A 124,961-nucleotide genomic window follows, 5' to 3' on the forward strand; every position below is an offset into this window, starting at 1 on the left:
ACTTTCTGGGTCCAGAAATATGTATCCAAAACCCAACTGTTCAGATGAGGCGTAAAGCCTGGGGGAGAGGTTACACACATGGCCCCGTCCTCGCAAGATTCAGATGGTATATTGGTTTGTGTATATTTAGATTACTCCCTCTATAGGTCAAATGCATGCATAATCTCCTATTGTCTGATAGGGTTACCACTTACACCTGGAATGTGGCTATTTAAAAGAGCTATTTAAATAGCCACATTCTAGGTGTAACCGGTTACCCGGTTATCAGACAATAGGAGATTATGCATGCATTTTGACCTACCTCTTTCTTTTCAAATGGATTTTTAAGCATGCAGACTTTAAGAAGCTGAAAAGGAAGCTAGCATCAAGTCCTCAAGGGCCCCTGCCAGGACCCTTAGAGCATTTCCTGAGGACTGGCTGACCAATTAAATTATGAACGTGAGGGTTAGGGTTAGGTGTTTCCCCTCTATGACCTTTTGACTCCCCTCCTGTTTGGTGGAGCCAGGAGAAGGTTGACAGTATCATTTGTCATTATCTTGCTAACCCAGTGCTTAGGGAGTCTGTGGGGAAAAGCATGTTATACCTGCCTTAAAATGTTGCTCTCTGACAGGCATGAGGGCATCTGGGTTGGCTGTGAGCTTTTTGATTCTCCCTGGAAAGGCAGCAGGCGGTCTCTGTGCAAATCCCTCTGTAACACCTCTCTAACACTGAGACCAAAGGTCTCGGGGGCTTTTCCCCACTATTCATTTCGCCTTCGGCGAATAATTGTTAAATTCTATCAAAATATCTGTCAATCAATCTATCTCTCTCTCCCTGTAGAATTATAGACATATAGTCGACAGACCGACTTATAGTCGGTCTGTCTCTCTCTTTTTTGTTATGGGGAAGTAGAGCAAGTGGACCGAAATGCTCGACACAGAGTGAGACTGACACAGTGAATTATAGGGTCTTTACTGAGGATCAACAGATAAGTAAAGACAGGGTTTGGGGCTTGATGGCAGGCAGGTAGTCGGAGAGGCAAGTTTTCGGTGACAGGAGGGTAGTCAAACAGGCGAGGGTTCGGCGACAGGAGGGTAGTCAGATGGGCGAGGGTTCGGCAACATTGTACACAGGGTGGAGATTGTTAGGGTGAACGACGAAACACGAGGACTAAGCAATCTAGACACTAGGAAGAGCCAGAGACTAAATACTAACTGTTGAGTGTGAAACAACCAGAAGGTCAGCCATCCCCCTAGCAGAGGGGAGTTCGGGTAGAGCAAGAAAGTCAGTGCGTTTACATGACACTCAAGAAAGTCGAATTATTGGCTTAGTCCAACTATGATTGGATTATTAAGATGCATGTATACACCTTAGTCAAGCTAAAATTGAATCGGGTTACTTATAGTCGAATTAAGACCCCTCAATAATGCGATTCATAGTCGAGTTAAGCGTGCATGTACGGAGTCAAATTTAATTATGCGTTGAATTGCGTTATGTGCATGCTCGAGATCTTTTCCCGGGGCCGTGAGCCGTAAGTAGAAGGAGACGATAGTCGTGTTGTTGTTGTCGCCGTCGGAAAACGAGAAACAGTGATTTATTTAAAAAGGGGGTGCTGTTAGGGGGAGCGATAGCTGCTGGACCCAAGAGCAGGTTTATTTGTTGTAATGAGGCAGGGTGGCAGGTTGGACCGGGTGCACATCAGGCTGGAGCAAGTGCAGCAGGCAGGCGGAATTGTTGGTCAAAAAAACTATAAGTAAAAGAGAACAAAGGTGAGGCATGAGATTTCATCAGGAGAAATATAGGCTAGGAAGTGTAGCGACTAGAGCCAGGTACAAATATCTACCACGGTGTATCGATGTATGATCTGGCGATGACTGCAGGGAAACCAGGTGTATATGAAGGGGAGTTGATTAGTTGATGCAGGCCAGGTGTGAGCAGTTGAGTGGCAGACAAAGCCCAGAGACAGACAGGGGGTGTGGTTGACACTGAAGGAGAACACAGCATAACAGCTGTGGCTATGACAGGCGCAGAAGATGGAGGAAGCCAGTGAATGTAGTTACCCCCTATAAGAATTGTGTCCCGGCCGCAGGAGCGTGCATGGCATGCATTCATTAAAGGTGGACGCACACAGACAATGCTTCGATTTCACCCAAGGCTGAATTAAAAGTACATGTTTTTCTAAATGTGGGTCATCAACAAGGTTGTAAAGTAGTAACTTCAGGCACATCTGTCAAAATAAATGTTTTTTTCTCCTGACGTGTTTACGATCTTTATTCATTCATTGCGCCGCGGCGGGGAATGTCGTATACGGACGGGCGGCGGAGGGGCTGCTCCGGCGGGAGAAAGATGTTTTCAGTTAAAGTGAACATGGGAGTCGGCTCCCGGCTGCGAGCCATTATTTTTTTTTTATATAAAGTTTGCCGTGGCAGAATGATATGAAGATCTCTCCGCTACGGGTGCTCTGTGCATGCTATGCGTGTGTGCAGTGACTGACTGTCACGTGCATGCATGCAATCAATCAAGTGTGGATAGACAAGGATCATTTAAGCAAGGAGCGGGGAATGCGCGTTGTGCTCATATGCAATGAAAGCAATCGGCTACAGCAATTGATATTAGAAAATGAACATTTTTACTTTGGATACTAATGTACTAAGATGTATTGAATATTTTAAGTGTTATATAGTAAGTAAAAATGGGCTACATTTGGCTGAATTATAAAAGGTATAAGTAATAAAGGTAATATGAAGCTCCATTTGGGAGCCGAAAGAGCCGGCTCTTGTTGGTGAGCTGATTGTAATGATCCGGCTCCCTAAAAATAACCGAAATACCCATGTCTTGGGCCAAAGATCCACAGCGAATGAGGGTCAGCGACTGTCCCTAATGATGAATGTCAGTGTAAGGACACTACAGAGCATGCAACTAAGAAATAATCATATTAATTAATTAAAGTACAAGGATAATAGTAATGAAATTTATATTAATGACCTCATGTCGGAATGGCGGGATGTTTGAAAAAAAGTGCCGCCACTCCGACAATTAGAAGTCAATGTCGGAGTGGGGGTATGTCGGAATGGAAGGCAGTCCCCGCCTGGGTGACAGGTGAGTTTGGTCGAGTTAGCCCACAGAAGTACTCTTGACCTCACCGAGTCAGGGACGAATAGTCTATTGGGAGGCCCGGTACCTGGGTTAGGCTGTAGTACATGCATCTGGAGGACTGCAGACTCAATTTTCCACGTGAGTGGCGACCAGACAAGAGACCTCTACCACGAACTGTAGAGAAGGTTCTGGTTGCGAGAGGATGGGTTCAGACACAAATATGAGTTTAAGAAGTCAAAAGTCCTGGCTGTAGAGGTAAGGGTTGTGAGAGGTGCCCCGATACGACTGTATCCTCGGATAAAACGCTGGCAAAAATTGGCAACACCGAAGAACCGCTGTAACTGTTTGCGGGTTGAGGGGGTAGCCCATTCCGCCACTGCGGAAACCTTGGAAGGGTCCATCCTTACCTCCCCCTGACCTATAATGTACCCTAAAAAGGAGACGGATTGAAAAGGCGTTGGAGAACCTGCTGTACATGAAGCCTGTGCTCAGCCAAGGACTTCTAAAAAAATCAAAATGTTGTCATAATAAACAAAGACTGAACGGTTACACAGGTCGCGGAGGACATCATTGAAGAGGGCTTGGAACACTGCAGGGGCATTGGTGAGACAGAAAGGCATAACAAGATACTTAAAATGAGCCAGGGGAGTGTTGAAGCCCGTCTTCCATTCATCCCCCTCACAGATGTGGACTAGATGATAGGCGTTGCGTAAATCCAAGTTGGAGAACACAGTGGCCCCATGGTGAGGAACAAAGGCTACCCCTCAACTAATGAGGGGTAAGGGATACTTATTCTTCACAGTGATGTTATTCATCCCCGGAAGTCAATACATGGCCGAAGAGTTCGGTCCTTCTTACTCACAAAAGAGAACCCTGCAACCACAGGGGAAGAAGACGGACAAATTATTCCAGCAGTGAGGGATTCCCGGATGTACTCCTCCATGGCCTCCAGCTCAGGTCGGGAGAGATTGAAGAGGCGACTTGGCAGGGGGTACCCGAGAAAGGGGTCTATGGCACAGTCATAGGGGTGGTGAGGAGGCAGGGACAGGGTGTGAAATTGACTAAATACTAAACCCAAATCATGGTAAACCTCTGGCATGGAGGACAAGTCAGAGGGGTCCGGCATGGACCTAGACTCTGACACGGTGGGAATTTGGGCAGACAGCAGACAATGGGAATGACAGTATGTGCTGCATGCAGTTATACCCCGACTCTCCAGTCACTCTGAGGTTTATGCAACTGGAACCACGGGTAACCCAGTACCACAGGGGTAAAGGGACAATAACATGGAGAGACAGGGTCTCATGGTGATTCCCAAATAAAAAGATTTTTACCGCAACAGTTCTGCACTCAACACGAGCGGGCTGCTTACCATTAAGGGCTTTAGCCTCGTTCGGGCAGTCAAGCAGCTCAGTCCCTTTTCCAAGTTCTAGCACCACCTCCTGGTTGATAAAACTCTTGTCCGTTCCGGACAAGGGTTGAGGGTTGAGGGTTAGTGTTAAGGGTTAATTGTGTCTGGTCTTGCCACAGGAGGGCAGCATTGAGCAACAGACGTGAAACCGAGAGATTGGTCAGGACCCACGGGCTTGTCAGGACCCACGGGCTACTGGCGAGGCCACTCGTTTCGCAGGCAGGTAGGACAGACGGACACAATGTGTCCAAATTGAGCACAATACAGGCAAGCCTGTGTCAGCATTCAATGTTCTCTCCCCTCCGCGTACAGGCACCCTAATTGCATGGGCTCAGGCTCGGAAGGACTTAAGGGTCCGCGACGGGAATAAGAGGACCTCGGAGGTGGGGACCAGGACTGGGGGAAAGGGGATGGACGACGGTGGTGGTCGGAGGGTTCACTCCCTGCAACACTCGCAGAGCCGTGATCAGCTGATCAAGGTTTGTAGGATCCTCCCGGGAAACAAACTCCTAAAAAAAAAATCCTTGACGACTTCACAGAACGTACTCAGAAGCGCCTCCCTGCAACTCTTCGTCGTTTCAGCCGCTCACAGCCGCAAAGGTGTGAAACTCAATGGCAAAGATGGCAACGCTTAAGGGTAGGGACAGTTACCGTCTCAAGGCATCCTTCCCACATACCAGATGGTTGAAAATCTTGTACATCTCCTCGATGAATTGGGGGTAAGAAGAGCAGATATCGGACCTGTGCACCCGTACAGCTGCAGCCAAGCAAGAGCCTCACCTCGTAAAGCGCCTATCAGGTAAGCAATCCGGGATTTGTTAGGTCTGGGGCTGTTGTTCGAAGACCAACAAACAATGTAGGAGAAACACTCGACAGGACCCAAGGTCGCCCTCATAGTGTTCAGGAGCAGGAATGATAGGTTGACGAGTGTGGGAAGACGGCCCAGCGACTGGAATGGGGAGTTCAGGAACAACCTAGAGAGGCTGTTGAGCTTGGAGCTCTCTTAGTATTTGAGAAAGTTCCCGAAAACTGGACGCGATCTCTTGAAGGGCCTGTTAATGCTGCCCCAAGAGAGCTCCTTGTTGTAATAATACCTGACGTAAATTCTCTGTGTTGGCTGGGTCCATATTTTGGCTAGACCGTACTGTTATGGGGTAGTGCTATGCTCGACACAGATTGAGACTGACAGACAAATTAAAGGGTCTTAACTGAGGATCAACAAATAAGTAAAGACGGAGTTTGGGGCTTGATGGCAGGTGGGTAGTCAGACAGGCGAGGGTTCGGCAACAGGAGGGTAGTCAGACAGGTGAGGGCTCGGGGACAGGAGGGTAGTCAGACAGGTGAGGGCTCGGGGACAGGAGGGTAGTCAGACAGGTGAGGGTTCGGCGACAGGAGGGTAGTCAGACAGGTGAGGGCTCGGGGACAGGAGGGTAGTCAGACAGGTGAGGGCTCGGGGACAGGAGGGTAGTCAGACAGGTGAGGGCTCGGGGACAGGAGGGTTGTCAGACAGGTGAGGGCTCGGGGACAGGAGGGTGGTCAGACAGGTGAGGGCTCGGGGACAGGAGGGTTGTCAGACAGGTGAGGGTTCGGCGACACTGTACACAGGGAGGAGATTGTTAGGGAGAGCTACGGAACACAAGGACTAAGCAATCCAGACACTCGGAAGAGCCAGGGATGAGGCATCAACTGTTAAGTGTGAAACAACAATCTAGCGATGAATGTCTGGAGAGCCGGGGTTGATATACTTGGTGCTGATGGAGGATTGCCAGCAGGTGTGTAGAGCATGAGAGATGAATGGATGAGGAGACTGGCCCCCACTAGGTGGCAGAAGTGGACGGCGTGACATTGTCTTTCGGTCAACCATGTATCTGTCTGTGTGTGTGTGTATGTGTCTGTCTGTCTGTCTGTGTTTGTGTGTGTCTGTCTTTTGTGGTAAGCTGTCAGCCTGTGCATACATTAAGTCTGCATTTGTGTGCGTGTGTGTGTGTGTGTGTGTGTCTGTGTGTGTGTGTGTGTGTGTGAGAGTATGTGCAGAGTGGACTATGTTGCTTTGGATGGGCAAAGCCGAGAGGAGACTGGCGGGATGAGGAGAAAAGCCTCTGATGGCTCCAGTCACTCTCCCCTGAGCCCCTCGGATTAACTGGGACACACACACGCACACATGCACCCATTCACATGCAAACAAACACACATTCACATGCACACAAAAACACACGCCTACATAAACACGCACACACACACACACACACACTGAGCATGCAAACTTACACACAGATTTGCTTACAGGCAGACACTTTTATATTCATACCCATATGATCTTGCTCTGTATGAAAATACACACACACACACACACACACACACATACATACATACACACACAAAACACACACATTTACAAACACACTCAAGCATACATACCTACCCACATACAGACAGACAGACAGACAAACATACATGGTGATCATGATTTATTGGGATTTTATTCGGGAAGTGTTGCCCTGCCTGGCATGTCCCTCTGTTTCCTGCTCGAGACATTAAATATTTAAGGAGGAGAATCAAGTGGTTTAATTGAATTTGTGGGCCCTCCCATCGGGCTTATGGGCTACGATCCCAGCCAATTAGGAGCAGACAAGGCTGACAGTAATGGCTGCTATCTCTTACTCCCTAGAGAGAGGGGAAAGGTAGAGAGTGTGTGTGTGTGTGTGTGTGTGTGTGAGAGAGAAAGATTTGTCTTTGTGTGTGGTTGTTTGTCTTCGTGTGTGTGTCTTTCTGTGTGTGTATGTCTGTCTTTGCGTGTGTGTGTGTCATGACATGACACAGGATTGTCTATTGTGGCTGACTACATCACACTAACACACACCCATACACATACACATAATACACTGAGATATAGACAAAGTGAATATGATTTAAAAAGGAAGCAGCATGTGTGTATGTGTTTGAGTCTGCGTGTGTATATCTATGTATGCGTTCAAGCGTGCGTGTGTGTGAAGAGGACATGCAAATCTTCCTTAACCTAATTACTCTTTTGGTCCCCTGTGTTCTTTCATTAAAGCTCTGCCAGAAGATCACCGTCATCCAGGGAGGGGGACAGAGAGAGAGAAAGGCTGACAGAGAGAGGAAGTGGGACAGAGAGAGACAAATTGTGAATCAAACTCAAAGTGAGGGATTGTTGACTTTAGATAAAATCACACAAATTGCTCAAAAGGCCTGACTGCGCTAAAATAAATGTGTGTAGAAAGAAGGCATCTGCCCAGGGAAACAGCTTGACGGAGAGATAAACAGAGAGAGACAGAGCGAGAGAGACAGAGAGAGGAAGAGAGAGATTATTGAAAACAACTACAAGCCAAAAACTCCCTGACTGAATCACATGTGGGGTTTCTTACATAAACACAGTCACATGCACAGATATGCACACTCACACACACAGACATGCATACAGACACACACACGTACGCGATGTGCAAACACACACACACACACACACACAACACACATTAACACAATTCTTCATGACTATATTATATTAATTTCAAAGGGATACCTTAAGTGCTTTTGAATAATGTCAAGACAATTATTCTTGTGAAAGTGAATGTAAGAATGTTAAATGTTAAAAGTTCCCTGTTTGAAAGCTTGGTTCAACTATAGATTGAACAGCTTGCACCACATGATCTTTGCAGTCTGTGTTAGTGTGTGTGTGTTTGTGTGTGTGTGTGTGCTGGTGCATGTATCAGTTTTTGTTTGTGTGACTGTCTGTATAAGTGTGGTTCACGCCTTGCCGCCCTAAAGTGTTACCTCTCTCTCCCTGATACTAACCACTTTGTGTCTCCACCTCTGTCATCCTAACACATCAGACAGCTTTCAATCTCATGGCAGCAAACATATTATCCCATTGTTACCAATTTGAGTCTCCCGCCAAGAGGCAACAGTAAAAAAGTATTTTGAAGGAACGGAGAGCTTTAAGCTGGCAGCTAGCTAAGAGCACTTTGAGACGAAGAGCCGTGAAAGGGATACGGTGCTTCTGACAACAGCCTGCTGTTCGCTGCCACTGTGAGAGACGATGAAAGACCCAGCACAGCTACCTGCCACTGGGCATCCTCCCGTTCTGATCATGGACGAATGAGGACATGTTCCATCAGAAGGTTTTAGATGTATGGAGAGCGGTGTATGGACATTTATACTACAGTATTGTTAAATGCTTGATTCTTATTGGTCAATAACATTTCAAGGGTGTGCATTCTTGGGGTCGCCTTAGCTCAGGAGGTAGAGCAGGTTGACTTTTTACCGGAAGGTTTCTAGTTTGATCCCTAAAAGTGTCTTGTCCCTGAGCAAGACACTAACCTAACTGCTCCTGACGAGATGGCAGTCACCATACATGGTTGACTCCGCCATCAGTGTGTCAATGTGTGCATTAACCCTTGTAAGTCGCTTTGGATATAAGCCTCTGCTAAATGTAAATGTGAATGCATTATTTTTCAATATCAGGACACCTCAGACTTTGACCGTTCTGAATGTGCCCAGAATCCATCGTTAAAAACAACGGCCAAGAAATAATCTGTCATTATTTTCCAATAAGGGGACACCCTGTCGTGGTTTATCTTTACATACTATAATTATCTTATACATTGATGCAGAGTGCTGATTGGACGATGTGTGCCGAGCTCTGTGTGTTTCTCAATGAAGACTTTTTCAACAAGGTTTTCTTATATATTCAAAGAGTTCATGCTGTCATATTACAGAAAGAAGTGTTATGTTAAATATGCCCCCCACACACATACACACACACACATGCCACCACACATAGATAGAAAAAATGTGCAAAGAGAAAAATGCAAAAATAAGTATGACATGCAGAGTCCCATATCTATATCCAGCACAATGTGTACACGTGCTGAGAAGTGCAATAGAACCACCTGTTACTATTTTTACCTGTTAACATATTTTCTTTTGTAAGAGCAGAGGTTATTGTATTTGCAAATGTAGGAATCAGGTTTTAACAGTGATTATTTGATAATTTTCATCCTTTTACTTTTCCTATTGCCACTCACATCTTAAATATGGTTGTTAAAGTTATGGTGTACATACAGTATATCTGATGTAAGCTAACGGGGCCATGGCTAGAATCTGTAGAATCAGACTGGAATTCGGTGCTAAAAAAAAAGCAAAAAGAGAAGAATTTAACAAATAACCGTTTTTAAATACAATTGCACATTGCGAATGATTGTAGTGCTAAAGGTGCAGTGTGTTGTATTTAGTGATATCTAGTGGTGAGGTTGCAGGTTTGACTATTGGTATTGTCTCGGGTATTTGGCTCATTTAGAATCACCCTGCCTGCTTCAAAATGGCTGGCTATGGGCATTCACAAACCTGTCCTTAAAACAACCCTAAACGTTCGTTTTCAGAAATGTGCAACTCAGCGAGTGGTTAGTGGTGTTCGTTGATGTTCCAAATCAAGTATCGTAGCAAAATACAGTTTCTGTTGTGTTTTATTTGGCATTTTGTAAATCCATTGATTTCTGTTGGAAGACTCATTGCTCGGTGACCGGAAACGGAAAGGTTGTAGTCTTTTTGCTCAGTCTAGCCCTACTGTTGATACAGAGAACTGAGTGAAAAGACTTCTACTTCCGGCCCAGTTTCCGTTTCAATGGGATTTACAAAAGGCCAAATAAAACACAACAGAAACTGTATTTCGCTACAATACTTGATTTGGAACATCAACGAACGCCACTAACCACTTGTGAGTTGCACATCTCTATTTCATCCGAGACAAACCAGAAAGGGGGCTCAATCTTCAAAATACCGGAATTGTCCTTAAAGGTGCCAGTAGCTGCTTCTAAAATATCATTGTCTATGACGGAATCTAGTAGCCAAGGGTCAAGTGATAAGGTTTCTCGATATAGCTATACATTTAATTAAGTTATTTAACATGTTAAACAGGTCATGGCTTACAAGTTAGATAGTGATTATGACAATTGAGTAACTATCTGAAACTAGCATAAGGGATTACTGTGCATAGAAATGCCTGTGATCTTTATGATCTTTGTGTATGTCGCTTTGGATAAAGGCATCTGCTAAGAGCCATAACCATATTTCAGTTAAATTCAGCTGAGGGTTGTATAGCCAATGCAAAGATTGATAGTTGAGTGTGGATGAGTTGAGTTATGGTTGGACAGAAATCAGACACTAAACATAGAAACCATCAACTTCAGTCTCTTGTCTTCTCTTAATTGCACAACCTTTGAACAATTATCTGTTTTATGTGGGTAAGATGAGGGAGGTAGTTAGTTTTGCTTCTTAAAATGTAAATCACAATCAATACTAGAAAATGCATTTCCTTCAAAAAATGTGGTGAGTGCTGTAGTACAAAGTGAGGTTGAAAATATGTTTTAATAAAGCCACATAGATTAAGACATAAAGAAACGTTAAATTTCTTAAATCAAGTCATCACAGAACAGAGTTCAAAAGTCTAAATGGAGTAAACATGCACACCATTTAAAAAAAATAAAATGGTTGGAAACAAATAAAGTGACAGCTGAATGAAAAGCGCAAAGCATTGCTAAAAATGCAGAAATGTAAAATGAATTGAACTGAAGAATCTGAAAGGTCAAATGTATTGTAATGCACTGCTGAAAAACCTGGAAGCTGAAATCGAAAACTGACTGATGCTGAATTGCATTACCTGAAGAAGCAAAGTGCTGAAATACATTGTTACAAAAGCTGGAAGCTAAACTGTAAAACTGACTAGAGTTTCCGTGCGCTCGTTGCGCATGCTCAACTATTAGTTGTAATTAAACCCATAGCTATTATGTGGAAACCCTGGTCGATAATGTAACACATTTCTGAGTGCATAATATAATTAATAACATTTTGCCTATAATGTTGCAACGTATAACATTTTGGTTCAACTATTACGTAATGAAGCAAGCATAATAATTTTCTCCTTATAAGCCTTAATATCGCTGCATTTATATATATGCACTTATATATATCAGAAGATTCGATCCCAAGGGTGATTCACACATGATGGTGATTCATGCTTGATAGGCTGACATGGATGTCGTTCAGACATCAGTATAATCAACTGGGGGTTTAGGGAGGTGGGCTTGCAAGGGGCGGTATATGACGTAGGGTCTAAGTTCGCAAGAGGCGGGATAAGTGCGGCACTGTCACACTAGTGTGTTTTGGTTTGAAAATATCAAAACTCAGGCTTCGTTGTATGATGTGTACTTTTAGGGTTATGATAAGACCTATCTTTTAGCCTTCACCACGAATGACTCTTAAATGACTCTTAAATGACATTTAAATATTTTTTATCCATTCAGCGAACAAAAGGCTGATTATCATTTAGGGTGCAAATTCAGACCGCAGTGTCATCAACACGCCCACTCAAGTGGTGTGAGAAATACAGACTTTCTACTCCTCATTCACATATAAGGTAATTTACATTTCCTACGGAAATAGAAACAGAAAATACTACCTAAAACATGGGCTTGTGTGGGGGAGGGGGAGATGGAGAAGTGTGAGGGCAAGATTGTGGATTGTACATTAGCTACCTGACGTGAGAGTTTAAGAGTTTAAGAATACTTAATTGAGATTAAACATCTCCTTTTCAAGTGACCTGGCCAAGACAGGCAGCAGTAGCCTACAGGCACACATAGCCGTCACAGAAAAAAATTAACAAAATAATAAAACTAAAACAGTCGGCAGGGGGGAGGGGGTTATCAATATCGCAAGACATTTCATGAGGCTCAAGGAGGAGAGTAATATTAAGTTTGAGCAACAAAGTGTAATGACATTTCGGGAGGCTCAAGGAGGAGAGTGATATTATTTAGGTACTTGTAATAAGCCTTAGTTAATAGGTAATAATACCCTTATTATGTGCTTATTAACATTTATTGGTGTTAATACGATTATCTATACGTTTTAATAATAACGTAATAAACATGTTTGTGAGATTATAAGACTTTTAGAAGCACTTATAAGAAGAAAGAAATGTGTTAACTATTTATTGATTGCTTAATAACATTAATCATAGTCTTATGAGTTTCTTATAGTTGTTAATAAAAGCATTAGAAACCCATTTATTGAGTCTTAATAAAGCACATGTTGAGTAAGTGTGGTCCGTTTTGTGCCTCATATCATCATTGTGCCAAACAAACAAGTGACAAAAGACAGGAACACACATGGATACGAGGAAGAGGTCTGAACTGGAGGATGGCTTGCCGTTGTCTTCCACCGTCTGCGTCCGCGCACGTGTGTGTGTGCTGTGTGTGTGTGCACACGTGCGTGTGTGCAGTGTGTGTGCGTGCGTGCGTGCGTGTGTGTGTGTGTGTGTGTGAGCTGCGGGCTATGAGGGGCCGTATGGGACATTATTCAGAACTAGCATGCGCATACACGCACTTATATGTGTGTGAGGATATCAGTGAAAATGGAAGGCATTTGAAGAGGAAGGCGTTTCAGTTGAACAGGAAGGCATTCCTATTCAACTGAAACGCCTTCCTATTCAACTGAAACGTTTTCCTGTTCAATTGAAACGCCTTCCTCTTCAAATAGTAGTTGTTACGAGAGCTTTTCAGTTGTTTGAGTGAAGGTGTTTCAGTTGTGTATGTAAAAGCTTTCACTTGTGTATGTGTGAAGTATTCAGTATAGTATGTGAATGGTTTCATATGTGTGTGTAAGAGGACATTTTTCAGCTGTGTATATGAGAACATTTTACTAGTGTGTGTAAAAGCATTTCAGTAGTCCATGCAAAATCTTTCATTTTTCAGTTGTTTGTGAGAGAGTGTTTCAGTTGTGTATGTAAAAGCTTTTCACTTGTATGTGTGCAAGGTTTTCGGGATAGTATGTGAATGAGTTTGGTTTCATATGTGTATGCGCATGCTAGTTCTGAATAATGTCCCATACGGCCCCTTACTAAGTGTGGAGGAGCAACTTGTCCATCAGGCCTGCTATTATATAATAAGATAATTCCTTCCTGTGAAACCGAAAGCAAAAGAAATAGGTTTGTGGTTGAAAATAACAAACCAGACTTGCGTGTTTGTGTGTGAGTGTGTGCGTGTATATGTGTGTGCAGTATATGTGTGTGTGTGTGCACGCACTGGATAGTATGATTAATCGTTTTTTTAAGTGTTATAAAGCACATTTAATAATTCTCTCATATCAAGACCCCTGTGGCTATGATAACGTATGTGTGTGTGTGTGTGTGTGTGTGTGTGTGCGTGCGTTTGTGTGTGTCTGTGTGTGTGAGAGGGGAGTGAGAGAGAGAGAGAGAGAGAGGACTGAAGGAGGAGGTATGGCTATGGCCTATGCCCTGCGACTATCATTCACACATATATTCTATCCCCCTCTCTTCCTCACAAAAACACCCACACACACACACACACACACACATCAGGGGTGGGTTATGGCGGTAGTGATGTGTCACTGGGTAGATAATGGCCAGCTAATAGGTCAGAGGGCATGGGGGCGGTCCAGGGCATTAGGGGCCTGGTGGAAGTAGGAGAGGCAGCACTTTGGCTGATTGGTTAATGCCCTGTGGGATCTAAAGAGGGGAGGGGTCACTCAGACATGACATCATATCGTCCCAAGAGGGACAAAAGAGGAATGGGGGAAGAAATGAGAGACACGCACTGAAAAGAGAAAGCGAGAGAGGCACCAGCAGCTATTGGCTACCTTAAAGTCCTCCCACGTAGTTGTCTTCCCAAGAACACCTCTTTCCCCCGGGGGTTTAAAGCGTTTCCATTGGTTGTTGGGGGCCCATTAGAAGAGAGCCTGTGAAGCCCTGGTGTTACATTCACTTGGATGAATATGAGTCTTATAAGCAGAATGAGACCCCTCGAAAAAGCACAAGTGTTACCTTAGATATTATTCAGGCCCTAGGTTCACTAGTGGTTCTATGACACAATCATTGTCAAATTTTTAATGTATGATCTACAATTGTTTTTCAAGTAAAAACAGCATTATAAAATTTGTAGTGGGTTTTGCCAAAAAAAAATCTGGCAAGCATGAACATTCACCATTCACTCACCATTGTGCATCTTCAACATATTTTCAATGGAAGGAGTCAGAAAGACCTGTTAATGTGTACCATAGGGCTTTAAAGTACTAATATATGGAGCAGCTAATGCCCTAAATGACTTTGCCTTTGAATTCCTAATGGCATAATGTATTGTGGTTGATGTCAATTATCCTGCTAGATTAGAGGAACACACTCCCTCAAAACGGTGATTACTTTGTAACAGAGGTGCGCTCTAGCCTGCGTTACCAATCCCATGAGATTAATTTTGAGTGGGTATATGCATCGTAATGATTGTATTCACAACATACTAGTATTATTATTTCACAATAAGGACACCATATAATATAATTCAATACACACATGTTTATCGGTTTGTTGTGTGTTGCAGAGTCACAAAGTCTGCCAACGCATTCCCTGGAATGGTAATATTAATTGGCGCACACACAAAATGCAATGACAAATTGCATTGGCTTCATAATATGTATTGTTAATTTATTTTCTAAGGTTGGTCTACCTTGTTGGGTAGCAGGGCAAGATGCTGTTATTTTGGATTGATTGAGTGAAGGACATGTGACCAAGAATAAATCTGCTGGATTATTTTCTACCCAAAGACTAATCCTCATTAAACCCTCTAACCACATAATTCAGGAAACTCACAACTGTATAGATGCACAACCTCTGCTACTCTTTTGCAAAGGAAGCTTGGTTACTTTTGTGGAAAATATTGTTCTGAAAGAAAGTTTATGCCATCTGGAATCAATACAACACATTTGTGGTATATGTAAAATGTGTTACCTGTCAGAAATGTATTTCCACGTCTGTTAAGAACAAGACCCGAATACACTAGTATCCACTCATGCACACACACATATACACACATAAACACACACACACACACACACACACACACACACACACACACACACACACACACACACGCATACATACTCACACAAACACACACACTGAGACCAAAGATATTGTATATCTGTTGCACTAAACAGGAAGCCATCTGGAGAATATATAGTTTAGTAGTATATATTAGTGTATAGTATAGTAGTATATAAATATATAAATAGTATATAGTAGTGTATAATATAGTATATATAGTATAGTAGTATATCTAGTATAGTAGTATATAGTATTAGAATATCTAGTATAGTAGTATATAGTATAGTAGTATATAATGTATAATAGTATAGTATATATAGTATAGTAGTATATATAGAATACTAGTGTATATAGTATAGTAGTATACAGTATTTCATTAATACACAGGATCAGATGTTATAATCCCTTGTGCCAAAATCCAAGGAAAACACATATTCAGAGGCCCCTGTCCAAACCAACCTTACAAGCACGCTGGCTACCAAACTACCAACCAAAGGTGAAAAGAAAAGAAAAATAAATAAATAAATACAATACAATATACCTATCCTATCCTATGGCTATCATAGCCTAAAAACAGCAATGCCACCTTCAACAGACCCATATATAGTTGTACCGTCAAAGGGCACTCGGAAGCTTAGTTTCCCGGGCTGCATGGTTGAAGGTACATGAATGAAAGGACTGGAGGTTGTAGGCTGTAGATGATCGCATACACCTGGTGAAAAGGAGGTTGCTGAAAAACAAGGGAAGTCATTCCTTTCTTCGCCCTAACCCTGTCTGTCAATTTGATTATTTTTCAGAAACGTGTAATGTACACAGTTGGCAAAATGATCCCTCAACAAATCTTAGGATTTTTACCAGCAAGAAATATATGTCTGTATGTGTGTGTGTGTGTGTGTGTGTGTGTGTGTGTGTGTGTGTGTGTGTGTGTGTGTGTGTGTGTGTGTGTGTGTGTGTGTGTTTGGATGACCTCCAGCAACCTCTAGGTGAAAAAATGCTGTCTTTGCGTCCCAGCTGCAGCTCAGCAGCCTCTCTGCTCCCGGAGGACGTTGGCCAGCAGAGACAGTTTAAATCCCAAGAGCCATCCCTCTCCCCCACTCTCTCCCTCTCTCCCTTCCTCACTCTCTCCTCTCTGCTCTCTCTCCCCCTATATCTCCCTCCACTCACTCTCTCTTGGTCAAGTCAAATGTTTGTCAAGATGATATTAAATATATCTATCTACATGAAAAAGATGTATAGATAGTATATATATATATATATATATATATATATAGAGAGAGAGAGAGAGAGAGAGAGAAATTTATATATCGAAATTTGTATATAAAATATGTATCAAAGGAAAATACAACAATAAAATATATATTAATGTATATTATTGTTGCGTGTTCTTTTGTAAATATAGAATCTTTCATAATAGTAAAGTGGTCAGACTAGTACAAGGTTTGTCTGCCACCTTGTGGCCGTTAGACGCAATAGCGGCAACATTGTTTTGTTCTATTGGAACACCCTGGAACAAGATAATGTTATGTTGTAATACAATTCCTCCTGGAGTGTCATGTAAATTATTTGAGTCTATGCTATTTCTGATGACATGTTTCAAGCTAACAACAGTTATGAATGGTTTCTTCTCCACATAATGTACAACACCATATAAGGTTTTATGAGTTTATAGATAGGCTAAAGAAATACAAACATGGCCACTCTGCCATTTCCGTCAAAGCCAAGAGAGACCAAAGGTTTACCTGGGTAAATTAGCACCTGTAGGCGTGGCTTATTTACCATTCCGCCCACTTCCAATATAAACTGTTGTGTTACCGGTGTTCGGGGGATGCCCCATGGACCCCATGGAGAATAAACAACGTGTTGAACATTTGCCACTCTCCCAGTCATACCTAGCCAAAGACAACTATACCACAAAGGATCAAAATAGTTTTTCATCAAGTGTGTGTGGTTGATGGTTACACACACACTCTAACTTAGAGCAGCCTCAACTGGCCAGAGTCAGCCTAAAAAGACTGGTGCTGGGTGAGGCTGCTTTAACCATCAGCACACACAGACACTGGAACATCTGCTCTGTGAAGCATTTTAAACCAAACTACGCAATAAACCATTCAAAAAAATTCATACAGGATGCCCAGTAAAAGCTACCAGGGTGGAGTGTGACAGCCACACTCCTATTGTCCAAACATGTCGCCCAATAAAGTACATGTTGCTTTCACTGTCGGTTCTACTGTGAATTCTGTTTGTCAAATGTAGATTAATTAAGCTTAAATAGGGTTATTTAGGCCATAGAGCACCATTTGGAAGTGAAGAGCATTGGTTTTGAGCACAATTCACATGTTAGGGTCAAAAACACATTGTTGGTCAAAAAGCGCTTCTCTCGCTCTGAAAAGCATTTTGCACACATAAAAACTGGAAAAGTTGATAACTCAGTCCCTTTCAATGCAAACGTGTAACTAAGCTTAAATAGGGTTATTTAGGCCATACAGCACCATTTGGAAGTGAAGCGCATTGGTTTTGAGCAGAATATAATAATATAATATATTTCTCCGGCAGGGGTGAACCTTGTTATCCGCCATGGACCGTTCAGAGAGGACAGCCCTGAGGCCCACGTCTGAGGCATCAACCTCCACGATGAACCCCTCATGGAAATTTTCAATACCTAATTGAAAATGTGTGGATGACAACTTGTTTAGAATTTTTATCCTGAACAACTTTTGTATTGGACTCCAGATCATAGGCGTCAATCTTGATGTCGATATAAGCTGTCTAAATGTTTTAAAGCACTTTTTCTTCGTTTTTGGCTCCTGGGGGCTTTATTCTTTTGGGTACAAACAGCCTTTCTCGTTGGATGAAAGATATTGGTCCATAGATGGTACCTGCTAAAGGATTTTGATCAAAGTAAAAAAAAAACTAGGATCCTTATGGTATTTAGTGTTTTTCACAAAATTCCAAATGGTGAAACAACTATCTAGGCTCAGTCATAGGTTCTCGAGGAAGATTTGTTTGCCCTGAAGAGACACATACATAGACAGAATTTCTTGAACATAGATGAAAGGGGTCAGAAAATATCACTGTCCAATTTTGGCATTTTCAGTTTATTTATTTTGTTTAATATTGCCTAATCTGGATGAACTTTGGAGCAATTCATCTAAATCCATGTGCCTTTAACTACACCAAGTTGTATGATGATTGGGTTAAATAAACCCCGCCTTTTGGCTCCTTAAATTTGATTGGACCACTTTGGGCTCTGGCGGCCATGTTTGGTCATTTGATCTTACTTGAGCAGTTAAAACTTTTGACCACAACAGTCCCAAAGTTGGTCTCAATCAAATTCAACATTTAAGTCCATTCATGCTCAGACCACACCATTTTTCTTCGTTTTTGGCTCCTGGGGGCTTAAATGTTTTGTGTACAAACGCCCCTTTTCATCAGATGCAAGATATTGGTCCATAGATGGAATCTGTTAGAGGATTTTGATTTCAATCCAAAAACCTCCTTAGGAAATGTGTTTTTTTCCAAAATTCAAAATGGCGGGAAATCCTTCCAGACAGAAATTATAGGTTTTTAATTTGTGATGAGGAGATACATACTTGGGCATGACTAAGTCAAAACGGCCAGGAGATATGCTTGTTCAAAGTTTGCATTTTCAAACGATTGCTATAGCACCACCTTTGGCCCAATCAGTGTAACATTATTATTACACTGTTCATCTTTAGTCACCCTCTACAGATTTCGGCAGTGTCTGTGTTTCTGGCAGATTAATAATAAAAACACTAACAAATACAATAGGTTTCCTCGCTAGCACTTTGTGCTTGGCCCCTTAATAAAGCCTAAGAAGAACAATAGTTAAGCTTTGCATTCAGCCTTCACTTAATGAAAGATCTGATTTGAAACTCAGAGTATAAAACTGTATACTACTACGTGATTGCATGACCCATTTATATGGACAACATTAAGACCACCAGTGGTTTGTGTTCTTCAGCTACAGGATGCTGCTGTGGTTTCCTGTTTACTGTGTACAGTTTATTTTAGCATGTTCATTCCTACGGATAAGTGCTCCTTGCAGCTTATATTACTGACTGTTCACAGGTTAAATGCTGACTCGTTTAAATACAACTCAATTATGTTTTCATCTTTAGCTTTTGTTTGATTTGATTTTGTAATGTAGTCATTAACTACAACTAATGTAGTGTTAATATGTTTATAATATGAAATATGTAGGGTTTCTTTGGGACAAGTTGGTTAAAAGAATGGTCCTTAATCAAATACAGGTCTGATTTTCTTCTGGTCTTATTGAATCTTATTGATTCATGCAAGTTTGACTTTCACTCTAGATCGATATTGTCTGTGGAAATAGTAGTTAAATGGAGTCATGTGGGATGGCGATTAATAATGATCTTTTGAGGCTTTGAATGTGACACCTATGTTTTTGCCACTAAAACATAATGTGAACAGCCAAACAAAAAAATCTCCACAGCCTCAGTGACATTACAAGTGAGAGTATCTACCTTGATATTTGATGGACAGATAAGACTCAGTTGCTACAGTCCACTGGGTAGGCTGGTAGACTGATCTATCCAAAATACATCTCAGTGGACACTCACACTTGTTATGTCACAGGGCAGGTCCGATTTTGAAACGACTTGTAATGACTAAAAACACTCACACCGGTGGTTAATAAGCAGAAAACCAGAAGCTTGGTCTGGACTATCAGGCTGTTTTTTGTTGCCTGCTTCTACAGGCGTTTACCAAGAAACCCAAAAATAAAACTACCACCAATGCGTCAAGACGATACTGATGCCTCTGAAAACAGTATTGGTTACTGTGGTTAGTCGAACCTGCAATGCCTATAGACACAGGCTGAGAAAGTAACACCATGAAAACATTCACACACACACACACACACACACACACACACAACCACACAAAACCACACACATTCATACACACAATGGTATGTAGATGCACATAACCTCATGAACAACAACAGACAAAATGTGAAGTCCATGCACACACTATTGAACAGGATGGGAGAGATGAGAAAGAGATCAAACGAACCCTGAACAAAGGGTTTCTGTGAAAGTACAAAAGCCTTTGCTTATTCAATAGGTGTATGACAGTAAGGATCCAAGGTTTACTGCAATGGGTCAACCAGTGAGCCACAGCAATATAATTCCAGGTTTGCACCTGGCCAAAACTGCCATAGGGTAGGGGTTTGATTCCCTCTGGGCCCAGCCATGCTAAGAACATATGAAAACACAGTATTGTAAAACTGTTATGATTAAAGATTGAATTCAATCGGATAATATTAATATATGCTAACAGAATATTTGTGTCATATTGGTGGTTATATTTAGTGATTCAGAATTTTATGCTCCACATGGTTTGTTGCTATAACTGCGATTTTGGAGTTTGGAATCAATGAAATCAATGAAAGTTGAATGTTATCTAATCCAGAAACAGAATGAAATCCAGGTCACCTCAGCCCATGAGAAGGTTTTTGATGTTCTGACAATCAAACCTTGCCTGATACGCAGAGAGAAATAACCTCAACATTTTCCACAAGGCCAGCCAATCACAAGTTGTTTTCATATTTCCGCCTGTCAAATGTGCGTCACAAAAATGTTTCAAATGTCTTCTACTCCTCAACCGATCATCATCATGCGCTGGATGTATGTCTTTCTACCCATCATCTGGGGTAAAATAATCGGATAATTTCTAATTCAAAAATACTATTTATATGTTTTATACGTTTTATATGTTGTACAGTAGGCCTATTATCTTCTTCAACAAAAGCTTTAAATTATGGATTCATTTATGGTATTTTAACATCACATCGCTACAGTGTCAATATGTTGTTGCGTTTATTCAGACTCATATTTTATATTTTTATTTCAAGGTGCTGTTGTGTCCTCTTACACAGTAGTGGAGCTGACCGTGGAACCAGGAGAAAACGTTACTCTACACTGTAACTGTAAACGCTCATCGGGTGAAAATATTGTTTGGTACAGGAACTGTTCTCATGAAAATCAGCCCACACTTACTCTGAAGTGGAAGGAAAATCCTGACAATTTGGATATTGTAGAGAATGGAAGCTATTTACCCTATTTAAATATGACGACAAAATCATACAATTTACTGATTAGGAACATCACTGATTCTCACCTTGGTCTCTACTACTGTGGAACTGAAGAACCGATTGTGATAGATGGAGACAAGATTTTTCGAAAATATATCCACAGATATGGAAATGTGACCACAAGGATTTCATTTGGTAAGTTGACTTTGTGTAGATGTGTATAGCAATGTGAAATTGTAGGTAAAGAAAATGCTCCATGAATGATTTTTACTATTGAAATGAATTAGAAATAATTATATGTATGTGCTATAATTACTTCAATACATATTCTTGAAGAAGAAATAGGGAAGAGAATAGCATTTTATTGTATCAAGAAAATCAAGTCAAAATGTTCTCAAGATGGGTCAATATTCAATATTCTCATCGTAGATATTTGTGCCACTAACGAGATAAAACATTTACCCTTACCATTACAATCCTATACATACCCTGTGCTTTTATCTTCAGATACAAGTGCAGGATATTGGTACGTATTGTTTCATGTGTAACTTGTTATCAGTTTATTGTTCATTGTAGAGGGTAGAGAGCCGAACGATTCATTAAATATGTATCATTGATTAGTTGATTTATTATTTCTCTATGACATTGGAAATAGATTTTTTGTGATTTATGACGATATGCAGCAATTGTATATATTAATTTGTGAAAGGGTAAAAACTAGCGCCAAGCTGTTTATTAGATATTTTTATATATAGTGTAGTGGCACTCTGTTTCATTCAAAGTCTTCTGTACCACAATTTGAAATCAGTCTTAGCAACTAGTATTTGAAACGCGAGTGAGGCAAGATGATCTTCTTCAAGAATGTTTACTTATAAAGTTCACATATTCACAATTCACCCGTCCACACGGTCAAAAAACTATGTTACTTCCAGCGTCTCTGAATTCAATCTGAATTGAATAAGTCCCATCAGTTTATATTACACTGACGTACTGCTCTCTGATTGGAAGCTTACATTCTGATAGGTTTTCAATTTTAATACATTACTAAATTATTCATTTAACCTAAACATTCTATCAAATCATAATGAAATCATTTATCTTTACTAATGTATTTTTAAGCCTTTTAACTAAATTATTATAACACATGAAATCATGAATTTGGCTCTTACATTACAGGTATATATAATATAATATATAATATATACTGTATATATATATATATATAATATGGGTGCTAGTTTTTACCCTTTCACAATTTAATATGTTGTATTGCTGCATGTTGTCATGAATAACTAAATATAGTTTTATATATATTTAGAAAAAAAAATCATTTTTTCTTCTTTTTTTCTATTACATCTTTTAGTTAAGTCTCTAAATGCTGGTGCAGACTGTGCACAGTGCTGGATGCTGCTGGTCATCCTGTGTCCCTCCTCTGCTCTTCTCCTCTCCCTCCTCTCATCCTTGGTCATCTACCTCCGCTGCAGAAGGAAAGGTAGCGTATATATCTCTGTTAACTGTCATCTACTGTATCTTGAGGACACCTACACTACATGTTGTCTTCTGTATGAGCAGTAACTGTCTCCCTGTGCTGGTTTTGTAGCGTAATATTGACTGTTGTGTTTCTTTAAGCTGAAGACCTCCATGTTGCTCAGAGAACACCCAGCAGTAGAGATGTAACGTCAATCAGCAACCAGGTAACGTATAGTTCATGAACATTTTTTATGTAATGGTAGAGGACAGTGTGGAGTACATTTACATGTTATGATGGAGCGCTGAAGATGTTGACATCAATGGACCCAATGTTCAGCAATAGTCAGGTGTTATAAGACCCGGGAACAGAAGTACATTCCGCAGAGCTTCATGTGGTTCTTTGAGAGTCAAGAGTAGCTGCTTCCTGTAGTCATAGGGTATAACATGAGGGTGGAACAAGGGACACTTAAGCAGTGTTCAATAGTTTGATTTGAGACGGGAAACCATCTATTATGTTGATGATGCAATGGTTTAGCAGAGATATTGATGTATTAGTATTATATTATATTAATTAATTATATTAATAGTTGTATCTGTCTCTCTCAGGATGAAGATGGCGTGTGTTACGCTACACTGGATATCCCTCTACGTTCTCAGAGACCTAAAAAGAAGAGAGTCCAACCCTCAGAGTTCAGCACCTACTCAGCCATCAATACTAAGAGGCTGTGACCGTGACCAAGTCTTTGAATAACAACACAAGGGCTCTACTTCCTCAATATGACCTCATCTTTATGCTGTCAAGAGGAAGAATAATTTTCCACTTCAGTCTCAAGAAAATGCAAACATGATAAAGTAAAGCTTGTTTGGTAGTATGTTTTCAATACCATATACTGTCATATACTGCATACATTATTATATATTGTTTGTTGTTCATTGTTTACTATGTAGTAAGATTGAGTGAAAGGAAATGTACAAAGGCCTGTGTATATCAGGCTATGATCTGGAACTGCCTAAAGCTATTCTGCGTAGGTTGTAATGTTTGCGTGGCAGTCTCTACTCCTTGTCTTAGTTAGGACGCCAGCAGCCCCTTTAATATCCCAAGAACACGTCATTACAGCGACAATACTGGTAACATTTTACAATAAGGCTACATTAATTAACATTAGTTATTGCAGTAATACAGTTAATTAGGTCTTCATTTATACATTATTAAATCTATAAATAAAGTGTTAAAGGAAAACAATGGTATTTCTTTATCCTGTACCCTATATTGCAATCATTTTGGTTCTAAGGGACTAATGCAGGCAACATTGTTTCATATTGGTCCAGTATTGAGCGAGAAGGTAAACCGCTAAAAAGGGGACCCTTTCTTTACCTTTCACCTTGATCTGTTTGATATTTTGTCAAATCAAGCCTTATTTAAGGATCAGTCTCGCAAGAGTTTAGTTATTGCAAAAAGAGAACGGTGGATACGTGAGTGAGAGCTGGAGAGAAGTTAGCTGGTTGTGTTAGACTACAGAAATTGTAGATTATAATTTATTGTTATCTAAAAGATTTGGGTGGAGGAGAGTTGAGATGTAATGACAATAGGGAATTTCAGAGTTCTCCATGAGTGAGACAAAATAACAAACAGACCAGATGAAGTGAAAGGTAAAGAAAAACGTTTTATCACTGGGTTCCTTTCCATAATGTTGTCAGCCATGTGTAGCAGTCAGAGTGAGTGGCAAAAAGCAGCCCTTTTAGAGAACATACATTGAGGGGCGCTGTTGCCCCAAAGGAAAGCCTTGGGGCCCGTCTCGCAGATTGCAGCTGAAGCGTCTTGCTCAATACTGGACATATTTTCAATTATATTCTCTTCAACCTAAAATTATCAGAAAATAGGATCCAAGTGGAGAAATTATTTTTTTGAGGTTGGTGAATTAACCCTAACTCCTATGCTGCTGGAACAATCTTTTCATTCATGTTGACATATCTTTAGTTTTCAATGATGAACAAGTGTGTAGCAATATGATCCTGTATTATTGCACATTAAAAGGCTAAGAAGACTGCCAAAATATATTTAGCAATATGACGTTTATTCATGAGGGCTGTTGTAAAATACAAGCGGCCTGCTGATTCAGTGACTGCATAGACTGCAGCGAGTGTTGTTTTTCAGCTGCAGGATGCTGTTGTGGTTTTCCTGTCTACTTCTCGTCAGTTTATTGTTAGCATGTTCAATCTATTTCCAATTTGTTGAGAGGTGCACCAAAGTGGTATATATAGAGTGTGGTGGCATGAAAAGTGTATTTTCATTTGCTCACATTCATTCTAAAATAATATTAGCATTTGCCATGGAGACTAAAATAACACACTGAATAAACAAAGTCAGTTGTCTCAAATGTCCCGCAGTTTCACAGCTTCTGTAAATTAAAATAATGAACATATTGTCAGAAATTAACAAACAATTAAGCCTTTCTAACACAGAGGTTTAACATGTTAAATCAAGTGTGTACACTTCCTTGACAGTTGAGATATCTAATGATTTGTTAATTTACGTTGATTTAGTAAAAAATAAGGCAATGGTACTTAGTGCTCTGATGCTTCTCCAAGCGTCTTTGTGTAGCTGCTGAAGACTGCTTTAAATCTGCTGCTTTAAATCAGTGCAAATTAATGTTCTGATATTCATCAAAGTGCTGGTCACATTGTCCGATTTTGGATAAGTACGGACCAGAGTGAAATATAGGTGATTTGACCTCGATACAAACATTACAAACATATCCCTGAGTTATCCTCGGGGAGATTTAAATGGTTAAGTTTTTTTTTTTTTTTTTTTTTGTTTAAGTATGGTGATATTCTGGGCCTGATGTGGCTATTCATAATATGACTTGACTTGGCTCCTATCAGGCTCACTGATTTGTCCGGGTCCATCCGTGTTTGCTGGGATTCCACTCCAGATGTTACTGTCACGACTCAGGACGGGAATCAAGCGCAGATCAGAATAACTAAGTGATTTAGATTTATTCAAAGAACAGTTCAGTGGGCAAAACAGAGTCCAGGTACAGGCAGGGTTCGCAGACAGGCAGGCAGACAGTTACAGGCAGATAATCCAAAGACGACAGGCCAAAGACTTAGTCAAAATCAGGCAGGGTTCAGAACCGGAAAAAACTTTAAACTATTAAATCTCTTAACTAAGAGCTTCAAGCTATTTGCACTCACGTGGCAGTCAGGTAACATATAGTACACGCTATGACGATCTGACAAAGTTTACTGAAAAGGCAGGGTTTAAATACTCAAACTAATTGACCCGAAATGAGAAACAGGTGAACACAGACAATGGTGGGGAAAGAACAAAGGCAGGCCCAAAAAAAAAAGACATGGGCATGACCCCGGGCACATGACTAAAACCACATGGCTAAAACAAACAAAGTCCAGAACTGTCAAACTCCCAACAGGTAGAGCGAGACAAAAGCAACAGTCCAAGTGGGAATCCTGACAGTTACAGACAAAGACCAGCTCAAATTCATTATGAGATATGTATCTCTTGATGGCAGCATTAAATCGTGCAGCTGGAGGATTGCTCCAACAAAATGTTGGTGTCTGTACAATGACAATAAAGATTACTTACTTACTTTTTTCAAGTTTCGGTCAATTGAAAGTCATTGAGGAGAGTGATTTTGCCAGTCTGTTCTTGGAGTTTTGCGAGACATGGGTGATGATATCAATAAGAGCAGAGGCCAGTGTTATGATAATGCTGCCAACATGTCCGGTATTTACAGTGGCCTGCAAGCATGCATCGAACTATTGGGTTCCTGTGCTGCCCACACTTTTAACAGGATAAACAGTGTCAACTACTCAAGGCAGCAGTTAACACTGTTAATGTGCCTTGAGACGCAGCCAAGCCAGACACTGATCAATTTTTATTTTTTATTTAACACTTCAGGAACAATCAACCGGTTCAGGGGACAGCGGTTCAGTACTTGAACATTAACAGTTGCTTGTCTGACCCCTTTCTCAATGCCACAAGTGACAGCCCCCACCATGCAGGAAGGGGGAAGGATATTGGTGGGTACCCTTGGAGCAGAACCAGGGTCAAACAGGCGAGACAGATGTTCTTCAAGAGAGTTTCTTGAAACGGAATGGGCAGGGGTGAACCTTGTTATCCGCCATGGACCGTTCAGAGAGGACAGCCCTGAGGCCCACGTCTGAGGCATCAACCTCCACGATGAACCCCTGATGGAAATTTTCGATACCTAATTGAAAATGTGTGGATGACAACTTGTTTAGAATTTTTATCCTGAACAACTTTTTTTTTGTATTGGATTCCAGATCATAGGCACCAATCTTGATGTCGATATAAGCTGTCTAAATGTTTTAAAGCACTTTTTCTTCGTTTTTGGCTCCTGGGGGCTTTATTCTTTTGGGTACAAACAACCTTTCTCGTTAGATGAAAGATATTGGTCCATAGATGGTACCTGCTAAAGGATTTTGATCAAAGTAAAAAAAAAAAATAGGATCCTTATGCTATTTAGTGTTTTTCACAAAATTCCAAATGGTGAAACAACTATCTAGGCTCAGTCGGTTCTCGAGGAAGATTTGTTTGCCCTGAAGAGACACATACATAGACAGAATTTCTTGAACATAGATGAAAGGGGTCAGAAAATATCACTGTCCAATTCTTGCATTTTCAGTTTATTTATTTTGTTTAATATTGCCCAATCTGGATGAACTTTGGAGCAATTCATCTAAATCCATGTGCCTTTAACTACACCAAGTTGTATGATGATTGGGTTAAATAAACCCTGCCTTTTGGCTCCTTAAATTTGATTGGACCACTTTGGGCTCTGGCGGCCATGTTTGGTCATTTGATCTTACTTGAGCAGTTAAAACTTTTGAACACAACAGTCCCAAAGTTGGTCTCAATCAAATTCAACATTTAAGTCCATTCATGCTTGTTATGATATTTTAGTCCAGGGAAGGCCGGGATCGCTTTTAACTCACTTTATTTGGTTAAGGTTATTGGTCTATTGTCTATCGTCTATGAAACAAAAGGAGAGGGATTGTATATAACACGCGTGGAGCGTCTCTAAGCTTTACATCTAATCGATACGCCGCCCAAGAGATTCTGCCCTAAAATGGCGGAGTCCGAGTTTTATAAACAGGTGAGAGTAGACTTCTTCTATGGTTTTCTCACTTACTCTGTGTGTCCGTTGCTGCCCCTAGTGTAAATGTTTGTAACTTTGTTAAATGTGCTCAGTACTGCCCTCTGAGGTTATGTGAGAGTATTACTGCTTAATTTGTCAAATGTGTTCAGTGCTGCCCTCTGGCGATTGTGAGGGGAAATTACCTCTAAACTATGCTCGGTGCTACTGGATGTGGCTATGTGAGAGTATTACAGTAAAAATGTATCACTAGGGAATATTACAATTAAAATATGTCACATGCTCTAGACCACACCATTTTTCTTCGTTTTTGGCTCCTGGGGGCTTAAATGTTTTGTGTACAAACGCCCCTTTGTGTCAGATGCAAGATATTGGTCCATAGATGGAATCTGTTAGAGGATTTTAATTTCAATCCAAAAACCTCCTTAGGAAATGTTGTTGTTTTTTTTCCAAAATTCAAAATGGCGGGAAATCCTTCCAGACAGAAATTATAGGTTTTTAATTTGTGATGAGGAGATACATACTTGGGCATGACTAAGTCAAAGCGGCCAGGAGATATGCTTGTTCAAAGTTTGCATTTTCAAACGATTGCTATAGCACCACCTTCAGTGTAACATTATTATTACACTGTTCATCTTTAGTCACCCTCTACAGCTTTTGGCAGTGTAGGTGTTTCTGGCAGAATAATAATAAAAACACTAACAAATACAATAGGTTGCCTTGCTAGCACTTTGTGCTTGGCCCCTTAATAAAGAATAAGAAGAACAAATAGTTGAGCTTTGCATTCAGCCTTCACTTAATGAAAGATCTGATTTGAAACTCAGAGTATGAAAGTGTATACTACTACGTGATTGCATGACCCGTTTATATGGACAACATTAAGACCACCAGTGGTTTGTGTTCTTCAGCTACAGGATGCTGCCGTGGTTTCCTGTGTACTCATACAGTTTATTTTAGCATGTTCATTCCTACGGACACAAGTGCTGCTTGCAGCTTATATTACTGACTGTTCACAGGTTAAATGCTGACTTCTTTAAATACAACTCAATTATGTTTTCATCTTTAGCTTTTGTTTGATTTGATTTTGTAATGTAGTCATTAAGCAATGCGTGTTAATATGTTTAAGTTAATAATATGAAATATGTAGGGTTTCTTTGGGACAAGTTGGTTAAAAGAATGGTCCTTAATCAAATACAGGTCTGATTTTCTTCTTGTGTTATTGAATCTTATTGATTCATGCAAGTTTGACTTTCACTCTAGATCGATATTGTCAGTGGAAATAGTAGTTAAATGGAGTCATGTGGGATGGCGATTAATAATGATCTTTTGAGGCTTTGAGACATCGAAGCTCTGCAGTCAGAGGGTCGGACTCCGATGGGTGGACCCGAAAGCTATTGATGAAAAATAGCCTTTTGGCTAATTCTGGCATTTTTAACCCATGTATGATCATGTGTTTTATTAATTTGCACTGTCCCCTTCTTAAATAAACTGAATTGAATTGAATTGATGCCCATGCAGCAATCCTACATGATATTGTAGTTCTGCTTTCTGCATCATTAAACTAACACATTTGTTTCAAGGAATGAGACCCCTTTAGAAATGTAAAGGGAAAAACTATAATTTGATAATAAGAACCTCCACCATTGTGAAAATGTCCACACCGTTTCATCACTGCTGCCACTTCTAAATTAAACCGTTAATGTGTCTTCAATGGCCTGCATGCTTACGTCTGTGCGTGCTGCATGTGACACCTATGTTTTTGCCACTAAAACATAATGTGAACAGCCAAACAAAAAAATCTCCACAGCCTCAGTGACATTACAAGTGAGAGTATCTACCTTGATACATGGTGGAAGTGGAAACTCAGACTTGTTATGTCACTAAGTCACAGGGGAGGTTGCCTGCTTCTACAGGCGTTTACCAAGAAACCCAAAAATAAAATGACCACCAATGCGTCAAGACGATACTGACGCCTCTGAAAACAGTTGTGGTTACTGTGGTTAGTCCAACCTGCAATGCCTATAGACACAGGCTGAGAAAGTAACACCATGAAAACCTTCACACAAACACAACCACACACGTTCATACACACAATGGTATGTAGATGCACATAACCTCATGAACAACAACAGACAAAATGTAAAGCCCATGCACACACAATTGAACAGGATGGGAGAGATGAGAAAGAGATCAAACGAACCCTGAAAAAAGGGTTTCTGTGAAAGTACAAAAGCCTTTGCTTATTCAATAGGTGTATGACAGTAAGGATCCAAGGTTTACTGCAATGGGTCAACCAGTGAGCCACAACAATATAATTCCAGGTTTGCACCTGGCCAAAACTGCCATAGGGTAGGGGTTTGATTCCCTCTGGGCCCAGCCATGCTAAGAACATATGAAAACACAGTATTGTAAAACTGTTATGATTAAAGATTGAATTCAATTGGATAATATTAATATATGCTAACAGAATATTTGTGTCATATTGGTGGTTATATTTAGTGATTCAGAATTTTATGCTCCACATGGTTTGTTGCTATAACTGCGAATTTCAGCCCATGAGAAGTTGTTTTTGATGTTCTGACAATCAAACCTCGCCTGGTACGCAGAGAGAAATAACCTCAACATTTTCCACAAGGCCAGCCAATCACAAGTTGTTTTCATCTTTCCGCCTGTCGGTCAAATGCGCGTCACAAAAATGTTTCAAATGTCTTCTACTCCTCAACCGATCATCATCATGCGCTGGATGTATGTCTTTCTACCCATCATCTGGGGTAAAATAATCGTATTATTTCTACTTCAAAAATACACTTTTTATATGTTTTATACGTTTTATATGCTGTACAGTATAGGCCTATTATCTTCTTCAACAAAAGCTTTAAATTATGGATTAATTTATGGTATTTTAACATCACATCGCTACAGTGTCCATATGTTGCTGTGTTTATTCAGACTCATATTTTATATTTTTATTTCAAGGTGCTGTTGTGTCCTCTTACACAGTAGTGGAGCTGACCGTGGGACCAGGAGAAAACGTTACTATACAATGTGACTGTAAACACTCATTGGGTGAATATATTGTTTGGTACAGGAACTGTTCTCATGAGAATCAGCCCACACGTATTCTGAGATGGGAAGAATTAAGAGCGAATAAAGACCATTCATCCCTTGATCTGAATGTGATGTGGAAGAATTCTTCAAAATCATACAATTTACTGATTAGGAACATCACTGATTCTCACCTTGGTCTCTACTACTGTGGAACTGAAAAAACGATTGTGATAGATGGAGACAAGATTGTTCAAAAATATATCCACAGATATGGAAATGTGACCACAAGGATTTCATTTGGTAAGTTGACTTTGTGTAGATGTGTATAGCAATGTGAAGTTGTAGGTAAAGAAAATGATCAAGAGAATCAAGTCAAAATGTTCATTGTAGTTATTTGTACCACTAACGAGATAAACATTTACCCTTACAATTACAATCCTATACATACCCTGCGCTTTTATCTCCAGATACAAGTGCAGGATATTGGTATTTATTGTTTCATGTGTAACTTGTTATCAGTTTATTGTTCATTGTAGACGGTAGAGAGCCGATCGATTCATTAAATATGTATCATTGAATAGTTGATTTATTATTTTTCTATGACATTGGAAATAGATTTTTGGTGATTTATGACAACATGCAACAATTGTATATATTCAATTGTGAAAGGGTAAAAACTAGCACAAAGCTGTTTATTAAATATTTTTATATATAGTGTAGTGGCACTGTTTCGTTCAAAGTCTTTTGTACCACAATTTGAAATCAGTCTTAGCAACTAGTATTTGAAACGCGAGTGAGGCAAGATGATCTTCTTCAAGAATGTTTACTGATAAAGTTCACATATTCACAATTCACCCGTCCACACGGTCAAAGAACTATGTTGCTTCCAATGTCTCTGAATTCAATCTGAATTGAATAAGTCCCATTTTATATTATACTTATAGTGTATTGCTCTCTGATTGGAAGCTTACATTCTGATAGGTTTTCAATTTTAATACATTACTAAATTATTCATTTAACCTAAACATTCTTTCAAATCATAATGAAATTATTCATCTTTACTAATGCATTTTTAAGCCTTTTAACTAAATTATTATAACACATGAAATCATGAATTTGGCTCTTACGTTACAGGTATATATATATATTTAATATATATACTGTATATATATATTATAATAATAATTTAATATTTTGTATTTCTGCATGTTGCCATAAATAACTAAATATAGTTTTATATATATTTAGAAAAAAACAACATTTTTTCTTCTTCTTTTTTTCTATTACATCTTTTAGTTAAGTCTCTAAATGCTGGTGCAGACTGTGCACAGTGCTGGATGCTGCTCGCCATCCTGTGTCCCTCCTCTGCTCTTCTCCTCTCCCTCCTCTCATCCTTGGTCATCTACCTCCGCTGCAGAAGGAAAGGTAGCGTATATATCTCTGTTAACTGTCATCTACTGTATCTTGAGGACACCTACACTACATGTTGTCTTCTGTATGAGCAGTAACTGTCTCCCTGTGCTGGTTTTGTAGCGTAATATTGACTGTTGTGTTTCTTTAAGCTGAAGACCTCCATGTTGCTCAGAGAACACCCAGCAGTAGAGATGTAACGTCAATCAGCAACCAGGTAACGTATAGTTCATGAACATTTTTTATGTAATGGTAGAGGACAGTGTGGAGTACATTTACATGTTATGATGGAGCGCTGAAGATGTTGACATCAATGGACCCAATGTTCAGCAATAGTCAGGTGTTATAAGACCCGGGAACAGAAGTACATTCCGCAGAGCTTCATGTGGTTCTTTGAGAGTCAAGAGTAGCTGCTTCCTGTAGTCATAGGGTATAACATAAGGGTGGAACAAGGGACACTTAAGCAGTGTTCAATAGTTTGATTTGAGACGGGAAACCATCTATTATGTTGATGATGCAATGGTTTAGCAGAGATATTGATGTATTAGTATTATATTATATTAATTAATTATATTAATAGTTGTATCTGTCTCTCTCAGGATGAAGATGGCGTGTGTTACGCTACACTGGATATCCCTCTACGTTCTCAGAGACCTAAAAAGAAGAGAGTCCAACCCTCAGAGTTCAGCACCTACTCAGCCATCAATACTAAGAGGCTGTGACCATGACCAAGTCTTTGAATAACAACATAAGGGCTCTTCCTCATCTTTATGCTGTCAAGAGGAAGAATAATTTTCCACTTCAGTCTCAAGAAAATGCAAACATGTGATAAAGTAAAGCTTGTTTGGTAGTATGTTTTCAATACCATATACTGTCATATACTGCATACATTATTATATATTGTTTGTTGTTCATTGTTTACTATGTAGTAAGATTGAGTGAAAGGAAATGTACAAAGGCCTGTGTATATCAGGCTATGATCTGGAACTGGCTAAAGCTATTCTGCGTAGGTTGTAATGTTTGCGTGGCAGTCTCTACTCCTTGTCTTAGTTAGGACGCCAGCAGCCCCTTTAATATCCCAAGAACACGTCATTACAGCGACAATACTGGTAACATTTTACAATAAGGCTACATTAATTAACATTAGTTATTGCTGTAATACAGTTAATTAGGTCTTCATTTATACATTATTAAATCTATAAATAAAGTGTTAAAGGAAAACAATGGTATTTCTTTATCCTGTACCCTATATTGCAATCATTTTGGTTCTAAGGGACTAATGCAGGCAACATTGTTTCATATTGGTCCAGTATTGAGCGAGAAGGTAAACCGCTAAAAAGGGGACCCTTTCTTTACCTTTCACCTTGATCTGTTTGATATTTTGTCAAATCAAGTCTTATTTAAGGATCAGTCTCGCAAGAGTTTAGTTATTGCAAAAAGAGAACGGTGGATACGTGAGTGAGAGCTGGAGAGAAGTTAGCTGGTTGTGTTAGACTACAGAAATTGTAGATTATAATTTATTGTTATCTAAAAGATTTGGGTGGAGGAGAGTTGAGATGTAATGACAATAGGCATTTCAGAGTTCTCCATGAGTGAGACAAAATAACAAACAGACCAGATGAAGTGAAAGGTAAAGAAAAACGTTTTATCACTGGGTTCCTTTCCATAATGTTGTCAGCCATGTGTAGCAGTCAGAGTCAGTGGCAAAAAGCAGCCCTTTTAGAGAACATACATTGAGGGGCGCTGTTGCCCCAAAGGAAAGCCTTGGGGCCCGTCTCGCAGATTGCAGCTGAAGCGTCTTGCTCAATACTGGACAAATTTTCAATTATATTCTCTTCAACCTAAAATTATCAGAAAATAGGGTCCAAGTGGTGAAATTATTTTTTTGGGGTTGGTGAATTAAGCCTAACTCCTATGCTGCTGGAACAATCTTTTCATTCATGTTGACTGTGAGAAAGTGAAACCTTTCTCACTTCCAGCGACAGGACGGTTAGATTGCTAGGTTTGAAATGGTGCCCCCGACACATGGTATGGCCTAATGGGCCTTGATTGGTCCACCTGTGACTAGTTAGGTGGCCTACTTAAGGGGTGTCACATTGTTTGTTGGGAGGGTTAAATAAGAGGTGGCTTGACGCGAGGCCGCTACTTACACCCTCTTGTTGGGCTAAATTATGCTGTAGTTCAGCTAGAAAATTGCCAACAGCTTTTGTTTTTATTCTTTTCAAATGTTAATTTGTATTTTTGGAACCATTGATTTATTTTATGTTTATTCATTGTTCGGTTTGTTTTGTGGGAAGTGAATAAAACTTCTCTTTTTGGAATTGCCCTCGTCTCACTCTTGAATCCAGTTGACCACATCCTGAAGTGGAGTGAGCCGAGAGGTTCATTTTCACATTGACATATCTTTAGTTTTCAATGATGAACAAGTGTGTAGCAATATAATCCTGTATTATTGCACATTAAAAGGCTAAGAAGACTGCCAAAATATATTTAGCAATCTGATGTTTACTCATGAGGGCTGTTGTAAAATACAAGCGGTCTGCTAATTCAGTGACTGCATAGACTGCAGCGAGTGTTGTTTTTCAGCTGCAGGATGCTGTTGTGGTTTTCCTGTCTACTTCTCGTCAGTTTATTGTTAGCATGTTCAATCTATTTCCAATTTGTTGAGAGGTGCACCAAAGTGGTATATATAGAGTGTGGTGGCATGAAAAGTGTATTTTCATTTGGTCACATTCGTTCTAAACTAATATTAGCATTTGCCATGGAGACTAAAATAACACACTGAATAAACGAATCAAACACTTGCGGTTATCTGCCTAGCAAAACAACTACATTCTGCCAGAGGCACACTCAGGGTAATCAGTGGAGGTTTTACTGACCTTATACAAACAATATTTAATGCAAGTAATTTAAAATAAAATACATACCCATTCAGTTGTTTGTGTCCTCACCTGCTCCCGCAGATAAGGTGAACAAGTGAAGGGACTCCCCCTACTTAATTGGACCTGAATCAGGTCACATGTCACCATGAGGGAGACATTGTGGTCAGTTGTCTCAAATGTACCGCCGTTTCACAGCTTCTGTAAATGAGGGACATTATCTACAGCTAGGCCTACGGTAAAGAAAGATTTGATATATTATTTAACAGCAACATGAGGTAGGCAAATCTAGGCGCCAGCAAGAGATAGATAGACTCATCCAGGAGAGGAGGCAGCTTAAGAAGCAGTGGAGAAAAGGTACAGATGACGAGAAGGAAGGTATTGATTGTCTACAGGCAGATGTGAGGGAGCGGTTGGCAGTGCTAAGAAGAGCAGAAAGTATTAGGAAAAATAGGAAGAAGAAATTGCGAGCTAGAGTAGCATTTTATAAAGATCCATTTAAATTTGTTCAGTCATTATTTGATAGGCAGAAGAGTGGTAGTCTCATGGAACCTAAGCAGAAGCTTGAAGAGCACTGGTGAATTAAGTAGTCAGTGCGATGATAGCCCATATGATGGAAAAATCTACATGTTGTTCATTTTATAACTTAGGCCTTGTTTTCTATATTCGCGTATTGTCTTTGGCGTATTTCCCCAGAGTCGACTATTCATTGACCTTTGTGCTTGATTCAGCCACCTCACAAGTGAGCGATGTCATCAAAATGTTAACCTGTGTGCTCTGGTCAGCTGTCCCACCTTCCTCCTCAGAATCAATACCCTTGTGCTGTGGTCAGCTGTCCCACCTTCCCTTCTCCAAAATGTCCTCGTATTGATCAATGACAGAAGACAGACTGTACATGAATCATGCTGAGATCAGCGGGTGTCAGAGAATTTCTGCAGGCGTTTTTTGTTGCGATTGTTTGCCATAAAGCACTGTAGGCGCGTCGGTGAGGCTGTGATGAAGTTCACTATTTATCGGACCGTGTCTAGACAGTTACGAACATCCCTGACCTTAGTGGAGTGCACAATCGCCAAGTTGAGAGCGTGGTTTCTGCAGTGAACTTACACTGCTGCGGGAAACTGTGCTGCGATGCGTGCCTTTCCCGCTTGCCCGCACCTTCATACCCCTGCCCAACAATATGGGCAGGAATCGATCTAGACCAGCAACAGCAATAGCCGTGTCAATGCCTCTGCGTTTGAATGATAATGAATGAATGGAACGTTGCATTTTTTATGTTGACACTTAAGTTTCTAGAGAGTGCGCGGCACGCCAATCACTGAATGAATGAATGAAACCTGCGGAATCAGAGAAAGTCTGCCCTCTTTGCGGCGCAAAGCATGTTTCAGAAATCAGCACATTTAAATAAATGCTATAGTTGTCACACAGACACATGCTATTTTTTATTTTTGTAATATGGAATTATTTCAGAGGAGAAAATGCTGTGAAACAATGTAGGCTACGCACGGTGCGTTCGGGATTAGGACTGATATAGCATATGTCGGCCTAGACCTAATCAATTGTGTTTTAATGTAGCATTCATAATAGACTATTCTTTTCGTAGGCTACTCTGCTGTTGGCCTTGATGGGGACTTTTTTTGCTGCCACAAAATATAGTTTAATAACATTCCTGCGTCTCCCCCTCCTACGGAGCCCATTTCAGCACCGCGTCAGTGGACAGCTACAATCCTACGACGTCGTAAGAGCAGAGCGTGTGCGTTCATGTTAAGAGGAGTTTCGGGAAACGCTCGGAAAAAAGTTACGATGCATCGTAAGATCCATCGCAAGAATGATTGTACGACCGTGGATCCATCGTTATCGGGAAACGGGGCCCAGTTTCTTTTGAATAATCTCTTTCATACTTAATTTGAGGCTTAATGAAAGACCTAGACTCCTAAGAAATCTATGGGATAGGGTATGAGATAAGAAAACTAGGAACTGGATGAAGCGGTAACCTGATTTCTGACTGTTTACAGGCTCAATGCTGACTACACTGAAATACAACTCAATTATGTTTCATTTTCAGCTTTTGTTTGATTTTATTTAGAAATAGATTTATTAAGTATTTTTGGCAATATTTTTATAATATGCAACATGTAAGAGAAGGTTGTCTTTGGGCCGAGTTGAATGAACAGGGTTACTAAATGGTACCATCATATTATTTAGGAACCTTGAACACGTTGCACATTGGTGCAGTAATGCAGCATACTCATTTCTTCATAACAGACCTAAACACATTGAAATAATGTCTTGAAATAAATCCTAGGAGCCACAGCATGAGGCCCTGGTTGTGTCCGTGTCTGTGTTGCATCACTGCTTCTTTCCACTAGAGGTCAGGCTTTTCTTAACGAGGCCAGTTTGTATACCATACAAGACGTTCAAAATAAACCCGCCCTGTGACACTGGCATCTTTACACAACTGGCAAAAGTGGGCAAAATCACATTGAATCTGATCTTCTCAATTCAGGATTTTTCTATTCCATTTTTCTAATTTCATATGTGGGCCCAAATCAGATTCAGGTCAGATTTCTTGCAACGGAACCGATTGAAATTCATGCAAGTTTGATGTGAACAGATTGTGGCCAGTTCACACTTGAATCCGATATTGACCACATCATTTCAACATCAAAAACAAAAAAAGCTATCAACCCGAATTGGGAAGAATGCTTGCAGTGTGACTGAAGCCTTAGTGACATCACAAGTGGGAGTGTGAACCTTGATATATAATGGACAGATAAGCCTTCCAGTTGCTACAGTCCAGAGTGGACAGTCCCACTTGTGATGTCACAGGGCAGGTCCGATTTTGAAACAGCTTGTAATGGCTAAACACACCACACCTGGTGGTTAAATAGGGGCCCTTAAAATAAAAGCAAAACTAAGATATGTGCTTCCTATCTTAGAGATAGGAAGATATATTGTGTTTGTTGTTGCCTGATTTTAAAGGCGTTTACCCAGAAACCCCTAAATTAAACTCTTAAGTTTAAATTAAGTTGAATATGCTTATCACACACACACACACACACACACACACACACACACACACACACACACACACACACACACACACACACACACACAAGACATATGCACATAACCCCATGAACAACAGACAAAATGTAAAGTTCATACATACAATATATTGAACAGAAAGGGAGGGATGAGAAAGAGATAAAACTACCCCTGAAAAAGATTTGTTACATGGATGTTGAATATTTTTAGTACACAAAGGATCCAGGGTTTAGTGTCATTTTGTCATGAAGCGTACTGACCCAGGCTTCATGGGTTTAACCGTTAAATAGAATTAGTAGAAATCAGTAGCTAACCGTGACTCTTAAACCTTGGACCTCTGACCCCCCTTCCCCCGTCGCAAAAAAAGCAAACCACCAGCTTAGCTTACTGTTTTATAGTACTGCAAAAGTTACCTATGACAATTCCAGCTCTGAAACAAAAATTAATATGCTAGTCCAGCCTTAGCAATGCAACAAGCAAACAGCACGGAGAGAGTGAGAGTTATCACCAAAACTAAAAACAGCTATCTCTTAAGCTTAAGCAAAATGCAAATCCTCCTGACAAATAATCGCATCATCACACAAGCTGTGTGTGCACTTCAGTAGAATATGACAACGGCCCGGGGTGCAAAACGCATGACAGCAGATAGCCCTACCACACAAAACCAACAAAATGTCATGTCAAAAGTCAAGCCACAATTGCCGCTTTTCCGACAGTACCAGGCACGTTGCGTTTCCATCTAATAAAGAACCTCTTCAACGTGGGCGGGTCGTAGAAAAGAACCTCTCCAACATGGGCGGGTCATCATTAGGTTTTAATCCCGGGAGACGGGATTCCCGGGAAATCTGAATCTGATCAAGACTATTTCCTGATTCCCGGGAAAGGTTATGATGGGAAATGAAATAAAATAAAAAGCGCAATGACTGCGCGTCTATTGTAACGTTGATCGAGGCGAAACTCAAGCCCTGGGAAAGGAACGACACAAAAACCACGGACACACACAACCACGTGCAGCCTAACTCCAGCCCCGGGAAAGGAGCGACACACACGGCGAAACGCTGATCCGTGTCCCCCTCGGGAGCGGGTCTGTGGACTCCAGCCACGCCGGACACACGCTGCGGTTTCTCACTGTCCATGGTTCTGAAGTCTGTCGCTGCTGTGTGCGCGCTGTCATGATACAGCGCGCACAGCATTACATGAAATGTTATGCACATTTACCGTGCATAATGAACACTGAGTTGGTAAATTTACAGATTGACTGGTAATTCTGCACAATGACCGTTTTCCCAAATAAACCTTAACATACACAAAACAGTAGCAGAGGCGGCCAGAATAAAACCAGTTGGCACGGCGGCCTATACGTTTTAAATAACTTAGCCTTTGATGATCGCATTACTTGAAAACAAAGTCCATCCTGTCCTTCTGGGTGAAGTGGTTGATGGCGACTGATTCTTTGCTTTTAATTTAATTTACTTTTGCTCCTTGGTTGATCCCATGGGATCAACCCCATGGGATCAACCAAGGAGCTAAACTATACGCTCCCTATATATATATATATATATATATATATATATATATATATATATATATATATATATATATGTGTATATACCCCTACCAACTATACGCGATACCCGAGGATGATGCATCATCCTCGGGTATCGCGTATAGTTGGTGGAGTTGAAATGCCTTTCAAAAGCTTTGGTTTTCTGAACCAATTTTAGCTCTGGTGTGGTTCTTCCTGTTACGACTAACTCCAACTTTTTATTAAAAGTTAACCTAGAAAACAACGTAGATAATAAATCAGAAACAATGTCCTCCTCCTCGGTTACGTTACTCGTAGCGGCTGCCATCGTCAAGTAAACCAAATCATGCCCCATAAGCTAGTAGCTAGTTTATTGGCTTGTGATTCTGTCCATCACAGCGGGCGGAACTTGTCATAAAGTTAGCGATTAGTTAGGCTGACAAAGGGGCTTCTTTCATTTAACCCTTCACATTCCAACACAAATTGAATAGGCAGGTTTGAAGGGTTTATTTCCTCAGAAACATTTTTTGTTTAGATGTTGATTGTCAAATTATGAATTAATAAAATAAAGAATTAGAATATCTAGAATATCTTAGACCCTCTCTGAGGGCCTAGATGGCCCTGACGGTTCCCCTCTGAATTTAAGGGAATTCTGAATTTTAGGGCTATGGGAGGATTAAGGTTAGGGCTAGAAGAAGGGAGGGTTAGGGTTAAGGCAAAGTTAATGTTAGGGTTAGGGCTATGGGAATGTTAAGGTTAGGGGAAGGGGGTGGTTAAGGTTAGTGCTAGGGGAGGGAGAGGTTTAGGTTAGGGTTTACGGAAGGGAGAGGTTAGGGTTATGGGAAGGTTAAGGTTAGGGCTAGGGGAAGGGAGAGGTTAGGGCTAGGTGGAGAGAGGTTCGGGTCAGGGTTGGGGTTAGGGTGGTTAGGGTTAGGGCTAGGTGGAGAGAGGTTCGGGTCAGGGTTAGGGGAAGGATATTTGTAGTCCTAAAAACAAGTAGGAAGGGGAAAAACCAAATCCCCACAAATACAACGTAACAATCATGACTTAATAAAACGACAGTGGTACCCCTTATGTTTTATTCTATAACTAATCAATCAGTGGTACCCCTTATGTTTTATTCTATAACTAATCAATCAGTGGTACCCCTTATGTTTTATTCAATAACTAATCATTCAGTGGTACCCCTTATGTTTTATTATATAACTAATCAATCAGTGGTACTCCTTATGTTTTATTCAATAACTAATCAATCAGTGGTACCCCTTATGTTTTATTCTATAACTAATCAATCAGTGGTACCCCTTATGTTTTATTCAATAACTAATCAATCAGTGGTACCCCTTATTTTTTATTATGTTTTATTCTATAACTAATCAATCAGTGGTACTCCTTATGTTTTATTGTTTTATTCAATAACTAATCAATCAGTGGTACCCCTTATGTTGTATTCTATAACTAATCAATCAGTGGTACCCCTTATGTTTTATTTTGTTTTATTCTATAACTAATCAGTGGTACTCCTTATGTTTTATTGTTTTATTCTATAACTAATCAATCAGTGGTACCCCTTATCTTTTATTCTATAACAAATCCATCAGTGGTACCCATTGTTTTATTTTATAATGACAAATGGTACCCCTTATGTTTTATTCTAAAACGACAATAAACGTGGTCTTACTGTATTTTGGTACACATCTTTTTCAAACCAACATGCTGCTGTATGTAGAGATCTGTAAGCACCTAATTAGATACCAGCGAAAACAAAGTAAACCTTTAAGTCTTTAAAAGGTTTAAAATCCACACGGTGTGGTCTGCCCACTGCATAAATAAAATCAACTTCTGAGTAGAATATCTTTAACAAAAAGGACAAAGTTCTAAAGGACAAAGTAATGAATTGTGTGTGTTTGTGTGTGTGACCACGGGTATCGTTAAAGCAGTTCTAAGTAAATATACATTAAACACATTTTACTTTTATCATAGTGCGGGGGAAATTACTAAAACATATTTAGATGTTTACAGCCCAAGCAAGTTTCAAAACCACAAATAAACACGTTTTAATAAATCAGGAGATTTCCATGCCGACAAAAAACATTTGATAATAAAAAAGGTAACAGGAAAATAATGCTAAAAGGAAATACTGCTGAATAATTAAACAATAAACTGCAAATGCTTGCCTTGTATTCATGGTTATTTGCAAATCAAAGCTTTCCAGCAAGGTGTTTAAAGTGTGATATTTGGGAACCACCGGGTAAACCATTAGGTTCTCTGATCAATGAGGACATTAAGGTTCTCTATGCAGCGATTGATCAGGTTAAACAAAGTTCGTAATAAAAAACATCTTGTGTGGTTTGGGGTTGTATGAATAAATAAAATGCTTTGCTGAGGAATGACCATGTTTTCAGCTCCCAGGTGACGTTAAAGATGACGACTGAGGAGAGACAGATGGTCACTTGGTCTGATGGCACAAGCAGAGCAAAAGACGCCATATCCACACAGAGCAGGTTCTCTGCTGGGCTCCCCCACTCATAGAACAGTTGTAAATACAGTCAGGAGATTAATTACTACTGCAGTAGCTCCATACATTTAAGCATAGTATTTCTTTAACAGACTGGCTGATACAGAATCTGTTCTGTCCAAATATTTCAAAATAAATGGTTTCTTGTTTTTTGTTACTACATGGCCCTGTTCCAGACTTGGTCATGGTCCCAAATTGACTATCCAAGTTAATAAGCAGTAAGATCTTGGTATTTTCAGAGATTCCAGTTATTGTCCTTCAAACCAGCCCAGAGTCTTTGGCCATCTTGTAGAAGATTCCTTTCTTAGCGATGAGATTAGCAGGAGAGTCAAATTCTGCGATCTTCCCCTTCTCCAACACCAGGACCCTAACAAAGACAACACTGATAAGATGTGGTGAAAAGAGATGGGACAGCATTGTGTGTAGGACATTTGTAATGCTACCTTTTATAGTCCATAATGGTGTTGAGGCGATGAGCGATGGTCAGGACGGTACAGTCGTTAAACTGAGAGCGGATGGTGGACTGGATCAGGTCGTCTGTCTCAAGGTCAACGGCTGCAGTGGCCTCATCCAGAACCAGAATCTTTGTCTTCCTGAGCAGTGCTCTGGCAAGGCATACAAGCTGGCGCTGGCCAAGACTGCAGACATACCACAGATGGACAATCAGGGACAATGTTAAATACAACAGGTATGAATACAATAATGGACTTGTGTGAATGTTTTAGATCTAAACACACTTTTAAAGATAAGGCTATTCATACAACCAGTGGTATCACCTGCATCTGACCAGCTCAAAGAAACCCTGTCCAATCTAATTTGGTAGGCCTACACTTCTGTTTTGGTGCTGAAACGAAGTGTCAAGTCTGCTCATGGCGCATTTCCACCGGAGGGTGCGGGTCGGTTCAGTCTGCAAAGGTGCGGCACGGGTCGCCTTTCCACCGCCAAAAGTGGGCGTGATCCGGACTGAGCCGTAATGAGCCGTACTCGTCTCGCAGTACTACTCCGTTGGGGTACTGAGACGCTTGAAAGGGTGCCGGCAAGTTTGACCTACACACGCCGTCCGTTGATTGGTCGACAGAATCGTCCCTTCCGTGCGACAGGGGGATAATAACAAACAAACACAGTACCCGCAAGGTATTTCTGGACAATGACGAAAGCTTTGTTTATTGAAGAAAATGTTGCGCAAAAGTTTGACGTCCTTCTTGAACGTCCTCCATTGTTGCTCTTTGTTCATTGTGTCGCGTTCTTCTTTTTCCTTGAATTTATTAGCAGGCTACACTGTGTCAGGCTGCTATGAGGTCACCATGCTTATGTAGCTGCCGTGGCTATCGCCGTCCGGCTTATCCCACCATAAGGGTTACTGTCGGCGGTGGAAACGTGAGCCGTAACTGAGCTTGGCTGTACCGCACCCTCACTACTGGGCTGAGGCGTGCTGGTCTGAAGCGTACCCTCACTACTGGGCTGAGGCGTGCTGGTCTGAAGCGTACCCTCACTACTGGGCTGAGGCGTGCTGGTCTGAAGCATACCCGGTGGAGATGCTCCATTAGTATTGATCTGCTTGGTATTTAGAACAATACGTTTCAATGGCTAACATGATTTTTCTTCCATACCAATTATTGTCTCTGGTCGGTTTAGTAAAGAGCGTTGAAAGAGCTAACCCTAACCCAAACTAACCCTAACCCAACTAACCCTAACCCAAACTACAAACCAGTCTTATTGTCACTAGAGACAGTGAGTGTACTATCAGTCAGTGGAGATGACAACAAACTAGTACAGTGTAGATGACAACTACAAACCAGACTTATTGTCACTAGAGACATCAGTCAGTGTAGATGTGGGGAAGTTTTTCATTACACTGACCCCACTGATTATCCCAAGAAAAGTGGGCTTGTTTCAATTATCTCTTGGATTTTCTCTTGGCCAGTTTCAAGTTCCTGCATCCTTCTTATGCAGACTTATGATGGAAATGGCGCTTTATTATTAACCCTATTTTTTTCATTTTTCAGATTTCATTTTACACCCATGTTCAGGAGGGTGGCCTCTATGTGCAAGGCTTCATGCACATAGATATACGCAAATATTATGCGCATATATTGAATTGCTGCCACCACAACTGCCATGTTTTACACAATCAATAAAAATTATTGGGATATTTATCCATAATTAATTCATATGAAAACTGGATCTGACAAAGAATTTTCAATGTACATGTAAAAATCTATCACATTGAACGGACAATATTGGTCCGAATGGTAAAAATGTTCATCATGCGAAATAGGGCATGTGCACATATTTTCAGAATTCTTAATCCATTTGGGTTAGGGTTAGGGGTTAGGTTAGGCTGATATGCCAAATGTTTTGAGGACCTGCTTACCGGGAATACAAAAGTCAGGGAAAAATTAAAAACCAAAATGAAAATATTTGTGCAATAAAGGGCTGAGCTATAGGAATTACAAATCAGGAATAATAAGAACCCTGACAATAACCTATTAGGTATCCACAGATATTCTGATACCAAATTCCAATAGGGTGCCTTGCACACTGTGCTTGGCCCCCTTATAATAAAACTATTAATTACAAACTCCCTAATAAACACGATAACAATAGTGTGGCTTGCTTTGCAATTACCATGACGTGGCTTGGCCTCATTCGCGTGTTCGCTCAAGTTTAAATATTTTAACTTTGGCATGAAATTCGCCTGAAATTCGCAAGAAACTGAAAGCCTGTCAGCGTTGAGATTCTCTCAGCGTCACTCACATTCTGAAGTCCTGATTGACTTGATTGATTCACAGAGTTGTGTGTTGCAACTCTGACCTTTGAGATTTGTTCAAATAGGGGCGACTATAGTTGATTGTTAATCATAACATTGGGTTCCTGCACCTTCACTGCTTGACACCTAATAAGAAACCAAATAAAATACTGGAGTTGACTTTGCAAGCACACTAGCCAGGAAACGTGTATATATTCTGTGAATATAATGGTTGTAATATTTATATTGATGTTGTCTGTGGCTTCTGTTTGTCGTCCACTATTCAGTTATTTCCGTGATTGCTTTGTTACCATACTAATAAAGTTTGAAGCAGAACCTAGTTCGATTTTTATATTCTAATAAGTACTAATAATATAACGTAAGGGCAAGCACTGGTGTGTTTATGGACTTAAATAAAGCATTCAATACTACTAATTGTGGATTATTAATGAAGAAGTTTGAGAAATATGGCATTGGAAGGATAGCATTCTCATAGCTGAGAAGTTAATGTAATATTTGTTTTATTTATTTGCTGATAACACTCACGTATACAGTATATCTTGCGAAAAGTTTGGAATGGCTTCTTAACACAGGGGATTGTTATTGTTTTTCTTTAACTTAATGCTATTGTATTGTTATTTCAATCATGGATAATTATTTCTATGTGTATTCATTTTGGGAAATTGTTACTACTACTTATAGGGTTTGGGTTAGCCCTAACCCTTACACTATAGAGTGTGTATGTACTGTATGTTAATGAACTGCCGGTACCTGAGATTCTCTCCTCCTTCAGAACATTCATGGTCCAGTTTGTCAGGAAGACCAGACACAAAGCTCTTGAGATGGGCCAGTTCCAGAGCTCTCCATACATCCTCATCAGAGTGTCCATCGAAGGGGTCCAGGTTCATCCTCAGAGAGCCTGAGAAGAGCACTGGGTCCTGGAGATTAGAGACATGGTAGTCTCTCATAACTTATCTATGACTGTGTGTATGTGTGTGGAGGGGTAGTGTTTGAGAAGAGTCAATCATATAGCATAAATTAGATCAAGAAGCTAAACTGTTAACCTGGAATTGAGAAGAATATTAAAAACTGAAATGAACCTTTTATGCATTGTAAGGTTTTCAGAGGGGTCCTACCTGAGGTATGATGGTGATCCTTGAGCGCAGCTCATGCAGGCCTAACTTGGCAATGTCAATCCCATCAATGCAGATGTGGCCCTCAGCTGCCTCAATGATTCGAAATAGCCCAAGAGTCAAAGACGACTTTCCTGCTCCTGTGCGACCGACAATACCCACCTAGGGGAATTAAACATTCATGTATGTTGTAAGTAATGAATCAGACATATGCAAAATTAAGTAGCCACTTAAGAAGCAATTTAAAAAAGAATTACCAAGAATGCTTAAGACGTAATTCAGGAAACAGGCATACATGTACGTCCTCTAAAAGTGCTCGGTTTTGCCACTGAAGGCTCAGATTGTGATTAGACAACAGAGAAGTACAACTTCTTATTACCTCAGATTGTGATTAGAAGAGAAGTACAACTTCTTATTACCTCAGATTGTGATTAGAAGAGAAGTACAACTTCTTATTACCTCAGATTGTGATTAGACAACAGAGAAGTACAACTTCTTATTACCTCAGATTGTGATTAGACAACAGAGAAGTACAACTTCTTATTACCTCAGATTGTGATTAGACAACAGAGAAGTACAACTTCTTATTACCTCAGATTGTGATTAGACAACAGAGAAGTACAACTTCTTATTACCTTTCGCTTGATGTGGTCTGTTTGTTATTGTTTGAGTCTTGCTCAGGAGAGGTTTCATTCTGAAATCTGAGTTAAGAGTTGAGTTGTTGCGGGAACAGGAACAGGGAAAACACTATTTAGAGTTGGAGAGCGGAGGGCCGTAAAGAGTTTGTTGGATTTTCTGACACACAAGCTTTCTGAGTGAACCTTCTCATTGAGCGAGACTTGGATGGACGCAATAACAAACACATTGTACAAAAATGGCTAATAAAAAAGCTGTATTTCTCTGTAGGGATCCTTTTCATCCTGTCAGTCTCTTATAATAACAACGGGTCAGTGGCTAAAGTAATCCTTTAAGATTGGGCTATCCATATGGCTTCCATACTTCTGTGTTTTTTCTTCTGTGTTTGGTTTTGTAAAAAAGGGCATTGAGCCAAAACTACAAAATGTTTAATATTTCCAGTGTCCGCACTGAACCCTAGAAAAGTGGGTTGAGGGACTGGCCCTCTGCCACTGTTTCACACCGGGATGAATATAGACAATATAGAAGACCTATAGAATATAGACATATCACACGCCGGTCAGACAGAACAAACTGTACAGTGCAGCATATTATGAATTTGTTAGATTACCATTTTTTCATTTTTGTTATTAAACAGACACTATTTATTTTTTGTGGCACTTCTTAAGAATATTAATTAAAGTAGGCCTACTTGCTGCCAGTGGGGTTGACACGCACCTCTGAACAGCTCATAGAAAACCATCTGAATCAAACAAACGATCGAACTGAGCCTGTAATTAATTATTAATAATATTAATGTGGGTTGTAATTGCATTTCCCAGTTTTTTTGGGGGGGAAAGGGAAATGAAGCCGCATGTCTCTGCGCGTAAAAGAATACTCTCAGATTAAATGCCGTATTTTGACATTCAAGTAAAGTTATGCAAAGTGCTCTATAAAGAGATAAAGAGATATAAAGAGAAAGATGTACCTGTGGAACGACTAAGCCTTGCTAGTATTAGCATGTCAGCTGCTAACAGAATATTGCGCACACGACGGGTTGGCTCACGCAACAACACACATTTCTTTCAGAAAATGCACATGCGGTGACATGTCTAGTTAGTGTGGTTGTTTGTTAACGTGTCATTTTTTTTTTCTTGTAGTTCTTCTGCCTTATTTTCGGTAATTATCTCCTCCTACAGTGTTGGTATTAAAGCCCATTGCATAGATTTGCACATATATCAGTGAGCTGCAACATTTTATACTTTTTAAATTAATATTTACAGAATTATTATTATTTAATATGGAAAGTCAAATCAATCAGTCCAAACCTGAACGGGAGTTGTCTAATTATTTTGGCCCACGTAGACCAGATGCATGGAGGTTTTTCTTCAGAAAATGGCCATGTGGTGACACATCTAGTTTACCACTTGGCTTTCATATCCCATCCTCGGGTAACTTAGTTCAATTCCGCAATGAGGTTTCTTTGTGTGCTCTGCAGGAGGGATTAACGTTCCCCACACACTAAAGGAGGCGTTGTTCTCCAACGCTGTGTCTGCTCAATCTAAGCAACATTTTGGCCCAATTATTTCTTAATTAATTTGTGTCTCAAAGTGTATTCTAACGGTTTTTAAATGTATTGCAAAAGCATTTTTACACAATACATAATGTTGGACACAAAATATACTAAAATGTTTAAATGAGATAAAATACTACATTAAAGAATTGTATTAATATTTACATTCTCTGTGGTCATTATTTCCAGTGATGTGGTTTATTTTAATAATTGAAGGCTTGTTTTCTATTCCTTGTACTGTGGAGCCTCCCTACCTGTTCCTAGTGTTATCTAACATTAACCTTGACCTGGGGCAAACCGGTCCCAAGGCAGCAGGGATCCCCTTATTCCTCTGCTTGATGAGAACATTCAGCTTATTTAAAATGTACCTTCTCTCCTCCCAGGATGGTGACAGTGATGTTGCTGATGGCCAGATCCTGGTCCTCTCGGTAGCGGAGACCAAAGTTCCTGATCTCAATGAGGCCCGCTGTTGGCCATCCTGGAGGGATGATGGAGGACTCTCGTTGCCACTCTGCCTAGGAGAGAGAGAGCGGAGAGAGTGACAGAGAAAGAGTGATTTAACAGTATAGGGGACAGTGAGGTGAACAGAGGAGGAGGAGCAGAGCGGCTGAAGGCTCTGCTCCTCATGGTGGTGAGACGGGCAGAGGGGACAGTGAGGTGACCAGAGGAGGAGGAGCAGAGTGCACGGGAGGGAGGGGCCGTTTGAATGAGGTCTGTTAGATATGTGGGGGCAAGATTATGGATGGCTTTGAAGGTGTAGAGGAGGATTTTAAATTGAATGTGTAGATTAACCGGGAGCCAATGAAGCTGGTGAAGGATAGGGGTGATGTGGTGAGAGGAGGGTGTTCTAGTAATGATGCGTGAATTCTCAGTTTTGGAGAGTCTGTGTCATTGGGTACCTCAAAAATGGAATAACCAAGAAAGCAACTTAGGTCTATAACAGGCCTGCCAATAGCTTGTGCTGGTCCCATACTTCCTGCCTTATGTATAATTTGACAAGTTGTGTATTGTGTATAAACTGACAAGTTACATTATTATTATTCCTGCACATTATTGAACATTACAAAAGTAAAGCAATGACCATCTACATGGTCTGTATTTTAGAAAATGTTTATTGCAAGGCAGGGGAGTTTTATCTTTCAGAATAATTTATAAAAAATATTCTCCAATCGCTTGGTCACTTTCAATTCAATTTTCTACTATTTATAATATATTTAAAATTCACCCATTGTGAAAAGGTTATGTCACATAAAATATAGCTTTTCGATTAATTGTAGGTGGGGTTTTTTCAGATATGAGCCAACCTTCTGTGGCTCTTCTGTGAAAGGATCATCCGGCAAAGAATAGATTTAAACAATTGTATATTTGTCTTACAACTCCTGATGCCTGTTCTGCCAGAGAAAACATCTCTCTTTGCATCGCCATATCATCACAGATTGTATGAACAATACCTCCAGAGGTGGTTTTCACAATGGTTGTCTACATCTCCCATACAACCGTTCCTGCCTGTTCCATTGCATCGCCATCTCATAACCACGTTCAAATAGAGATTTAAAATGCATTTGTAAAGAAGGGCATTGATTTCCAAATAAAAAGAAAACTTTTTTTACTGTGTCCCTTGCACAACTGGGTATTTGTATCATTGCATTTTGCATACCAGTCGCCCACATGCATAAAGGAATCCATCAAAGAAAACTTACATCTATTCACTCTCCTTTATCATCTGCCTGATGTAAACCACTCAGTGCCCATTAATATGCCTGTTGGTTATGCCCGATATCCTATTCTAGTTTGCTAAGGCTAAGCACAATTTCTGTCAAAGATTGAATGTTATAATGAATTAAGCTTTGTTGAATGTGCTAAAATAAATTGTGATATCTTCAGAGTGACTCCAGAATCAGGAGGTTTACACATTGTAAGGACAAAGACTAGACAATATTATACTAATTTACCTCTTTCTCAGTGTCACCATACTCTTTGACCTTCTCTACTGCCACAATATTCGTCTCAAGTTCAGATGACATCCTTACCAGCCAGGTCAAAGAGGCAGTCATCTGCAAAGTGGCAGAGAGATAAGTGATTACAAATCAGAACACTAAACAATAAAGATAAACAATAAAGTTAAACTTAAAGTTATTATATGTTACATTACCGTATTAAAATATCTAAAAACGACTAAACCTACGTTAAATAGTATGTACTTAGATAATCTCAAATATTTCAAACAATGTTTAAACCCTGAGAACTGCGTAGTTTTATTCAAGGTTACTGTTTCATTGTCGTTTGTCAATGATGTCCTATCAGCTTATCCCCTAAAAAAAAAGATATCCAGTAGAGACCTTATTTATTGACATGATATTGAAATATCAATCTAGCTTACTACGCTACTATGACAAAAGCTATTATTTTTTATCAGTCCGAGAGAACATCTTTGATCAATAGCTTTGACTATTTTTATGTTTAAAATGAGTAAAATCGTTACACTCTGAATCAAGACATGATCAAGTGTTGGAAGAAGGGTTGTTGATGGCTTTTTCCCGAATAGAAGAAAGCTGGCCGAATTCCTGAATAGAATCAATCCGGAGTTCCTGAATCAGTATGAGGGATTCCATAAATACCAAAAAACGAATCGAAAGACAACAATTTCAACGAACACATACAACACACCTACATACACAAACTAATCTTAATGTAACCAAAATTTGAATACAGGGTCAGATGTTATTATTGAACAGGAATTCAGCCCGAATCACAATTTTCAAGGTCCAAAACTCAGTTGATCCCAAGTTACTTCCGAAAGTTATCGATATACATGGATGTCTTTTGTTAATGTTTTGATTGAGAGAAACCTAGCTGCAGAAATTACATATGAAAGGCTAGATACAAAATTAAAGGCTAGATTCAACACTATTAGCATGGAGAAACCTGAAAATATATTAATTGTCTAGATGAACAGGTGTAATGTCAAGTGTATGTGCAATGTTGTAGTTTTTTTACCTGCAGGGCATAAGAGATGGACAGTCCTACTATCCCTGGACTCAGACTCTCGCGGGCCATGACAGCAAACAGAGCAGCGAATGACACTATAAAGTTTCCCACAAACTCCAGGCGTACTGCTAACCACCTGTACAATGGAATGAACAGATCTCATAAAAGAATATGAACTGAAAAGCGCTATCGTCTTCATATACAGTATTGTCCCGCCTGGCGTTCATGCCCCATGTTGTGTTCACCCTGTGTGTGTTTATTTTCTGTGTGTTTGTCGTCTCCTTAATTGACCACACCCACAGTTATGTCTTTAAAGCGTTCCAGTGCTGTTTTTCTGCTGACATTCATTCATCTTGATATTATTTTGACCAGGATAATGTTTTTGTTTACCCCTACCCGTTTTAGGATTTATTTGGGTGAAATAACCCCCTTTTTGTTAACTCTACTTGCACTCCTGTTTTTCTGGTGTTGGGTCCCTCGCTAAAATCAAGGTGAACAGGTTTCACTCTTTTGCTTCATATCTTTTGACAAATCTTGACCAGGCATCAAATTTAGCATCCACTCAAACATTCTTTATTTTCTTTAGTTAACTCATCCAACACTCACCCAACATTTCCATAGCTACGGATGATGCTACTACTGAGGATGTTTGATAATATTTCTTGGGTAAAAATGTTGGTACAAATACACTACTATTCCTCTTTCCACCTTAGGCGTTTTGTTCGTCACAATATTAATCAATATCCAAATGTATATCTGCTCACCGGTTGGCCACAATGCTCGGGTAGTAAGCCTTCTGATTGCGGTCCACACGCCGGTCACTCTCAAAGATAAAGCGCTGTTGTTCCCCGAAGGCGCGGATGACACTGGTGCCCAGCAGGGTTTCATTGAAGTGGGTGTAGACCGGTGATCGGCTCACAGACTCCAATCGCTTCAGCTGCCTGGACGATGCGACATAGAACCTCTGGGAATAGTCATGGGAGGCATTGCGGTTTTGTCAGATCATTTCCTTGAAGATAGGAGACTGTTCTTTTCAATCCTAATCTTTCCTGTTTAGTCAACATGACATGCAGATGAAGAAAAGTGTTTGATTTTGCAAAGCAATGGTGGTATATCATGATAAAAACAGTGTTTTCTAATGTACCAAGAGAGTGTGTCTCACCTGCACAAAGTAATACACCAGTCCCAATGGGGGTATGATGATGGCCACAAGGGGCGTGGCCACCAGGATGACCACACAGGAGCCCAGCACATTAAACATGGAGCCCATGAACATCTTTATGATACTTGGAATGACTGAGTCAATCGTGTCCATCTCCTTGGAGAAGCGATTCACCAGGCTTCCACTTGGGGTGCGCTCAAAGAAGGAAATGGGTGATCGCAGCACATCATGGAGCATGCTCTGGTGGAGATACCGGGAGGCTAGAATGCCACCGATAGACACTACAATCGAATAGCTGAAGACTGCAAAGCCTGTAGACAAAAAGAAAAGTGGGGGTAAATTAACATTTCCTTAAAAAGGCGTACAGTTTCAAATCTGTGATATTTCCCACGAATCGATAAGAGACACCCCTGTTTAAAATCGACTGTTGCCTACCCTGGGATAGGCCTAAAGCACTGTAAACACCCAATCTCATCTTCCTATACGGCTGGGTGCCATTGATGATAGGATCATCAGTCCACCGACTGAGCCAGTAGTTGGAGAAGAGGGAGGCCATATGGTGAGCAAGGAAAAGTAGGAAGCTGATGCAGGACAGGGCCACCCCGATGGCCTTCATGTACTCCCAGAATACTGCTAGCCTCACCTATTGGAAAGGAAAAGGAGGATTTAAGAAAATGGTTGAAGGCAGATTCAAAAGCAAAACGGAACACAAGCTAAACAAAGAACTTGGCCTGTTCAATGTCCCTGTTGCCTTTACTAACCCGTCCAGTGATGAGCTTGTCGGCCTCTGTCAGTTTGCCTACTTGTATGTTCTTGGCTTTCCTCCCCAGGACCTTACTGCCCGCCTCGCTCATTGCCACGTTACCTCTCTTGCAGCTTGTTAACAAATAGAGATACTTAATTATTTTTTTCACATTGTGCATTTTGAAATACAGATTATACAGGTATTTCAAAAACATAGCTTTGGCTCTCAAAAATGCAAATGATGATTCAACTCACCTAATGAGAGAGGCTGAACTGCTATGAAGTAGACCTTTTTTGGTAACAGCGTCTTCAAATATATTTTAAAAGACAGAATTAAGATCAGTTCTTTATGCGATTAAACATGTCTATGAATATTACTGACAAGACATCACAATTCAAGACTTAGTTGTTGGCTATGTCAGCTCAGGCTGTGTATTATTCTGTTCCTCGGCGGACACAGCCGTCGCTGCCTCTTCAGGCCTTCATGCCCTTCTGAAGCTCGTATACCCTTCACTCTCTTTGATGCGTCTCACTCTGGGGCCTTGGTGCGTCTCACTCTGGGGCCTTGGTGAGTCTCACTCTGGGGCCTTGGTGCGTCTCACTCTGGGGCCTTGGTGAGTCTCACTCTGGGGCCTTGGAGCGTCTCACTCTGGGGCCTTGGTGAGTCTCACTCTGGGGCCTTGGTGCGTCTCACTCTGGGGCCTTGATGCGTCTCACTCTGGGGCCTTGGAGCGTCTCACTCTGGGGCCTTGGTGAGTCTCACTCTGGGGCCTTGGTGCGTCTCACTCTGGGGCCTTGGTGAGTCTCACTCTGGGGCCTTGGTGCGTCTCACTCTGGGGCCTTGGTGAGTCTCACTCTGGGGCCTTGGAGCGTCTCACTCTGGGGCCTTGGTGCGTCTCACTCTGGGGCCTTGGTGAGTCTCACTCTGGGGCCTTGGTGCGTCTCACTCTGGGGCCTTGGTGAGTCTCACTCTGGGGCCTTGGTGAGTCTCACTCTGGGGCCTTGGTGCGTCTCACTCTGGGGCCTTGGAGCGTCTCACTCTGGGGCCTTGGAGCGTCTCACTCTGGGGCCTTGGTGCATCTCACTCTGGGGCCTTGGTGCGTCTCACTCTGGGGCCTTGGTGAGTCTCACTCTGGGGCCTTGGTGAGTCTCACTCTGGGGCCTTGGTGCGTCTCACTCTGGGGCCTTGGTGCGTCTCACTCTGGGGCCTTGGAGCGTCTCACTCTGGGGCCTTGGTGGGCCACACTGCCTGTTTAGTCTTTTTTTGTCCCCTGCCCTGCCTCTCTGCTCGGGATTGGTACCTAAAACCGGTATTAAGCGGGCTGAATTATTACTTAGTGTAGTATCGAGAGGCTACGACGTACCCGGTGCTGCTGTCGATATTTGAGGAATTATATAAAAAGGCGAGATAAACATTGCTATAGTTATAGTATAACTCGCATTGAGATGCATTTTTACTATTTCAGTCACTCCCGAAATTAAAACAAAATTATTGAGCCTGTCTTTTAAGTCGGGGGCAGGGCCCTCTGCTTTCTCTCACAAGGAGAAATTAAAGAAATATAATATATATATATTTTCTATTTACTCCCTAAGGATGCACTGATCAGGTTTTTTCAGGCAGATATTTTATGTGTGATCAGCCGATCCGATACCGATCACCGATGGTTTTAATAGTTAAATACTATATATTATATATCCTATAGTATACTAATAGGATACATATTATGGATACCTATTCTTATTGGTCTTGTACCTTGTTTAAATGGCTATGAAGGTTGAATTTAGTCTATTGTCATTTTGTTCACTCCTTCACAGGGGACCAGCATCTAGGTGGCATTAGGGGGTGCATGGACGTTATTCATAGTTGTGTATGTTATTGAAAAACGTGGTTGGCACTTCAATCCAAAGTATAGGGCATAGGTGTACTCTGATGATAGCGTGACGCTAGATCTCGTGTTTTTTTAGCGCAAAATACAAATGCACAGGGAACAAACAATGATGTTCCCGTACAAATATCACAACATAGACCATACCTTCAGCGTTTCCTTTTTCATTCTTCTCATCATATTCTTTATCTTCACAGAAGGGCAGGGAAGACAAGTGAATACAAAAGGTAAACCGATTCTAATAGTGAACACAGAAAGAAACAGGTTTGCACAGAAATAGCTGAAATAGTAAAAACCAGATAAAACAGAATGAGATGATGACAAGATGTAGTCATCTGGAATTACAATTGTGCTTTTATTATTACTTTTCAGTCTGGAGATGGTGACTCAATTACCTAACCCAACGGCTATGAACCCCATCAACATGACAAATCAAAGGATGATTTCTACTAAATCATGAAAACATGTTTTCAAACATATCTGCGTCTGTGTATGTTTGTTGTATTGTGCTTCTCTCACCGGTGACATCAGGAATGTTTTCCTGCTCGGCATTGGCATAGGTGTGGAGAAATTCAGCAAAGGCACCATCTCTAGACATCAGTTCGACATAGGATCCCATTTCAGTGATCTCGCCATTCACCATGACCAGGATAAGGTCCACTTGGGGCAAGTAGCTCAGGCCATGGGTCACAAGCACGCGTGTCTAAATAAGATACAGGAAATGTTGCAATTAAAAGTGAAATGAAAAAAGACACCAATAGGAGAATTGGGGAAATTAACAACATGCATTGGGTTCTCAGACGTCTCTGGTACTTCCACAACAAGTAAAGACTCATAGTGGGGGTTATCACGGCCATGGTGAGAGTGAATTAGTGATAAGCAACTTTGGCGTTTCTTCCCTCCTCCTACACTACAAATGTAGCTGAAACTTGAATATATATTTTTTTACTTTGTTGGTACACTCATTAGTAACACATGTTCTGGATACAATAACTTCAAGATGCTAAGTTGTCAGGCCCTACCCTGTGTTTGAGGAGCCCCTGGGGCCCGATGATCTCATCAAAGATGTGCTTTCCAACTTGGGCGTCTACAGCAGAGAGGGGGTCGTCCAGCAGGTAGACGGCGCTGTTACAGTAGACCGCCCGGGCAACGCTCACGCGCTGCTTCTGACCCCCAGACAGGTTGACACCCTGCAGAGAGACACATGGAAACCATGATGGATGAAGGAGGACCACAAAGAAACAGGCTGTGATTAAGGAATAGTGAACTGTCACAGTCACGAGGTCCCAGTTTTCCAATGAAAATTCTAAATTAAACAAACCAAAAAGATGATATTGAGTGTTTGTGCAAGGGCATTTGGTTAAACATAAAAAATGAAATCTTTGCAATGATTTAAGATTCAACCAACGGCAAATACCTTTTCTCCAATCTCAGTGTCGTCTCCAGCGGGTAGGATGTCGAGGTCTGGCAGCAGAGCACAGGCCGCCACCACTCGACGGTACCAGGCCTCCTTCCACTCCTGGCCAAAGACGATGTTGTCCTTTAGTGTGGCGTTCTGGATCCACGCCTGCTGGGGCACGTACGCAACGGAGCCCTAGGACGAGAGAAGGTTAGCTGACCCCCGCCGCACCACACGAGGAGCAGTTCTACTGTATTCAAAGCTTCAACCTGGCTTCAGTCTTGCTTTAGTTGCCTTATTGAGAAAACAAAACAGGCCAGTAATATCTTTCTAATCAAAACGGTACATTGTACACCCAAAGCCCATTATTACATTATCGTTGCCATCAAATAGCTTTGTTTCATTTATTATCCATTCAACAGTTGTTTTATAAACTTGCAGCAGGTTTTGTCAATCCTAAAATTTGCGTTATTATAGATTAATTATACCAATTAGACCTGGATGGATAAAATACTGTAGGTCTGAATAGGGTGGTCAATTACTCAATTAGTCTTTTGGGTTCACATCAAAATAGAATTTCATAATGATTGATTCAAGTTGATCGAAATGCAGCTATATCAGTCAGAAAATTAAAAACCTTAACAGCCACAGTTCCTTCAATTTTTGGAATTTCTCCAAGCAGGGCCGAGAGTAGCGAGGACTTCCCGGATCCTACATGTCCAACGACAGCCACCAAGGAGCCCTCTCGGATACGAACATTCAGCCTGTAGCCACAGAGGAATCACATAGTTTCACTTCCTAGTATTTGAAGGGTGGAGACCCAATCAGCAGCATAATGCTGAATGAAATGTTACCAGACACATTATTGTACCAATAGTGACACCAATGGAACACTTTACAGTTTACTGTGTAGAACAAACCTCCTCAGTGTTGATGTTTCAGTTCTAGACCAACTGAATACCCCATCAACAATAGAGATACTGTTGGATGCTGCAAAATGAAGAGAAAAATAATTTATGGACAATTGCAGTATTTTGAACATTGAGGCCCCTTTCTGGTTTGTCTAGGATGAAATAGAGTGGTTGACACCGAAATTTTGACTATTGGTCCTGTCTCGGGTATTTGGCTCAGAATCGCCCTGCCTGCTTCAGAATGGCTGGTTACGGGCATTCACAAACCTGTCCTTAAAACAACCCTCAACGTTTGTTTTCAGAAATGTGCAACTCTTATTTGGCATTTTGTAAATCCATTGATTTCTGTTGGAAGACTCATTGCTGGTTGACCGGAAACAGAAAGAGGGGCTGGTTGTAGTCTTTTTCGCTCGGTATAGCCCTACTGTTGATACGGAGAACCGAGCGAAAAGACTACAACCAAACGTAAACAACCCCATTTCCGTTTCCGGTTCTGGTCCGGTTTCCGTTTCAATAGGATTTACAAAATGCCAAATAAAACACGACAGAAACTGTATTTCCCTACGATACTTGATTTGGAACATCAACGAACACCACTAACCACTCGGTGAGTTGCACATTTCTGAAAACAAACGTTTAGGGTTGTTTTAAGGACAGGTTTGTGAATGCCCGTAGCCAGCCATTCTGAAGCAGGCAGGGGCAAAAAAACAAAATTGTCCTTTAAGAATATATAAAAGGACACACACAGCGTCTGTATAATTAAGCATAAGCATAAGCATAAGCATTAAGTATAATGAGCGTATACCACTGACTGAAGTGATCTATTGCTTTTATAAAACGGTTACATAAGTATGGCGAAATGAAAGTCATAGACACCCTCAATGTTGAAAAAGCGAGAAAGTCGGAAAAGCATTTTTTTAACGAATACAAAAAAGTAGTCCCTCCTGACTGCCTGCAAAGTGTACGGCGGTTGCTATGCAACACACGGTAGCGTCCTTCAGAGAGAAGGCTAAAGACGGTAGCTTGGTTCGCCGGCAATTTAGCCTTCTATCGAGTTCACTCATCGTGTGCCTATTGCTTTACAACATTTCCACCCTCTCCAGCAATCAACATGTTTTTAGGCTTCAGTGAACTATGCTATTGCTTTTATATATAAATAAACAACAGTTCAAGGTAGGCGCGGAGTGATACTGAACTCTGTAAACTGAACGGGCGTCATAGCTGTGTGTATACGCTCAATATACAACAGTTGGGAACCAATCAGATCGCTTGATTTATGCCACCCGTTTTATAATATACATATATAGTATATATTTATATTAGTGCTGTCAGTTAAACGCGTAATCAACGGAGTTACCCATTTTACCCATTGTAAAAAATGTTATCGCAAGATTAACGTTTTTTTTTTTTTTTACCCTTTTATTGATGGACAGTGTTACAATTGAACACTACAGTATATGGCAATGTTGTATTCAATAAAAAATAACATTTGCACAAAGCAAGCCGATCCACTTTTCCATGTTGATAAGAGCATTAAAATGAGAAAAAAAATAATGGGACAAAAAAAATCAAGGGACATTTAGAATAGATAAAAATGTGTGATTAATTCTGATTAATCGCGAGTTAACTGACATTAATGCGATTATAAATAATTTAATCGTTTGACAGCACTAATTTACACACACACACACACACACACACACACACACACACACACACACACACACTTTACACTTTGTGTAAATTGAATACTGCCTCATTTGTTTTATAAGCTGAAACGTTTTCGGATGTCAGAACTGAACTGATCTCTCCATCTCAACAGAGACCACTCATTGATTTCATAGATGTATAGAATCATGAAAACACGGGACGTGATGTTAACTGTCTGTTGTGGCAATTGATGGTATTCACACATGAGGTTTGCCTTGATGTTGAGAGTGGCATGGGAGCTGTATCTCAGACATGGAAGGATGTAATTTCGGGACACATCATCAGTAGTGTTCCATTGAATCAGGGGGTGTTTCGGCCTTTAAACACTATACACCCTCATCAAAGGTGGCCAGCTACAGGGTGATCAAGCCTGAGCTTGTGTCCCATGCCCAATCATGAGTGTTGTCTGGTTGTTTCAATGGCGCAGCCCACGGGACCATGCAAGGCAGGGGGGTCCTCTTCCCTGAGTCAGGACTAGAGCTGACTGCATACCTTGTTCACCCTCCTCCTGGAGGGTTCTGACCTGGATTCTCAAGTGGGGGGTTGGGGGGAGGATTAGTGAGCGGTTCATGTTGCTGTTCTATGAGCCCAGCAAGGGTCCTTCCGCTTGATCCATATCCACTGGCTGCTTCTTTCGGCCGCTTCAGAGACTGATCTAATTGTCTGTCGCAGAGCCTGTCCATGAATACCAAGGTCTTTCAGCAGCCTGATGGTGGAAGAAGCCACAAAACCTCTGCATCCCACTTCAACCGGATAGATTTTCGCATTCCACCCTCGTTGTTGCGTGTCTGCTGCCAGTTCTGTGTAGCGCAGTTTCTTGCGCTCATAGGCCTCTTCGGTTGAATTCTCCCATGGGACTGTGAGAGACTGAGCTCTATAATGTTGACAGACTTCAGTGAAGGGGACCAGAGTACCAGGTCTGGCCTAAGGGTGGTGGCTGTAATCTCAGGTTGAAAGATTAGTTGCTGGCCAATATCGACTAGCATCTTCCAATCCTGGGCCTTGGCTAGCTGCCCAGTTTCTGGTTTGGGAGGGGGATGGTTGAGCTTTTTCTGTCCCTCTTGGATGAATGTTGGTGCTGTGATGGAATTTGATGCTCTCAGGGGCAAGGAGTTGGTGGTATTCCTCTTGCTCTCAAGAGCTGCTGCCAGATTCTTGAGGACCTGGTTGTGCCTCCAGGTGTAGTGGCCTTGTGTGAGGCTGGTTTTACAACCGGTCAAGATGTGTTTGAGAGTCGCTGGAGTTGGGCAGAGGTCACAGGTTGGGTCCTCACCATACTACTGGTGGAGGTTTTTTGGAGATGGGAGCACATGGTAGCTCTGATGATGAAGCTGATGTTGCTTGCCTCTATTTCCCAGAGCACCCTCCAGCTGAGCTTTCTCCTCTCCAGGCCTTCCCACCTCATCCATTATCCCTGCTTGACAAGAGAGACGGCCTTCGCACTTCTTTTAGCCTCCTCCTGACGGCGCACCTCCTCTACTACCATTTTCCTCCTCTCTGAAGTTGAGGCCTTACACCAAGTTGGCTTACTTGCCGTGAGCCCAAAGCCTCCTCTTCCCAGCTGGACATGCCCCACAATGTTATTGTGCTTCAGGGCTGACGTAGCATGCTGCGTCACATCAGATGATGTCCATTTCCGTCCAGTTAACAGGGGTGGTGCAGCGTTGCTGATGGTCTGGTCTCTGGAGTCCTTCAACTTCATATGGAGTCTCACTTTAGAGCACTTGTATTCATCAGTGAGGCTTGTGATAGGCAGTTCAAGCACATCTTTGCCATAGAGGCTGATGTTAGTCAGACAGCGTGGGACCCCAAGCCATTTCTTCACGTATGAAGTTATGGTTCGCTCTATCTTCTCCACAGTAGTTATTGGGACCTCGTAGATAGTGAGTGGCCACGTTACCCGAGGGAGAAGTCCAAATTGCAAGCACCAGAGCTTGAGCTTCCCTGGCAGTAGGGTCTTGTTGATGTTTTCCAGACTGTTGGTGATGTCCTGCCTTATTTGCTGCACTTGGTCTTTGTCCCTGAGGCTTGCGTCGTACCATCTGCCCAGGCTGATGGTGTTATTAATTATATTAATAAAAAATATATTATATATTATTTAGACTAATATCCTACATTTTCTGTCAAATCGTATGCAGATGCCGACATAAAATGATCCACACCTTCTCGTCATTTTGTGAAAAGTTAATTAGAGGCAATAGGTCCTTTCCTCTCCAACATGTCAAAAATCAAGTGTTCAACCACCAGAAAAGTCCCAAAATAGGCATTTTGAGACTAATTTAAAAAAAGATGATAAAATTCGACAATCACTCGAGGATGGGTCTGGCCTGACAAATCAGATTCAACCATGCAAAATCTTCCTCGAGGACACCCCTAATATATACACAGACATACATATAAATATATACACACAGCTCGAGTAAGAGGAAACTTACAGTCAGTCATTGTATTGCGATCCACACTGTCTTCCTGCAGCTCTTCATGAGACAGGAATACTTGTAGGCGCTTCAAGGAGACACTTGCCTAGAGATGAAAATATTACTCAAATTACCTGTGTGACACCACCACTAAATAACGGACAATACAGTCAAACACACTTTTGAACTTGTTTTATGTTTAAACAATAAAAAGGTTTGAAACAGGACGTTAAAGACATTATATCTTGGGTTTATGGTTCATGAGAAACAAATATTTAAAAGGTTTTCCAATACTTTGAAGGTACAGAAAAACTTTGACCGTGGTCAAAGCGGTGCCAAACCTTTTGGACACCTGCTTACTTCCGGTTTCCTTGTGTGTGTTTAAGTGTTTTTGCACTTTCCATAATAAATAAAAATAAGTATTTGTAAAAACACAAAAAGATTACAATATTTATATTATCGTAGGAATAGTCAAATGCACTGATATACCCAATTCTTTGATGATATGATATGATATTTTGTCTTTCTGTGATACATAAAATAATAATGAATTAATCATTGTATAATGATTGGGGTGATTTTGTGCGGAGTGCATCTGCATAGATCCGTTTAGAACCCCTCTCGTATGGTGGTGGGGTGTATGTTGTTGTAAGTACAGTAGAGACCCACATAGCTACAGTAACAGATATCAAAGCAGTGTCTGCTGGGAAGACTTGTCAGTGCATAGGGCAAGTTGAACTTTTGCGGTTGTAACTCATTTGATAGATCAAAGCATTGTGAATAGAGAAGGAGTTTGGCCGAAGATTTCCTCATGGGACTGGGCACTACTATTCCAAGACTGCTGTGATAAAACCGCAACTCATTTAGCCTGGCTTGGATCCTGAATGAGTCAGCAAGTCTCAGCTAATAACAAATCTTCCTTTCCTCTCCAAGGTAGAAGAAAGGATTGTAGCAAAGCAAACTTTTTCTAACCTTTTCAATCCGGGTTCAGGACTTTCTACTCAACTGAAACTGCTATGACAAGAGTGGTAAATTATCTTCTTACTATGGATACCAATGCTAGCTCTGTGCTTTTGTTTCTTGACCTCAGTGCTGCCTTCGACACAATTGACTACAGCCTTCTTCTTCATCGTCTTGAATACTACGTTGGAATCAAAGGTTCCGCTCTTTGCTGGTTTGAATCGTACCTTAAAGATAGAAAACAATTTGTTCTCTGAAGGTTCAGAATCAAAGCATTGCAATCTAAGCTTTGGTGTTCCACAAGGGTCGGGACTTGTATTATATTAACTCATATTATGAGTTAGGAATTAAGAATTAGCTTCCACTGTTATGCGGACGACCCCCAAATCTACATTCCTGTTGAATCAAAGGACTCACCCCAGATCTAGAAGGTTGAGTGCGGTCTGACTGCAATAAATGTTGGATGTCCCAGAACTAACTGCAGCTCTTTACAAGGAAGACTGAGCAGACAATCATCGGCCCCAAGCAAGATCAAAGAAATTTGAAGCAGTCTCGCTATGTTTCAATGGCTCAGTCATCCTGCAAAGTGCCTGTGTTAAAAATCTTTGTGTCTTGTTTGACCCTTTGCTCTTTTTTGACCAACATGTTAAAAGTATAACTAGAATTACATTCTTTCATCTGGTCTCTAGAAGAAGTAGCGCACCACATTGATATATGTCTGACTTTTTTTTAGGGGTTTGGTGTTAATCCAAAAAAAAATACATCAAATATATTGCATGTATTAAGAAAAAGAAAAAGAAGAAAGAAACAGAAGAAAAAGAAAAAAGGAAAAAATACCTTTATTTTTGTTGCTGGTGTAGGCTTGTGTATTTATTTTAGAGCTTGACTAATACTGAATTTGAGCGGCCAATGCCAATATTAGGGAGTAAAACATGACAGATGTCGATATATCTGCTGTTAATCATCAGCAAAAGGAACCAAATAACTGTCTGGGGAGGAGCTACTAATCTTCCCTCAGAACGTGATGAGGTGTTGGGAGCGTTTACGTGGATGTGCTCAGTTAACAAATTAGAGGTTCAACCACTACAGTAGATGATATATAAAGTTTGTGTGTTTGTATATATATATAAAGTAATGTTTTTAAATTTACTTAATTTCTAAAGTTGGCAAATCGGCAAACTTAAACGCAGATACCAATAAATAAAAAATACTATGAACTGATATATCGGTCGGACTCTAGGTAGGAGTGCTGTAGAATCTGTAGGCTTTGAATTTGTTTTTCAATTTAGTATTATTATTATTAAAATGTATAATATAAAAATAAAAATAAATCCAATTTTTTTTGCTCAAACAGGGCATCCACGAGAATGAGCTTGCAGATTTGTTTGGTTCCAAGTCTAACACAATTCCTTTTTAAATAAATAAAGCACATTTGAACAATCTAATGATAGCTTGAAGAATGAGTTGAGGCTTGACACACGTACCTGCACCATGCTGCTTATGACCATTGGTAGCATGTTGAGAGGAAAACGCAGGATATTGAAGAGTGCCAGGGATACAAAGACCTTTTGGGCATCCAGCACATTGCGCTCATCTATCAGCACATACACGGTAAAGGTGGACAAGGCAACCTGTAGTAGCAGAGATGGAGATGCAGAAAGTTACAAAAAAAAGTAACAATAAGTTTATAAGTTATTATGTTAATAAAAAATCCACACTCCACAAGGGCCGAACTCTTGTGATGGCTATCATTCGTTGGAGAAAAACCGAAAAACCTTATTACTATACTGCTAACAATGGATTCTGGTCATTGATGAATATTGTGTTACATCTCACCGCATTGACATGCGGCACTGCTCTGCACTCAGCACGCAGCAGGTATAGGCGGGTGGAAGGAAAAAAAGGGTAAACTGGGCGTGGCATTCTAATAACGCTGTTCTGTGTGATGGGCCCCGGCTACAGCTTTAAAAGGACAATAGTGGTATGGGTGATCAAACCCAACAAATGTTAAACATTAGTTTGGCTTCCATGAATATCAACAATGGCAGTGTAGCACTTTGCTCTTTTAGAATACATTTGTTTCAGTATGGATCATCAAGCACTCACTCATGTTGTTCTTAGGGGTGTCCTCGACTAACATTTTGCATATGTAGCAGAGGCCGGGTCGACCACTCGCAGGTCTCGAACCTGCCACCTCTCGAACTACAACAACATGGGCGTGGGAGCTCTGACCACTGAGCTAAAAGCCCAGGCTTCTAACTCAGCGGCTAGAAGCATTCTCAAGGCTAGGGGTGTGAGGATTTACCACATACTGCCACCAGCTAGCCCAGGCTAGTTGGCATCCGTTACACATAGTCAGCTTTGATTTTCAGGTCAGACCCATCGTTTACTGTGTGTCAAGTCATATACGATATGTTTCAATATAGGCGGCAGAATTATGCTTTATTCCTTGTGGCTTTTGCGTGGTTTGAACAATTAAAAAAAATGAATTAGCATGATTTCCCGCAGTGCTCCCGCTAAATGACTTACCACCTCTACCAACAAGTTAACTTTCACCCATATACAGGGTATGCGTCTGTTCTAGGGATCGACCGATATATCGGCCTACCGATATTTGCGTTTTTGACGTGCATCGGTATCGGCCGATTTATTATTATTATTTTTTACTCTTTTTAAAATTGAGACTTATAACATTTGTTATCATCATTGTGTCATTTTTATGATGTCAATTGAGGGAGCAAAAGCAGTATCGGCTTAGCCTGGAAACCCAGACCCACATCCGAAAGCTGTAGGGTCTGGCAACGAGTAATGAAAACGGCCCAACTCGAGGGGCGGCACCAAGCATGCATTTGAAAATATCACTGCACGCAATTGGATAACACTACGAGCAATCAGAAGAATACAAGGGGTGACGTATCCAGACCAGCGGAGCTAACCAATAGATAAGACTCTTGCCGTATCCGGTCGGTAAAACAGCAACGCTTTTGGCCCGCCTATATCAGATACACCGATGTGATTGGTTAATGTTCTGGGGCAGGGGAATTGGGGAGTATATTGCTTGTTTCCAGAGTGACTCGCTGATGAAAAAAAATCAGTATCAGCACTAAAAAAATCCATATGGGTCAATCCCAAGTCTGTTCATATCATTTGCATTCAATTTGACAGAAATTATAGGCTACTATTAGCCTTACATACTATAATTTAGACTAATATAAAAAACTGGAATTTATAGAATATCTCTATCTAATATCTAATCTATGTAATCAAACAGTGGGTGGTATCTGTGGAGACGGACCCACGTTATGCACATGATCACGACAAAACCTGCATCAATAAAGAGAATTTAGAAGACTGACAAGAAATGTTAAATAAATGTGAAAGATGCATTTCAGCTTATAGAACAAATAAGGAAAATTCACTTAGGTGAGTTAACCTGCTGTTTACTTTTTCTTATCTTTAATGATTTTGAAATGCTGCCAAACTTTAGAAGTTTTATTCCTGACATTGTGTATACATCTAGACTTAAGAGTGCCAACCCTAGTTAATAAATGTTCCTTCCCTAAATGAGTGGAAACACAATTTAAATCCTCTGTGTAATTACTTGCATGATCTGATTGACAACAATCAGATCATGCCAACATTTTTTCCTCTGAGAGTAAATTTGGTAAAATGAAAGTGGCCGAGTGCTACTCGTGTTTTATATTAATAGTAACATCACACACAGCTGATCTCCACCCAAACCAGTTGAATTAGCTTATTTTGTGTGAACATTTACAAAATGTTGACATCCAGCACTCACATTTTGTATCAAAACATGAAATTCAGCATAACATAACATAATCTTAACATAAAATAACACTTTACATAACATCATCACTTTCCTTCGCTTCATTGTCTGTAGTTTACATGCATTCAGTCTTTTCTAATCAGTGAGACGACTGGCAATGCATGGAGTCAACAGGAGAGTGTGTGCTGGAGTGTCCCTGGAGTGTATGCTGGAGTGTTCACTTTTATGGAGTCATTTACATGTTCATCTGTCAGCCTTGTTTTGATCTTAGATTGCATGACATTCATGTCAGAAGAAGCTGCTTCACAAGGTATGTTGACCCAAACAAAGCAGACATTTTCAGAGCTGCTTGGTGAAGGTTCTCATATTTATTTTGCTCTACTGGGTTCCAGAATCAGACATCATTTTGGAGGTCTGACTATAATCTCCATCTCCACAGGATTGACACAGAAGAGTTCAGCTATCTGTCCTGAAATCTCACCTATGTCAATCGTCATGAAGGGGTTTGCAACAAACCCAGGGCTCAAGTTTCTCAGAGTCACTGAATCTGTCTGCAAACTCACGCCCAAGCTTGGACAGTAGGTCACAATACGGCAACTGCCCCTGCATAAGCTGCATCTGCAGACACTCTCCTTGCCACAGTATTAGCAACAAGTTGTACATCGGCAATAGCAGACATAATTTCTGTTTTACTTTTATGTCCTTGAATAGCGTTTCAGCCACCGCAGTCGTCGCCTCTTTTACAGTCCTGCCCTCGGTGAAGGGCCCAGAGTTAGGATGTACTTTAAAGGAGGCTCTGTGTCTGCGTTGGCCTTCTTCATGGCTTTGGTAAACAGAGACTGTTCGTTTTGCCTTTTGTTGGCCTGGCTATCTTCTGCGGTCATGTCAAAGCTGGTCTGAGCCTGCTTGCTGTTTGCGGACATCGCCTCATTAGATCATTAGCAGGGGAATGCGTTAATTGACAGCTGTCTGGCCAATAATCATTTAGTGTCAGAAGGGGGCAGGATGTCTGGGAATTTGATTGGATGGAAATTCAAAACAGGTTTACCAAGTGACTGTTACCAAATTGATGGACCGGTAAATATTCTTTGAACCTTTAGCGAGCTACTCAGAAACGTGTTGGAGACCCCTGCCAGTATAGACTACATAATATTAATTGTGATAAATATACAATTATTGTGGGCACATTGTATTACACAAAAGCCGTTTCTCAATACCAAGTACGCGGACTACGTTCTCGCGGACTTGGAAGTACGTACTTGGCAAGTCCGGACTTTCAAGTACAGACTTCCGAGAACGCGAGTACGCACCTGCAATTGGAACAGCAGCGGACTCGATGATGCATTCTGGGATATTTAACGGTCCCAAGTCCACACGAGTCACCTCCGATGCATCCTCGGTGGAACGGCCTCATCGAGAACACATCGAGAACACTTCCGGGTTTTACGACAGTACTCGCGTTCTCGCGTACTTGGAATTGGAACAGTGCTTGGGCTACCACTGATGACGTTTATCGAGAACGCAAGTACACGAGAACACACGAGAACGCGAATTGAGAAACGGCTATAGAGAATCTTCAAACTGATTTGAATTAAATAACACAACAAGCATTTACCATGAATGGCGCGCAGACCCATGTGAAGGTGGATACTGCTCCAAGGTAGGCAGTCTTCTTCAGGACATTCAGCTCACTCTCACGGATAGCAGTCACCTTGTCTTTGAAGGCCAGCTCCCAGGCATACAGCTTCAGCACCTTGATGCCATTCAGCAACTCATTCATAAGCTTGATCCGGTTATCCTTACTCTTCATTTGAGCTACCTGTTTTACACACACACACACACACACACACACACACACACACACACACACACACACACACACACACACACACACACACACACACACACACACACACACACACTATGAGTATGGTATTCAATACAATTCTAAAATGCAACTATGGTTCAGTTGCATGATTGCTTTAAATATTTAATATAATAAAGATGTATAATCTCCCACCTGGTAGGTTTTGGTTTTCATGGCGATTACAGCGTTTACAGGCACCATCATAACCATCACCGCTACCCCTGCTAAAACCGATGGACCAAGATTCTGTATCAAATGGAAATGGAGAAACATATGAACACATGGACACAATGCAGCACTATTTTTTTAACATAAACCAAAAAAACAAAACATGAAAGAGAGCTCTTAAGTGAAGGAGAGCTTCTCTTGAGATGTTGAGGTATCTCGTTAATTCTGAAAAACAGCCTGACTTGACTTACTAAAGCACACGTACGACTTACTAAAGCACACATGCGACTTACTAAAGCACGCGTACGACTTACTAAAGCACGCGTACGACTTACTAAAGCACGCGTACGACTTACTAAAGCATGTGTACGACTTACTAAAGCACGCGTACGACTTACTAAAGCACATGTACGACTTACTAAAGCACATGTACGACTTACTAAAGCACGCGTACGACTTACTAAAGCACGCGTACGACTTATTAAAGCACCCATACGACTTACTAAAGCACGCGTACGACTTACTAAATCACGCGTACGACTTACTAAAGCACATGTACGACTTACTAAAGCACGCATACGCCTTAATAGAGCGCGCGTTTGACTTACTAAAGCACGCGTACGACTTACTAAAGCACATGTACGACTTACTAAAGCACATGTACGACTTACTAAAGCACGCATAGGACTGACTAAAGCACGCGTACGACTTACTAAAGCACGCGTGCGACTTACTAAAGCACACGTACGACTTACTAAAGCACGCATACGACTTACTAAAGCACGCATGCACCTTAATAGAGCGCGCGTTTGACTTACTAAAGCACGCGTATGACTTACTAATAATAAATGTCTTCTAAAACTAAAATAATTCAATCTAAAACTTGTACTCATTTCAATGCGGTTGTGTGCTGAGCCCCCCCGTACCTGCCAGAGGAAGTACAGGGCCAGAGCGACCTGCAGCGGAGCAGACCACACCATGTTGATGTAGGTGATGAGGTCCATGAAGCGCTGGGCGTCCACTGACATCAGGTTCACTATCTCGCCCACCGTGGAGGTGCGTCGGGCTGTGTTGCTGATAACCAAAGCCTGAATGTAAATTAAGGGAAAATGTTGATTTTATGGAGTCAAATTTCATGGCATAAAGTTGGTTTTTCTGTAAAGATAGTCAATTGTTCAATGCGTAATAACTTTTTATAGTTGTACATACATATTTATGAACAGGCAAAATAAAATTGTAGTTACATAATAAACATTGTCGTTACCAATATCAAATTATAAACCTGAGTCTCATTTCTAACCAAGCCGATCTTGATTTGTCATTTTTTATGGGTGTCTTTCTACAAGTATGAATGATGGTATGAACTGACAGGGAACTAGATCAACCAATGGGGATAGAGAGATTCCTCTACTCATCGGGTAGCAATAGATCAACCAATGGGGATAGAAGGATCCTCTACTCATCAGGTAGCAATAGATCAACCAATGGGGATGGAAGGATTCCTCTACTCATCAGGTAGCAATAGAGGTTGAGAACTACATGGGTTATCTCTTTAAAGATTGTAATGCTATTCATGTTAAAAACCCTGATAGAGAATTCAAAACGAAACATTACTTGTTTTAGGATTAGGATTGTTTGTTTGAGCTTGTCTCGAAATAAAACAAAATCCACATTATGATTATGAAGCAGTGAATCCATTCATCTCTTCTCCACTAGGTTAAGCATATTGACAGCTGCCGCCAATAGATGGATACAATCTGGTCTGTACAGTTCAGCGATGGAGATATGGCTGGGTTTAACATGAAATATAATTTTCAATTGACAGATTATACAAAATAAATATGAGGAATCAAATATCGAAGGGTGGCTGAAATCCTGGTGAAGTGCATTTCCTGCATTTATACAAAGTTCAGTGAGTGGTGATTGCATGGTTACACCCACTAGCATATGGCTTGCCCAGCATGTCATCCTCATTATATATTGAATGCATTCACATTTCTCTGCATTTGTGTAGTTTATATTTACTCAGACTTAAAAGACAAGACAACGCATTCTGAGAAAATAATGCATTTAATCTGTAATGCAGACTGTACATATTGTACGTAGACATACAGTGGTCTTGTTTCCTACAACTGTCAATGGAGAGAAGAGGGAAGCTGTCCAGCGTGCAGCATATCGTCTAATTCCCTGCTTTCATAAAGGCAAAGCATACACTGAGTGTTCCCATCCTGGAGGGGTTGCTCACAAGCATTTACGGTCAACCTCCTTAGACCATATGCACTGAGGGTTGTGGTCTCTGAAGGGGGCCTGTGCGGTCTGTGCTCTACTGAGAAAATGTCTTAGTTAGTTTTGTCATTGGTTTTCCGTTGCTTTTACCTTTCTGTAGACTGCTCCAATGACTGCTGTGCGCAGACGCATGCCTGTGACAAAACAGACGTGGAAGTACTTCTGTAAGATGAGTGTCTGCACGGAGGTGCACATTAACAGTAGTGCAGTGTAAAAGAAGCCGTGCCAGGCGGGAGCATCAGCATTGTTGACAAAGTGAATAAGTAACCTGCGGGAGAAACAAGATGGTCAATTGTATTGATTAAGTATTGATACTTTAACAAGTCACACTGACAATATATGGGTGACTACATAACTTTTTGCTAATGAGGGTTAAACGTTTTACCTTACATATGTCTCACTATAGCTATATCAAATAAATTAAGTACAATACAGAAATGCTTGGAATTCCCATGCTCCTAAAAAAACATGTTACAATATTTTTAAATAAATTTTATCTGTGTCAAAGGTTTTGAAATTAAGAGAAAATAGAGAAGAGAAATAAGAGAAAATAAATCTGTGATAATTTTTAAATCATCTCTTATTCCATAAGATTCATAATTGAATCATATTACGTATAGAGTAACTAAATTACATGTCCACTTTACCATATATATGAATATTAACAGATTAATCAGATCAGACGTTTCATCAGGTCTCTTATCCAGTCCTGACTACAGGATTTGTTTGAAATATTGAATCTATTTTAATTAACTTTTGTTGCTTAAATATATATGATACAAAATATTTATAAATATGTAACATTTACCATTGAAGTAAGTTAAAGGCTTCTTATTTTTTTTCCAGCTTTTTTTTTAACAATTGTCCTTGTTAATAAAATATGGGCTGCCTGCAAACAACTAACACAAATTACCACACAGATTAACAAAAACAAAAGTGATGAAGTAACAATCACACATTTATCTTTAAACACTCTTGTGTAGATCAGTTCTGGGCAACACATTTTCCATTCCTCCATTTGTCAAGAAGCAGGTTTGCACAAAACTATGACCCATTAACCTCCAGGGTTAGGGTTAGGGTTACCACCCGTAGGGTTACCCATTAACCTCCAGGGTTAGGGTTAGGGTTACCACCCATCTTTACATCATAGGTATGGCTTTTGGAGATATTTGAAAGCACAGCCCTTTCAAACATGGTCTTCAGTCTCCATAAAATGTAGATAATAAGAACAACCTTTGTTTTATACTGAGTGATACAAATCAAGATATCTCAAGGAACTTTAATTATTTTAGAAAATCGAGTTATCTAGTAATCTAGGTATTTAGGCAAAATGTAAAACTTGAATAATATATAAATATATATATAATATATATATAATATATAAATATGCATGCATTTGTACAAATCATTGCAAATTTCAATTAAGGCACAAGCACTATATTTTATTGTTTGCTTTAGCTTTCTGCTAAATCACTGAATAAACACTGTATAAATGTGACCAGAGAGAAACATGATCTGATACCAGAGAGACTGTTGATCTGATACTAGAGAGACTGTTGATCTGATACTAGAGAGACTGTTGATCTGATACCAGAGAGACTGTTGATCTGATACTAGAGAGACTGTTGATCTGATACTAGAGAGACTGTTGATCTGATACTAGAGACTGTTGATCTGATACCAGAGAGACTGTTGATCTGATACCAGAGAGACTGTTGATCTGATACCAGAGAGACTGTTGATCTGATACCAGAGAGACTGTTGATCTGATACTAGAGACTGTTGATCTGATACCAGAGAGACTGTTGATCTGATACTAGAGAGACTGTTGATCTGATACCAGAGAGACTGTTGATCTGATACTAGAGAGACTGTTGATCTGATACTAGAGACTGTTGATCTGATACCAGAGAGACTGTTGATCTGATACCAGAGAGACTGTTGATCTGATACCAGAGAGACTGTTGATCTGATACTAGAGAGACTGTTGATCTGATACTAGAGAGACTGTTGATCTGATACTAGAGAGACTGTTGATCTGATACCAGAGAGACTGTTGATCTGATACCAGAGAGACTGTTGATCTGATACTAGAGAGACTGTTGATCTGATACTAGAGAGACTGTTGATCTGATACTAGAGAGACTGTTGATCTGATACTAGAGACTGTTGATCTGATACTAGAGAGACTGTTGATCTGATACTAGAGAGACTGTTGATCTGATACTAGAGAGACTGTTGATCTGATACTAGAGACTGTTGATCTGATACTAGAGAGACTGTTGATCTGATACTAGAGAGACTGTTGATCTGATACTAGAGACTGTTGATCTGATACTAGAGACAGTTTTTTCTTAAATACATTGCACTTTCTAAAATGCTTTTTTAACTTTTTCTTTATTTTCTATCTTTTTATTTTACTACTCATTTTTTAACTTTCCCTATGTTTTCTTTTACTTATCTATTATTTAATGTTATTGTATGACAATGTTTCTATGTGAAGCACTTTGAGTCTGCTTTGTGCATGAAAAGTGCTATATAAATAAAGTTGCCCTGGACACATTGTAGACATACTAGGATAATTTCAGTTTTTCCAAAATTAAGCTGAAGGAAGATGGAAGATGAAAAACATCCACTCTTTAATCTCTTGGAGACGGGCTGTCTCAGGAGCCAGAGCGAGTTGACTTGTAACCGGAAGATTGCTAGTTCGATCCCCGGCTCAAGTTTTCCATGAGAAAGACACCCAACAAAAACCTGCTGAACCGGTAAGTCGCTTTGGATAAAAGCATTTGCTAAATGCCCTGAATGTAAATGTAATAGAATCTGAGGAGGAACGTAGATAGCTATGAATGGAGTCTGCATAACAGTGGTTTCTCACTCTATGCTGCAGTTTATCCTCTAAAGTCTCAAATGACTTTCAAGAATGGGATATTAGAGACGGGTCTGATTCTGTAGGGTCCAAGTTGGGTTGTTTAAGGACAGTAGGCAGGACGGTCTATGCCGTTTAGTCCATAATTAGGGATTTTTCCCATTTCTGATTAGGGCCCGGCAATTCTTTTAATTTTATTGATTAATTAGCATTTTACTGTCCAACAGTTTACTGTTTACAGCTTACTGTGAAATGACCGAAGCGAAAAACTGCAAATGATAAAAGTTATATACTCAGATATATTCATATTTGTTTAAAAATCAGTTTTGTGCAGAGAGCTCGGGATACATTTTTTGTAACGTTATTGTGTATAAAAATTAGACCCACCGTGGCGTTGGTGGAAAGCTTAACCCTTACTCTGACATCCAAATAAATCGCTGCTCAGACAGAGCTCCACACATCCACACACACACACACACACACACCGCGTTATGTCCAAAAAATGTCCAAAAAATGTCCAAATAGCTTAATCCTCTCTGACCCTTACCCTAGTGTTCTGGGTGGAATGACAAAAACATAGGATTCTATTCTTGTTTACCCTAAATTAAGGTCATATTTCAGTAACAGTGATAAAATGGCATAGATTACTATGTTGACAATCATGTAAGATAGATTACCACCTTTATGGGGAAAACAGACAACTTATTCCAGAACCTGCGACAGACATGCGGTGGACTGGCATGAGTATGCAGCCCCAAGAATTGCAGATGCCAGCTCAAGCCACAAAGTGTCTGCAAAGAAGCAGGTAACCTTGGAGGCAGAATTATCCTTATGACAAGAAAGGGCCCCAGTAGCAGGCAAGATGCAAAATAACATCACAAAAGACAGGGTCTTAATTTATACCGTAGATAAATCGGTTTATTAGGAGATTGCAAAAGATAGGCTGTATATTTTAGTTTGTTTAGAGAAAACTTTAAAATATCAGGTTTTTTTCAAATCGCCTTCCACTCTTGCTTCTACTTCTGCGCTTAATAAGAGATGATGTTCTGACCAATAGCAGCGTCCATAGCAACCACCATAGCAGCCATGACAGTCACGTGACGTGGACGCAGGCCCATTGAAAAGAATAGGCCAAAAAAACATCGGCATGTCACATGTTTAGAGCCGTTATTGTAAATAGATTGCGTTTTCCACTGTGGACCAACAGTTATACTATATAGTGTACTATTAGGGGTGGGAATCTCTTGGCACCTCACGATTCGATTCAGAGGTCAACGATTAGATTATAAAACTATTATTGATGCATCTCGATGCAACAATTTTTTAATGTACATTTCCATGCAGGATTTTCAAATATATACATATATATACATATCTGAGTTTGCTACTCAGAGTTTGCTAATCACTTCCTACTTGTATGATGATCATTAAAGACAATCAACAGATGAATTACCTTATCTTATATTTTATATTAGATAAAGTCTGTTCTCTGCGCAGAGAACCCACAGGCAGAAAGGAGTTTTCTGTAGTGCTCTGCAGCAGGCGAACAAATTAAATTTGTTTCAGATTATACATTTTTCTGCATCGAGACGGAATCGTTCTAGAGAGAATCGCGATGCATCGAAGAATCTATTATTTTTCTCACCCCTATATCCTATACTATAGTTATACTACATTCTGGTGAGACTGGGTTTAAGGGGCATACCTTGCGATACCCTATTTGCATTCCAAATTATTCTTATTCATCTCTATATAAATACAGATGTTACCGTCATCATTCTTTTTAAGTTATGATATAAATAACATATTTATATTGAGTAGCAAGAGCAATGTTTACGACGGGAATTTACTATACAACTATAGAAACGCCATAATAGCTCACTGATAACAATCTAAAATTTAAATTGAATAATTAATAGTCCTGATATCAATTTTAAGTTAAGTTTAGAAAGAAGAACACAGACTTGTTGTTAACCTTGTTCATAACAATGAGCGGTTACACTAACCAGCCCTACAGGCCACACAGGTCAGAGACTAACTCTTGTATCTGCCGAGCAGGTCGATGGAGAGGTGCTTTTTTACATGGAAATTTGTCTTATATGATCGTCAACATCGTTATCTATGCCCCTTTATCACTATGAGTGAAAGAGGTCCCCAATTTAGAGAAAAAAATATGAAATCCTTTTTGCCATTCTCCCCAAAACACTACGTCAACTCCACCTGCTGAACGCAGGTGGCGTTCTTATGTGACCAAAGGGTCCCGTGTGGAGCTCTGTCTGGTGATGCTCTGTCTGGTCCCATGTGGAGCTCTGTCTGGTGATGCTCTGTCTGGTCCCATGTGGAGCTCTGTCTGGTGATGCTCTGTCTGGTCCCTTGTGGAGCTCTGTCTGGGCCCATGTGGAGCTCTGTCTGGTGCTGTGTGGAGCTCTGTCTGGTGATGTGTGGAGCTCTGTCTGGTGCTGTGTGGAGCTCTGTCTGGTCCCGTGTGGAGCTCTGTCTGGTCCCGTGTGGAGCTCTGTCTGGTGCTGTGTGGAGCTCTGTCTGGTGCTGTGTGGAGCTCTGTCTGGTGCTGTGTGGAGCTCTGTCTGGTGATGTGTGGAGCTCTGTCTGGTGCTGTGTGGAGCTCTGTCTGGTGCTGTGTGGAGCTCTGTCTGGTGCTGTGTGGAGCTCTGTCTGGTCCTGTGTGGAGCTCTGTCTGGTCCCGTGTGGAGCTCTGTCTGGTGCTGTGTGGAGCTCTGTCTGGTGCTGTGTGGAGCTCTGTCTGGTGCTGTGTGGAGCTCTGTCTGGTGCTGTGTGGAGCTCTGTCTGGTGCTGTGTGGAGCTCTGTCTGGCGATGCTCTGTCTGGGCAGAGGCTGACTGCGGTGTCCAAGAAGAAGTGGAGCTTTTCGGACACTTATCGTGTAACGCGTATAACGGTGTGTGGATGGTGAGGCTCAGTCTGAGCAGCGGTTTATTTAATATCCGCGTCCGAGTCAGGGTTAGGCTTCCCACCTATAGTATATCCCTACGTTGTGTGGCGGATTTCACGTACAACTTTGCTCATTATAACACTCATAACAGTTTCACAACGACGGTACTAAAAAAATTAACGTTTTCGTGGGTCACAACAATGGGGATAACACGCCCCCCTCTTTCCTAAAACTCATTTTTTTATCTCAGTGTTCGAATACCAGCCAAAACAGTCGATTCACTGGCTCTTTAAGTTGACAAGCTAACCTTATCACACGCATAATTACTTCTATAAAACAGGCTGCTTACAGTGTGTTCTCTGCCTGGAGGCGGAGCTAGCCTTACAGTGTGTTCTCTGCCTGGAGGCGGAGCTAGCCTTACAGTGTGTTCTCTGCCTGGAGGCGGAGCTAGCCTTACAGTGTGTTCTCTGCCTGGAGGCGGAGCTAGCCTTACAGTGTGTTCTCCAGGCTGCCTGGAGGCGGCGCTAGCCTTACAGTGTGTTCTCTGCCTGGAGGCGGAGCTAGCCTTACAGTGTGTTCTCTGCCTGGAGGCGGAGCTAGCCTTACAGTGTGTTCTCCAGGCTGACTGGAGGCGGAGCTAGCAGTTAGAGTTTAACCGACGGAGGGTGAAGTCATGACCCGCCCTACTCTCCCTCTCATTGGCTAGTGACCCGCCCTACTCTGCCTCTCATTGGCTAGTACTCGTCATTGATAACTTGAAAATTAACCTGACACTTGAAGCATATATACACATATGAAAACAAAAAAACAGACATCACATAACAAAGCGCCAAAGGACATCAGAATGAACGACATGACGGTGACTTACCGGAGGATCTCAGGTCCAACAAACATGAGGACATCCTGGATCATTTTGTAGAAAGAGGAGACGAGGAAGTGGGGACCGAAGGTCCGGCACAATGCCCACAAAAGGGATGGCTTGCCCTTTTTCAGAGGGTTTCTGACAAGAAGAATCTCAGACTCATCCCTTTGCCGTCCTTCCTTTCCCTCACCATGAGAGCCACGATGAGCAGAGTACATGGTGTTTTCCTCTGGCCTAAGAACACATTTGGATAAAACAACATTGCAATGAAAATATCCCTCTTGATTGGCTTAATTTTAGTTCACAAAAACATCAACACAGAATGGCACATCAGGCAACCTGTTTTAACATAAACAGTGAACATGATTTAATGGTACTCAAATAAATTAACTTTGCAAAAGAATGCCCAGAAGTGCAAAGCCTTCAGATCACTTGATCCTATATACCGATACAGTTCAATACATTAAGGGTGTAGTCCGATGGTCTGGGAAACAACGGCACTCTAAGGATATGGTTGGGCACTTTGGACAAAAATTATATCTAAATCTCTTGTATGGTATAAACAGACCATATATTTTGTAATGTAATATGTCACTGCATCTGCCTGCCACTGGGGTATAAGGAATGACGATGTTTCAAACGCTACTTTTTGCAGGCGCTTTGTGGCTTGAGCTGATATCTGGTGCTACACACACCTAACATTCTACTGCATGTCTGTCGCAGGTGCTAGAATAAGTTGGTTGTTTTCCCCATATTGGTGGTAATATGTCTTATATGTTCATCAACATTTTATTTACCTTAATTTAGTGAAAACAGAAGTAAAATTCAATGTTTTTGCCAATCTCCCCAAAACAGACAATAAGGGACCCCCTGGTTTAGCTTGATTCAAACGCTAAGATTTAAGAAGGAGCCATTTTCTCCTATGGCTCACGCCCACTTTATAATACTTTGTATCAGCTAGCACATTTATTAAGTATGAGCAAGATGCAAACAATGCAGTGTATTGTGGTCCATGTTTGTATGTACAAGCTCAAAATTCTGGCAAAATGTTAATCTCCTCAATATTGCATGTAATGAATGTTAGACATTAAAAGATATTTGAGCTATTTGTCCTAGGTGCAACTCCTGACCTGTTGGCCTTTCGGCATTCTGCATGCCAATATCGCTCCAGGTGAGGGACTACTATCTGGGAGCAGTCTTTTGGATTCAGGGACCACAGGTCCTTCTCCTCCAAAGGACGTTTGTAACCTGTTGCCATCAGCCTGGAAGGATGAAGTGAACAGTCGGATGCAGGCATTAAAAAAGCAAAAACAGATGCATTGTATTTTATGACAATATCGATAAAATAATCCAAATATACAAAAACAAAACATATATCATACAGACACACGTGTGCGTGCGAGGATGGGAACTCGTTTTCTAAATGTATGAACTAACCCTGCTGAATCTTGGTCACAGAATGTTATAAAGTTAATAGGTTTTTCTTACCTTGTAATCCACCAGAAGCTTATTTTAGAGAGAAAGGGAGAGCCAGCCTCAGGACATGGATTCTGGGTAATCAATCATTTGTAAGTTAGGTCTTTAATGTTTTTTTGCAAAAGACCAAAGCAATGCAATTCAAAAAGGAAGGAAGAAAAAAGGCAAATTACCAACAAATGACTCTGACACTGAATAAACCTTAAATGGGTGATTCTACAGAATATGTTGAAATTGGCAGCAGACATTTGTTCCATGTTAGGGTTAGCCTAATGTCAGGGTTAGCCAAATGTCAGGGTTAGGGTTAGCCTAATGTTAGGGTTAGGGTTAGCCTTATGTTAGGGTTAGGGTTAGCCTAATGTTAGGGTTAGGGTTAGTCTAATGTCAGGGTTAGCCAAATGTCAGGGTTAGGGTTAGCCAAATGTCAGGGTTAGGGTTAGCCTAATGTCAGGGTTAGCCAAATGTTAGGGTTAGGGTTAGCCTAATGTTAGGGTTAGGGTTAGCCTAATGTCAGGGTTAGCCAAATGTCAGGGTTAGGGTTAGCCTAATGTCAGGGTTAGCCAAATGTCAGGGTTAGGGTTAGCCAAATGTCAGGGTTAGGGTTAGCCTAATGTTAGGGTTAGCCTAATGTCAGGGTTAGCCAAATGTCAGGGTTAGGGTTAGTCTAATGTTAGGGTTAGGGTTAGCCTAATGTTAGGGTTAGGGTTAGCCTAATGTCAGGGTTAGGGTTAGCCTAATGTCAGGGTTAGCCTAATGTTAGGGTTAGGGTTAGCCTAATGTCAGGGTTAGGGTTAGCCTAATGTCAGGGTTAGGGTTAGCCTAATGTTAGGGTTAGCCTAATGTTAGGGTTAGCCTAATGTCAGGGTTAGGGTTAGCCTAATGTCAGGGTTAGGGTTAGCCTAATGTTAGGGTTAGCCTAATGTCAGGGTTAGGGTTAGCCTAATGTTAGGGTTAGCCTAATGTCAGGGTTAGGGTTAGCCTAATGTCAGGGTTAGGGTTAGCCTAATGTTAGAGTTAGCCTAATGTCAGGGTTAGGGTTAGCCTAATGTCAGGGTTAGGGTTAGCCTAATGTCAGGGTTAGCCTAATGTCAGGGTTAGGGTTAGCCTAATGTCAGGGTTAGGGTTAGCCTAATGTCAGGGTTAGGGTTAGCCTAATGTCAGGGTTAGGGTTAGCCTAATGTCAGGGTTAGGGTTAGCCTAATGTCAGGGTTAGGGTTAGCCCATGAGCTGGACGAGCGCCGCTCAGCTCCAAAGCCCTGCTCCAAAACTCAACCTGTATATACATCAAGGGGAGACAAATTATTTGGAGACAACACCTAAACCTACTGGTATTGTTAAAAATAAAATAAAAGAATACACATCGATACTGAATATTTTAAACGGTTCAATAATCATTCTCTGCAGTATCGAGGCACCAGTAGCAGCTGCGCCTTCTCGCCCTCTGTTCTCCAGCAGAGAGTTAACAGACACACTGCACTACAGGGCTCACATAGCCTCCTGTCACTCACATAGCCACGCCCCCTGTCACTCACATAGCCTCCTGTCACTCACATTGCCACGCCTCCTGTCACTCACATAGCCACGCCTCCTGTCACTCACATAGCCACGCCTCCTGTCACTCACATAGCCATGCCTCCTGTCACTCACTGCACTACAGGGCTCACATAGCCTCCTGTCACTCACATTGCCACGCCTCCTGTCACTCACATAGCCACGCCTCCTGTCACTCACATAGCCACGCCTCCTGTCACTCACATAGCCACGCCTCCTGTCACTCACATAGCCACGCCCCCTTTCACTCACATAGCCACGCCTCCTGTCACTCACATAGCCACGCCCCCTGTCACTCACATAGCCACGCCCCCTGTCACTCACATAGCCACGCCTCCTGTCACTCACATAGCCACGCCCCCTGTCACTCACATAGCCACGCCTCCTGTCACTCACATAGCCACGCCTCCTGTCACTCACATAGCCACGCCTCCTGTCACTCACATAGCCACGCCCCCTTTCACTCACATAGCCACGCCTCCTGTCACTCACATAGCCACGCCCCCTGTCACTCACATAGCCACGCCCCCTGTCACTCACATAGCCACGCCTCCTGTCACTCACATAGCCACGCCCCCTGTCACTCACATAGCCACGCCTCCTGTCACTCACATAGCCACGCCCCCTGTCACTCACATAGCCACGCCTCCTGTCACTCACATAGCCACGCCCCCTGTCACTCACACTGCACTAAGTATGAGCAAGATGCAGACAATGCAGTGTATTGTGGTCCGTGTTTGTATGTACAAGCTCAAAATTCTGGCAAAACAATAATCTCCTCAATATTGCATGTAATGAATGTTACACATTAAAAGATATTTGAGCTATTTGTCACACTCCTCAGTAACCAACAAAAACACCCCAAATTGCTCTTCTCCACCACCAACCGTCTCCTTCCCCTCCCAATAAACCCTCAGATACTGCTGAGCTCCGCTGCAGGACCACCGCCACCCACCGGCAGCTCGCCTCCTGGGTTCTCCCCTTGCCCCACAGCTGGGCCCGACGCCCACCACCCTGGTTAACCCATTTTAGAGACCTCCGTACTACCGGTCTTCATATACTAATTTAATTTGACAACGTTCAGGTGTTCAGGTTTGGACTGGTTGAGTGTTTTTACCCTATTCACTGCTATGGTTCTGCTACCATTCTGCTATGGTTGGTCTCTGTAGACTTAATGTAGTCGCGTACTGCACTAATATATGCTCCACTTTTAAGTAGGGGTTTGGTCATTTTAGCTAAAAAGCTGTACAATACGATACAAGTTTATTTCTCAGTTTGGGCTGAAATTCTTTTTGCATCCCTGGGCAGCTGATTTAAGGAAAAGAGGACATATACATATAGACATATAGCATCAATAGACAAACATGTAGACATCAGTGTTTCCCCCAGCGCTGTATGGTTAAGGCCGCCTTAACAACACTAGGGCCCCGCCTTGACTACCAATGTATTGGGAAAAAAATATATATATATATATATATATTTTTTTTTTTCATTTATTTTATTATTATTACTATGCATAAACAAAGTGCAAAACTCTCGTAGGGAAAGAAAACGTACTTCCATCAGGTACAAAATATATATATATATATATAGATAAATAAATAATGCATTGGTAATACTGTGTACAACAATAGTCTTGCCAATAAAGCTTTTTGAATGGAATTGAAACGGCGGCATCTGGTGGTTGTATATCCAGCCACGCAGGATAGCATGCGCGAATGCTTCTTGTCAGCTGTGCCACAAATAAGATCCATTTGTATTCAAATAAACAGTTGTTTTGCAAATTTTTCGCCCCGGCGCTATGCGCCACGCCTCCTCACTCTGGGCAGCGACCACCTTGACCATTTCCTGGGGGAAACACTGGACATACATGTGAGACATATAGCATCAATAGACAAACATGAAACATGAAACATGCCACGACAAAGCCAAAACAAAGCCACAACAAAGCCAAAACAATGCCACAACAATGCCACAACAAAGCCACCAGGCCTGAAAAAGATTCTGGGGGAAATTCTGAATGAGATGTTTTCAGCAAAAACATGAGAAATAGGCTTCAGCACCATCCCTGACAGTCAGGAGGAGGTAAAATATAACCTGTTTTTGATGACTTTGCACCAATTCGGTAGAATCATCCATTTAAGAGAACACACAAAAGTGGGAATGCCTAGGAGAAGACAGAAAGAGCCATATTGTGTAACTCACCTCGTCCTTGATGGTCTGAGAGAAGAGTGGCGGCTGGTCCGACAGGCAGGAGAGGACCAGGGCGACCAACAGCAGGGCATAGTATGTGTAAAATGTTGTGTCCCTCCACACAGACACAGTTGATGGCTACAAAACACGCACAGAAAACACAAATAGAAACAGAGAAACACTTGAATGATAGTAGTAGTGGTTTACACCCAGCTGTCCTGGACAGATTCCCAATGGGGCTCAAAATGACTTAAATGAATCCTCCCCATAGGCTCTATCTAGATAGTTTCATTCCTCTCCTTTCCACTGCGAGCCAGTGGGATGAGAGCGTTCTGATGCTTCCGCGCATGCCTGTATTTCTAAGGATTCTTATGGTATTGATTTCAATTAATTAATCGATTACCTCATTATACCAACAACGTACGGTCATTAACAGTTCTGACTAGTTTCTGCTTCTACGCATAGTGGTAAAGACAAAAAGATAGTTTCTTTACGGTTCTGAGATAATTCAGACCCTGTAGGCATGGCTTCTTTACCGTTCCTCCCATACCAATATAGACTGAAGGTTTTAGATAAGGTAGATAAATAACCTCATCAATGTAAAACATAATGTTATCCTGACTACTGTACATGCATGTCCACCTCTTGGTTAGCTGGCTAGGTAACATAAAGAATGACGAATGATTGTGTCTGAGTCAGTGAAGGAAGGTCTTCAGCAACCCCAAGGAGCCCAGACATTTCTGGCACACCTGCTCCACCTCAGAAAAATGGGTACCACCTCCGCCTCATGTAGAGCCATGGAAAACCCTTTCTCATCCACACACTGTTGTAGAAATGTTTTTTTTTGTTATTTAGGTTTCTCATGTTTTTGTGAAATCAGCTATCGTTGAATTAAGGTTATGTTGATCATTCGATAATGTTTCAGATTAGCTCAATCGTATAAGAAAGAGAGTCTTTTAAGCCCAAGTTGCCAAAATGCAGTTTTAGTAGGTTGAATGTGGCCAGTATTCCATCACAATTAGTATTCAGACTAAGGGTAACATAATATTTTAGTTTGTTTGCTGAGCTAAACAAAAATTGAATGGACTTGAATAGACATTGGTTGATGAAACGGAAGACACAATGAGAGCTAATTTGAAGCAACAATATCCTTTTTCTAATACAAATTCAGTGTCTCAATATTATATTGGAAAAGGGTTAGATCAGTGTTTCTCAACCTTTTTTGAGCAAACGCCCCCCTTACCTTACCCTCATCCTCTGGCGCCCCCCATTATTGTTAATTTTGTTTAAAAGAAATTGCGACACCCGTGGGTAGGCTATATCCATTACCAACTCCACTCCAACTCGTGCTACATTGCTTGAATAAAAAAAATAAAATAAAAGCCGTCTGTGCCGTTTTGGTTTCTTCTGGACAGGAAAATGTGTGTTCAGAGTTTTATTAAAAGGTTTTATTATTGAGCTATTGAAGTTTAATATGTATCAGTGTTTGTGTACATTTGTATTGGTTATTGAACTGTTAACCCGCAAACTTGGGTTCTGTAAGTGACGTAGCATAAATAAGTTTTCTTTAATTATACACACTTAATAATCAACACTTCAATTTCATATAATAAATAAATAGATAATAATTCATGTTGGGTTAAAAGGTTAAAATGTTAATATAATGTAACTGAACTGATGTGTTAATGTGCTGCAAGCGAACGGAACTAATGTTTGTTCCTAGTTTCCCTACGTCATTAGTGTTGGTGTAATTGATGTAAAAAAGGCATGACCAAGCATGTATGAATGGCGCTCGTGAAGTGCAGCGATAGCATAAGTTCGCCTCTGAAGTTAAAGCAGACGGCCAAGATATAAGGATAGTAAAGAACTTAAATCTCTTTTCACAACAAGCGGCCAGCGAGGTATTTTATTTCACCATTTTAATGCACTTTTATTTCCTGTATATACATGTCATTTTCACGTGCCAATTAGTGTCCTATTTCTGTGTTTTATTTCGTGCTTATGTAAATACTGCTAATTTGCTGATGTGGCATTTTTGTATTATGTTTGTTTGTGATAGTTTTCACGGCGTAAAGGCTTAAAGACGTAAAGACGTAAAGGAATAAAGCAACGTGCCATTAAAGAACGCCCGTTTCGAAGAAGCCAACCTGTGTCTGTGTGTTGTGACGAGAGCTACAGTGAAAACTCGGACTGCTCCTCACGGGTAGGAGAGACGAGAAGAGCGCGTACCGACGCAACGAGGACCCAGCAATCAGATAAGGAAAGCCCATGACGCACTGTCGGCAAAGCGACTGCATGCAGCGGTGATTAGACTGTGTTAGAAGCGCAACCGTTCAAATCAAGGCAATAAGTGCCTCCTCCACTTCCTTCAAGTTTAAGTGGTGTGAAAAGTGGTAAATAGTTGCAACAAAGAACTCAGATCTATTAACCCTGTATTATACTGTACTTAGCCTACATGTTTTATGGATGCATATTTGCTGGTCTTAATTGTTGTTACACGTGACGAAGTTTAAAGAGTACCTATTTAAAAAAAAAAAAAAAAAAAAAAAAAAAAAGGGTAAGGTTTACTGTGGATAATTTGTGTTAAGTAATTTAAAACTTGCTTACTTTGTTTTGAAAATCAAAGTTAACTTGAGATAATATAATTTGAGTGTTTAAAAGGTTTTTTGGTGTGATATTCAAGTCTATATTTAAAGGAAAATATATAGGCTTCTCACATAGCCTTCACACATTTGTCAAGAAATTCATAATTATTAATTTTTTGGCTACTCACATTAAAGCTAATATTCAACACATGTCCAAGCCATTCAAGTCACCTCAAAATGTCTGAGGCAAGCACTGAAACCTGCATTAAAGATCCTAAGGCACCTGTTCCCGAAGCTACAGACGACGAATATGCAGACCAAGTAGAAGAGTTACGTAGAAGTGAAAGACGCCGAACCCTCACAGAAAAGGGAAAAGAACTTCAAGAAGAAAGGCTGAAGAGTGTAAAACGTCGATACAGAATCACCTATGAGAAGTGGAGGTATCACGCAAGATTAGCAAAGGAAATATTGACTGATGAAGCATCAAAGGATGAGTTGAATCAGCTCATTGAGAACATTCAAAACACCTGCTCTGAAGTAAAGGTAATTTATGAAGAGTTACGAAGAATACAAACTCCTGAACAAGACCTGCGGCGCAGAGTTGATAAGTGTGTAGAACTTTCAGGATTCATTACACAAAGGGCAGATAGACAACTTAAAGGGCTTACAACAGACGATGAGGAAGAACCTTGGCCTGATGTCGGATCCACCCTAGACTCAACAGGTTCAATGTCAAAGCCAATGTCTTATCGATCAAAATGTGGTTCTGCTACCTCTAGCTCCATCGCAGTCAGAAGAAATGAGGCTGCAGCTGAAGCTGCTGCATCCCAAGAAATACTGGCAGTATTGGAAGAGCAAGAAAAGGAAGAGACTGAGCTGCAAAGGCTAGAGGCCGAAGATAAACAACGACAAGCAATATTTGAAGCTGAAAACCTAGCTAGACAGCAGACTATGGAAGACAGGCGCAGAAAGCTAAACCGTCTAGAAGAAGTGAAAAAATTGAATGCTGCAAAGGCTAGAGTAAAGGTCTATGATCAAGCTGAAGAAAATGTTGAAGCAGTTGACTTACTGTATGAAGTTAAACCTAACACAACACAAGCCTTCCATACCTCCAGCCCCTCATTCATCCCTCAACCTCTTCCAATCCCAATTCAAGCCCCCCACACCTCAAGTCCCTCAATCATCCCTCAACCTCTTCCAGTCCCAACTCAAGCCCTCAATGCCGCAAGTTTTCCGTTCATCTCACAAGCTCCAACAGTTCCAAATCAAAATCAAGCTTCACCAACTTCAATGCTTATGCCTCACGTGCAGAACAGCTCTGACTTGATAAATGTACTCGCAGAAGCTATAAGTGCCAACCGGCTTCCAACACCAGAGCCAGCAGTATTCACAGGAGACCCCCTGAAATACAAAGATTGGCGAATGTCATTTGAAACGTTGATCGACAGAAAAAACATTCCTCAGAAAGAAAAACTGTATTACCTAAGACACTACCTAGGTGGCACTGCAAAAACAGCCGTCGAAGGATTTTTCCTACTAGGCACAGAAGCAGCATATGGGTCAGCCTGGCAGCTGTTGGAAAAACGTTTTGGAGACCCATTCATAATTGGAAAGGCCTTCAGAAACAAGCTGCATGACTGGCCAAAAATTAATTCCAGGGATGCTCGTGAACTGAGAGACTTTGCAGATTTCCTCCGAAGCTGTGAGGCCGCTATGCCCCACATCAAGACCTTGGAAGTTCTCAACGACTGCAATGAGAACCAAAAGATTCTGCTGAAGTTGCCAGATTGGTTGGTATCCAGTTGGAACCGCAAAGCAATGGAAGCAAGACAAGCATACTCTGAGTACCCACCATTTAAAGAGTTTGTCAATTTCCTGTCGAAAGAAGCAGACCTCGCTTGTGATCCCATCTCCTCAGTACAAGCACTCAAAGGTGTGGAAAGTGACAAACCAAAGTATCCACGAAGCCATACTGTTCAAGCAAAGACGTTGTCTACCAATACAACGCAGAACAACATCCCATCATGCATTTTCTGCGAAAGAGTAGGACATGTCGTCGCTAAATGCAGAAAGTTTGCAGAAAATACAATTCAAGATCGTGTCAAGTTTGTGCAGGCAGAAAAGCTTTGTTTTGGATGCTTGAAGACTGGTCATCACTCAAGAAGTTGTGATAACAGAAGCACATGTGAAAAGTGTCAGAAGAGACACCCCACATGTCTGCACGACGACCAGTTCAGGGAACGTCTAAGGTCGACACCCCTGAGAAGAGACATATCAAAGGAAATATCACCCAAAAGAGAAATAGCTGCAACAGCAACCACTAACAGAGTCATGCAAGAGGGACCAAACACACAAACGTCCTTGATTGTACCAGTCTGGGTTTCATCCACTGAACAGCCAGACAAAGAAGTGCTCGTCTACGCACTCTTGGACACGCAGAGTGATACGACCTTTATCCTTGATGAAGTGGCCCAAAACCTCAACACAAGCAAAGAGAATGTTAGTCTGCGGCTATCCACAATGTCTTCAAGGTCAATGGTTATAAACTGTCAGAAACTAAGAAACCTTCAAGTGAGAGGATACAACCTTAAGAAAAGAATTCTATTGCCACCACTCTTTACACGAGAGTTCATTCCAGCAGACAGGGCACACATTCCAACTTCTGAAACAGCTCTAAAATGGCCTCATCTGGAAAAACTGGCAGACAAAATTCCACCACCATTAGACTGTGAAGTAGGCCTACTGATTGGCTATAACTGCCAACAAGCGCTTTTGCCGAGAGAGATCCTGTCTGGTGAAGAAAGTCACCCATATGCTCAGCGAACCGATCTAGGCTGGAGCATCGTCGGCTGTTCAAACCCAGCAAGTGACTTTGTTGATGCAATAGGAACCAGTCATAGAATCATAGTGCGACAAGTAACACCACCTATGCAGCCATCAGTTGAGCTTAAAGGGGAAGTACACTTTGTATGCAGAACTCAAATCAAAGAGATCACTCCGATGGATATAATCAGGGCTCTCGAATCTGATTTCACGGATCACACTGCAGACGATAACCCAGTTTCTCAGGAAGACATTCTCTTCTTGTCTATTGTGAAAAATGGGATAAGGCAGAAGGAAAACGGACAATACGAACTCCCACTTCCTTTTAAGATGGACAAACCAAATCTCCCAGACAATAAGCAATGTGCAGTTCATAGGATCTCGTCATTAGAGAGACGTTTGAGGAAAAATGAGCAGTACTACAAGGATTATGTCCATTTCATGAATGACACAATAAGAAGAGGAGATGCTGAGAAAGTACCACAGCCTGAGCTTGATAATCAACCAACATGGTACATTCCGCACCACGGGGTCTACCATCCTCACAAACCGGGGAAGATTCGTGTGGTTTTCGATTGCTCGGCGCGTTTTCAAGAAACCTCTCTAAATGATCATCTCTTGACCGGACCAGACCTGACCAACACATTGGTTGGAGTGCTGTGTAGATTCAGAAAGGGCCCAATAGCCATCATGTGCGACGTGGAACGGATGTTCCACCAATTCCATGTTGCAAAGGAGCATCAAGACTATCTCAGATTTCTCTGGTGGGACAATGGCGATCTGGACTCCAAACCCTCTGTGTACAGGATGAAGGTGCACCTGTTTGGGGCAGCTTCTTCCCCAGGCTGCGCCAACTTTGGATTAAAGCATTTGGCATTGCAGGGTCATGGAAGGTTCAGCGAAGAGTCTATCAAGTTCATTCTGAGAAGCTTCTACGTTGATGATGGCTTAACAAGCGTCAAGTCACCTGCTGAAGCCATACATTTGGTAGAAGAATCAAGAGCCTTGTGCAGAACAGGAAACCTTCGGCTGCACAAATTTATATCCAATGACAAAGAGGTGACCAACGCCATACCACCTCAAGAACGTGCCCAAACCAAGGATCCAGACATGGCCCTAGGAGAACTTCAGATTGAGCGAGCACTTGGAGTCCAGTGGTGCATCGAAGCAGATGAATTCCAATTCAGAGTGGAAGTTAAAGAGAATCCACTGACAAGAAGAGGGGTTCTCTCTACCGTTGCCTCTGTCTACGATCCACTAGGGTTTGTGGCCCCCTTCGTACTAGTTGGCAAACAGATACTTCAAGCTTTATGCAAAGATAAAGTAGGCTGGGACGAAGAACTTCCTGAGCACATTCTGCCACAATGGGAGTCATGGCTCCAAGACCTACCTCACTTAGCAGCTCTGAAGATCCCAAGAAGCTACCTTCCATCAAGCTTTGGGGAGGTCCAGCAATACCAGATTCACAACTTCTCAGATGCAAGTTTTAGTGGTTATGGTGCATGTTCCTATCTTCGAGCTATAAGTAAATCTGGACAGATCAGGTGCTCTCTTGTCATGGGGAAAGCAAGAGTAGCACCCACCAAACTCACAACGATCCCAAGACTGGAGTTGTCATCAGCTGTGACTTCCGTCCGCAACGGCGATGTCGTCAAAAGGGAGCTTGAGATTGAAAACCTGCAAGAGTTTTACTGGACTGACTCAAAGGTGGTTCTTGGCTATCTGAACAACGACGCCAAGAGGTTCCACACGTTCGTTGCGAACCGGATTACAAGAATAAAGTCTAGTACAAACCCTGAGCAATGGCGACACGTCAGCTCTGAAGAAAATCCGGCAGACTATGCCTCAAGAGGCCTAAATGCAGCCCAGCTTAAAAGGTCTAACTGGCTGAAAGGACCTAACTTTCTCTGGCAGAAGGATCTTCCACGCAAAGAAGAAATAGTGGGAGAAGTTGAAACAACTGACCCTGAGCTTCGTAAAGCCCATGTTCACAGAGTCAAGACAAGTGAACTCAATTCAGTTGTGAACCACCTCAGTAAGTTTTCCGACTGGTCCAGAGCAGTGAGAGCTGTAGCCAGGCTCAAGCGATTCATCAGAGAATACAAAAAAATTCAACCAAGAACGAGCGAAGCGACTAGCCTTGAAGATAGAAGAGAAGCTGAAATCTTTATTATCAAGCTGGTGCAAGAAGAAGCTTTCGCTGAAGACATCCATAAAATTCAGCAACAAAAAACCAACACCCTGAACAAGCACAACAAGTTGCACCGTTTGAATGCCTTTTTGGATAAAAACAATGTCCTCAGGGTGGGAGGAAGGCTAACCAGATCAGCCTTGCACTATGACGTAAAACATCCCGCCATACTGCCGAAGAAGTCTCACATTTCAGCTCTAATAGTCAAACACCATCATGAGCGTGTACAGCACCAAGGAAGAGGCGTAACTACAAACGAGTTGCGTGCCAACGGAGTATGGATTTTAGGATGTGGAAATGTAGTCTCATCTCACATCTTCAAGTGCGTAAAATGTAGAAGGTACAGAAGAGCAACAGAAGTTCAACAAATGGCAGACTTACCGGAAGAGCGGACTGAGACATCCCCTCCCTTTACATACTGTGGCATCGACTGTTTTGGCCCCTTCAGTGTTAAGGAAGGAAGAAAGGAAATGAAACGATATGGACTGTTGTTCACCTGCTTATGCTCAAGAGCAGTACACATCGAAACACTTAATGATTTAACCACAGACGCCTTCCTGAATGCACTTCGAACCTTTATTGCTATCAGAGGACCTGTACGGCAATTAAGGTGTGATCAGGGAACAAATTTTGTGGGTGCTAGAAGAACATTTTGTGAGTTGCTCAAAGGAATGGATCAAGAACAACAACAAACATTTGGTTGTGAATTTGTGATGAATGTTCCATCAGCAAGCCATATGGGTGGGGTCTGGGAGCGCCAAATTCGTACAGTTCGAAGCATCCTCACTGCCATTCTCGACAAGTCTACAAGTAGACTTGACACTACATCTCTGAGCACGTTTCTTTACGAAACAATGGCTATAATCAACAGCAGGCCGTTAAGTGTTGAGCATCTGTATGATCCTACCGGTCCAGAACCGCTTACTCCCAACCATATACTTACGATGAAATCTTCGGTTATTCTTCCCCCGCCTGGAGAGTTCTGCAAAGAAGACCTGTATCTCAATAAAAGGTGGAAAAAAGTGCAGTTCCTGGCCAACGAATTCTGGCGAAGATGGAAGCGAGAATACTTACTGAACCTGCAACAAAGGCAGAAGTGGCAAAAAACATCACGAAACTCAAAGGTAGATGACATTGTTATTCTACGGGACGACAGCTCACCGAGAAATGAATGGAAACTTGCCAGGGTGGTAGAAGCTCACCCTAGCGCAGATGGAAAGGTGCGAAAGCTGAAGCTACTTGTCAGTAGCACTACACTTGAGAAAGGAAAGACACTTACCAGATCATTCCACCTTGAAAGGCCTATACACAAAGTAGTAACATTACTTGAGGCTAACTAAAGTCATAAACACAAGGTCACATACATTGAGACTTGAACATTTTTATTTCTTTCAAGATCTTTGTTTAAAGGAAATCCCACATTCCAAAGGGAATTAGTGATTTGGTGGGAGTGTAAGTGACGTAGCATAAATAAGTTTTCTTTAATTATACACACTTAATAATCAACACTTCAATTTCATATAATAAATAAATAGATAATAATTCATGTTGGGTTAAAAGGTTAAAATGTTAATATAATGTAACTGAACTGATGTGTTAATGTGCTGCAAGCGAACGGAACTAATGTTTGTTCCTAGTTTCCCTACGTCATTAGTGTTGGTGTAATTGATGTAAAAAAGGCATGACCAAGCATGTATGAATGGCGCTCGTGAAGTGCAGCGATAGCATAAGTTCGCCTCTGAAGTTAAAGCAGACGGCCAAGATATAAGGATAGTAAAGAACTTAAATCTCTTTTCACAACAAGCGGCCAGCGAGGTATTTTATTTCACCATTTTAATGCACTTTTATTTCCTGTATATACATGTCATTTTCACGTGCCAATTAGTGTCCTATTTCTGTGTTTTATTTCGTGCTTATGTAAATACTGCTAATTTGCTGATGTGGCATTTTTGTATTATGTTTGTTTGTGATAGTTTTCACGGCGTAAAGGCTTAAAGACGTAAAGACGTAAAGGAATAAAGCAACGTGCCATTAAAGAACGCCCGTTTCGAAGAAGCCAACCTGTGTCTGTGTGTTGTGACGAGAGCTACAGGTTCAATATGTGTACGAAAGACTCCCTTTGTTTACGTGACGTTGCCTAGCATGTGCAGCAGCCTTTATCCGCTTCGTTCTGAGAGTAGCACGTTTAAGTTCGCGGCCAAATAGTAATTAAAGTAGTTTGTTACTATACAAGTTAAGCACCTGTAACATGAGTGTTAAATGCGTATGTGCTGGTTGGTGTGCGTACCTTATGAAAAAAAGTGTTTATCGGTTCGCAGACGTAATGAGAGACGGTGCAGTGGTCTACATGTAATGTGCACGTTCTATTGTACTATTGTTTACAATACAATCCCCGAAGAGGACGGAGGGGTTTCATCGATGGCCTATGTTCCCTAGGGAACTTAAAGGCCTAACAAACTAACTAACTATTGTTTACAATTAGCATGCTAAGCGGAGTTAGCTTTATTCACGCCTTGTGTTGCCTTACTATGTAATATGAGATGAGATTCATGTTGCTTAGTGTAATGCCCCATCCACCGCTTGCTTTGCATGTCCCGCAAACCAACCAGTGGAAGTCAGGGGAGGGCGAACTAGTTTCGAAAAGCACCACGCTACTGCGATGAGGTGGGTTTGTTCATCGGCGTTACTATGGCGATCATGACGGCACTGAGCATAAAGTAAAAAGTAGATGAGACGATAGAGGGGTTAGAAACCCATATGAAGATAGGCTTTTTATTTCAGTTATCCTATTTTTGCACCGAAAATATTTAAAAACCATGAAAGTTTAAAAAGTTAAAAATAATTACTACTAGGCCTACACAAGCAAAGTTGTGACGCCCCCGTGTTCGTTCCCAGCGCCCCCCCTAGGTTCTACGAACGCCCCCCAGGGGGCGCTGCCGCCCCCGTTGAGAAACCCTGGGTTAGATAAAAGTGTTAACTGTAAGTGTGACTTTATTGTATATTTAATGTACTCAATACATTTGTTTAAAACTGCTTGATATTTACCCAAGACAATGGCTTTCCCATGACTTCAATAGTGATAGAAAAATATTGGTCAAGCTCTAACAACTTAGTACATAACTTATAATATGCAACACATAACACTTAAAGGATTAAATAATATGATATGTTACACACTCAGATCTAGTTATCACATCATGCTTACCTGATAAAGAGTCTGGATGACCTTAGACCTGAAGGTCACTGTGGCACACAGTGCCCCAACCAACCAGAAGCTGACCATCACCCCAGAGGACTGGACACCTTTCCTTCGCTCGTATTGGATCAACATTGTGGCTAGCAACTGGAATACAACCAAAACAACACAATCTCATTGTAGTGTTGCACATAATTCAACTGGAACACAACCAAAACAACACAATCTCATTGTAGTGTTGCACATCATTCAACTGGAACACAACCAAAACAACACAATCTCATAATAGTATTGTAGTGTTGGGCAGTAGCTGCGACGCTAGTAACTAACTATAATTCTCAGTAGCTTGGCGGTAACGTCACTATTTCCTGAATCAAGTAACTTTTCAGTAGCTTAACTCTTTTATTGATCAAGTAGCGTGGTAACGACCACAGAAGCTATATTTGGCTTAACACAGTGGAGAAGCAGTTTGTAGTCGCGGTTCAATCTGGACTTCAGAGAGTCAAAGCCAAAGTTCCTTTCCCCCAATTCCTTCTCCACCATGGCCGAGATAACCCCCACTATGAGTTTTTACTTGTTGTGGAAGTACCAGAGAGTCAGAGAACCCGACGCAGTCTTTAAGATTCATAACATGAATATCCCCGTCAGTTCGGCCGCGGCGCAATGAATGAATAAATATCGTAAATAAGTCTGAAGAAAAAAACATTTATTTTGACAGATGTGCAGTCACACATGTGTCAGTCAGTCTAAAAAATAATCAATTTTAAGTCAATTTAAGTTTTAAATGTTAAGTTAAATTAAAACAATTTAAAGTGGGGGTTATGATTATGATCATAACTACTATGATTGTATTAAAAAAAATCATACAATTGAAGTTATGATATGTTAGTCAAATAAAGCCTCTGAAGGTTTGGAGAACAACAAAATTACTGAATATTATCTGCATTAATATACATTTGTATAGATGTAGTTGTGTGGGACAAGCTCACATCACATAAATCCATGAAATAATTGATAATAAAAAGTATTCAGACTTTTACTCTCGATCAACATAGGTTAACTTAGGTTACATATTTTAATCCCACAACATTTAAATGTATTATTTTTAATTGTTTATACATTTAAAATTATTTATTTAATTTACCATGTAACCGGAGAAAATCCTTTCTATATTTTTCATGTTTGTTTCCAGTTTTAATAAAAACAAAAGAATGGAATTGAGAACATATTTTATTCAGGTGCTATTATCACTCCACTTAATTAGATCCCATGTATAGTACTGGAGGGCAGGGCTGTAGTACTCGAGGCCGGTCTCGGACTCTAGTTGTTTTTTTTACTAACTTGTCTTGGACTCGTTGGTATTTGCACTCAGACTTATCTCTGTCTCAGATATTCTAGTTGGTCTCCACTGAGTGCAGCTGCCTTGAATTTTTTTATATGATTTGTTTTTTTCTCAAATAACTCCTCCTTCAAAACCAAATCTTAGATTAAGGCAGCTTATTCAGAAAACAGGCATTAGTTTAATTAATTCAAAATAGAACAGGCATTTACATTGGCTGCCTGGTAACCAATCGTATGCCTCAACATATCTCCACATGCATGAGCAACACTGGTCATTGTTTTTTTAGTTAACGATTTTACCTAATTTGATCCTACAGTGTGGTTAAAATAATGCAAAATTATCATCTTAAAATAGAAGACAATTGTACAGGCCCGCCAGTCCATAAATATTTATTTAAAAAGAAAATAATAGTAATAAAACGATGAATGTTGTGTTATCTTGATGTGCTGTGGGTGCCATTGCCTACAGAGTCCCTTTAAATGACTGGAGCACGAGCGGATCAAAAAGAAAAGCTCAAGATTTATCTCCATCTATATGCTAACGAAAGCAAATCTCGCCCTTCTCGCCTTGGCCTACCCGTATGTGCAAACAAAATGCTTTTCTCCCATCACGCCAGATGAACATAAAGTCAACAGGACTGAGAGGTGGGTTTTGAGGGCCTGTTTAAATGATGGGAGTGTGGGCCTGCGGATGTGGTTGGGGAGGGAGTTCCAGAGGGAGGTTAAGGCACTGTCACCCCAGGGCCAGAGCTTAGTCCTGGGGGTTCTGAGTGTGTTTGTGTCCGTAGACCGGGGAAACGGGTAGGAGTGTGGTGGAGGAGGAGGTCGGAGAGGTAGGAGGGGCCAGGTTATTCATGACTTTATAGGTGGTGGGTAGTATTTTGAAGTGAATCCTAGATTTAACTGGGAGCCAGTGGAGGTTTTGGAGGACAGGGGTGAAGTGATCACGGTGGTGGGTGGAGGTGAGCATGCGGGAAGCGGAGTTCTGGACATATTGAAGCTTATTGAGGATTTTGTTAGGTGAGCCATAGCGGATGCTGTTGCAGTAGTCCAGTCTGGAAGTTATGACGGCATGGATGAGTGAATATTATTTAATCCTGCGATTTTTTTATTGGCTGCGTGGTTAGCGTTTCTGGCATTACTTTGGCAACCAGTCGTAGTTCTAATTTTTCCATTTGTGAACCAAAGCACCAGACACATAATTATTGTTTATTATCTACAAGACCGTAAGGCTGCATTCTACGTTAGTCACCAGTATCTCCTTTTTTGTGAAACGAGTAGGAATCCAGTGTGACTCGTTTAGTGAGGTACTGTGGCTGAGGCACGACAATGCTTCACCATACACAAATTAAACACAACTGATGTGCATAATACCCCATAGGATCATTAACAATCAAATATAATATTGATGGTACCATTTTAAAAGTCATATTTTAGCATCAGCATAAATTCAAAACAATACACTCAAACACTAGCCACCAAATTAAAAAGTATGTGGTACTAGTGGAATATGGTCTTGAGCACTGGATATTGAATTTATGAAAATCCAATACAAAATACCCAAGCTATTGAAGAGTAAATCTAGAAAATGTATACGGTACTTATGGCTGAGCCAGTGTTTAAAATAAATTAAACCGTTGCTCAGCCAGTTAATTGTTGTTATAGGTAACGGTAACAGCATCAGTCAGTCAGTTCTATATAGAGCAAATATCACACAAACATACATTCTCTTCTGGTCCTAGTAACATTTATTTGGGCGGACACAAACATATTGGTCAGTGTGGAAAATGTTGACAGGCAAATGTAAACATTTGTAAAGAAAATAAATCTCACCATAGTGATGCCCAGGAGAGTAGGGCTGACCAGGTAGACGGATGGAGGCCCACTACTGACCTGCTGTTTCTCCCAAAAGGTATAGAATACATCTGCCCAACAGATCATCCATAGTAGAAAACCAACAGCCTAAAGAGAAGGGAGGAAGGACAGATCATTAAAAAAAGACTACTTATAATTTAAAATAAATTGAGGTAAATGTGTAGAAAATAAGTCATAACATTTTTCCGGAATTGGTCCATAGAATAACATGCAGGTACATGTGATTTTGCAAAAGTGTGTGAGATTTTGTGTGTTTGGAATCCATTTTATATAATTCACTGCAAGGTAAGGAATTTTCTTTAAATTTGATTTCAGAAAACGCACTTCAAGATGACCAGTGGGAGAGGGCAGTGGTACTGTGAATATATGGTTTGTTGGTTATTTCTAGCATCGCTGAGAGAAGAAGACTTCATTGACAGAGGCTCAGAAACACTACTACAACTACTATAAAATATATTTTATAATATATTTTTAATATTTTTATAAAAGTTTTATAATTATTAAATAAAATAATAATTTGATAACAGTATTAATAATTGGTAAAAATCCATAAAAAACCAACTGCACCCCTTCATGTTATCAAAATAACCGATATTCACGTCCGCAGTGCAAGTAAACAATCGCTTGTAGCGCCGGCCACTATCGAGATGAATGATCAATCATGTAACAGAGATAATTCTAGGTCTATGACGGTAGTTTACCACTATGGATGCTGTAAGAACACCGTTGAGAAACGTTAACAGGCCGTTACCTCTGCCATGCCGACAACTTGTACAGTCTCCATGGTGACTATGTCAAACATATCCGAATGTGATTGGTTAAACTGATTTATCCGCTTGTGAGAGCTGTAAAGAATCTACCTTGGTGCAAATAAAGTAATTCAACTCAATGATTTGTCATTTTAGTGTCATGTGAAAACTTCGCAACAATCCAAAAAAATAAAATAAGAACAATCAAGCTGGCAATTCTAATGTGAAGCATTCAACAGCTATTTTCTACAGTACATTTTCTAAATTCTGCACCTTAATGTATATTTATATATTTTTTTAATCTATTTGAGAATAATTATTTTGATTTACTTTTCAGATTGTAATTGTAAAATTGTACTTTATCAGAACGCAGTATTGACACCTTTTTTTATTTAAGAAAGACCAATAGTTTGTTCAGTAAACCACTGTTTAATAACAAGGCCTTTCTCAACTGATTTATTAATGTAGGAACAGGATTAGTCTTATTTTGCTTGCCATTTAGGCTTGTTTGATAATGTGGACCAATACAGACCTGGAGCCGTATTTATCCAACCTTTTTATCAAATTCTTACTTAAACTCTGATCAAAATGCGGCAATAAACATCAGTAAAGCCAACAGAAAAATAAAATTAAAAAGGTAAGACATTTACAACACAAATGTTAAAATGTCAGCACCTCTAAATGGACAGCGCTTAAAAAAAAATTCTGAATAATTAACGAGTTTGTTACCGGTTAACGGGTATTGGCCTATCAAAAGCAAAATTGACCAAAACTGACATCCCTACTCTCAATACAGAGGATATGGTAGTGAAAGGACGGAGCATAAGCTCGTCTTCACTAGGCTATAGGTTGAGTATTCCATCTTTTCACCGGTGCGTTTATTATAGGAATATGCCACATATTCTCATCGCAGCTGATGTAAACAGTTTTTGACATGCCTGTAGACTTAATGTTCATCAGGGGCGATGTGAGAAAAGCATTTTGTTTTCACATGCAGGTAGGCCAAGGCAAGAAGGGCGAGATTCGCTTACATTAGTGTAAGTTTGAGTTTTTTTGTTTTTTTTAAGATTTATTTTTTGCATTTTTCAGCTTTTATTATAGAGAGAGACAGAGAGGAAAGTGTGGAAGACAGAGGGGAAGACATGCAGTAAATGACCCAGGCCGGATTCGATCCTGGGTCTCAGCGATTAGGACTGTGCCCAATATATGGTATGCGCCTTAGCCCAGTGCGCCACCGGGGCACCGAAGTTTTGGAGTTTGAGATAAATGTTGAGCTTTTCTCTTTGATCCACTCCCTCGCTCATTATTTGCAGTCATTTGAAAGGGGCAACACTGTGATTACTACAGACATAACTAGAGTGACCTATACCCACAAATAGGCAAGGTTTAATTAAAACATTGTTTACTTTCAGGATATAAATTGTAAATGATTTACTTCCATTAACGACAGATTACATAACTTTGTGGATTGATGAAAGGGTATACAGTGTTTCCCATACATAGACCAATGTGTGGCGCAGCGCCACAGATTCAACAACGAGCGCCACAAATTGATTGCGCTTTTTAAATTTATTTTTATTTTAACGCGATTTTTAAGTATAAATATCTCACGCTCTCACGCACACGCAACAAATATCACGCCCAAAAATACCCGTTAGATCTCTCGTTGCTTTGGACGAGCGCTAAATTGCTGCGGCTGTCGCCCCCCCCCCCCCCCCCCGTCAACAACTCCGCCCCCGTTTTGACACGTAGTCGACTTACCTTTTCATAAAGTGTGACTTAATTTGAGATGGTTTGGTAACGCTAATCTTACTGAATTTAGAGATGACAAAAAGTGATAGTTTTGTGCATAAAATAAATACTTGAGTGCTTTTAACAGGCGGGCGAACTGTCTGATATTCGAGTAGAATTCTTTATGTCGAGTGCTTGACATAAAGAAAGAAAATATTTGCAGGGAATTGCAGTTTCACTAGCCGCAGGAGCGGTCGTAGTTGTAATCAGCGAGTTGTGTGGGTACTTTATCAAACCTACGTTTTAATGTATTTAAATAACTGCCCTGGGCCAGATTTTCTATTTTCTACGCTTGGGGTTTCTAAAAATAGATTTTACGAAAAATGGATATAAATATCTGCTTTGCCTATTAAATGATTAAATGTGGTTAGGGTTAGTTAAACCATCATCCAATTTAAAAGGTTTTTCAGTATGCATGCTTCACTCACGGTTTTGGCTTTGTTGAGGCTGCTCATGCAAATGTATCCCTGGTCATGGCGGTGGAGGTAAATGAGGTAGCCTGGGGTACACAGCCAGAGGTAAAGGCAAGGCAACCATACCAGTACAGTATTCTGGAAGCACTGGGTCAGGTCTGGGTTGGACGTATTCCACGAGCGATTCCAGTCCTGTCCAAATGATAAGAAATAAGGAAGTGACATGGTTAGTTCTCAGGATTAATTCAATCAATTGACAACCAATATAGTCAAACCTTTACTGACGGGTAGAAGAATAGACAAGCGTAATTATCACCATCAACTATCAAGATTATCATCTTTATTATATTGTGGTTTCGGGTATTCTGCTGAAATTGGGGATGAAGCCAAGATCAAGTTTAGAGGAGTTCAACACTTGGCTTGTGCAACATCCGATATGATATGAACATTGTTCATATCATATCTAACCCCACCATCTGGAACTCCACCTACCCAGGCTGGCCTCTAAACTAAACAATTTCAGTGAAGAAGACTAAATATTCATAAATGACTTGCCCAAAATAAAAAAAAGGAGTCTGTATTTTTGATGGTAATGAAATCATACATTCTGTATTTCTAAATACCCTGGTTAACAAAACATATTCAACACCCAATAATGGGCGTTTCTGCCCATATTTATTATCTTGATTCCGCAACAAGGGTATGTGGTCAGCCTTTGCAAGTGTTTTCAAAGTTTGAAATTCTAGCCGCTCAGAACAAATCAACCGCAGTATCATTAGGACCCAAACAGGCGAATCCAAGCATCAAGCACCACCACATACTCATTTTGTCCAAGTTCTTCATACTGAGGTTAGCTTTGTGCCAACTTTTGGTTCTGATATAAGCCTTGTACTGTAAGCCTTGTACTGTAAAAGTACCTGGTAACTAGTACCTGGTACTTTTTTTAGTAGCACCTCTTTTTAGTAGCACCTGGAGAGAACCTTTTGGCTAGGGCTGGTTTAGACTTTCTCTGACAGTCCAGACAGCAGCCCACTGTAATAGTTAGATTAACCACGCACTATAGATATTTTATGTTGTCTATGATGTCTTTAGGATCTACGTTTTTTTAATGACAAGAAGCATTGCATGCATATAACGCATGCTGTTTGAGTTTGTTGATTTAATTCTTATTTTCCTGTGTTCTTTGAATGTTTTATTTAATTTGACATCATATTTAATTCAAATTACCTTTGTTCATGTTGAATGTTTGCATTGTATTTATAACAAAAACAACTGCACATTATTTTCTCATAGACCATGATATTAATTTTAGCCAATACCGCCCACCCCTAAAGCACACACAGACAGATTTTAATGTTTTGATATTCAAATGACAAGTAGGTCAATGTCTGTTTAAAGAAAAAATATGAGAAATTATAAACATGTGGTCATGTTTCAAATGGATCTGTGTTGGAAGTTGAAGTTTATTTTTGCCAAGCTGAATTCTAAATGCAATTTTTGTATAAGTTGAAGATCTGAACTAATGACACCCTGGATCTCTAATCCAAAGGCATTTATTCATCAAGCAAATGTGTAGTTCAATAAATCATTTAGATGTTATAATTTCTCTTTCTACCTAAAATGCTATTTTCCTTCCTTCCTTTCTTGTGAGCATGAAATAACTTGCTGAGAAGCACAAATATCACTGCAAAATCAAATATGCAATATTGAAATGCATACAATGCGAAGCCCATCATGGTCATTATGAAGGCTTTCTATTGTTAGATTATTATGTTATATTGTGTTATGTAGAAATCAAGGTCGCAACAACTTTAATTTATTTTAGAAGACACAAATTTACCATGGCTGTTGGTATTTTATATTCATTTAATTCAGCGTTCAATAAATTAACACAATTATTCTAGAAGTATCCAGGCAAGCCGTGAAAACAAGTGTAAAATGTTGGCGGATTGTTGTGACTCTGCCCCCAAAGCCCCGACGTGACGCCGTCTGCAGCCTGGAGCGCATCACAGCAACACAGCGCACACAACCTCTACCCCAACGACCATTAGTTAGGGGTTACCTCTGCACCCCTAACGACCACTAGTTAGGGTTAGGGGTTACCTCTACACCCCTAACTACCACTAGTTGGGTAACGTTCATAGTGACACATTGAACTGACTGTAACTCCAGCCATGGTAAGCTAAGCTGTAAGCGGCTAGCCACACAGGACGCCGGTTACTTAACAACATCGACCTCAATGACTTAAACACCGGACAGAAATACATAATACATACCCAGAACGGGTCGGATCCGTCTAGACTGCAGAACTTGTCAAAACCCTTGAGCGCCATAGCAGCATCGGCCACCTCTCCTTGATGTTATGAAACTGGCCAGTGTGGATTTCCTAAAGTCGTTGAGTTTGACGTCAGCCAATCAGGTGTTACCAAGAAACAGCCCCGCCCACCGGCAAATGAACTGGGCCATATTTATCTTCCTCTTCTTCTTGAAGTGCTTCAATGGCGCTTTAACAACGAAACGTGCACCACCGCCACCTACTGCGCGGTATTATTTAGGCTGCTGTTGCCTTTATTTTATTGTATTGACAGTATTGGGCTCTTACATTATAAATGATAATGCATGCCATATTGAGTCCTCAAGTTCTTTAAAATCCTGAATCAACTTATCAAACTTAACCTAAGCTCAATAAAAAATAGTTTTGCCATCTCTTGCATGAGAAGCTGTGGCAATTTCAAACACAACAATGTCTCTGTTGATTTATTACTAAACAATAACCAAAAAAAACTACTACCAACATGCTAACTAATAATCCAATGCTCCAAAAATGGTGGTGGGCACTGGTCATTGTGATGTTGTGACAATGCAAAGGACTAGCTATATCAATTATATGAAACATTAATTATTAAAACAAAACTGAGAATTTGCAAGAGATTAAATATAACATCTGTATTACTCTTTTAATACAATTATTAAACATAATCACCAACTTATGCATTGCACAGTCTTTATGTGCTTGCGATACAATCTGAAGACTTTTATGTTTGCTTTAGCTTTCTGCTAAATCTTAAATCTACAATGCTTTTTTAACTTTGTCTTTATTTTCTGTCTATTTTTAATTTTATTACTAACTTTGCCTTTATTTTCTATTTTTACCAGAGATACATGATCTGATACCAGAGAGACGGTTGTTCTGGGTTAGAGTCCTAGAATCCGGGTTGGAGTCCCAGAGAAAGGACCAAGTTCCTTTAGGTCGGGTTGGAGTCCCAGAGAAAGGACCAAGTTCCTTTAGGTCGGGTTGTCCCGACGTGGGTATACCAGAGACTGTTGATCTGATCTTAAATACATTGCACTTTCTAAAATCCTTTTTAACTTAGCCTTTATTTTCTATCTATTTTTACTTTTTTTCTTTTACTTATCTATTATTTTCTTTTTATTGTATGACAATGTTTATATGTGAAGCACTTTGAGTATGCCTTGTGTATGAAAAGTGCTATATAAATAAAGTTGCCTTGCCTTGCAAGGCAAGGCAACTTTATTGGTGTGTTGTTTGTTTTCAAGAGACTAATGTAGCTAACAATAACAATGACTAGCCAATGACATGACACAATCACAAAGACGAACGGGAACGCTATGAATGCTACCAGGCAGGAAATGACGTCACAAGTGCAACTCGGAAGGCTGGCGTCCAAGGCATCTGGAACACACCATTAGCTGCCTGACGGCCCTCCACGTCAGGTCTGAGCTCCAAACACTGTTGGTCGCTCCTCCTTCAGGACCTCCTGCTGTTCCTCTCCATGCCTCAGACACAGCTGGTTCCTGCTATGCAACCGGAACCCTCCCTTAAACAGAGCAGCCCTCCACCAATCCTGCTGGGTGGTGGTGGGAGGGGAGAGGGACTGTCCCCATGTTTGACCTGGCCAGTATTTATAAATGAGCCCAGGCGTCCTCCACTAGTGATGGGTCGTTTGCGGACGAATCAGTTCGAATGAACGACTCTTAAACAAGAACGAACTGACCTGATTTCAGTTCTCTCTCGTTCGTATCGTTCGTTCTCCGAGACTCGACTCCCAGACTCACCCACTAGTCGCTGAGTCGCTGACTCGCGAGTCGCTGTTCGTTCACTGACTGTGTTAAGTGGTGAAGACTCGAGGACTGAGACGTCACGAGAGCCAGCCGGGCAACAACATCCCGATTCCGAAGATGAAGCGCTCCTCAGCTGAAGGAACTTAGTTCATGTTGTGTTGATTGATACCCGTTTGCAGTATTGCCGACCGACTCAGCTGAGAACCGTGATTCACCGCTACCGGAAACGCGACTGAACGAACGAACAAACAAACGATTCTGATTGATTCTTCTTGGCGAACTGACTGACACAAACTGAATCAAGCAAACAAATCATGAAATCCACCACTATCCTCCACTCCAGTGGAGCGAATGTTTCCAAGTGCTGGAGACGCAATCAGCCAGGAAGGAGCATGCTTTGCCCAAGAGAAGGCTGATATAATTTTTCTTCAGAACTGTTAATGACTGCCCAAATAATTCCTTATTGAACAGTTTTCAAGTTATTTAATAAATATGTTAATAATTGGAACACTTTCAAAATGTATTAGTGTAAATATAATTTGGATGGGGAGGAGTGGTGTCCTTTCACATAATGGGTATCGAGTGAAGTAGGAAAAAAAATATATATATAATTATATATAATGTAGAGTAGGCCACTGTTGGTATCAGTAGCCAGCGATACCCAGCCCTAAGGTACTGTGTACTTAAGAAGTCAATCTACTAAGGATTTTTACATTATAAGTATTATCTGGTAGCCTACCACATTTTTATCAGCATAATGTCTGATTGGTATTATGCAGGATAACAGTATTGTACTTAAAATACACTTCTATTCCGTAGTTAAAGCAGTTATAAAATACACTTTATATAAACTTCTACTCTACATTATAGCATAATAACATTAAGTGAATCATCTTTTTCTGCCACACTTTGAGAAACAATGCAGTGTCTCAGCTGCTAAAACACTCACATAACTATTGGGGATCAGAAGAGAGCAAGTTAGTCCAGGTTTAACATTCATGTCACAAGCTCTCCTCCCCACTGGACATGGAACACCTCCCTAGGGAGATGTGCCTATGGAGGTGGTTCGGATTACGATCCTTTCTAAGCAGAAGAGCAGTGGCTCTAATTCAATAGTACCCCCCATCTCGTCCTTTCGGTCATCACCCATCCCTCATGACCATAGGTGAGGGTAGGAATGAAGACCGACCGGTAGATCGAGAGCTTTGCCTTGCGGCTCAGCTCTCTTTTCATCATAATGGTGCAGTAAAGCGAACGCAATACCGCCCCCGCTGCGCCGATTCTCCGGCCAAACTCACACTCCATCGTACCCTCACTCGCGAACAAAACCCAGAGGTACTTGAACTCCTTCACTTGGGCCAAAAACCAAATTGTATCTAGAAAATGAGACGGCTTAATGAACTAATGAATCAGCTTTTCTGCTTCTGTTTATCTGTTTTTCAAAAGAAAAAGGATTGCGACGAAGGAACACAGATTAAAAAAGATAGAACTACACAATTAACATTTTCGATTTTTGTTAACATATACAGTACATTGACGTTTTAAAAATAGATTGCATGAATATAAAACAAGTTCATTTCGAAGTTGGCCTGGATTTAAGAAATGCACGATTGGCATAATGTGCAAATTACAATATTTTCTTTGACGATTATAGCACTGGGGTGATCACAATGTGCTGTTCAAAATGGCTTTACATATCAACCAATAAAGCTAAATTAAACTGCAACAAACTGATGTTGTGACTGATTTAGAACGGATTCAGTTTTTATCTGCTAGAAGCCCATCGAGGATACGCTCACACATGTACAGGCTCCGTGGGACATGGAAGAAACCTGAAGAAGAGAGGATATTGGTTATTGACAGCAATACGGTGTAAGGGGACCGCAGTTTGATCTACGATTGGAACAGCAGAGTGCACAAACCATCAATGTATAAAACAGTGAAATCATTGAACTAGCAATGGTACATGGTGTCGCTTCGCTATAATATGACAGCTAGTGGAGCAGACCACTAGCTGTCATATTATAGCGAACCACAATGGTGTGGACTAGTTGATTTTGTAATTTTGTCTGCTTTCACCAGATGCATTGAAATATTGTATTGTCACTATGATATTATTTTTGTATTCATTGTTATTTGTATTCATCCACTGATATTAATTCATCAGGAAAAAATATATATTATTTTTACTTAATGGAAATATAAAGACTACAGATTTAGTTCCACCATCGGCCGCATCTGTATTTGAATAGAAAACCATTCCTGATTGAGTATCTCGTATTACCTTTAAATGGACCTCCTTTGAAATCCAATGCCACCTTCCCTTCTTGTGTTAAATAGCCAAACCATTCACCATATTCAGGATCGGAGAACTGAAAATAATTGGACAACTTATTACGGAACACGATGATAAATAGAGGTACAATAAAATGAAAGTCACTGCCTTGTGTATTAGAATCAACCTACAATTCCTGAAATATTTTGGGACAGAAATTAACTCACATGGCTAAAGGTGTACTCGTAAACTTCAGAGAATCTGTCCAGGAGAGTTGGTTTCTTGGTGTTGTTGTAAGCCATCAACAAGGCAATAAGAGCCTCGCAGTGAGGCCACCACAGCTTCATACTCCATTCCAACTGATAACATAAAAAAAGATCAATACTTGTGTCAATATTAAAGAATATACAAATGTTTCCTTAGTGTCTGACATGGAGACTGTTTTTCTTCTGCCTTGCTCTAGCTTCATGGATAAGTAAGGAACAAATAGGATGGACAATTGGAAATGATTAAATCAACAGGGAGAATGTTTGCCAGATGATAGACAGTATGTTTCATTGAATAACATGTATACCAACTATACCGCTTGTATACCATTTTAGTATTACTAACATTTCAATATTTTTTTCCACTTTCACAGTAACTGATGAGTAGGCCATCTATTTTTTTTGTAAATGTCAAATCACTCAAATAAGTTCCTCCTTGGACTCAATTAGAATTATTAGGACAGTATTATAATTATTATTATTTTAAGTTAAATGTTAATGTAAAAATATGATTTAATTCTAATTGTTCGTTACCAACATGAGCTAAAGAAACAGACAACAAAATACCTGTGTAGGACAATGACCGTCCACATCCAAGAAGTAGAAGAGTCCACCGTGCTCTTTATCCCAGCCTCTTTGAAACTGGAGTTCAATGAATTTGTTAATAGCCGTCACCTGAAGTGAATCATCCCCATGTGCTCCACAGTACTGCAGCAGGAACCATCCCGCTTCTAAGGCATGTCCTGGGCGCCAGGTAGATGCACATGAAGGATACATTGTTAGCATCTATAAATGTCTCTAATTCAACACACAATGCTTCACACTTGCAGCCTTGTGAGATCCTCCTGATCTAGCAAGTTCACATTCTGTGTCTCTCTGCAGATTGCTCTGGCCTCGGTCGCATTCAAGAGTACATCATTTAAAATAACTATTAGCAGCTGTATCCTTTTATAATAAGCAGAGGTCAAGGAGGTGACACAGACCAAACATGGGAAAAAGTGTCTTCAGTTCGATTTGGTCAAATCCTACTCAATTGCAACTATTACCAAAAATGAAGATTGCTGCATTGAACTTGCAACTCTGAAACATACCACGAACATGCAGTATGAAATAAATTAAATATCTATGGCCTACATAGTCATATAAGAAGTAAGTATGTGAGGAATAGGACCACACGCAGACACACACACACACACACAAAGCAAGTAACAACATTAAGAATAACAGTTTTTCACACACACACACACACACACACACACACACACACACACACACACACACACTGTGCTCGGTTCACTATCGTCCATTTCAGATTTGTACAGTTCTGCTCGAAATATTCTCCACACTTCCAATAGTCCCCGTTTGGAGCCACGATGGCAGTGTTTTTGAACCATTCATAATTTGAGCTCTTATATCTTGGCGTCAGTTTAGCTTGTAATCGTGGATGTTTGCACACGCTACACCAGACTACGAAACATATGAAACTACGAAACATGATATTGAAACAAAAATATTACAGGAACGGCAAAACTTATTTTAAACCCCATTTTAATGATCTCTTGGTTAATTCCATTTGTACTAGTATTTTGTATGTTTTTAAATGCACAGAGATTCCTCTGCATACCACTAAATAGCACAACAGAGTTTTAGAACCAATGCTGTGGAGTAAATAAAGCTTGTCCAAGCAGGTGGAAAGTCCCTTGAACACCTTAACCAAAAAACTAACTGAGGATTTGCGTTGGATCTTTCCCCGTTTTTTGGAATTAAATATATTGTTAAAGGTTTAGCCATGCAGACGTGGGCCACGACGTGGAGCTCAAAAATAAAAAGAAAGGATTATTATCAACCTTCAAATGAACAGGAGAACGTGGACGGTAGTTTGTTTTGCAGAGACAATGCTTGTCATCAAATAAGATTTGTTGCACCATAAACTCTGCAAAGCTACGGATCCAGCTGCATACTGGGTCATTCTATGTGCCAAGCATTTCATGTTTAAATCACGGTTATGCAGCAATGTGATAAAAGATGGGAAAAGCTGACAATGGGGAAAATGACTTTTCATCCTAACTGTAAACCTGAACAGTACTACTAACTTATAAAGATTACTACAATCAAAACCAGTCGTATAGTTGATAGAACTAAAAACGTTGCTGGCTGATTATCTTAATTAAACGGCCATTTGTCGTTTGTTCGAAAAGCTTTGGGTGTCAGGATTCCCGCTTGGACTGTTGTTTTTGTCTCCCCCTACCTGTTGGAGTTTGACAGTTCTAGACTTTGTTTGTTTTAGCCATGTGGTTTTAGTCATATGCCCGGGGTCACGCCCATGTCCTTTTTTGGGCTACTTCCTGCCTTTGTTCTTTCCCGCCATTTTCTCTGTTCACCTGTTTCTCATTTTGGGCGATTAGTTTGAGTATTTAAACCCTGCCTTTTCAGTAAACTTTGTCAGATCATTACAGCGTGTACTATATGTTACCTGATTGCCACGTGAGTGTGACTAGCTTGAAGCTCTTAGTTAAGAGATTTAAAAGTTTTTTCCAGTTCTGAACCCTGCCTGTTTTTGACTAAGTCTTTGGCCTGTCGTCTTTGTCTTTGTCTTTATCTGCCTGTACCTGCCTGTACCTATCTGCCTGGCTGTCTGCGAACCCTGCCTGTACCTGGACTCTGTTTTGCCTGCTGGACTGTTCTTTGAATAAATTTCAATCACTCCAGAAGTTATTCTGATCTGCTCTTGATTCCCGTTCATTCGAGTCGTGACATAGGGTCTAGACCATCTGCAAACTTTTTAACTCAATACAATTGAGTTAATTGTCAACAACTCCGGCCCGCGACTTGTCCAAGACTTAAATTTTGGCCCACTGTACAGTTTGAGTTTGACACCCCTGCTCTAGGGGGATGCCATAAGTAGCATATTCATAGATCCTGGCATAGAAGTTTCAAAGTGTTCATGCAACCAAAAAGGTTACCTGGGTTCTGCAGTCGTCCCTGGCAACCATTCAATTCAGCTCCCTCCACAGAAACATTCTCCAAGACAGCCATGCCCCCTCTCTGTACAAGAAGAAAGTGAAGTTAATACTCACTTGTTTTGTATATCAATTAAAAATAACTTGTGTAGAAACTCGAGGAGGCTCTAAATCGCTCAATTAAAAGTACCCTCCATGACATCAGAATCATGCTTCTCTCGTCTCCATTCATTTGAGTTAACTCGTTTACAGCAGTAGCAGCTAACTGGTTCCTTGTGTCCAGGGCTGATGTCTTGCATGAGGCTGTGTTGGAGTCGCTTCAAGACACAGAGCGGTGGAGAGGGAGGAAGCTATGGCAAAGGAGCCTGAATATCTCCTCCAGTACATCGTTGTTGCAATAGCAATCAATTAGTTGCTCAAAGGTAAAAAAACGTAACAACAAAACAATGTCTTCAGAGGGAACGGGACTGTAATGAACTCGCAGCCAAATTCAAATGTAAACATGACTTTCTAATGGAGACCTGGCTAAATAAAGGCCCTGCTATCCTCATTTTGACCATTCAATAATGCAAGCCCAAAGGGTATTGGCCTTTATATTTACTTGAAATAACTGGAGTGGAAAATGTCTTCTGCCAAGAAATAAGAAGGAAGCCAACAGTTAGCAAGCACTTACATTACTTATTTTAGTTGTATCTTCGAAGCTAAGAACAAGGCTAACGGTGGTTTGGGGAAATCCAGCAGCCTCCTTATCACGATTCCTGAATCACTCTGTTTGGATTGGTACATTCGCTGTACTTTCTGCTGCTTTATATTATATATTCTAACACTAACACTAACAGATATAGTTGCTACACACACAGCACTGCGAAAGCAACTACATCTGTTAGTTGTAGACTGACAAACGGTTCATCCAATCAGGACGAGGCGATTTCTCAAAAACTGACAAATACTTTGGCATCAGTCCCACGTGAATAGAGCAGCGGTCCGTTGGGGTCGGAACCTGGTACCGGGCTTTGCTTCAGCTTAACCAAACTAACAACCATCCCGACTGAACGATGGCCATATGTTCATTAGAAGGGAACTCAGTCCACGCTTAAATACAATGTTTATGAGTAGCGAACTCAGTCTAGGCTTTAATACAATGTTTATGAGTAGTGAACTCAGTCTAGGCTTTAATACAATGTTTATGAGTAGTGAACTCAGTCTAGGCTTTAATACAATGTTTATGAGTAGTGAACTCAGTCTACGCTTTACGCTCGTGCATGTTGCAGAAAGTATACAACAGCGACCCCTGGTGTCACACTTTATGATGACAGAAGACGGTGTAACACCGGTCCGTGGCGTAACAAAGGTTGGGGACCTCTGCTGTAGAGGAGGGACCACTGCATGATACTGAACCGACTATGGTTTGCCATTGACCATCTGAGAGAGTACCACAATGGCTTTTGAGAGAAGAGAACAGTAGTTTAGATGTTGGCCTGGAAGAACATCGAGGTGAAGAACGGTTCTTCTTCTGTGACTCTTGTTTAGCCGGAACTTGTTAAAGTTGCCGTATGTACAATTCAAAGACCCAGAAACTCTGAGTCTGTAAATAAGAAAGCTCTCATTTATGTCCCTTGGCATGAAGATGAATGTTCACCAGGAAACCATCTATTTATCTGCCTATAAATCTGTTTTTGTAAATCCAGCAGTCTTACCTGAATGTGTTGCAGGATTTTTTGAACACACCAGTGGCCGGTCTCTCGATACTTCTGGCCCAGATCCTGGTCCCGCTCCTCTGTCAGCTGTTGGACCAGACTCAGCACCATCATGGGCACAGCCAAGCTGCTCACAGGCTGGTCTCCAGGGAGCTTGGGCCTGCCAAGCTCTGAAGCGTCCACTCTGACCCAGTGAATGACGTGATCCAGCATCTGTTCTGCTTCTGCCTACAAAAACAATAAGGAATTTTATTGCAATCCATATATGGACAGTCTTCTGATATAACGTGCATTCAGACCAGATAAAAGTGTCGATAGGTTTCTGCCTTTCCCTGGGATGTTAAAGAATATTTACGAAATGAAGATTTGACACAAAGTGAATAGGTAACGGCATATTTTGTGTATGTGTATATAAAACTAAAATTAGCAAATAAAATAACTTTAAATAAATTATTAATAATAATAATATAATAATATTATTTTCTTGTTTTCTGGGTTGAGTGAGTTATTTAGAAAAATATCCTTTAAATATTTTTTCTGAGGGTATATATGTACACACAGACATACTGCAGGTATATACCTACAGTATGTCAACATTCATATCAGAATTAATTTTTGTTTTTAGTTCCACTTACTTTACATTCAATTACACTTGCAGTAAGTGACAGCCTGTTTACAATTCCCAAATCTGTGGTGCTACTTATTTGAATTTAACTACACTTGTAGTAACTGTTGGTTTACAATTGTACTAATTAACTGCCTATATATATATATATATATATATATATATATATATATATATATATGTGTGTGTATATAAAAATTTCCTATCCAGCGAAACCTAGTTAAGTTAATTGTTGTTAATTGTTATATAAAATGTCTAATCTCTCTCTTTGGATATGTTCTACATATAAAAACTAAACGTTGGTATCCTCTCCTCTTGTTGGGGATCTCCATCCCAGGGTGGGCCGGTGTAGCAGCGTTACCACGTCTCAAGAGTCTTGATAATATATATATATATATCTACATAATATACTCCCTAAAGTCGAGTTCAAAAACAGACAGGAAAAGGTTCTAAATGCTTTACCTGCATATCTTTGTCTCCAGTGACCCGGCTTAATTCGTCCATTGCCATGATGTAGAAACACTCACTAAAGATAGAGCGCTGAACCTTCACTGCTTTCCCGTCCTTGGTTAAACAAAAGGCACATTTCCATGTAGGAGAGTCGCTGGGAACACGAGCAAACCGTCTGAGGAATTCTCCACCTAAAGAATAAGAACAGAGGTAAACACAAATGTCATTAGTGTTCCTTTCACAAGTAACTTATTTGTCACAATACTGTTTCATTAGTGTAGTGATTAGAGTCACTAAGGAGCTATAATCCATAGCTGAATAGTTGAGCTTGAATCCCAGCTGGAAGAAAAAGACCCATAACAGACTCTAGAGCCCTCATCCTCACCCTAACCCTAACCGTCACCCTAACCCTTACCCTCACCCTCACCCTAACCCTCAATGAAAAACAGTTTTTAATTTGAACTGCCACTCACTGGATGTTTTTGTTCCTCTCACTATTCTCTGTCAGCTCTAGAGTCTGAAGAACAGTGTGTGTGTGTGTGTACAGAGTCTCTGTACATGTGTTCAGACTCTGTACATGTAGTCTGAACACACGTCAAACATTGAAGTGGACTACAATGCCAGACCAAAGACTTTTTTACTCTAAGTCGACATTTAAAGCAGATAGACAGTCGACTTATCGTCACACATTCATGATATTAACTTTTTAAAATATATATATATATGAATGTGTCGGAACAAAAAATGAGATTTTCATTCATTACTTATATTTTAATCAAATTTGACAATGTAAAATATTAGAATGGATCTACATTTTAGTGCCCTGGTGTTAAAACAGTAAACAAGTAACAAGTAAAAACAGTCCTGCATTTTAGAAATGAGCGAACAGACAGTGAGGAACATGCAGACATGAGGAACATGCAGACAGTGAGGAACATGCAGACATGAGGAACATGCAGACATGAGGAACATACAGACAGTGAGGAACATGCAGACATGAGGAACATGCAGACATGAGGAACTCTGTCGTTTGGAACTAGTTTGGTTTCGAGATCTCCGACCTCGACCAACAAACAATACTTTGTAAGTTGTGTTGCAGTGTTGTTTCAGCCCGAGGTGGAAACACCAGCAACCCGGTGAACCACCTGAAAACTATGCATGTCTGTCAATATGAGGAATAGTTACAGGAACAGTTAGCACCGCAGCACGACCCAAGACCAGACTCCGCATCAATGAAGTCATCCTTCGCTGCTGCCGGTGTTACGGCGGTTCCCAAGCTATCTGTCTCCTGATGGAGTGCACGTGGCGGGCACGAGCATATTTACCCAGATGAGCCAGATGAAGCAGAGCTCACGTCAGCATATTCGTCGAAATTCCACAAACCTCACTTTAGTTTGTATGTGTTGTATCTCGTTGGAATTGTTGGAAATGGATATGTGTTACAGAGTACTACATCAAAGGCACCTAAAACACGTGATTAGATTAATTATTTGTCTTCATACTTAAAAGAAATGTGCTGAATTCGATCACATTATTGCACCTTTTCCACCGACAGTGCCAGCTCAACTCGCCTCTGCCTTTTTTTGCGTTTCCATCTCCAAAAAAAGTACCTGGTAACTAGTACCGGGTACTTTTTTTAGTAGCACCTCCGTCGAGGTTCCAAGCGAGCTGAGCAGGTACTTTTGTGTGACGTAAACAGGCTGCTGGCCACTGATTGGCCAGCGGCTGCAAACGGAATAATCACTCAAAGTTAAGCTGAGTCCGGCGTGGCTGGAGTCCACGGACCCGCTCCCGAGGGGGACACGGATCAGCATTTCGCTGTTTCGTTTTTGTGTCGTTCCTTTCCCAGGGCTCAATTTTCGCCTCCATCAACGTTACCGTATGACAACAATAGACACGCAGTCATTGCGCTTTTTATTTTATTTTATTTCCCATCATAACCTTTCCCGGGAATCAGGAAATAGTCTTGATCAGATTTCCCGGGAATCCCGTCTCCCGGGATTAAAACCTAATGACGACCCTCCCACATTGAAGAGGTTCTTTTCTACGACCCGCCCACGTTGAAGAGGTTCTTTTTTAGATGGAAACGCAACGTGCCTGGAACCAAACCGAGTTGTGCCGAGTTGAGCTGGATCTGTCGGTGGAAAAGCGGCATATGGAGAGAACATTTTGGCTGGGGCTGGTAGTACTTGGCAGTACCAAATATAAGCATTGAGTTGTCATGGTTTCCCAGGATTCTAAAAGATTTCATTCATCATGTTACAATGCTGCGTTTACATTAATACATTAATACTCCAATATTAATCGGAATAAGGTCTTAATCAGAATATGACGCTGTCATGTAAACACCATTCTCCGATTGCCTTAATTAGATTAAGGTCATATTCGGAATAAGCATAATCTGAATAAGGTGTGTGGAGTATTCCATTCATATTCTGATTATTGAGGCACATTCTAGACACGTAGGCCTATACACCTTAATCGCATTATAACGTCCTTTCAGAATATTCGCAGCATTTTGCGACAAGCCGACAACTGAGTCACATTATGGCAACAAACTGACTTCAGAGCTGCCAACTCTCACGGTTTCACCGTGTGACACACGCTTTTGCCTGTTTACACACGCACAATACAACACTCCCCCCCCCCCCCGTCAACAATGCTGATCGCAATCCAACACTCCCCCCCCGTCAACAATGCCGATCGCCCGCAATCCAACACTCCCCCCCCCCCCCGTCAACAATGCTGATCGCCCGCAATCCAACACTCCTCTCCCCTCCCCCCGTCAACAATTACACCCGGGGACCCTGCTATAAAGGTATGCATTACAAGATTCTACAGAATCTCCCTCCGGCCAAAACCCAAAAGTTGGCAGCCCTGTGACTTACAACGCGTGTTGTTTACTCGTGACACACAAGTCTCACATTTATTATGTTGTACGCGAGCAGATACCGTTTAAGTTTCATATTTTCAAAGTTGTTCGTGAGCATAATAATCAATAAGAAAACCGAAATTATAGTATAGGGTAGAGCGTTGCTATGGAAATGTAACCCTCATTTTTGGTCTGGTAGCGTCCTCCGGTCACTGCAGGATCGTGGGAACATTCGGGTTACAAATAAATAAGTCAATGCAGTTGTTCTCAGTGTTTGTGAGAAACACTGCTTAATCAGTCTATGCTGGGCTACATGTAAACGGGGAATATGAAAAGAGTATTCTTTTAATAACTCATGTAAACACCTTAATCGCAATATTACCATAATCAGAATAAGGTCCATAATTGGGTTAAGGTTGACCATGTAAACACAGTAAAATAAAATGATACATTTTCAGCACTGGTAAGCATTACGCATTATATTTGTAATGTTTCTTTATTGGATGATAATATACAGATTTGAAGGTGTTTCGACACATCTGCAGCACTTTCTATAGTATCACCATGGGGGCCAAGGTGGTTAAATAAAGCTTTGAGAAAAAACATCATTGCACAGAATGGAAATGTTAAAAAACGTGTCACCCTAGTGGAGACAAGAAGAAAAAAAGTGAATGTGTTCAAAATGTAGACTAACCCTAAAGAATGAAATATAATTTACCCACCAGCTTTTGCAGCTTGAAGAATTTCTTGCTTGTGAAAGCGCTCCATTGTTCTATACAAACGGCAGTACATCCATACCTAAAATATAATAGGGCATAACCATCATAATACAATGTGATATGTGATGTGCAGGTAACATGTAGGCCTATGTGTCTTTGAAGTGACCTACCTGTCTGCCCTGCAACCAGACGTACTTCAAATCATCGTAGACTTGTCCTTCTTTATTGATGCAAGTGAAAAACCCTCTACACGAAGAATAAAGAGATTAAGGGTCAAAATTACCACTCTACACATACTATCTAAACACACTGTTTTTCTAGATAATATGAATTGTGGAGCAATTTTATAACCTAACCCTAACCCTTTTTTTCAATACGGCTCAGTCCGGGTCACGCCCACTTTTGGCGGTGGAAACGCGACCCGTGCCGCACCTTAGCAGACTGAACCGACCCGCACCCTGCGGTGGAAATGCGCCATAAGAACCCCGGGTTAGACTTCATAATAGACTTATAGATAGAGGCTTAAGATGCAGGAGTTTAGTTACACATCATAAATAGAAACGTATTATTTGCAGAGAACCTTGATGGACCAAAGTGCTGCAATGGGGATCTTTAAAAGAAAAAAATCTCTGAACCATGGATGGATGTGAACAAGCTCTGCATGCTTACTGCTCTAACATACCACAGCTCAGATAGAGCAGGAACATGTTTTAAATCAATCAAGTGTTGCAATTTTGATTTTTGTTTAAGAGTTCTGGGAAGGCTGGGATACATGTTATCTCAATGGCTACGGTAATAGTGCATCAACGATGATGCCTTTAATATTTGTCTCAATGTAAGATTGTAACATTGTAAGAAGCAAAGGCCCCAACACAGTTAAAGGTTGGTCTGGCAGCAGGTTGTGCAGCTGTCGTATCTCTCACTATAAACCAGCCCCCTCTTTTCCCATCAATACAGCGTCAACACACTATTGTATCAACAACACATGCATATGGTATAGCTCTCAGAACACCCCTACTTTAGGATGTCTTATATACACTTTTCATATGTGCATGCGTGATTGTTTCTGATAGATAATCATAAATATTTATCCTGCATACATTAAACTATTTCATTTGCATGTGTATGTGACAGAAGTACATGTGCATACGTTTGTGTTTCTCATATGCATGCCAAAGTGTTTCAGACGAGTATATATATTTGTGCAGAGCTTAGTAGGCTACATATTGTATGTGTGAGTGTCTCAGTAGTGAGCGTGAGAGTGTGAGTCTAAATGTGTAGACAGCTGAAAATATGTGTTGTTACGATACGATCGGGTCAGAGACTCCATAAGACAAGTTCATTTTAATAACCAGGTTCTCTTAACTATATGTTGAGTTTTGTTGTCTGTTTTATCAGTTTGCGGTCATCGCAAGCTAAATTTAGCAGTTTATTGAACCTGAAATCAAAACGCATAATACTGTGGCTTACCCATATTTCGTGTCGTGAGAATAAGTCAGCCAGAAGTTCACAACATGGTCGAGTTCTGTGCGAATTTTCTCTCGATACTGTTCCAACATGACGACTGACATCTAAAAAAAAAATAGGCCTACTCATTAAGCGTGACGAAGATGTGTGGTAGCCTAACATGTGTTGTATTTAAATACTTTAAAATTTTACAATTTCATGTAATACATCATTAACGTGTCAAGCAACTTACGTTGAAAGCCAGGGAATTGTTTTGCTGATTCTGGGGAAGTGTGCCCTTCGTGACGAGCTTCACTCACGTGAATATCACATGAGCTGCTGAGGCAGCGTCTGAGTGAAATAACGCTAACCCCATGACTCCACCGTAAAGTCCCACCGGAGGGCGCTGTTTCACATTTTATTCTACATGCACGAGTTTGAAGCATAGACAGGCATTAAGAGCGATGGCGACGATAATGTTATTTTTCAATCTCGTGCATGTTTCTGCATGTGAACGACTTGATTCCTGTCTACGCCTTAAACTCGTTCCAGAAAATGTGCAAGGGCGACCCCTATTAGTCTTAACCCACAAATGTATTGAAATAAATTACTTAATTCTATGCACCTTTGACTTATTTTACTGTCAATGTATATAAAGGCAAGATAGTAGCACATGATTATATGAGTTACAGTTAATAAAGACTAATAAAGATTTAATAGAAGCAACATAGTATAAAGCTCTAACTGATCTCATAAAAAAGGAAGAAATGTCCATATAAACATGTATATTTGTTTTATTATTAAATATTGGACAATAAACATAAAAAATGTACATTTTATTTGAGAGGTTTTAAAATTACAGTAAGCAATGGCATATAGGGTATTTATGTGTATTAGCCCTCAATTGTTAATATTCAGTCAAACAAACGGACAGAGCCAGGGGGGGATTTCATCAAAGTCGCTAAAACACTTTTCCTGGGATTGGGGGTGTTGTTTTGGGTCTCTGGTGCTGCCACACGCATACAAACTTTGAAATAAGTCTGTACATGCCTTTTTGAGTGAGATGCATTTCTGAAAGTACCCTGCCTACAGTCTCCAGATTAGTGGTGGCTCGTTCGCGAACGAATCAGTTCGAACGAACGACCCTTTAAAACGAATAAACCGAACTGATTCGCCGCTCTCGTTCGCCGTCGTTCGTCTTGTTCGTTCTCCGAGACTCGACTCCCAGCTCCACCCAATAGCATAGCAGTGCATTCGCTATTCGTTTGAACGAGAACGAGGGAGGAGCCGAGTCTGACGACTCAGTGACTGAGAATCATGATTCACCGCTACCGGAAATGCAAACGAACGAACAAACAAATGAACGACTCTTCTTGGCGAACTGACCGACGCAAACTGATTCTTTCAAACGAATCATGAAATACACCACTACTCCAGATGATCCGTGTCGGCGCTGCCTCCTAAATAGGAAGGAGGCACATTTGAATATTACCACCCAATTCCCCACCCCCCTCCAATCAGAGCATAGATACGATTTTGTAGCCCAGCGGACAAGCGCTGGGCGGAGATGTTCGCGCATTTCAGAAGCAGGGAGATCGTGTTTTTCATAGGCGGAATCCGGAAAAAGTCCCGCCTCAAGTGCTAGGATTGGACAGGCAGCCTGTCAGTCAAACTCGCACGCTGACTCTTAAACCTAACCCTAATCCTAACCATAACGTAACCCTAACCCTAACCGTAACCCTAACCATACCCCTATCAGAGAAATGCGTTTGACTAACGTTAGTTTAATATACATTACAATTTAAGCTACCTACCCTGCAGTCACGTGACAGATTTTTGCCTTTTTGGATTGGATCAGGGATTTAAACCAATGTGATTGGATAATCTCGGCTATCCCCTCCGGTTCCCTCGGTCAAATGTCTATGGGAAATAACATGGGGTTTTTGATTGATCGTACATAACAAACTCTGTAGGTGGCGAAGAAGTAAAAGCTGCGTCACATTTTGAACTACACACATTTTCCATCTAGTTTCGACTGGCTTTTTGGATTGTCGGTGCCGTTAAAGTAGTAAACGATTATAAATGCTATTTTAATGGCTTATTCTTCTCATTCTTCAGAGGTCTATTAATTTTCATGATTCTTCCGGATTCCGCCTACGAAAAACACATTTGTGGCCGGCCACGCCCCCAGGGGCAGTGCCTTCTTCCACAATCCACTCGTGCTCAGTGGCCACGCCTGGTATTGCAGTTTTTTAGCGGGCTGTGGACGGGTCCCTCAGATCATGGGGCCCAGAAGTAGATATCCCCGTTCACTCCAATACAAGTGGGGAACAGTAATGTGTCTCCGCAACATTTTTCTGGATATCAATCAAAGGCTCATAATTATCTTTAGACCATGTACTAATAAAATGAAAGTTTTCTCTTTTCAAAACACCACCTCAAGCATTTTATTAGCCGTTTTATTATTATTTTTGTTTGCAGGAGAAGGGCCTCCCAGAGGGCTCAGTGCACGGCTCCGTTAACTTGTCCTGTTGGTGGTTTTTAGGCACTGTGGTGACTGTTTATCACTTAAAGTCACCGATAGATTTGTAGACTGCTTCAGCTGTTAGACGGGTGCACTCAACTCTCACGTTCCTCTGCTTGCGATCATTGCGATCCACCATTTATTGATCCATTTATTCAAAAGATCCAAAGACAAAGAACGGGTGCATTACGGTGTCATGGTCAAAAACTAATATAAACATTTCAGTTGCGTTGGTATTTCCTTTTCATTTGCTGTTGTTTGCTGTTGTTTGGCGTTGTTGTTTAGCTATGCATGACAGTTAACAATGTTGTTTTATTACAATTCATTATGTGGGTAGGCTACTCCAACTTCGTTGCTGGTCGATATGTAACCATTTCTTTTTATATAAATTATTGATAGTAGTTAGTAGTTGGAAGGAATCTAAAAAATAATATAATTAATAATTGCTAAATGATAATTGTTGCCCAGATGGCAGGAGGAGTGTAATTTAAAGATTGAAGAACAGCCGATAGTGTAAATTCGTAAGTGAAAAGATTCTGCATATTGTCTAAAAAATAACTATGCCAAATGTAGAATTGTTCGCCATTAATCCCAATAGAGTGATGATGATTTCAAAATGCAAAAGCAACGTCCAACCTGCTTTATTCTATAATTTAGGGAAATCACTTTAAATACACCCTATGTAAGAAATGTATAGCATATGTTTTCAACAGCTGAGATGTAGCGGCGGTGGTGTAGTGGATCAATATAAGACCCGAACACCAGCGACCGGGGTTCAAATCTCGCCTGTCCATCATCATTCATTTTACCCCCATAGATGTGGTGCCAGCACAGCCTTGAGAACATGGGTTCAAGTTTGAAATAAGCACAAAAATATAATTCCATAACCTTTAGTGAATAAGTATTCCATATGACATAAGAATTGGGACTTTTTAAAAAATATTTTATTTTCAGTTTTATATTGCAATGTATACAAACATATCAGTATACCAACAGTATAGAGACATAACAAAGTGTGGAGGATAAACCCCTGTTACCCTATAGATACAGAATTATGCTTATAAATGAAGTCACTGATGAACCTCATTTGAGCTGCCAAGTAGTAGTTTTTAAAATTTGGTAGACGAAGTCCCCCTGAGCCATAGTCCCATGTCAGCTTTGCCATGGATATCCGGGGTACTTTACAATTCCATAAACAATTACAATTACAATTCCATAAAAATTGTCTGACATATCTATTGAGAGCTTTGAAGAAGGATTGTGGTAATAGAATGGGCAGGGATTGAAACAGGTATTGCAATCTCGGTTGTACATTCATTTTAATACAATTAACTCTGCCAATCAAGGTGAGAGGCAAGCCCATCCATCTACGTAAATCATCCTCAATCTTTCTAGGCAGTGGGAGGTAATTCAATTTGTACAGGTTTTGAGGTTGTTGTCTACAAATATCCCAAGGTATATTATACCATCCATAGGCCATCTAAATGGACTTGCACGCTGGAGTTTGGAGTGATCAAAATTTGTCAATGGAATAATTTCACTTTTTTCCAAATTCACCTTATAGCCTGAATACCATAAGTATTAAGTACAGTTTGTAATTTGGAAAGAGAGTTACCAGGGTATTTTAAGTACAAAATAACGTCATCTGCCAGAAGATTAATTTTATTAACTGTCTGACCCGCCTTTATCAGGATCTTGTCTATCTTGAGCTAAAGGCTAAATTTCCAAGACAAAAAGTGCTGGAGACAGAGGGCATCCCTGTCGACTTGAGGGAATGTAGATGAAATCTGTCCATTGGTGCTGATTTTTGCCTGGGGTTTATGGTATAGAGTTTGAACCCAACTAATAAATAATAGGCCAAACCCAAACACTTAAAATAAATATGGCCACTCTAGCCTATCAAAGGCTTTTTCAGCGTCTAAAGCCACAGCTATACTGGGTTCTGTTTCAGATTTTGTTAAATGAATAATATTAAAGAGCCTACATAGGTTATTAGCTGAGGAGCACTTTGAAATAAAGCCACACTGGTCTGGATTTATTAATTGTGGCAGGTATTGGCCAAGTCTGTTAGCCAGGGCCTTGGAAATTAATTAGGGACCGAGCCAAACATGGCAAGGTCCCTATTGAAACCCTCATGTTTATTCTTCTTCTTCTTATTATTTTCCCTCATCTTCGACTGCATTTTTCCCCCCCTGCACATATTCGAAAACTCATTTTTATTTGGCACATTTTGTGGGACTGGTGAAAAATTTGATATTCTAGCCCTCAAATTCACATTCGCCCCTAGGTGGCGCTATACCAACTATGCCAAAATTTCAACGTTTGCACAAGCATAACTCGTCACCGGTTGGACCTAAACTCATGAAACTTTGCACACATATGCAAATCCTCATAATGAAGAAATTTGCAGATACTAACTTAGCACTTCCGGTAGCCACATTTCCCGCCATTTTGAATTTAGTTAAAAACAGTAAATTCCCCAAAGATCCCAGGTTTTTCGACTTTGAAAAAAATCCTTTGGCACATATCATCTATGGCCCATTATCTTCAATCTGACGTAAGGATTAGTCTGTAGGATAAATTTCAAAGTACCCATGAGCCATTGAGTTCAAAAAGGGGTGTGTTTTTCACCCCGAAAATAGTAAATTGCACATATCTACATTAATTGGACTCCTATGGTGTTGGACCTCTCTACTAAAGTTGTTCATAATCAAATTCTGAACAAGAATAAGTCAACAATTTTTCAAATGGGGCGTGGCATCGAAGTGGGCGTGGCCCGTTACTAAAATAGCCACAGTTCATAGACGCAATGTTTGATTTGAGCGGGACCAACTCAATGGCCGTTAGGTACCAAAGTTCTAACTGCTCACCAAAAATTACGTCGATTTAAAAAACAACATGGCCGCCAGAGGAGGGTCGATCACTCTGCGGACACCGTAATAGTTATGAATATGAAATTCACAGGACACGTGTAAACTGGTTCCTCTAGCTCACATACCAAAATTCGTGTTTCTCATATGTGTAGCGCCCCCTACAGGAACTTTAAAAACCAGCCCCTGCGCCACGTTTCACCAATATGTATGAAACTTGGTAGGCACGTATAAGGTCCAATGCCCTACAGAAAAGCCTCTTGGACCCATGCTCCAAACCCCACCGGAAGTCGGAAATTTTAATTTTTTCATTTTCACTCTCGGCGGCCATTTTGAAATTTTTTCACTTTTTTGCCTTGTATTTGAATGAACTCCTCCTAGGGAATTTATCGTATTTGCTTCAAAATTGGTCAGTACAGTCATGAAGTGGTGCTAAACCAAAATCGTGCTATTTGTGACTGTACGTTGAAGGGCGTGTCCGTGGCATGCCGTCAAAGTTGGCCATTTTTGAATTCCGTCGCGTTGTATTTGAACTAACTCCTCCTAGGGAATTTATCGGATCTGCTTCAAATTTGGTCAGTACAGTCATGAAGTGGTGCTGAACCAAAATCGTGCTATTTGGGACTGTACGTTGAAGGGCGTGGCCGTGGCGTGATGTCAAAGTTGGCCATTTTGAATGGAATTTCACTTTTTCGCATTGTATTTGAACGAACTCCTCCTAGGGAATTTATCGCATCTGCTTCACAATTGGTCAGTACAGTCATGAAGTGGTGCTGAACCAAAATCGTGCTATTTGTGACTGTATGTTGAAGGGCGTGTCCGTGGCGTGCCGGCAAAGTTGGCCATTTTTGAATTCCGTCGCCAAAAGTTGGCCATTTTTTAATTCCGTCGCCTTGTATTTGAACTAACTCCTCCTAGGGAATTTATCGGATCTGCTTCAAAATTGGTCAGTACAGTCATGAAGTGGTGCTGAACCAAAATCGTGCTATTTGTGATTGTACGTTGAAGGGCGTGTCCGTGGCATGCCGTCAAAGTTGGCCATTTTTGAATTCCGTCGCCTTGTATTTCAACTAACTCCTCCTAGGGAATTTATCGGATCATTGATGTAGGGTTAATGAACATGTAATTCAGTTAAATGTGGTCTTACATGTTAATGTCAAAACAATCAGTAAAACACCACAGGGCACCTCTGCTTCTACAGATTACATAAATTTGCGAATTTTTTTTAAAACTGCGCTTTTTTAAAACTGCGCGCAGTGATGAACGGGACCTCGTGCCGGCTTGCGGCTGCGTCACGTGCGGTCCTAACATGTGCACATCTTGCCAGCACACATGTTACGACGGCACGTGACGCGGCCGCAAGCCGGCGCGATTTTTTTTTAAAACTGCGCGCAGTGATGAACGGGACCTCGTAGTGGCGGCTGCAAGCCGGCGCGAGGTCCCGTTCATCACTGCGCGCAGTTTTAATTTATAATCTGCATTTAACAATGAAATTGGCCGATATGAAGAGCATTTCAATGGATCTCTATTGTTTTTTGTAAATTACAGTAATTATGGCTGTGGAGAATGATTCAGGGAGTGTTTGAGTCTTAGAGGCCAAGTTGATGACATCCATGAGAAGTGGGAGGAGTAAATCCTTAAATTCCCTGTAAAATTCTGGAGGAAACCCATCTTCTCCTGGAGATTTGTTTGCTTGTAATGAGCCCAGAGCTTTATCAATTTCTTTTTGTGTAAAGGGCAGATCAAGACTATTTTGATCTTCTTGGCCAAGTTTGGGCAGTTCAATCATGGACAAAAATTCATCAAGGTTCTAATGTGTACAAATGTGTGTAAAACTGTTTGAATGCATCATTAATTTCTGTTGGGTTATATGATACAGAACCTTTGTTTGGATTGAATTAATCATCCTAGAGCTTTCTTCTTTTTTCAGTTGCCAAGACAGAATTTTGTGCGCCTTCTCCCCCAATTCATAGTACCTTTGCTTGCTTCTCAGAATGTTTTTTTTCAATTTTATAAGTATGCAAAGTAAAGTAAAAAGCAAAGTTTATTAGGCACGAGTCCTCCACTCATTGTGAAACTGTTTTTAGGTCTAGTGACATGCGTGTTCCACGTGCTGGTACATCTTTCCCTAGTCCTAAGGCAGATAAGCAATGTTTCTTCTGTCATAAAGCTGACCATCTAATTGCCGACTGCAATGTGTGGAAACGTAAGCAGCAGTCTGCAATTTCACAGCCCAAGGGTGTAGGGTTAGTTAAAACGGTAGCCAGTTGTTCACCATCCACCATTCAAGCAGTACCTGATGAGTGTTTCAAACCTTTCATTTTCCCTGCATTTGTCTCGCTCACAGGAAAAGCGCATGATCAGCGTCCCGTCACAGTGTTGCGAGACACCGGTGGCTCCCAGTCATTCATTCTTGCCGACGTGTTGCCCTTAAGTGAAGAGTCTGCCTGTGACGCGAGCACAATCGTAAGAGGGATTGGGATGGGT

General features: G+C 40.8%; 4 protein-coding genes across 6 annotated transcripts; 2 read left to right on the forward strand and 2 right to left on the reverse strand.

Annotated features, from left to right (window-relative positions):
- Window positions 1-21,056: 21,056 nt before the first annotated feature.
- LOC311345259 (uncharacterized protein) lies at window positions 21,057-23,673 on the forward strand (the record flags this gene model as incomplete). The annotated part of the gene is made up of 5 exons (XM_084469624.1): window positions 21,057-21,093; window positions 21,295-21,669; window positions 22,838-22,966; window positions 23,104-23,168; window positions 23,551-23,673. The coding sequence occupies 5 exons, from the start codon at window positions 21,057-21,059 to the stop codon at window positions 23,671-23,673; spliced, it is 729 nt and encodes a 242-aa protein (XP_084325750.1).
- Window positions 23,674-30,786: 7,113 nt separating this feature from the next.
- LOC311345260 (uncharacterized protein) lies at window positions 30,787-33,262 on the forward strand (the record flags this gene model as incomplete). Its single annotated transcript, XM_084469625.1, has 5 exons — window positions 30,787-30,853; window positions 31,032-31,430; window positions 32,427-32,555; window positions 32,693-32,757; window positions 33,140-33,262. 5 exons carry the CDS (start codon window positions 30,787-30,789, stop codon window positions 33,260-33,262), a joined length of 783 nt encoding a protein of 260 aa, XP_084325751.1.
- An 8,718-nt stretch (window positions 33,263-41,980) lies between these two features.
- abcc1 (ATP binding cassette subfamily C member 1 (ABCC1 blood group)) lies at window positions 41,981-102,525 on the reverse strand. Of its 3 annotated transcripts, XM_084469426.1 has the most exons (32): window positions 101,964-102,525; window positions 99,703-99,879; window positions 96,693-96,821; window positions 93,528-93,665; window positions 82,736-82,861; window positions 78,992-79,053; window positions 78,634-78,765; window positions 77,510-77,737; window positions 70,953-71,130; window positions 69,503-69,664; window positions 68,562-68,654; window positions 68,157-68,360; window positions 64,239-64,385; window positions 61,813-61,900; window positions 57,677-57,746; window positions 57,394-57,520; window positions 56,775-56,951; window positions 56,380-56,547; window positions 55,877-56,060; window positions 55,505-55,546; window positions 53,727-53,778; window positions 53,489-53,603; window positions 53,163-53,370; window positions 52,728-53,038; window positions 52,330-52,529; window positions 51,575-51,701; window positions 50,530-50,631; window positions 48,946-49,092; window positions 46,393-46,551; window positions 46,028-46,194; window positions 42,951-43,145; window positions 41,981-42,874 (listed from the first exon to the last, which is right to left on the reverse strand). In XM_084469426.1, exons 1-32 carry the CDS (start codon window positions 102,018-102,020, stop codon window positions 42,766-42,768), a joined length of 4,581 nt encoding a protein of 1,526 aa, XP_084325552.1. In that variant the 5' UTR covers window positions 102,021-102,525; the 3' UTR covers window positions 41,981-42,765. The 3 variants fall into 3 exon arrangements, 2 of the variants coding, with proteins under 2 accessions (XP_084325552.1, XP_084325553.1); XM_084469427.1 differs by lacking the exons at window positions 41,981-42,874; window positions 42,951-43,145 and having other exon boundaries at window positions 46,128-46,237; XR_014633656.1 differs by lacking the exons at window positions 41,981-42,874; window positions 42,951-43,145; window positions 46,028-46,194 and adding an exon at window positions 47,025-47,090 and having other exon boundaries at window positions 46,412-46,551.
- Window positions 102,526-103,691: 1,166 nt separating this feature from the next.
- Window positions 103,692-117,382, reverse strand: renbp (renin binding protein). Its single transcript, XM_084469304.1, has 11 exons — window positions 117,334-117,382; window positions 117,105-117,205; window positions 115,805-115,880; window positions 115,638-115,713; window positions 112,056-112,234; window positions 110,969-111,196; window positions 109,275-109,356; window positions 106,879-107,054; window positions 106,273-106,404; window positions 106,055-106,142; window positions 103,692-105,602 (listed from the first exon to the last, which is right to left on the reverse strand). Exons 2-11 carry the CDS (start codon window positions 117,203-117,205, stop codon window positions 105,529-105,531), a joined length of 1,212 nt encoding a protein of 403 aa, XP_084325430.1. The 5' UTR covers window positions 117,334-117,382; the 3' UTR covers window positions 103,692-105,528.
- Between the last annotated feature and the right edge of the window lie 7,579 nt (window positions 117,383-124,961).

Source organism: Micromesistius poutassou (genome assembly GCF_964030765.1).
Source record: "Micromesistius poutassou genome assembly, chromosome: 6".
Lineage (NCBI taxonomy): Eukaryota > Metazoa > Chordata > Actinopteri > Gadiformes > Gadidae > Micromesistius > Micromesistius poutassou.

Bases quoted from the DNA above. Each gene is read 5' to 3' on its own strand.
- renbp (XM_084469304.1), bottom strand. From the start codon at position 117,205: ATGTCAGTCGTCATGTTGGAACAGTATCGAGAGAAAATTCGCACAGAA. The intron at 111,197-112,055 runs GTAAAGCATTTA...TTGTTTTTGTAG, and splicing joins CTGGAGACAAAGATATGCAG to GCAGAAGCAGAACAGATGCT. The intron at 106,143-106,272 runs GTGAGTTAATTT...AATTATTTTCAG, and splicing joins ACGAGTACACCTTTAGCCAT to TTCTCCGATCCTGAATATGG.
- abcc1 (XM_084469426.1), bottom strand. From the start codon at position 102,020: ATGGCGCTCAAGGGTTTTGACAAGTTCTGCAGTCTAGACGGATCCGAC. The intron at 79,054-82,735 runs GTGAGTTACACA...TTGATTACCCAG, and splicing joins CTCAGACCATCAAGGACGAG to AATCCATGTCCTGAGGCTGG. The intron at 56,952-57,393 runs GTTTTTAATTTT...CTCTCGTCCTAG, and splicing joins AAGGAACTGTGGCTGTTAAG to GGCTCCGTTGCGTACGTGCC.